This window comes from Panthera pardus, unplaced genomic scaffold (genome assembly GCF_024362965.1).
Source record: "Panthera pardus isolate Hobbes unplaced genomic scaffold, ASM2436296v1 HiC_scaffold_26, whole genome shotgun sequence".
Taxonomy (NCBI): Eukaryota; Metazoa; Chordata; class Mammalia; order Carnivora; family Felidae; genus Panthera; species Panthera pardus.
Genome location: NW_026526832.1, coordinates 13,888,429 through 14,010,324, shown reverse-complemented (window position 1 = coordinate 14,010,324; position 121,896 = coordinate 13,888,429). Strand labels below are relative to the sequence as shown.

Here is a 121,896-nt window from a genome sequence, read left to right as displayed (position 1 = left end):
TCCAAACCCAAGCTTTCCTTATGGGAAATGTCAATTTAGTGAAGTGTAGATGATAGGAAATTAAACTTTGACTCTGGTACCATTACGAACGCTGAATTTTCCTCAGCTTGTTTATTGGTATTCACTTGAAAGAAACACACACACACACACACACACACACACACACACACACACACACCTCAGACTTTTTGAAATCAAATGCATTTCCTGCCTTCTTCTTTCCTCAGTGCTCTTACGACCAGCCTATTTATAGCCCAGAAAAGGAAAAAGCTCCACTGGAGGCAGGAAAACTAAGTTCAGAAAGAATAGGAGGAAGTGTGCCTGCCATTTAGCCAAACAACCTTTAATTCATTGAGCTCAAAGCCCAGCAGCTTCACTGTCGTTGTTAGGCGTAAACAGCTTGCAAATTTGAATTTTTTTTCTCTCCCCACTTTTGACCAGCACTGGGGCATTGAAGGTGATGGCAGTGTTTCAGAAGCCAAACAGAAATCTCTAGGTGTTTGCACACAGGGAAGAGAAACTTGTTAGGGGTTGGTGAAGTGGAAAGAGAAAATTCAAGAGAGGAATGAGCTTGATATGATTCCACGTCTGTGAGTTAAGGTAAGTGTCATTTTTAAAACTGTCCATTGTTATGTCTATAAGGGATATCATAAGCAATGGAAGTAGCCAGAGACAGTATATATGCTTTGAAGGCAGGTCCTCATGAAAAGCTCATAAGCTTATTTATATTTCTGAAGAAATATAGAAATCAGTCTCAGTTATGACATATTCAGTCTTTAACAATGATATATATTTTTTTGAAATAGTATTTGTTTCCTTAAGATAGCTTTATCTCCATTAAGCTTTCTTCAGTTTCGTGATCACCAGGGGATTAAATAGCATAAATACTTTTGCTGAAGATCATTTTTGAAAAATGATTTCTAGGATTTGTCTGTTTATTCTCTTCAAAATGCTGATTAATGATCATGTACCATTTCTTTGATCAATACTGGTTTAGAATATATTTAAATCAGCTCTCAAACTTGAGAAAAGTTACTTAACTAAAAGTTAAATTTTGTAGAAAAGTAAGTGAAGATAAAGTTGTTGTTGTTGTTGTTGTTGTTGTTGTTGTTGTTGTTGTTTTCAACACAAAGCTTCTTCTCTGGGACATTCATTTTCAGACAAAGGAGGACTTTCTAGAAGCACCAAAACAACACTGAACAGCTATGGTGATAGAAACTGTTCACCATAATTTATTTACATTTAAGTTAGGATTTCAAAACATTCAATTAGCAGGCATTTTCTGAGTGACCTGAAAAATGCCACTAGCTTTGGAAGTGGAAAGGTGGAAAGGTTAAATCCAAGAACAGTTGATGCTGCCCACAAAAACTTGGAAAGCTCCTAGGGACATTCCGAATTCTTTTAACATTCCTTGCCATCAGACAAGCACATTTGTTGAAATGATGCACCATATTTGCATCCACCACTGATAACTACCCCCCATTTGTGTCCTGCAGTAACTTGATTGATGTCACAATGACAACAAAGGGATACGTCTCTAGTGGTCTGTTGAAAAGAAAGAGCAGAAGGAAACGTTGGCTGTTATTTTGGCTTATCCCAGTTCGAGACTGGTATGTTTAGAATCTGTTGCAAGAAGATAGCAAAGCTGGAAGCCAGAAAAAGCTGAGCCAGCCAGATTGTAACTGGTGCAAGGAGCCAAGACGTGGCTGTGGCTCCATGTGGACTTGACTGGCTGTTCTCCTTCCTAGGAGAGTTTAAGCGTTATTAGTATTTTTTTTTTCTGTTTAGAAAAATTACAATCCATTCCTTGGAAACTGTAGCAAAGTGTAGTATTCTTGAATAGAGAGAACCAGTTTTCTTAGTTGCTCTGAAACCATAAAAATAAAGACAGAAATAACATAAATCTGGGTAAATATGATCGATCTGAAGAAACAAGTAAAACAAACTCTTAGCACTTGTTTCCAAGACACTCCAGTGCCACATAGTCAGTTCTGCATCCATTGTATTTTTTGCACCAAGTGAAATCCAGGGTAATCTGATTAATTTCCACTCCACGTGAGACTAGTGATAGAGATGCTGCTTACAGTGGTCCTGGTTTCTGTGAGTGTTGAACTCCCTGCCCTTACAGTTTCAAAACAACTTTTTCATTTGAAAAATGTATATTTTTCTTTTTTTAAAACATATTTTTAATGTTTATTTATTCTTAGAGAGAGAGAGAGAGAGACAGCACAAGCAGGGGAGGGGCAGCGAGAGAGACACACAGAATCTGAAGTAGGGTCCAGGCTCTGAGCTGTCAGCACAGAGCCCGATGCGGGGCTCGAGCTCATGAACCAGGAGATGATGAAACTGAGTCGAAGTCGGTCGCTCAACCGACTGAGCCACCTAGGCACTCCCAAAATGTGTATTTTTCACTTGTATATTTACATTTTGAGAATAGAAATGTTTTAAATACGATCGAAGATTTAACTAATAGAGACAATTAGGAGTTATGTGTTTTATTCTAAGAACATATTTTTTTTTCACTTTGAGAAGTCTTATGCTTGGTCATTGGTTTCTGGATGCCCGCAGATGGTCATAAATGTGTTCCTGCAATGCCAGTTATTTAAAATAGATTTGGGGGGGACTGTTTAATAGTTTCACCAGTTTCTTGATTTTTTTTCGAGCTCCTGAGTGTATTTTATGTTAGAGTTAGCTAATTTTGAAAACAAAATTAGGAGCTTTTTTTTTTTTTTTTTTTTTTTTAGCTTTTCTATTAATCAAATAGAAATCCGTTGCTTGGTTTCCAGCATGACTCTTATTTACTGTGTGTTAATAGGTGACGTTATCAAGCCACCTCTGGCCCTCACATTTAAATATAAGTGAAATCAGATTATTGAAGAGATAGTGTGAAGTGGTGACAAATTGACATGTCACCATGTGTAACCCATGACTTGTAGGATGCGTTGAAATGGAGTGTGGGGCGAAGCATGCCAAGGTCAGGCAGCTGGACCCACCTGGCCTGATGCTGTGGGGACCAGGGGGTTGCATATTGGTTTTAGTGTGTCTGGGAGCACCTCAAATCCAGGTAAGTGGCCTCTGGAGGTTTTCTTTCTCCTCTGCCCTCATCCCTTCATGCCCTATGTTACAGGTTTACAGCAGCCCCACACCACACAAGCATATTTATGAAGTTTTCCTACTTGCACTGCAAACTTTACCTTTGATAACTCAACATTTACTCAGAGAAATGGAATTCTATAGGACACAAAGCATCTTATACCAAATTAATGATTAATATTAACCAAATTAGGGGCGCCTGGGTGGCTCAGTCAGTAGAGCGTCCGACTTCGGCTCAGGTCATGATCTCGCGGTCCATGGGTTCGAGCACCGCGTCGGGCTCTGTGCTGACCGCTCAGAGCCTGGAGCCTGTTTCAGATTCTGTGTCTCCCTCTTTCTCTGACCCTCCCTTGTTCATGCTCTCTCTCTCTGTCTCAAAAATAAATAAATGTTAAAAAAAAATTAACCAAATTAGTGGTGTACATAGTGGGTACCAGTAAGGAGGTTCTCCTGACTCAGGCAGGTTTCACGGAGGTATGAGGTTGAGCTGACCTCGCAGGTAGAATATCTGATGGTACTGTGAGAAATAAGTGTCCGAGACGAGATTGGAACTGTGTACGTGGGCAGGGATGGGAATATTCTTGGTGTGCCCAAGGAATAGGGTTGTCAGATGAAAAACAGGATTCCCAGTTACATGTGAATTTCAGACAAACAACAAACTTTTTTTGAGTGTAAGTATCTCCGATTGCACTGGTGTGTATGAAGCCTACTGCATGGGACTTACTTATTCAAAAATATTGTTTGTTGTTTATCTAACATTCACATGTAACTGGGTGTCCTCTGTTTTCATTTCCTAAATCTGGCAACCATACCAGGGAGCTGTGTGTCAACAGCTTGACATAAGCAGGGGCAATAAGCATAAGGGGCAAGAGAGAAGCGTCTGGAGGAGGTTGGGGTCAGACTGTGGTGGGACTGTAATGCCAGACAGAGGGGTGCAGAATCTAATTTGAATCCCCTGGGAAGCCAGTGAGGGGCTTTGAAGAAGGAAATGACATCAGTGAGATCTGCCCATTCAAGGCAGGACCTGGTGGGTCAAACAGAGCAGGTTTCTGATGCCTGGTGACAACAGAGAGAAGGAAACCAGATGGAGACACATTAGAGAACAAATCAACATGTTTTGTAAACTAATTGGCTATGGTTATAGGAAGAGAGGAAGTGTTACAGAGGATGTTATGTTTTACTGTCTATTCTAAGAAATAGCCAATCAGAGAGGTAGCAGCAGGTCAGGGAGTTAGCGGGGAAGATGAGGATTTTGGTTTCAGGCCTATTAAATTTGATGCTGTGATGGCATAGTCAGGTGGAAAGAGTAAGTGAACAGCTGGAAATGGGAAACAGCTTAAGAGGGAGGTGAGAAGCAGAAGAGATAACGGCCAGCATTTCCTTTTCTGCTAAGCCTTTCATGTCCAGTGTCTTGTTGAATGCTTACAACCACCCATGGGCAGGTTGTATCACTGGCCTCATTTTATGAATGAGGAAACTGCAGCTCAGAAAGGTTAAGTAACACGTTCACCACCAGCTAGCTAGTGAGAGACAGGTAGAGAATGGAACGCAAGTGTGTAAGAGGCCAAAGCCCACATGCCTGCTAATTCCCATGGAGAACAAGGAGGATCTGCTCTGGATTCATTTTTTGCATCTGCAGAGATCTAAAGGAACCAACTTTCCATGCTGTTATCTGATTATTATTATTATTATTATTTTTTTTTTTTTTGAGAGGGAGAGAGAATGCATGAAGAGGGGAGAGGGGTAGAGGGAGAGAGAGAATCTTAATCAGCTTCCACACTCAGTGTGGAGCCCTCCGCAGAGCTCTGTCACACAGCCCAGGGTCATGACCTGAGCTGAAATCAAGAGTTGAATGTTCAACCAACTGAGCCACCCAGACGCCCCACTGTCACCTGAGTTTTAACTGGATTCCTGGTCTTCAATTTTTTCTAAGTGTGGTAGCTCTCAGAGTTATGCACCTTTTAGTTAATCTCCCCGAGGAAAAGGGAGGAGGTTATACTCAGATTTTTGTGTTTATTTATTTGCACATTTATTTCCAAAATTGGTTTTCCCTTCAGTGCCTCATTTTTTACTTTTCGTCACCTACCTGGTGAATTAAAGATTATGCTGCAAACAGGCCAGAGAATGTTGAACTCCTTACTCTATCCTGGGTTGCCCTCTAGTGGCTGCCTTAGGTAACGACGCTCAGGCCAGGCAGGGACCACGCAGGCAGCCCCTGCTCCTTAGGAAACCAATAGTTCAGAGAATCACTGCAGAATCATCTGTGGGTTCCTCAGTGGTTTGGAGGCTAGTTGTGCTAGGAGGTTCTGGAAAAGGACTTCGTGGAATTACGTACCCCCTTCCAGCTGCCTGGCCTGAAGGGCATTTTGAATAGACCAGTGTTACATTTATCTTAAACTTTGTAATCGTTAAAAAAAAAAATCACTTTTTTATCTTGTTAGGAAGGCACATATTATCAAGTTTGGTTATTAAATAGCTTTGAATGCACCTATGTGATTTTGTTGTTAATAAATTTTCCTTTTATTCCACATATTTACTTCAAGATACACAATATAGTTTTTAGTCAAAAGTGAATAATCTGTCTTTGAGGAATACAGCCTAAGGAAATATTCATAGATCCAGACAAAACTGTATATAAAAGAATGCTTACCTATTTGTAATGGACAAATTTTGGACAAATATACAATAAAACCTTGGCTTGCAAGCATAATTTGTTCCGGAAACATGCTTGTAGTGCAAAGCCCTTGTTTATCAAAGCGAATTTCAAGAACCGTTGGCACAGTTGTGATCATGTGATGTTTGGTGTCCCATACTACTCGTATTGCGAGACATCATTTGTTTATCAAGTTAAAACTTATTAGAAATGTTGGCTCGTCTTACGGAACACTCGCAGAAAAAGTTACTCGCATTCCAAGGTTTTATTGTACAAAAAAAAAATAAGGAAATTGTTGAGTAGTATTCCACAATGTGGAATTTCATATAGGCATCAAATTACATTAAAATATTTAATGTTTATACTAAATGCTAAGTGAAAAGAGAAGGCAAAAAAAGTATATACATGGTATGATCTCACTTTCTTAAGAAATATATATGTTTACATGAAAAAGCTGAGAGCTGAGCATTTATATACCAAAATATTAACAATAGAAGTCTCTAGTTGGTGGGATAATGGGGATTTTTATTTTCTGCTTGTTTCCAGGATAAGCATGTTCCCCAAGATAAGCATGTACTACTCTTAAAATCGGGAACAAAAAAACAGTTGTGTTTTGAAAAAGCGGAGAGCTGAGTGCCAGTGTTCTGATTTCTTGCTGTCATGGCTGACAATCATGTAGGTGCTAATTCAGCTCCATTTACGGCCTCTCTGCCCAGTCAAGAGCTGTATCCTGTTTGGGACAGCATAATTCATTGTAATGGAAAAGATGATGATGCACTAGCCTGGTCTATGACTTCACTATATTCATCAGCAACAGGAAACAAAGACACACACTTTTTTTTCATAATTGTTTTAGTAATAATTGACAATTGGAGGAAATGAATGGCAGAAAACAATTATGGGCAGACAAGATGGTCAGCAGATCAGACTGGGAAATGCAAAGGGGCCAGTCTCAGTTTTGTTCCTACAACGATTTCAGAACATTACAAAGATATTATTGTTTTGTTTTCAATCCACTCCTGAAATCACTGTTGTTTTTACCAGCAGTTACACAATTCTTTGCTGGCAGCAGTGACCCCCCCAGTATGTTTTTGATTCAGTAATCCGGTAATCACACATCAAGGATTTGGAACTGAATTTTTTATGTATATCGATACTCAGGGCCAGTGTGAACTTCTCCCTGTGTGTGTCCACTAATAACGCTCCTTTTTAATAAACTGGCCATTTGTGGCCCATACATGAAATTTTAAACACTTCATTTTCTATTAAACTTTAAAATATCAAATCCATATTTCTCTTTTCTGTGAAATGATCCCTAGTCTTCATTTGAACAGCAGGGGGTCGGGGGTGGGGGTGGGGAACAAACAACCAAAACTCAAAATAAGTGAATTCATGATTCACTCTCTGGTGGAATGAGCACAATTAGTAACCGCTGAGCTGAAAATGAAGGCTGCATTCTCAACTAGGAAAGAGCTAAGTAAGGCAGGTGTTACATACACTGTGGTAACATTTCTCCACCCTAGTGGCTTCTGTCTGTGAGCATAACTTAACTGTCCTGCTGGGCACTGTTAAAATTCTTAGCATGGGGGAACTACACATGCAGGGCGTGCTTTAACCTGTACTCCAAGTCATATTCTTCTCAGATTAGCCTGATTTGGAGTAAAATTCTGCAGCAGCTCTCGCTTCCAATCTTAAAAACCTCTCACTGGTCATGCTCTTTGTTGTGGAGACCTCTAGACCGGTGCTGCCCCATAGGAATATAATGTGAGCCACAACTGTCATGCTATGTTTTCCAGTTGCCACATTACAAAGATAAAAAGAAACGGAATTAATTTTTTAAATATAGTTTATTTTACCCAATATACCAAAACATTATCATTTTGACACGCAATCAATATAAAAGGCTATTACTGAGGTAGTCTACATTTTCTTTTTTCGGTACTAAGTCCTTGACATCCAGTGTGTACTTTGCATGTGTCTCAGTTCAGACAAGGCTCATCTTACATGCTGAATGGAGTCAGGTGCCTGGTGGCCACTGTAGTAGACAGTGGGAATCTAAACAGAAGACCTATAGTGCAGCCACAGTAATGTAAATGGCATCTGAAATTTGGGCTGTGAGATCCCACTGTCTGTCCAGGACTCAGCCTTCTCCTCTGTGATGTACTAGCAAGCCACTCGAACAGGGATCATCTGCAACTGAATAGTTGAATAACTGCAGAGCAAGAAAAGATGGCCAGATTTTGACTTTTTGCCTATTAGATCCAACTATTTTCCCTGTTAGAACAATCCAGCTGTTCGTTTAGACTGTGTCTGTAATGGATTCCTCAGTTGAGGGTAGATAGGGGTAATAGAGGTTTTTAAAAACTCCCAATTTTTGAAATCTGGACTATGTAATTGTTAAGAAACTTTATTTTATAACAATGTTTTCAAGTGAAGTTAGGCATAGGAATAGATTCCATCACACAGCCTAAAACTAACTTCCAGAAAGCATTATCAACATCGTGTTTCTAATAATGCATGCAACTTAGCACAAAGAAAGAAATCTTTAGTAATACACACACATACACACACACACACACACGCACACACGCACTCACACACACACACTCCTAACATTGTGATTGCTTGCTGATGTCTATTGTGCATTCTGCCTTGTCTTATTTGAAGAGAAGGAAGTATGCTTCAACAATCTTGTATAACTACTATGCCCTGGGGACTCTCATGCCAGTCAGCTGGAGCGATAAAGATAGCTCTGTGTGCTAAATGTAGGGATCCAAAAATAGAACTAGTGGAAGTGGATAAAACTACAAGACATTGTAGGTTCTTTTGGCCCCACCAATGGCAGGAACCTGGACACAAGAGCCCCAGAAGTCCTGGCGGCAAGTCCCAGCTCCCTAGAACGATCGTCGTTTGGGTTCATTGCTTATTCCGGGAGGGTTTGTTTAGGAAAGCCAGATTTAAAGCAGTCAGAAAACTCTAAAATCAAATGTACATGATGACCATCCATCGATTTACAAATTGGTAGTGCTCCAAAAGCTTGTTTGTAAGAATTTTCTTGGCCTTCGGAAGTAACTTTCCATTTTCCCCATAGAAACAAAGTCATAAATAGTGACTGGGTATGTGCACCTAAAATAACATATATTCTCAATGAAATTGTTGCAATGTATTTACTATATATTTGCAATGTATTACATTAAGTAATTCTTCTTTATTAATCATTATTATTTTATGAATACATGTTAGTTAAATTATTACAAGGCATTAAAATTTTTTTTGAATGCTTATTTATTTTTGAGAGAGACAGAGCACAAGCAGGGAAGGGTCAGAGAGAGAGGGAGACACAGAATCCGAAACTGGCTCCAGACTCTGAGCTGTCAGCACAGAGCCCAAGGCAGGGCTCGAACTCGTGAACCGTGGGATCATGACCTGAGCCGAAGTCGGACACTTAACCGAGTGAGACACCCAGGCTCCCCTATTCCTATGCATTTTAGTGAAATAAAATTATTGTATCACTTCTACATTACTATATCATACATTAATAATATGTTAATAATTACACTACATTAATCCATAAATAGTATATGAATAATTAAAACAAAAAATATGCTGAATTAACTCAGAGTCACCTTACATCCAAAACATTGAGCACTGGAAGAGGAGCTAGCAAATGTCTGGTGTTGCACCAGGCTCGGGAACAAGCATCAAAGATATATCCTACTTATTTTGTCCCTTAATGTTGGTAGGAAAGCAAATTCACCAAGGAAGAATGAGGAAATAGATGGAATTCTTTACTAAGGAGGGTGCCTTACCTATGAGACTCTTAGGGGGAGAAAGCCTTTACATTTGTATGTCTAAACTTAGGATTTGTCTTCTCCTTAAGGAAGAAGTACCCCTAGCAATGCTTTTAGTGCGGAGCCATAATTAGGATCCTTTCTCACTCCCAAATAGGGTGAGATTTTCCTGAGTAACGTTTGGCCAAGAGGGAAGGTGGAGAGGAAGGCCACAGTGAAAGAGAATATGTGGGCACATGATACAGAGATTCGTGCACAAATGCCCCGTTCTCCTGCAGGGAAAGAAAGGCAGAGAATGATGGACTCAACTTTGGATGGTTCTCTGTGCTTTTCCATGAAGCCTTCAGGGTGGGAAACAGGAGGGGAGGGAGGGGTGTGCAGGTGGTCTTTGCGTGTTGGGTATGATTTCCAACTCAGTTTTTTGTATCTTCGTGAGTGCCATGAACTCTTGGATTCTGTGGATACCACCATGGCTCTTTCTAATCACCAGTAAATGAAGAGCAGGTGGTGAAGTCAGGCATTAACTGGCCTTTAGGCAAGGTCAAGAAGTCTGGGCTGAATGGGGCCACTGGTTGGCTTGACAAATCAGCAAGAGAATTCAAGGGCATGTGGGTCAGTTGACATTATGTATGTAGCTCAAGAACAGGAGTCTGGGCCAGGAGAACAATGGATTCCTGTGACTTCTCTCTTTCGGAACACCTTCCAATAATTCCTTCTGGCTGCGAACTGGGGCTGTCTCTCTGGTAACGGAAGGCAACTAACAGAGATCAAGGCATGTTGTGCCACAGGCTGCTCAAAGAGGCATGCTACATCTGGGGCACGCACATCTGTGTTCTCTGTATCCCAAACTATCCCTACCCCTCCCGACGGATGAGCCCATCCTTCTTCGAAATCCTTTCTCTCAATTTATTTTGCTTCTAGGACATTTTCTTTAAAACATCCATGATTTGGGGGCACCTGGGTGGCTCAGTTGGTTAAATGTCTGACTCTTGATTTCCAGCCTTAGGTCATGATCTCACGATTTTGTGAGTTCTAGCCCCACGCTGGGCTTTGTACTGACAATGCAGAGCCTGCTTGGGATTCTCTGTCTGCCTCTCTCTCTGTCCCTCCCCTGCTCATGCTTTCTCTCTTTCTCTCTCAATAAATAAATAAACAAACAAATAAATAAATAAAGCAAGCAAGCAAGCATCTATGATTTTTCTTTGCTCTGAGAACTACGACTCAGACTACCTAAATCCACTGCCCACACTAGGTACTCATTTGAACTCTCAAATTCCACTGCTGAAATTCTCAGCATGTATTCTGGCACATACCACCTTCGTTTTCTCATTTCTCTTTCAAAGTTTTAAACACATAAAATCAGATACTCTGTCCTCAATCCCATTATACTGAAAATATAATGTCAGAAACTTTCTGACTGATGTGGGAAATGATCTCTTCCCATTTTTATTCCTCTTGATCCCTGTACCATTTAATATCCTACAATTTTCCTCTGTTGAAATCTGAGATGCCACATTGTTCCCGATTTCTTCCAATCTTGATAAGGGTTTTTTTTTTTCTCTGCCCTCCATTGTAGCTGTTTACCAGGGGTCCTTGTCATCTGTGTTTGTCTAAATCCTTTCTCCCTCAGAGATCTTATTCATGGCTTCCATCTGTAAATAACTCTGAACTTGCTTATCTAACTCTGAGGGAATTTTAGCCTCCATTCTAGGTGCAGGTCTCTGTCTGTCTGTTTCTACTTGATGTTCCATCATCGTTTCAAACTTAGCACGTCCAAAACAAAAACCCTACCCTGTTTCCCTTATCTACCCGGCCTCCCTGTGTTCTTTCCTTTGATGGTGACATCATCCCATCTGGGTTGGAACCATTTTTCCTCTAACTTGTTCTTCACCTCCAGGTAACCCCATAAGTAGATCATCCTTCCTGTTAAATGTGTCTCATATTCCATTCCTCCCTTCCTGTCACTACTGCTTCCATTCTTGTTTGTTTGTTTGTTTGTTTTTACCTCAATCAAGGACTCTGAGCAGCCATCCAGCTGATTTCCTTCCCTCAGGCTCTCCCCTTCCCTCACACCCACCTCTCCATACTCCTGGGAGAATACTCTGTCTTGGAGAGTGTTAGGACTTTGTTAACAATTGTTAAGTAGACCCCTGTTGCTGGATGGTGAACAAAACGCAAGTCCATACCAGAAACTGAAATAGATTTACTACTCACAGGTCCTGGAGGAAGCACTCTGAATACCTTGAGGGTCTACACGGGGAGGTCAAGGTAGGGTACAGGTACAGGACGAGGGCACATGCCTTTATTAGAGTCTGTGAGTGGAATACTTTGGGGTTCCTGGGCTATGGCCAGATTGGTCGATTCAAACTAAAAAGAGTTTGGTAAGCTCCACCGGGGTCTTACCTAAGGGTAGCATGAGGGAAGGCCCTGGGAGGCTGGGGGGACTGTTTATCACAAGGGTCATTAGGGAAGTCCTGTTAGGAACTTACATGTACCTGTGACTCTGCAGGATATTATCCCCTCACATGAGGGGCTAGTGCCTGTGTAAGGTCCGCAGGCCACTTGGCCAAACAAAATGGATGCTGAGGCAGCAACACCGTGGAGTAACTTAGCTAAATTCCTGACAGAAGCCTGCAAACTGCCTGTGGTCTTAGACAAGCTTCAGTGAATGGAAATTCACTCAACGTAGCTATACTGGTTTTAAGAAAAATATGTCCTGGAAGCACCAGAAGTGAAGTTGAGAACGGCAAGGACCTTCCTCCAGAAACCAGGTGATCAGGGCCTGAGGCCGTGACTGCTGGAACTTGATGGGTTTTGCCATTCCTCAGAGGCTCTGCTCTCCTGGCCCCCTTGCTTTTCCTGTCTCACTGAGCACAGGAGGAAGGAGGATGTCCATCACCTCCTCAGTTTGAAGGTCCTTTTTGTTCAAGCACCGATAGAAATGGATAGATCTCCTGCTTTGAATTCCCAATTCTCTTGAGAAATAATCTAATAATCAGAGTGACCTAAACCTGCTTCAGGTGTATCAGTTCCTTGTCTGGTCATTTATGACCTTGAGAGAGGAGGCACGGTAGTAGTCCTGAGGACAGGGACAGTTTTCAGAAGAGAGGCTTGTGCTATGTAAACCATCTCTTACACATCTGGCCTTCGGATGTAATAGAGCATTTTATTTTATTATTTTACTTCTCTCTGCCAGGTCCTAACCAATAATGTGTCTCCTAACTTTGCCTAAACATGTCGTGTGTTTTCCCTCTCTGCAGATTTCCCTGTGCTGATCTAGGCAGCTCAGGTTCCACCACATCCCCTTTTTTCTCTCAATCCAAATCCTGCAGGCTTCCAGATGTGGTACCCATCTGCCATTTTTGACAAAGCCATCAGCAGTCTTCAGGGACCTTGACCTCTTCAGAAATGCTATAACACACTGTCTATCTAATATATTGAATCACAGGATGTTTGGTATATTTGGGATATTTCATTTTTTCAGTCATTTTATGCCTCCCTAGTTAATTTTCCAGGAGTTTCTCCTCTCATCAATTTAATTATAAATTCCATGAGGTATAAGTCATAGGAGGGTCACTGGATACCATCTTTCTGCAGGTTATCATACATGTACATGAAAAGGAAGTTTAAGAATGGTGTGATGACAGTCGATCTTATTTTTCTTCTTTGTGCTTTTCTGTACTTTGCAAATTGTTTGTGGTGAACATACATGAGTTTTGAAATCACACACGTACAAAGAACATAAGTCACTTTTTGAAAACTGCAACTATTCCAAATAGGATCAAGTCAACCCCCTGTGATACCTTGACATAAACTTGGGTTATCGTACTTTTCTAAGTTGGGTTGTATAAATAATCCTGTGAATTAAGGAAGTTGCCTGGGAAGAAGAATAGTTTTGAAATCTGGAGCATAAGACTGGGAAGGGTGGCCAAGGTAGAGAGCCTGGGGTGGGCCTGGCCCCCAGGGACCACCAAAGAGGGTTGCATATTATAGAGTGATGAGTGTATTATAAAGACCCTGAGTTTTTGGCTAAAGAAGGGTGTAACACAAAACTTTAAGTCTGAGATCCCATTCAAATGAGATCAGTGGGTTTTTTTTTTAAGTCACAAATGCACAGTGACAATATTTTGAAAGGTGGAAAATAGACAGCTGACTAGTAACTCAACAATAGAAATCAGAAAATCAATCCAGTTTGCCCTGGAGAACCCAGGAATTCCCCTGAAACTATAGGTGAAGATGAGGCTAACATCAGGAAGACTGGTTGAAAGTCTTCCTAATAAGCAGATTCCCAGATCCCTTCCCTTACTTTACATAGTTGGGAGTTGCCCCCTCCCTTGGTGTAGCAGGACTGGAGGTTTTTTTCTCTCAAGAAGTTAAAACATGGGGTGTGTAGACTGGGGACCCTGGTCTTTGGATGGGGTCCAGCTGAAAGCATGGATTTTATATTTAAAACTAGAGGGGTACCTGGGTGGCTCAGTCAGTTAAGTGTCCGACTTTGGCTCTGGTCAGACTTCGGCTCCAGTCATGATCTCACAGTTTGTGGGTTCGAGCCCCGCATGGGGTTCTCTGCTGTCAGCACTGAGCCTGCTTTGGATCCTCTGTCCTCCTCTCTCTCTGCCCTTTCTGTGCTTGCCCTCTCTCTCTCAAAAATAAATGCTTAAAATTTTTTTAGTAACTAGAGGTTAATTGAAGTTTGACACCAGATTTCTACTCCCACTTAGATCCTAGAATGTTATGGGCAGAACAGAAAATGTGATTGCTAATAAGTTCTAGGTTTTGTATCCTAAGACTTAGCGACAGAAAAAAGATGTTCTGGCTCCATGTCTGAAAAGCATGGGGAAGTGACTCATAGGTTAGGGAATCATCTGCCTGAATCAGATGTTCACCCCTGAAACACTCGAATGTGGCCAAAGCAAGAGAGGTACTAAGACTACAGCAGTTTGGATCACATGCCTATCCCTGGACAATGAACTTTGCCCCAAATACCAAAGAGTTTCTCAAGGTGGGAGGGGCAGATGAGCTTGCCCTTGAGAGTGGGCATGTAGGCAGACATCACTGGAGATGTCAGCTGAAACTCCTCAGCCTCCCCTGTAGGCAATGCTATGATGGAAGCAAAGGTCCTATGAAGGCTTAAAGCTGTCTTACCAGTGTAAGAAATGAGTACACTTTGCATTTCTACAATATATTATGGAGTTTCAAAGTACTTCATTTCATTAGCTTTCCAGAAAAACCTGTGAGATGGATATTGTCATTCCTACTTTATTGATGGTTATGGTGGACTCCTTATGGTAATGTGGCCGACTCACTCACTATCCCTCAACTAGATTGAGCAGAGCTGGTAGCAGAAATCCTGTCTTTTGCTTCTTAGTCTGATTGGGTTTGTAATGTTAGCACCCCAGTGATCAGGCCCAAATCACAGATTCCTGGATAACTGGGCAGGGGAGGACATGTGGAGGTGCCATTCACAGCCAGGGGACTGTATGACTGATTGTCCCCTAGTCACCTAGGGTCTCCCCCACGACTGCCTGCACAGCAACCCCAACCCGTGTCAAACCAGTAGAGGCTTGGAGGGCGCTTCTAAGCGCACACAGCCAGAGGAGCCACGTGGCCTCCTTTTGGAATAAGACTAAAGAATTAACTTCTGGGAAGAATTTTCCATTTGTTTTCCAGATAAGATTGATTAGAACCATCTACTCATTTTTGCAGATTCCATGAAAGAATGGATGAATTGTCCCGTCTGGCCTGGCTATGTTTAGTCCGCATTTCTCAGAAGAGTGCTAACTCCTCCAGGCAGGGACGGCCTCTTTACCTTCAGACCTCTCGAGAAGAGGAGTTAGATGTCCCGGATGTGTGCTCCACGCTGGCCAGAGGGGAGCATGTAGGCTGGAAGGGTGGCCCCATCTGGTGTCAGCTAGACAGCTCCCTGTGCGTTTTATTCACCCTCTGGTGAGGTTATGGTGGGGAAACACTCTGTATTTGCCAGTCCTCTCTGAGTCCCTTACACCTCCCCCACCCACTCCCCTCCCAACCAAGTCAGTTCTCTTTGTTATTTTTGGTGTAAAGAACTTTCCTCCCATTAATTTCAAGGCTTCAGAAAAGCAGTTAAAAGAGATTGAGTTGAAGGAAGCTATCTGATCCTGCTTTCTCTACACACACACACACACACACACACACCCTCCCTCCCTACACCTGTGAAGCTGAACTAATTAAAAACGGATCCATCCTTTTGCTTGTTATTTAATAATAGTCTTTGCATTTTAACAGTGAGTCCAGACAGTCTATACTGGTTGTGGTTATTGAGGAATTAATAATGCTGTTTTTTATTCCCTGTTTACCGCTCTTTTTCTCTCCTCTCCTGCTTCTTTTGGATCTTTCAAGTTTCCCATATTCCAGTTTCTCTCCTCTAGGGCTTTGGAAGTTAGGTCCTCTGTGTCTGTTCTTGTAACTGGGTGCACGTAAAAGACATTATTTGATATAACAGAGTCTAAAGTTAAGATCTCCATATTGACATCTTCTGCATAGCGCATAGATCTTGCAAACCTTTCGTTTTGATCGCATTCTCCCATCTGCCGTCTTATCACTGAGGAAAATTTTAGCTCCGCAGTTTTTCTCTTTTAAGCAGTTTTGTCAAGGGATAATTGACATAGAATAAAAGGCGCGTGTCACAAGTATACAGTTTGATGTCTTGACACGTGCATACACCCGTGAAGCCATCACCACCACCAAGATCATGCGTAGCCTCTTAAAATATAGATTCAGTTCACACTTGAGCTTAACAGGCTGCATGTTACCAACGTCTGCTAGTTTTCAGGGGCTTTGTTTTGCTTAAAAGTTCTGTGGCTTCTGGACAGAAGTAACTGTGATAATTACCGTTCCTCAAAGCCCACTGGGCGTTGTGCCAAGTGCTTTACAGTAATTACTTCTCATTGCTTTCTTTATTGCCTTTAATTTTTAATTATAAAAACAGTACAGGTTTATTGTAAATAAATGTGCTTGTCAAAAATGGATAGTGTAACAAAGGAAAGACTGGCAATTCTTGAAACCCTTTGTTTTCTTCAGAGTGGATATATGTTTATTACTTGTCACTGCAGATGTTTTCTATTGAAAGCATATATGATTGTGGTAAAAATGGAGCTAAATACATAGTGGAGGGGTTTGGGGGCTTAAAATAATAATCATTTATGCACAGTGCTTTCTGCAGCTTGCTTTTTTCACTTCTTACTACCACACCATCTGCCCATCTCATCTTTTTCACGGCCGTATGACATATGTAGCATTGAATTAATGGCATTGTGATTGTTTTTATTAACCTCTCTTTACTTTTAGGCTATTTTTTTTTCTTTTTTTTTTTGTTGTGATTACATGTGTCTCATGGAGTTTGTCTTAACATATGTCTTTGTGCACTTGTTGAATATTTTTATAGGATAAAATCCTGAAATACAGTGCATTATTCCCAGCTCATATAGCCATTTTTCGACTTGGGTATTATCATTTCCTTTTCACAATTGAGGAATTTTATGCTTAAAGGGTTAAGCTTACTCAGCTGGTGAGTGGCTGATAAGGGCATGAGAGCCCTGATTTCCCAGGGCTCCAATGTGTCAACATCCTCAACCCTCAACTCACTGCTTCTCCTACTAGTTTGGAAAAATGGTCAAAAAAGAAAAACGTTATTAATGTTGGAATTGTCAGAAGGATTAGCAGGGATTTTCAGCTAATGGTAGTTCTATGGAATTAGAATGCAGGACGTATTTCAAGCAATTTATATTTTCACCTGGCCCTTCAGCTGAGGACACTAATGTGAGAGCTGAGGGGCTATTTTTAGCAGGTTGCTTTAAGCCCTTTTTTGGGGGGGGGGGGGAGTTGTGAAATAGCCTGTCCATCACAGGCAGCTAGGAATTGCTTGCCCACTTTTTTGTTCCGAAGGAAAGGACACACACCATCTGGGCCAGTAAGTGAGGTCCAAAATTGGACTCATGTTTATTTTACTTAATAAATGTGCTCTTGAATAATATGAGTTGAGTTTAGGTTGGTTGAATGCCATTTTTAATGCAGCAAGAGTGCACACATTTCTTGTAATCCTGCAGTGAGTGGCTTTCTAAAATAAAGAATGCTTTGGTAATGTGAATAAATTCCCTGAATTTATGTTGATTATAACTTATTTTTTCTTTTCTTAAGGCAGGGAACTCTATGCTTGGTTGCTTGTGTCTTAGAGTGTGTTGGATGGTATGGCGATACTCGTTAACTATAATGTGGAGTACATGTGCTGTTATTAGGAACGTAGAAAAATATAGTTCAACTTCTCACTCTCAAGTCCCAAATCAAATGACATGACAAAACCACATAATTTTGAAGGGTGGTTTTAGAAAACCAACTTCCGCCGGGAGGAGTGTGGCTGTAGACCGTGGGCACTCCTATCCTTGTGTGTGGACTGTGGGCCCTATTCCTGTCTCACGGTGGAGCCGTAGGGAAGAGCTGGCTCTTCGCTTACTCAGGCCACAGTCCAGAGAATAAAACAGAAATGAGTGAGGTTTTGACTGATCCTCTTTCACACTAGCACCATCGCATTCTTTGAAAGTACACTGAAATATTTTTGGTCCAATGTGAACATTTTTGTTCTTCATAACTTATTCACATTTGCTCATGTATTTTTTAATGTTTATTTATTTTTGAGAGAGAGAGAGAGAGAGAGAGAGAGAGAGAAAGAAAGGAAGAGGGGCAGAGAGAGAGGGAGACACAGAATCCAAAGCAGGCTCCAGGCTGCGAGCTGTCAGCCCAGAGCCCGACGCGGGGCTTGAACTCATGAACCATGAGATCATGACCTGAGCCGAAGTCGGACGTTTAACGGACTGAGCCACCTAGGAGCCCTGCTCATATATTTTTTAATTAATCAGTAGTTGATTCTACAACTGGAATGGCCTTTAGAGTTTATGGAATTTTTGGTGTGTGAAGACAATAAGGACTAGGCTCTAACTTTTAACTTTGACCCATTTTAGTTGATTTAAGACAATTTTGGTTTAAAATTTTTTTAAGTTTTATTTATTTTTGAGAGAGAGAGAAAGAGAGAGAGAGAGAGAGAGAGAGAGAGAGGCAGAACTTGAGCAAGGGAGGGGCTTAGAGAGAGGGAGACACAGAACCTGAAGCAGGCTCTAGGCTCCGAGCTGTCAGCACAGAGCCCGATGCAGGGCTCGAACCCACGGATCACGAGATCATGACCTAAGCTGAAGTCTGATGCTTAACTGACTGAGCCACCCAGGCTCCCCAAGACATTTTTGGTTTTAAAAAATAGTATTATTCGTGAAAAGGAAGCATCTTCAAAATAAATAATTTAGTTAATATACCTGGTGGAATATAATTCTGAGAGAAATTTTTAGTGCTTTTAATATAAAAATCTTGATCCTCTAAGTTGACATTTATCAGGTCTATTTTAAGGCCTTCTTAAGGCCATAGACCTTTGTATTGATTTTAGGTCAGTTTTGGGAAAATGACTGCAAATGTATAGTAAAATGAGTAATTTTCCAAACCCAATAATCCCAGTTTTGGATATCTATACTTTGGAATTAAAAGCACTAGAAGCTAAAGGTAAACATGCAAGGATGTTTAGTGCAACATTGCTTAGAGAAGCACAGAACTGGGAGCATCTAGAATGTTCATTAATAGGGTGAATAAAGTATGATATACACTGTGGAGAAGTATGCAGCTATTGAAGAGTACAAATTAAATTATATTATTGACCTTGGAGCCAATATATGTGTTCATGATACATTAAGGGGAAAAATCAAATACAGATTCTTTTTTTAATGGAAAGAATAGAACCCCATACATCTATGTATGTAGCAATACATTTTTTGTAGGTGTGTATTATCTTGGCAAGATGGGAGTGGATAGGAGAGAGAGGTTACTAAAATTTTCTTTATGTCTATCTCTATATCATTTGATTTGGTACAATGAGCAAATTTCTTTCTAAACTTAAATATTTTGGAAAGTAAAAAAGAAACATAGGAGTCTTGCTCTTCCAATTTTGCAAAAGGAAACAAGACTATTCTTCTATGTGATAATGCAGTTATTCTGACCATTAGAATAGAAATTGAAGAAGAATTTATAGGCATTCAAATACCTATCAAAGCATCATCATGTAGGCTGGTATTTTTCAGCTGTTTTAGCTTGAGCTCCCCTGCATTTGACTGCGCCCTCCCATGTGTTTATCTCCAGGAGCCAAGAAGTTTTCCAGAGTTCTTACTTCCTATAGTTATAAAGAAGCAACACCCACCTCTCAGTTCTGACCTCTCCCCTTCACCTGCCTCTCAATTAGAGTTTTAGTACAGCGTTTTTGGTCTATTGCTTTTCACTAATAAGAGTGGCAATCACAAAGATGAGCCCTGAGAACAAAAACTTCCTGTTTAATTAAAACATGAAGGAAAACTGGAAATTTTCATACACTTTTTTTTATGTGCTTCTTAGAGTGCTTTCTTAGTTTACCCCCTCTGATCTACAAATGAGAAAATCTGGTTGCAGTAATATTAGATTCTCATTACTCAGTGGGTTCCTGCTCTGTCTGTGGTCACCTTGTGTGCTCCCAGACAGTCATGATGAAGAACATCTTATCCAAAGGCTTTCTATACACAAAGGGTGTGAGTAACCCCAAGACTGCAGCCAAGAGTTTGAGCAAACACAGTGTAAGAAAATCATGGCGATGTTTAGTGGAGGGTGTGATAAAAGGAATGAAACTTTAGGAAAGGATATGGAAATGAGGTTAGAAGCTCAGTCCTCACAGATTTATAACCTAGAAGTGGTGATGGTTGGATTAAAACGTGAGCAAGTAGTTTGGCACAAAGGACTGGAAAACAGGACTTGCAGTTAGCTAGCTGGGTTTGGATAATGTGATAAAGCGAAGAGCGGAAGCGATTACATAGAACACTGACATTGTTTAGAATTATAGGTTTCCCCAGCTATTCAAAAGGAGAGCATTCCTATGAAACCTTTTGTAAGCCAAAAATGGCGTAAAGCAATGAAGCGCTTACCACTAACGTATATGGAAAACTTTTCCAACGTTCCCACACTCCAAAAATAACCTTTCTTAGGCTTTTCTGATACCACATCTTACTAATGGATGCACAAAATAAATCGAGAAAAAACAGAGGCTCACGGAGGCAGTTCAAAACTGCGGCAGGCAGCGGCTTGATACTGAGATGCTGGAGGCAGCTCCCGGGGAAGGAGCTGGGCAGTGCAATCTTACGCGCTGCACTGCCTCTGTAAAGGCAATGTGCCAAATGCTGAACACCATTTTCGCTTCTCACTTTTTTTGGATTTCTGTTGGTAAGCAAAAGGAGGTGCTAATGTAGCTCTTTTGTAAAAGTGAAGTGGCATAACCTGAACTTTCAAAACGTTGGAGGCCCGCACGCACAATGTTAGCGGATGGATTTAGTATCAAAATAATATGGCTGTTTTATAATTACAACCATGGTGTAGCAATTCCTTCCTTCATACACTGAGCATCATCTTCCAGCCAAGGCTCGTGGGCTTTGGTATGAACCCAGTACAGTTCAGCAGACTCAGTGGAGGATGGGGAGAGGGAGGCAAGGGGGTGCCTCGAGTTCACAAATGAGAAAAAGAGGATTTGGAGCTCCTAACTGTGCTTTTCCTCTGATGCCTGCAAAGATCAAATTGTGCCCGCCCCGTGTATTTCGTTATCACATATTTCGAGAAGAAAAATTTTAATTTTTTTTTTTGGTCTCATTTTCCCTGAATCAGCTTTGTATTTTCTGCTTTGAAATAGCAACGATGCTGAAACTTGGATAGAAAGGAAATTATAAATCTGAAACTGCCTTTCTATTATTTTCTATACACTAAATGATTCTCAGAAAAAATGCACAGAGGCAGGCTTAGGAAATTGTTTTTCTCCTCTAAGCAACTTCTTCAAGAAGTAAAGCAGTCCTGGAAGCAGCAGTGGCATTGTGGAAGATTTAGATTCAGATTGACCACTAGTCTGTGGTTGATGGGGGTGCAATCCTCAAATCTGAATGCCAGTTGGTGTCAAATCAGGGTTTAGAAATAAAACTACTGGAAAAGTTTGTTATGGAAGCAATTATGCTAAGTAAGGTGATTTGTGTTGAGGGTGCTAACCTTCTTGTGTTTACTGAATCCAGCTTCAGCTGGAAAGCTAGCCCAGTTTAAGAAGGTGATTCGATGGAGGGAAAAAAAAAATCTGCCGTAAAGGTAAATTTAAATTAATTAGATTAAGTGAACACAACTTTACCAATATGTAATAGGGTTTTAAAAACACAAATGAAATTTTACAAAAAGGGAGAGAGAAGAGAGATAAAATATAGGAAAAAGAAAGAGACCAAAAGTAGAAGTCCATTTTTAACCTGGGCTGGTTTGTCCAGAAATTTGGGGATTTCTCCAGAGATGCTGAAGAGGGGAGGCAGGGTGCTGAGACTGAGCTGTGGGAGCAGTTTCTGGTGGAGGCTGTCCCCTTTTTTCAATCTCCTTTTTATTTCTATGCAGCTGGTCTCCAGTTTCTGAATGGCTTGTGTTCAAAAGGTTCCCTTGTAAATCTATAAATTACAACTACTGTTGTAATGCCAATAATTAGACCCCAAAGTGCATTACAGTTGACTTGGCTATTGCACATGAGTGTAAGCAGGTTTAATTAGAGAAGGATGGGCCAGTCTATGAAAATTTCTGTGGCCCCTAAATCATTTGGTGGGTGGGAGGTGGTGTTAAATGTGGAGGGTTTGGAGTCAGATGGACCTGGGTTCTTTTACATCCACATTTCTCTCTCTTTCTTTCTCTGCTGCTCACGGGTTGTGGGCAGGCTAGTTAATCTCATTAAAGGTCATCATCAGGGGTGATAATAGCATCTCCTTAGAGCTTTGTTGTCAGAATTCAATGAGTATTGTGCACAGATGTTAGCTTGTTATATATTAATACTACATTAGTATAAAATGTTACAGTATTAATAGATACTAATTGTTATGATATATGATCGTTATTATTCCTTTTATATGGCTTTCTGCATACTCCCCTTTTCTCCCAGAGAGATTATAACCTTTGAGAGTAGAGAGTTTCGTTGTGTATTTTGGTGAGTCTTAAATGCAATGCACTTTGAACATAGACCCTAGATGTGTTCATTTGTTGACAATGATTTGCTTTGTTCAAGGGCTTTAGAGACTAAAACTCTCCACTTTGATTTTTCCACATTTTCTTTCTCTTTGTTACAGGCATGTAGTGAACACAATTCTTATGATAACTCATTGTGCCTGGGTATTTATTTTGGCTCAAGGGAAAGAAAAGGGGAAGAACAAGAGTAAGAGAGAAAATTCCCCATGATACCTAGACAGATGTTAGAAGAAAAAAGAAGAGAGAAGGAATCCAAAAAATGTATGTATTTAAGAAAGAGAAGACTGGGTAGAATTTGCCAAACTTGAGAAGTAAGAAAGTAATGTTGTGTACGCGGTCCCCTGAAAGGAAATGGAGGTGGGGGTGGGGATACAATATAGCCTTAGTACCTCAATTGACCAGCAGGTGGTGTGTCCCCAACTCGGAGCAGCTTGTTTGGAATTTGGCACAAGGCGGACAGATAGATGGGCCGCTTCGGCAGGGGGCAGCTGGCAGAAGAGGTTCCTGCTCTCTGAGCATGTGTACATGGGATGGGTACCATTTAGGAATTTCTACCTAAGGGAATGCCTCGTGTAGGCATAGAGGCCCATCAGGGCATCTCTGAGAGACGGAATCCAGCTGCTCAAGCAACACCATACTTCTTTCCTCTTCCCGCATCCTTTGAACCTGGTGGTTCCACTACTTTCAGTGATTTGCTATTGAATATTGGGTCCAGGACCAGAAGGGTAGAGAATTGAGACTCGGTTGGGCAGATATGTGTAGTTTTATTAATGGATGGTGAGACTTTGCTGCTCTTGGTCCTTTTTTCTTGATCACATTTCTTGACAATGGCTTTCTCCTCTTTGTGGAGATAATTAAAACATTTAAGGATGATTGCATGTCTCTTTATATAAAAAAGATGTCACTTAGGGGTGCCTGGGTGGCTCAGTCGGTTGGGCGGCCGACTTCGGCTCAGGTCATGATCTTGCAGTCCATGAGTTCTAGCCCCGCGTCGGGCTCTGTGCTGACAGCTCAGAGCCTGGAGACTGCTTCACATTCTGTGTCTCCCTCTCTCTGACCCTCCCCTGTTCATGCTCTGTCTCTCCCTGTCTCAAAAATAAATAAACGTTAAAAAAAAAAAAAAAGATGTCGTTTAAAAATGAACAACTGGGAGTGCCTCGGTGACTTAGTCAGTTGAGTGTCCGAGTTCGGCTCAGGTTCCGTGGGTTCCAGCCCCACGTCAGGCTCTGTGCTGATGGCTCAGAGCCTGGAACCAGCTTCGGATTCTGTGTCTCCCTCTCTCTCTGAGCCTCCCCCCTCGTGCTGTCTCTCTCTCTCTCTCTCTCTAAATAATGAATAAATGTTAAAAAAAATTAAAAATGAATAACTGATACACATTTATAACAGAAACAGTAGAAAAAAGGTGATAAGTGCAAAGGGCTTGGAAAACACTGACCCCAGTTCCCAAAGATAATCACTATTAAAAACTTGATATATAGTTGACCCTTGAACAACACAGGTTTGAACCTACTTGCATGTGGATTTTTATCAATAAATACAGCACTCTAAATGTATTTTCTTTATTATTTTCTTAATAGCATTTTCTTTTCTCTAGCTTACTTTATGGTAAGAATACAGTATATAATGCATCTACAATGCAAAATATGTGTTAATTGGCTGTTTATGTTATGAGAAAGGCTTCCAGTCAACAGAAGTCTATTAGTCATAAGGTTTGGGGCAGTCAAAAGTTAAATAAGGATTTTCAACTGCATGGGGGGTCGGCACCCCTCACCCCTGTGTGGTTCAAATGTCCACTGTATAACATTTCAGACTTTTACATATGTTCACATGGTTTTTTTTAGAAAAATGAGGTCATACTGAATAAACTGTTTTATACCTTGTGTTTTCCGCTTAATCTATGCTGAATATTTTTCTGTGTTAATATACTGCAACAACATTACTTTATAATGATTGTGTAGTGCTAAACCTTACAAATGTATAGTAATTTATTCAACTATTTTTGGTACACAGATTGTTTCTAATTTTTCACTAGTATAAACAATGCTGTGAGAAACATTCCTGCACATATGAAAATCAATATTATTTTCTAGGGATATATTTCTAGGACAGGAACTGATGAATTAAAGGGTATACATATTTTAAAAAGCTTTTGCTACATATCACAAAGTTATCTTTCTTACAGCTGGTACCAATTTATACTCTTGCCCCCAGAGTATAAAGGTGCCATTTTCCAAAACCTCCTGCCAGCATTGGGAATTATCAATTTTTTTATCTTTGTTATGATTAGAAATACTAAATAGTATCCTATCACTTATTTAATTTGTACTCCATTTTAGGAAGCTGATTTTTATTTATACTGGTCATTTATATTTCTTTACTTGAAAAGAGATCCTTTTTTAAAAATTTATTTATTTTGAGAGAGAAAGAAACTGAAAGTGGGGGAGGGCAGAAAGGAGAGAAAGAGAGAGAGAATCTCGAATAGGCTCTGAGCTGTCAGCACAGAGCCCAGTGCAGGGCTCAAACCCATGAACAGAGAAATCATGACCTGAGCTGAAGTTGGATGCTTAACCGACTGAGCCACCCAGGTGCCCCAATATATTTCTTTACTTGTAAAGTCTTTTTTTTTAATGTTTATTTATTTTTGCGAGAGAGAGAGACAGAGCATGAGCAAGAGAGGGACAGAGAGAGAGGGGGAGACACAGAATCCGAAGCAGGCTCCAGGCCCCGAGCTGTCAGCACAGTGCCTGACGGGGCTCAAACTCACAAACCGTGAGATCATGACCTGAGCCGAAGTCGAACACTCAACGGACTGACCCACCCCGGCGCCCCACTTGTAAAGTCTTTATCATATTCTTTGCCAAGTTGTTAATTATAAACACTACTTATATGTTAAGGCCATTAACCCTTTACCATACAGGTTTCATGTTTTAATCTCATTCTGTCATTTGTGATTTAATTTTGTTTATAGTAGGGTTATTTTTGACATACATAAATTTTACATTTTAGTTATTTAAATATTTAAAACTTTTTTAATTGGCTTCAGCTTTTGTGATCATAATTAAAATAAAACAATTTTCATGATAAACGTATTTAACCATGATTAAAATAATTTTCAGATTATAAAAACAATCACATGATTTTGTTCAAATCTGTGTGTGGTCTTATTTTCACATTTAGCTCTTTTGCCCACTAGGCATTTACTTTGTATATGGTGTGAGGTAATAATTGCATCTTTAATTTTTCCTAATACTTAATTATTCAACCAGCTATTAAATAATCCATTCTTTTCCCACTGGGTTTAAATATCGTATTTAACAAATAAACATTTTATTTTTTTAATTTTTTTTTTTTTTTCATTTTTGAGAGAGAGAGAGAACGTGAGCAGGGGAGGGGCAGAGAGAGGGGGAGACATAGAATCTGAAGCAGGCTCCAGGCTCCAAGCTGTCAGCACAGAGCCCAATGCAGAGTTGAACTCATGAACTGAGATCATGACCTGAGCCAAAGTCAGACACCTAACCGATTGAGTCATCCAGGCACCCCAACAAACATTTTAATATAGTACTTGTATTTATATTTTCTGGCTTTCTGTTCTGTTTCATTGCTCTGCCTCTTTTAGCAACAGAATCAAATCTTTAATCCTTTTTTTTTTAAGTTTATTTATTTTGAGAGAGAGAGTGCACACAAGTGGGGGAGGGGCAGAGAGAGAGAGAGAGAGAGAGAGAGAGAGAGAGAATTCCAAGCAGGCTCCTCACTGTCAGTGCAGAGTCCCACATGGGGCTCAAACCCACTAATCATGAGATCATGACCTGAGCGGAGATCATGACCTGAGCTGAAATCAAGAGTGGGACACTTAACTGACTGAGCCGCGCAGGTGTTCCCAAACTTCTAATTCTTGATGTTTTCAGCCTACTTAATACCCAGTACCCCCCACTCACTGTTGTTTTATAAACTTCTCTTTTAAAAAAAATTTTCAGGTTTTTTTCTTTCAAATAAACTTCAGGATTTCTTTTTGATCTGTTTTTTTTTTTTTTCAAATTTCTGGCATTTTAATCTAACTGTAATTACATTTTTAAATTAAATAGAGGAGAATCGACATCCGTACAATGTTGAGTCTTCCAGTCTTGGAAAATCGTATAATGATCCATTTATTGAAATGTTTTTTTATTTTTTCAGTAGAGTTTCATACATTTCTTTATATATTCTTCATTTTTCTTGTTTTTCCTAGAAATTCTGTTATTATTGTTGCTATTGTGAATAAGATTTTTTTTTTCCTGATGTTTTCTAACAGTTTTAGGCTATTATGTGGGGCACTCAATTAATTTTATTTTGTGACTGTTCACCTCACTGACATTTCTAATTATTGAAAACAGTTTTAGAAGTTGAATCTATTAAGGGATTATAACATATGCAAGTTAGATAATTTTGTCTCTTGCTTTCTCATAGTTCTTTAGTTTTGTTGTTGTTGTTGTTGTCTAGTTGCCTTGGCTTGAATGTCCAGAATAGTGCTAAATGATACTAGTGACAATGAGCATCGTTTTTTGTTCCTGATTTTAACGTTAATACCTCTAGGACTACACCATGAGGTATGATGCCTGTGTTTGGTTTGGGGTAATCTTGATCATGCCAGGAAAAATTGTCCTAACTCCATTTCATTAATTAAAAAAAAAAAACTGATATTGAATTTTATCAAAAGTCTTTTCAAGAGTACCTACTGTGCTAATTCCAAGACTGTTTCCTATCATGGTATCTTAACTATTGAGATTATTCACATCTCTATGGTAAACTATGTTTATATGTGAGGTTCGTCTGTGGTTTCCATTATTAATCAGTTTGTTTGTTTTTACATCAGGGGTATTATGTTAGATTTCTGTTACTTTTGCACATTTGAACATTTTATACAGCCAGGAAATTATCTGTGGCTTGAAACTCAGGGAGAACTTGATTGTGTAAGTAATTTGGACTAAAAACTTTCCTCGGGAACAATTTCTCAATACCTTTTACATTGTTCCATGATTATTGATCTGTTGTTTTTCAGCTTTTTGAGTTAGTTTTCTTCTAATTAACTCTTTTGGCTCTACTTACAATATTTGGTGTGTGGTGTTCTCATTACTGAAAACTTCTAAGCATTTGATAATTGCCTTTTTGATTTTTTCTCAATCGATGATTTTTCCATTTTTTTAATGTTTATTTATCTTTGGGAGAGAGAGAGAGAGAGTAAGCAGGAGAAGGGCAGAGAGAGAGACACACACAGCATCTGGAGTAGGCTTCAGGCTCTGGGCTGTCAGCACAGAGCCCTACTAGGGGCTCGAACCCACCAACCACGAGATTGTGACCTGAGCCAAAGTTGGATGCTTAACCAACTGAGCCACCCAGGCACCCCCCAATGCATTATTTTTTAAAAGAAGAGTTATATAATTTTTCCAAGAGCTTTGCTCTTTTTTGACTTATACTTTTGCAATTATATTATAGTTTTATTCCAGTCTGGTCATAGATTGTGGTGAAAATAATTTCTTTTGGGCGCAAATCACTTACAATTTTTGGGTGGCCTAATATAAAATTGGTTTTTGTAAACTTTTCTCATATCTTTTCTGAGCGGAATAAACAGAAGACCTTTCTCTTTAATCATTCATTTATTCAGTCAGCATTGTTTCAGCTATGTGTCTCCTGCAAGAGTCAGGCATGGTATTAGGCACTGCAGGATATAAAATGAACAAGTCACAAGCTTTCTTTAAGGTTGTCAAAGTTTGGATGGGACATAGATACATTAAGACCTACTTTGACACAAAGAAATGCAATGGTAGCAGAATTTACAAAAGAAGGGCTTGAACCCTATCACAGCTTCTGGGAATGCAAAGATGCCTACGATTTTACCATGGTTTTGGGGAAGCTTTCAGCATGAAAGTGTAAAAAAATAAATGAATTAGTTAAGGTCAGAGGCAGACTTTTGGAGGCCAGACAATTAACTAGGAAACCACTGTAATCATTCAGTAATAAATTAAGACATGTAAAAACTGTTAGGAAACAGGAAGAAAAGGGGGGATTTTCACATGTGAGGGCGGCAGGTATTAGAAGAGTCCACACAGGAGGCTGAAGGAGGTCGAAGTGAAATGTTGCAGAAGCCACAAGAGGACACATTTGGGAATTCTTGGCCACTTAGGTTAAGTGCAGCTGAGAGGTCAAGTAAGATAAAAGCAACAATGTGTCCAGTAGCATCAGTCTTTGGTGACTTGGGGAAAGCAGTTTTGGTAAAGTTGGGAGAAAGAAGCCAGACTATAAGCAGATCTCAATGTAAATGGCTTGTGAAGATGACGGAGGCATGAGGTGTTTCTCCAGAAGCTTAGCTGTGAAGGGAATGAGCGGGTTAGGGCAACAATGAAAGGAGCAAAGGATCAAAACAAATGGCTTTTAAGACGTAAAAATAATGTGAGCATATTTGGATAATGAGGAAGGTGAGTGGACAGGGAGAGAAGGCATGATTGTTGGCCAAAGGATCCTGAACAGGTAGGGGTCCCAGGGTGAGACACAAAGTCCAAGGGCTGATGGCCTTTGATGGAAGGAGGGCTCTTTTTTTTGAGTTGAAGGAGATGATTGGTACCCATAGGCATTTGGGACAGAGAGGTGGGGTCTCCCCATTTCTTTGCAAGGCTGAGTGTGTTTGTGGAACCTCAGTTACACTGCTGGATATTGTCAGAAGGGTCCAGGGTCTTGTTCTGCACTGACAGTTCACTTTATATGTACGATTTGGGGTCCGTCCCTTCTTCTCATAGAAATGAGAGAACTTTTATGCTTGCCTTTCTTGAGGCTGTTTCTCTCTCTCTCTCTCTCTTTCTAATGTTTTATTTATTTTTGAGAGAGAGAGCAGGAGTAAGGGAGAGACAGAGAGAGGGGGGATAGAGGATCTGAAGCTGGCTCTGTGCTGACAGCAGCCGGCTCGCTGAGGGGCTTGAACTCATGAAGCGTGAGATCATGACCTGAGCTGAGTGGTATGCTCAACTGACTGAGCCATCTCGGCACCCTGAGACTGTTTTTTGAAGGATTTTCCAGAAGTCTCTGTCTCATTAACTATGTGGTATGCAATAGACCATCAGAATAACACTGTTAGTTGTAAATAAAGTGATTGATGGATGCCATAAGATCACAAAAGTTTCCAATAAATAAATCAAAATAACATTTCACATCTTCAATATGCCTCCTTTTCTGTGTCTGATTAATGATTGTCACACGAGGAGAAAGTTTTATGAAGGTGACATATTTTAGCACACTGTATTTTGATATCTGTAGTTTATTACTAACTTTGAACTACAGGGGATTGTTTTGAAGCTTGCAAAAAATTTCTGGATTTACACTTTGGGCATTCACATGTTGGTAGCAAATTAGTCCCCTGAAAAATTGGCAAGCCTGAGGAGTTTTGGTCTTTGTTATTCTGGAAAAACACTCTATCCTCTGTATGGAGGGAACTGCTGGTTTAATTCCGTAAATAATTATGAGACAAAACCCACATATGAAAGATTTCCCACATAAACTCCTCTATTGAGTAAGAGCTCACTTATTAAAAATCAAGGTTGACAGTTTAACAGGCTCATTATGGTTCAGAAATCCCCTGGGGCATTTTAACCTTTTAAAATCTTTTTTGGATGTTCATTTTGCCAAATGAGCTGACTCCCTGCCATATCTCCATTCTGCCCTGCTTGGGCTCTGATCTTAGAAAGTGTCACTCTTACTATAGCAGTAAGTCAGGCGCTACCCAAAGTCAGATAGTCCGCAGGCTTTCCTTGGAGAGGAAGATGAAGAGGACGGGGTGGGGAAATCTGCTAAGGTGAGAGGTCTGAATTCAACTAGGTGCCCAGATGGTCTGGCACCTTCGTGAGCAGCACAGGAAACAGCACGTTGGTTCAACTTCCTTGCGCCAAAGGGGGCAGCAGCACATCTATAAAATGGCTTGTACATTTTGTGATCGTTTCTGTTTCCACTCTGATTCCCTGGCTGATCATCTCAATGGCTCTGCTGTGCCCCGAACGTTGATACAATCCAACAGGTAACTAGAGTGTGTGGAGGTTTGGTCTTAAGCTACCTGCAGTCGTTTCCAATGGCTGTCTAGACAAAGCTGTTTCTGATATTCTCCATTAACCCTCACACGTCTGCCCCTCAGCATCACTTGGCACAGCAGCCCTGGCCTTTGCAGTTAAACTTAAGCATTCTTAGACAGTCTGCTTTCCTCAGAACAGGCTGCCTTGTTAACAGCTCTACCACCAAAGTGAGCCCAGGATGTGGAGAAAACGAAACCAAGATGGAGCACTGCTTTGCTGTACTCCCGGGGGCACCTGGGATGCAGCACTGTTTCCACCTGCTGGGCCGTTCTGTGCTTCCTTCCTTGCTGTTCTAGAGCCCCAGTGAAGACCTGAGTGAGAGGGCAGAGCACAGGGACTGCCAGCCTCCCCACCCCACGCCCTACCCCACCCCCATCAACTTTCCACTTGCAGTGACCTGCCCTCCAGGGTGACTTATCAGATGTTTGGGGTTTGCCACTAAAAGAAAACAAACGGTGGAATGTCCTGCCCTGCGTGCTAATGAAACGGCTGAGCCAGCTCAGGGGTTACGAGGTTTGAGAATTAGGAGAATAATGATCTTCAGTTTCTGACCTCCTGGCGCAGGCGGCAGTATTTATCAGGAGGCGCATGTGACTGGTTAAGAGACAGAGCCCCAGCTTGGAGGAAACAGCTGCTTGCGGCATGCTCCTGCATTTGGCAGCTGGACAGGCAGGGTGCTGATGTGAGGACTAGGCGACAGAACCGCCCCAGTAAGTAACTGGAGAACTTGTGTGTGTGTGTGTGTGTGTGTGTGTGTGTGTGTGTGTGCGCATTTTGTAAGGCACTGACAATTTTTAATTTTGATTTTGGTTTCCCTCTGGCACTAAAGGAGGTATATTATTTGTGTTACTTGTGTTGTCTGTTGGCAATAGCCATTTGTATTTTTACTGATTTTTTTTTTTTTTAGAACCTGTCATTTGCAGCAATGTTTTCTGACTTAAAGTGTGAATGAGGCATACTGCTTGATTCCTATCTAGGAAAACAACAAGTTGATTTCCTGGTGCCTGGGATGTTCATGATCCGTGGTGTTTAGGTTCAAAGTCAAGTTTGAGATTATGAAGTGGAGAGTGTATTAAAGTGAATTGATGACTAGGTTTGATTTTAATCAATTTTTACCATTGAAGCTTGCAAAATAGTGTTTTGAGAAATTTGTATGTCTGACTTGACCATTTCTACTCAACTTTGAAAACTCATTTAACAATGCATAACAATCTGCAATATAGAAAACTAACAAAATAATATTGAGATTTAGATTAGAAAGCATGTTTGGGTTTCAGGCAAGCTTCATAACTCATCAAAGACATATTTTCTAGCTCTTCTCTTGAACGAGCTTTTTCAACTTCGTTGCTTTGACGCTGAAGTTTTTAGTCACCCCTGGTCTTCCTTACTTTAGATAAAGAAAAGTTAGTGTTTTGATGATGCTCAGTGTCCTTCCTCTTGCCTGGATTATTAAAAAATGTTACCTGAAGTTGATTATCAACTCTGGGGGCGGAGGGGAGGGCTTCCAAATAGCTGAGATCTCTTCTTTCTCGGGTTCATTCAGTGGTGCTGGGGCTTGCTCTTAGGAGAGCACAGAGCAGGCATTATGCTGGAATTGATGTGTTGTTTGGAGACTTTTGTCCTTCTGGGGTAGTTACCAGCCAGAATGTTTCAGAAAGGAAAAGGGGAAAGGGAGAGGACAGCACCCGTAATGGATGAGGTAAACCTCTGGAAGTGACAGGTCTCTGAATCAGAGCATTGAGCGAGATAACCAAATCAGTTCCTTTTTCTGGATTGCCTGGACATTAAGGAAGGTGGGGGGAGGGGGAGTAGGTTGTTTTGATTTGAATTCTTACCAAACAGTTATTTTGCTTGTGACGAGCACAGGGCACCCTGAAGTGTGTTTGCTTCTCCAGGTGACGGATGGATTGTCAGCTATGTTCAGGCTGTCCGGTTTTCTTGCAATTTCCACCCCCTGCTTGGATGGAACACAGCTCTCCCCGCCCCACCTCCCTGCCCTGGTATGTGGAGGGCAGACTGGAAATGACCTGGGGCACGCTGGTCCCGCTGCAGTTTTCCTCAACACACTTGGTCTGGAGTAGCACACTGGCCAAAGATCTGGGGTGGAAGCACTTTCGGATGACCCTCCGAGAAAGTGGCTAGTCTGGCGCTGGGAAGTTTCTCCCCTTCTTTCCCATAAAATGGAAAAGATTCGACAAGACTCAGAGTGTTCAATGAGACAAAAAGTTATTTCTAATTCCGCCATTTCTTTTTATGACGTTTGTGTGAAGTCCTTGATTTAGCCTGTGGCCACATGGCCCAGTGACTTCCCTATTTGACTACAGGGCCCTAGCTACCCACTGGGCCACTTTTTTAGGGAGTTTGCTGCTGCTGTAGTTTCACTTTTACTGCGAGTCTATTGGAAAAGAACTATGAGGTGAAGTTGATTTCTCCAGAATAATAGAGACACCTTCAGTAAAATGGAGGGTCTCACTGGCTATCTCTAGAACAGCCTTCGGAATTATTCAAGTGCCGATATTTTGAAGGCCCACAGACTATTTTGAAAAATCCAATGATATCTTGACTTTCAAAATATCAACAGAATAATAAATAATTATTTTACATGTAGGTAGTATGTCCATAGGGTCAAAGACTTTCAGATCTGGATAGGAATTTTAGAGTGTGCAATTGAGCACATTTCAGAGTTGAGAAAATTCTAACCAATGTGTCTGGGTCAAAGTGTTAGTCGCAGAGCCAGGAAAGAGGGCTAGAGGCTTCTGCCAGGATTATTATATTATTATTATAACATTAACACTGATAATTATAACTTGAATTTATTGAGCACTTTGCCAAATGATGTGCTAAGCAAATGTATTTATTTTCTTATAATCTTCAGAGTAAGTCTATGTGCTATATATTATTATTCCAGTTTTATAGGCAAAGAAACTGAAGCTCGGGGACCCCCTTAGCTGGGCAATATGTAGCACAGACCCAATTGGCTCCTGGAATGGACACCGGAAACTGCACACATTAAAAGACTTAACGTGGAACACATACACTAATTCCACACATTTAAACTTAAAAGCTTAATGCTTAATGACATGCTTAACGGGATGCAAATGAGAATATTTCAGTGCAATACAATTAGACACACAACGTGTGTTAAGGCTCTTTCGAACGGTCCCTGGCAGGAAGGGCGAGGTTTCCCCTTGTGACAGTCCAAGCCCAGGCTGTGCAGGGTCACTGACCTGCAGCCTGTTTTTCTCGCTGAGAGTAGTTCAGTGATGGCTCCCGCATTGGTCAGAACAGCAAGTTTGAGCTTTATGATTACCCTGGAATACACCACTCTTGTTGCCCTTTCTGGCCTTTTCTCTCAGCTTTTCCTGTCACTCCTTTCCTTTGGAGGATAGCCACTCCACCTGTACCCCACACCAAATAGCTGGCTTGGTGGTGATAAAACTATGAGGCAGACCTGTACATTGTTGTTCAACCTGGAACGTTGGTTGTCCAAGTAGGGGGTGGTTGTTCATGAACAGAAGCAATGTACTCCTTTTGTTTGCTCCATTTGTTCTGAGCTGTGAGGGGAGACGGTAGGCTGGGGCACTGAGGTGAGGGAGGAAGTGTGCTTTTCTCTGCACACTTCCCCGACCTGCATATGGTCGCCATGCTTGCAGGCCATGAACCTGCAGCTTCTCTGGCTCATCAGCCAGAGACCAAGCTTTAAAGAAATCTTAAAAAAATCTCAAAATTTCATTTGGCTCTCCATATTCCTCCATGTGGTTCAATGTCAAAATTAGGACTGGCGATAAGAAAGAGCACTGAGTAATGCACATGTAGCAGAAGGGTCCTTTGCTTAATCAGGAGGAGAATTAAGTATGTAGACCAGTCATGGATGTCTTTGAGAAAGTGGTCAATGTTTTTTCAAGGCTGTTATATGACAAAATTACACATTCTGAAGATCAAGCTCCATATAGCAAGAAGGGGGAATTTTTAGTCGACTTCTCACCTACTGATGCTTCTAAAACTAAGCCCAACTCCAGAGAAATCAGCAATATAGTCTGCTAAAACAGAACCACTGGAAATTACCTCCAGTCCTTGGTGGGAATGGCTTATTTTCATGGCAGTTGGCATAGTCCAGTGGGTTATTTATACAAGAGACACATGAGACAGACTCAGAATCACTGCAGAGTCTGTAAGGTATACTCCAGAGCTGGTTTAAAGCAAGATAAAGTGTTTGGTTATCTTCTTGGGACCTTTTAGGATGAGGAAACAAAATTTGTGATGCCATGTCGGCTGCCTTTGTTTCTTTGTCTTTTCCAGACTGTGTATTCCAAAGAACCCGTTCCGGAAGAGTTAACTCCCTTGGGTCTCATTTTCCCTTTGCAGTGATCGCTCATTTACAAGCCGTAGAGTTGTTCAGCTGTTTGCATGTCACATTCCCTTTGTTTTAGGGATTTGAAAATCTGGGTTTTGTGGGGTGTTGTTGCATTTTCAGATGATCACAGCAGTCTCTCTGGAGTCCGTGGCGTAGGTTCACTGTGTTGGATCTTGAGCCCTTTTGTAGTATCGAGAAGACAGATTCCTGCATTTATGTAGGAATTTTCTGGTGTAAGGCGCTTCCTTGCACTTTGCCACAATTCTATGGAATGAGGGAGGACATCATCACCATCACCACTGTTTACAGTGAGGAAACTTAGAATGAGGGAAGGTGAATGAACTTGTCTGTGGTCATGGGACCAGTAACTGGGAGCGCTCACCTAAGTCCTCTGTCTTCTGACTCTGAATAATACCTGTAGAATTGTCCTCTGTGATCAAAAGTGCTGTAATTTGTATTATCTTCTGATGGGCAAAAGTTAAATGAGAGACTGATTTGTGATGTACCATCCCATGCATGTCAGTGATGGTATTTCCAAAGCCTACAGATATTTGGCCTCAGAAACAAGGTCAGCCTTAGTTATAGACATGGTAGTATTTGCTTGGGGTGGTATTTCTAAACAAACTTGGTAATTTTCCTCCCTGCAGATCCAACGTAAGTTGGAGTCATACTAACTACGGTATGATGTAATATTCAACTTTTATAAGGTATCTGGGTTTTTTGTTTGTTTTAGATATAAAAAACGCAGTCTGTTGTCCAGCATGCACTCCATTATCCCACAAAAATCATTATTGGAACAAAATCATGGAACAAAAGCATTATTAGAAGTTCTGCCTGGTTACATTACCCTTATTCACATGGGAAATAGTATACTCTGACTACTAGCAACAGTGTCCCCTGTGACCATTTCCCTCTGCAAAGTTATCTGCCCACTACTGAGAGAGTCCTAGCTCTCTAGAATAATTGAGACTCTTCACTACTAGTCAGTTTTCTGGTATGGTAACCCAGTTCATTGTATAACAGTGCTATCTGTATGTTGGTAAGGTCATAAAAATGACAGCACAAGTGCCTGATGATTTTATGATGCAGCTGCACATTTTAATGGCTATGGCTTTGAGGTGGGGGTGTGGGGGGACAAGGGACAGCTCTTTGACCGTAACAGCTATTACAGTGTTGTTGTTTCTTTAAAGTAGCTTTTTTTTTTTTAGTATGAATGTGAAAGGTAGCCTTCTTTTAATTTAAAAAATCCTGAACAACATTTAATTCATGAGTTGACACAAAGAGCATTTTTCCTTAGCAACTACTGTAGTAATCAGAACTTTCTGCACCTTTCAAGAAGACAAAGGGGGAAAAAAATTAGAAAGAAAGAAAGAAAGAAAGAAAGAAAGAAAGAAAGAAAGAAAGAAAAAATAAGATGGTACGTTAAAGGCTTAGCTTCCTGGATTCCAGCCTGTAGAATAGGAAGTAGCCCCTATTGTAAGTCGAGAGTTCAACTCAATATATGAATGATTTGCGTGCCTGCACATACCCTAACATCTTGGAAGTTTCTATGTGATCAAACCAGTCATTTTATTTCTTGAAGACTCGTCTATTCAAACTGCTGCTCTATCTTTACTCGTAACTTTGTGCTGCTTTAGGAGGATCTGTCCCCACCCCACAGAATATTCCAAGAGCCTTGCCTAGATCATTATGCCATTGATTTGCTTTTGCATTGTAAGTGTTGTAAGTGAATGTGTTCCAGGTACAGTCTGTGACAGAAAACTAATGATGGGGAAAATAATGTGGAAAAAAGTTTGTCATTAGTTCCAGAACTTCACTTTAGTCACTTTGCTGCTGCTTCATTGTTTCAAAAATCACAGACAAGGGGGGTACCTGGGGAGGGGGGGGCTCATTTGGCTATGCATCCGGGGTTAAGCATCCGGCTCTTGGTTTCAGCTCAGGTCATGATCTCATGGTTGATTTGTGAGTTCAAGCCCCATGTTGGGCTCTGTGCTGACAGTGTGGAGCCTGCTTGGGATTCTCTGTCTCCCTCTCTCTCTCTGTCCTTCTCCCACTCATGCTCTCTCTCCCTCTCTCTTAAAAATAAATAAATAAACATTTTTTAAAAAGTGTCTTAAAAAAATCACAGACAAGTAACTACATTTGAATGTGTTTACATGATTTTAATTGCTTTTCTTTTTCCCTTCTGAAATATTTGTACTGTGATTGAGACCTTAGCAACTGATGAACTAGGAAGGCAAGGGGCTGGAGAAGAACTTAGGCAAAGAGGCCATCAATTTGCCATGGAATCAGACTCCAAATTAAGAAAGAGAGAGAGAGAGAGAGAGAGAGAGAGAGAGAGAGAGAGAGAGAGAGAGAGAATGGGGTATAGGAGAAAGAAAGAAAGAAAGAAAGAAAGAAAGAAAGAAAGAAAGAAAGAAAGGTGAAAAAAAAGTCTGTTCAGTCATGCCTCTGTTTTGTTTTGAGAAAATAATTATTTTTCATTGCATTTAACAATTCAAAATGAGCAGAATCAATTTTCCTTGGAGACTTTTATATAAGTTCACTTTAGGAAGGTACCAGCTAGAGGTTCCTATTCAGGAACTGACACACTGGTTTGATAGAACTCTTTGGACCCAGAATCGAGGAGCTTGGAAGGACAAACAGCCTCATCTAGCCACACCCTGTCAACTTGCCTATGACTATCAAGGAGGCATGTTCTCAAATATCAAGTTAACATAGAATTCTGGAGCTCAAAAGGTACTCAAGAATTTAAAACTTTTTTAAAATGGAAGAACTGAGTATAATTTCTGGAAAAATCTGGAAAAATCATACCCTGGTTTCAATTTGACTGCACTTTGGATTCTGTCTTACTTTCAGTTCTGCTTTCTAAACGTAGAAAGTATTTCGTGTATACATGGAATGCTTGCCATTCAAAATCATATGAGTTGACAGGATGTTTTGCAGATCACTGTTTATGGCAAGGACAGTGCTCAACTGAATGGTGGTGCTCTAGGTTTCTCTGTTATCTCTTTCTCTCCCTACTCATTCAGATTCTAAGATGAATCTGTCTCTCTTTTCCTTCTGTTGTTGGCATTTATTTTTTTTTTAAGTTTATTTTGAGAGAGAGAGAGAGAGCGAGAATGAGTGGGGGAGGGGCAGAGAGAGAGAGAGAGGGAGAGAGAGAATCTAAAGCAAGCTCCATACTGTCAGCAGAGCCCAACATGGGGCTCGAACCCACAAACTGTGAGATCATGACCTGAGCCGAAATCAGGAGTCGGACACTCTACTGACTGAACCACCCAGGTGCCCCTGTAGTTGGCATTTAAACAGAATCTGCTGCTGGGAGAGGAAAGAAACTGATGTTTATTTTCACAACGTCCAGAGGTAGACATTATCATTGACATTCTTACAGAAGAGAAAACTAAATTTCAGAGAGGTTGAGTATCTTGCACATGGTCACAAGCCAGGGAGTAGTGAAGCCAGGGTTCTGGTCCTAGTCTGCCTGTAAACAAAGTGTGTGCCTTTTCTACTCAACCACACTTGTCTCTCACTATGTTTATGTTAAAATCTGGTGCTCACTATGGAAAGGGCAGCCATTCTGTGGAGTCTGGATTCTGCTGGCCTTGTCATGTAACCAACATTACATCATGCCCAATACCTAGCCATTTCCATTAGAGGAGTGCCATAGCACAAAGAGACTTCCTAGGAATCTTTGGATTTATGATTGCATCCCGCAGTCTCCTTGTAGCCTGCACCCAGAAAACACTCATCCTGTTTGCATTGTTGAGGTGTTCTCTCAGCTGTGGCATTCTGCACCGTGGGCAGGGTTCTCTTGCAGAGCCTAGCCTCTGGCTACACTCAAAAATCATTACACGATCTCAGATGATGACAAGTATAAAGAAGATCATGACTGGAGGACCTGGCTGATTAACAAGCAGTGACCGTTTGCTTTAAGTTATATTTGGTTTTTATGAGAAGTGACATAATGTTGGCATCAAAAGAAGCAATCATACTCGCTTAATAAATTGTTTCTTGGGGCCATGATTACAAATAGATAAAAGGGCAAGCAGACCTTGAAGCAGGACCAGTGGAACATATCTCATGCTATTTTAATTCTCTATGTTTTAGAAGAAATACTTCCTTCACACTCTCTTGGAAGCTGCAGGAACTGTGGTCGACTTAAGCCAGTGATGGTGGTTTTACTGTGTAAGAATTGAGGCTTTATCTTTTCAGCTATCACGATGAGTGAGAAATATATCACACATAGAATTCTGCAACTCTTTGGAATTTTCTCTCACATCAAGCTTGTGTAAGAGAGGCTAATACGTTCAAAAATTGTTTTGAGTTTTAATTCTCAGATACGGAGATTTTACTCAACCAAAAGTTATTAAAACTTCAGTAAGTACAGTCTAGTTTATGGGACTTCTTATGTGGAAGCTGGAGTTTACATTTAGGTAACAAAAGTTAAAGAAAAAAAAAGCCCCAAATATATTTTCCTACAATTAATTTGGCAAGTATTTTTAAACATATGCTTTCTGTTGCCTATTGCACTAACCTGAATAATGGCACAAACTTTACCCTGTAGGATATTACCACCTATATTAAGCATACCAATATATTTTTTAAAATCACAATAATCATAACACACAAATATCTGGTCTATAACAAAGGCTTGTGTAGAGTTTTGTGGAAGCTGGGGAAGAGAAGATGACTATTTGTGTGAGTTAAGGAATGTTCCTTAGATTTGGTGACATTTGAACTAGGTTCAAAAGGACAAGTAGCCATTGTTCAAGAAGAAAAAACTGTATTTTAAAAGTCTTCTTTCCACAAATAACATGTAGCTTGGTAGAGCTGAATCAGAGGGTACATGTTGGAAGAGGAACTGGAGAAAAGGCTCAAAGATAAGGGTATTCTGATGGCTGAGGTAGTGTTTGCCCTTCTGCAGCATTTAGATATTTTTGAGGATGATTTAAAATTAAAAAAAATCTTTTTATTATAAAACATTTCCAACATATACACAAGTAGACAGAGTAATATAATGAACCCCCATGTATTCATTACCTGACTTCAACAGTTTTTGATGACGAATCTTGTTTCATTTCTATCCCCATGCATGTTCTCTTGTTCCCATATTAGTTTTGACACAAATCTCAAACATTTAATCATTCCACTCATAAATATTTTAGTATGTATTCAGTATGTATTTCTAAAATATAAGTTTTCTTTTGAAAAATCCATAATGTAATTAATACATCTAAAATAATTAACAATTTGGGTGCCTGGGTAGCTCAGTTAGTTAAACTTCCAACTCTTGATTATGGCTCAGGTCATGATCTCACAGTTCATGATATTAAGCCCTGCATCTGGCTCTGCACTGACAGTGTGGAGCCTGCTGGGGATTCTCTCTCTCCCTCTCTCTCTGCTCTTCCTATGCTTTTGCCCTGTCTCAAAACAAACAGACAAACTTAAAAAATAATAATTCATAACTATTATTTTGGCTTGTCAAGTAAGGAAGTGATAGGAATATATTTGTAATCTAGAAAGAAAACTCTAGAGGCAATGAGGGGAATAGGTTGAATAGAAAAAAGACCAAACCAATAGAAGACTCCAGAGATGGATATGAACCAAGCCAATAGTGATGGAGAAGGTGGAAGAATTTTCAGAATACTTAAAAAGTAAATTGATAGTTTGTGAGATCAATTAGATACAGGGGTGAAGGTGAGAATGGAGTTAAGGAAAATTTGGACATTTTAACTTGCATAACCAGCATATGAATATGCCAATAACTGATACAGTGTAGGGATTCCTTGAAAAGCAATTTAGCCTGGTTTTTCATTAGCCAGAGATGTTTGGAAACAAATCCAAAAATATCTTCCTATTACCCTCAAACAAAGCTTTCAGACCTGGAACATTTGGAGTAATTTTGATTGTTCCAACTTAAAAAGTCATTAACAAAAATTAAAACATCCAGAGTAGCATCTAAAATGCTCAAGGGTCTACAGGAGCCCCTTGGACAGAGTGATGACTGAGACCTCTTTAGTTAGCACACAATAATAGTTGTAAAATCACAAAGGCTAATAAACATGATTTATTCATCAAATCCCCGAACACTAAAGGTTTGAAAGATGTAAATTTAAAATAATTGAAAGTAGTTTTTCATACCGTATGATGAAAATGTTCAAACAAACAAAAAATCTTGGAAGAATTGTACAGTGTATGTCCATATACCACCAATTCAATTTTAACATTAACAATTTATCATGTTTTCTTTTTCACATCTATTCATTTATCTTCTATCCATCCGTTGTTTCATCTTTTTTTTTTTTTCCAAAATAAGTTGCAGACAGCAGTGCACTTCATTTATAAGTACTTCATCATACATATTATTAACTGGAGTTCAATATTTGTTTATTGAAAATTCATATTTTATACAAGAGTGATTGATCTTATACATTTATTTTGCCAAAAGGCTGAGACTCAAGAAGGATTAACACAATTCATGGCCGACTCTTACTGGGTTATTGATGAAAACAAGGAGCTGTTTGAGAACTTCTTGATCCTCAAAAGTTGTGGCCATATGGAGCAGCCATACTCGACCACCAAACGGTCTTTGAGGCAATGGCAAGAATTGACTTGGCAAAACTACATGCTTCCCAGTAAATGTTAACTGAATTTGAATGTGAAGAAACTGACCCCTAGAAGCATACACACTCTGCCAGTAAATGATTGGGCAGGTATGAGAACAGATCACCTCCAACAGTTTCACACTGAGCATCCCTGCCTGCCTGTAACAACTCTGCAGAACAGTGTAACAGAGTAGATGGTTTATTAGTCAAAACTGTAGTACAGGCGATGCATTCTATCTAGACCCATCCTGAGATTACTCAAGAGGAGCCAGTTCTTGGGCAGTAGGAAAGAAGGTAACCTATTCTCACAAAAGAGAACTCTTGATTCACATATTGAGAAAAAAAAAAAAAGTACTTGTGTTCATAAGTCCTCTGACATTCTCCAGAAAGACTTCATGTGGCTTATGGTAAACAGCAAAAATAAAATAAAGCTGAAAATGATTAACGTAAGAATAAAACAAGGGCCAAAATATGTCAGTTAGTAGAATGATGGACAAACTTAGACTTAGAAAGCTTTGAAATGTTCTAAATTAAGTCAAGTTCTGACATTTTAAAACCTTCCAATTGGCTCCAGAATTAAAAATCAAGTGGAGATGATGTCTAGAAGATGCATTTGTTCAAATGCTTATTGTTGATGAAGATGTCTAGGATTCATTTGAAGACCGAAAAATTCAGTTACATAACCAGGCATTTGCTTACACAAAAGGCAGACATTCTGATACTAGGAAGAAATTTAGATGTTTGATTAACTTTTTCAGTTTCCAATTTGATGTTCAGACAACAGCCTGTTTCAGTGGTTTTCAACTGGGGACAATTTTGCCCTCTGGGGACATTTGGCAATGTCTGGAGACATTTTGGGCTGTCCCTACTGGGGATGGGGGTGGGGTACTACTGGCACCTAGTGAATAGAAGCCAAGGATGCTGCTAACCAGCCTGCAGTGCATGGGATGGACCCTACAACAAAGAATTATCCAGCTGAAGTATCTGTAGTATTGAGGTTGAAACACCCCGATCCATATATGTCAGTTATAGATCTAACTCTAGTATGCCTTGAAAACACTGTAGATGATTTACATGTGCCATTTCATCTTGTGACTTGTTGAAGAGTATGTGGTGGTGACCTATATCCTTAAGAAATGCTACTGCATTGGCACCATGGCAAAAACGGGGATGTAAAATGAACAGTCCTTCAGAATAAGATCCACAGAAAGCTGAATTGAGTGGTTGACCATACAAGTCAAAAGCACTCTTTGGTATCTAAGAGCATCAAACGTTGGCAGGCAAGAATGTAGATATTTAATTACTAAAAAAATATTCAAAGGAATTGGGGCCCTGCTGTTTAAGAGAGCGGGGGAAGGGATCATTAGATCCTAAGTCATAGGACAGTTCATCCTGGGACTTCTCCCTCTGGGACTTGGAGAGCTCATTTCTCTGCTTCCTTCTTTCCTCTTCAAAATCTCAAGAAGGAGAACTGACTGTGTCAGAAGCAGGTGGATTAGATAAACTCCTGTTGGCAACCTGATGATTATGTCTCTGATTTATGTTCTTCTTCATCTTGCCCTTGGTAATTATATACTCTATGTTTACAACCACGTTCTCTTCCTTTCTTCATTCATGTTCCAACAGGTGCTCAGACCCTTGGTTAGTCCTTCCTCCTCCTGATTCCTTAACGTCTTCTTCTCTACAAGATCATCCCCATCAGGATACAGGTATGTTTCGGCAGCTCTCATCTTGTAAAAATGTCCCTTGATCCCCCCATCCACTGCCAATCTCTCTTCGATTCTAGACAGAGTTATTAAATTAATATTCTCCACAAGCTGTCTTTGTTTCTTGATCTGCCATTTACTCTTCAGCTCACAGCAACCTGGCTTCTGCCCACAGCTCCACTAAAGCTGCTCTTGTCAAGGTGACCACTAACCTCCTTGTAGCAAAAATTTAAAAAGCAGAGTTTCCCATCTCTCTTGTTTGACCTCTCTCAGTAGCATTCAACACAGTTAATGGTTTCAGCTTCCATAAGCATGTCCTTCTCTTGGCCTCATGGAGCAACTTGCTTGACATTTTCCTTCTGTCTCTCTGACAACTCCTCATGACGCTCTGCTGCTTTACCTCCTTTTTCTGACCTCTAGATGTTGGAATGCTCAAGGTGGAATGCTCTTGTCCTTTCTCTTTATACTTTCCTCCTAAGTGATCTGAATCATTTATGTAGCTTTAGATTCTGTTCATATGGGGACAATTCCCCAAATTAAATTCCATCTCAGATCTTTCCATGTTTGTTTAAATAACTACACCTTGAGACCTGCACCCAGGAGTTCCACAGGCATCTCAACCTTAACACATTCTTTTTTGGTTTTAATTTATTTATTTTTTTATTTTAGAGAGAGTGTGAGTGGGGGAGAGGGGCAGAGAGAGAGAGGGAGAGAGAGAGAGAGAGAGAGAGAGAGAGGGAATCCCAAGCAGGCTCCATGCTCAGATCCATCCCACAACCCTGGGATCATGATCTGAGCCCAAATCAAGAGTCAGATGCTCAACCAACTGAGCCACCCAGGTGCCCCTCAACCATCGCACATCTTAAGCACTCCTGCCATCCTGCCAATCTTCTCTATCTCAGTTAATGGAGTTATAATTCTGATGATTTTTCAGGCCTTTCAGTCTTTCACATCTCTTACTAACTTAATCTCCAAGTTCCAACTCTTCAAAGAGATCTGTCCTTGCTACTTACCTAAAATAATTGCTCTTGTCATTCTCTATCTTAGCATACTGGGTGAGTTTTCATTCCTAGCTCTTATAACAGCTTGTAATTATATATCGGTTTGTCTACACCATTGGGCAGGGATCGGGTCTCTTTTGTTCACCAGATACCCAGGCCCTGGCATAATATCTGGAAGGTAGAGGTATTGTGTTCAGTCATTATTTTTTTAATCAGTAAAGAACTATTTGGATACTAAGCCTAAACAGACACTTACTTTTATCCTGATGAGATAAGAATCAGATCCTTTTGGGGCACCTGGGTAGCTCAGTCGGTTAAGGATCCTACTCTTGATTTCTGCTCAGGTCGTGATCTCACAATTCATGAGTTCAAGCCCTATGCTGGGCTCTGTGCTGACAGCACAGAGCCTGCTTAGGCTTCTCTCTTTCCCCTCTTTCTCTGCCCCTCCCCTGCTCATTCTCTCTCTTGCCCTCTCTCTCAAAATAAATAAACTTAAAAAAAAAAGAGTCAGATCTTTTTTTTTCTGTTTGAATCACACTTTTAAGTGGATTAACAGATAATAGTTACACATCATTCAGAAATAAAAGAGAAAAAAGTTAATCTTTAATAAATGCTTGTTGATTGGTGAATTGATTGAGTAGCTAATCGAAAATTTACTTAATTTCTTTGTAATCCTATTTATTTACAACAAAGAAATAATACTACTAACTCTTTTTCAGAATTATTTTGTAGAGTGAAGTTAGATTATTGCCCTCTAATTCCTTTTGAAGAAAGACATTAAATAGGCACACAACCCCATTCGAGATGGTGCAGAGATTACATGTATTATCAATTTCCTTTGTCTGAGAACTGCAGTGCACTGATGTCTGAACTCTTGTGGTTTGTGGGTCAACAAAATGTCATCCTGCTTCTTTGTCATAAGCCCCAGAACTGCTTCAGATGCCCAGTACCCACCAACAAGGGATTTTAGCTTCTTACTAAAACCTCATTATCATCTTAGGCCCCTGAATACAAAAAATATTTTGACAAAGGGAGATGATTGGTTAGGAGTCATATTTGTACAAAGAACCAAAGTCTCTTAAAATTAGATTGCTGAGTAGAAATTCCATGACAGACGGCAGATAGCTGCCTCATTTCTCCAAGTCTAAGTGGCCAAAGGCTGCTTCATGTTGGAAAAGTTATACTTTTTAAGACAGATGCATTAGTTCAAAATCAGCTTTCTGACACATGTACTTTTTATGTCCCAGGGACCCCAGTATGAGGCTGGATTCTCTGGAAGCTCACTGTGATGATGTGTTTCCCTTCCTTCCATGAACTCACTGTTTAAACTTGGGCAAATTATGTTATCTATTTGGCCTTGGGGCTCTCCTTTAGAAAGTGAGGTAGTTTACCTGGTGAATAAAAGGTCCCCTTGAAAAGTAGAAATGTTCTCTGTCTCTCCTGCACCACAATCTCTTTCTCTTTTTAGAACTACAGGGTTTCTTTGTAGTAGACAAAAAAGGCACTATCAGAAGACTTGAATGAGCACAATGATGAAATCAGGTGTTTAGAGACCAGGCCTTGCAGCTGCACTGACCCAGTAAATAACCCTTCCTTGGTTTCTGGTTTCTCCTTTTAGAGCAATAAACAACAACAAAGGAAGAATACCAGCTCAACTTGTATAGTCTCTAGTTACCCAAGTGACTCATTATCTAAGTGCCGGAAATTATCCACAGGAAGCTATCCTGAAAGCCCACAGTGATGAGTACCTGTGTATTACTCAAATCTGACATGGAGGAGTAAGCTGTTACTAGCTGTAGTCAATAGATCCAAAGCAACATAGGGAGGAAGTGGGGGAGAGTGAAACTAGATATTCACTATAATGTGAGGAATCTAAAAATGTATTCTCCACTAAGCATGGGTAGGTACATTTTTAAAAATATATAGATGTTCCAGTATACGTTCTATTTTCCCTTAATCTTTCCAGAATCTGCAAAGTAAAGCGTTGAGAGGGTATTGGCACCAAGTCCCATGCTGTTTGGGAATCATTAATGAACATCTATTTTACAAGAACTTTTCTACAAAAGGAAAACACAGAAATCTGAGGGAATTGCAAAACTTGGAAGTAATCTAGACATTATAAGCATATTATAAATGGAAATAAGTAATAATCTGCTAGCCAAATCAAGCCTGACAAATGCTGTAGAAATTCTCAAACTTATTGCCTTGCTTGGGTGGGAGGTGAAGTTTGTCTTGCGATCTGAACCTACTTTTTGAATGAAAATATGCCAGAAGGCATAGTAGCTGTGGTTCTTCTTTGTTTAATCCATGAGTAGTAACATTCTGAAGACCTGTACAATGAAGAATCCCCCTTAACCTTTGCTTAGCATCTGTAATGTCAAGAGGGAGCCTGATGTGTCTGAATTCGGGGCTCACAAATGCAAATATCTGCAGGCCAAGAAGACACTATAATGAGTGAAGTAGATTGGGATAAGAATCTTCTTTATAAATCTACTTCCTTATAAATCTGCTAAAAAGAAAAGGCACATAAATGGCAATGACCCTTGGCCTCAGCTGGGGAAACAATAGAGGGTAGTTGGAACTTTGGGGAACTGGAAGGCAGTCGCTACTCAGCTCCAGCCAGATGTTGCCTCATGGGGCAGATAAGATTTCTCCACAAGAATCTAGAAAACTGGATTTTTAAAAGGTAAAGTCTGGATTTGTACATTTTGCAAATAATGCAAAGATTTTGAAACTTTGTGAGGGCCTAACAAAAAAAATAACATTGATGGGCCAGACCTCTGTCCAAAGGGTCACCATTCTATAATCTGTGAATGCTAAGTAAGGAAGAACTTAATTTGCACCATCTTCAATTTGGAGAAAAAATAAAACTAGGACTTGTGGTTCAGTATTTGCCTTTAAATAGGTGTGCTTACATAAAGAGAAAAATTTTAAAAGGGCATTTGAGAACAATACAATGTTTAAGCAGCAGTGTACTTTTATACTTAACTGCTATAGCATCAGATCTAGGGTTCCTTAGATTTTGTGGGAAGTACGATTTTGTATCAGGACCCACAAGAACATCTTTGTATCGAGATGTTATTGATGTCCAATATATGGCATCTGTTCAGTCATCTTGCTATAAACAGGGTTATCATAAAAAACTCATTGGGATGATTCAGATTGCTTCATATAACCACAAAGATGTGGAGATTTGGATACTTCTAAATGGCAAAAACAATTTTCCAGTTTTTATAAATAGATGTTTGGTACCTTGTAGACAGCACATTATCAAAGGCAAGACTCCCTTATCCAAAAGCAAAACTGAATGTTGGAAAAAGCATTATAATGCCTGAGAACCAAAAACACTTGTACAAAACTTGGGCTCTGTTCACACTGCTTTAGATGCCTGAAGGTAGCACATTGTGGGTCTTGAGTGTTCCTTCATTTTTCAGTCTAGACACTGTTTGAGGTATTCCAGTATTTTTCTTGCCAGTAATTGATGGCTTTATGGTGGCTTTTCCCCCTTTATCTCCCAAACCAGGTATTACTATGTAGTAATAAATTAATGAGAGTTTTAAACATTTTCTCTTTTTTTATTTATTTTTGAGAGAGTGAGAGAGTGTGGGAGGGGCAATGAGAGAGGGAAAGAGAGACTCCCAAGCAGACTTGCGCTGTCAACGAGGAGCCTAATGTGGGGCTCGATCCCACCAAACATGAGATCATGACCTGAGCTGAAATCAAGAGTTGGATGCTCAACTGACTGAGCCACCCAGGCACCTCTAAACATCTTCATTTATATTTTTCTGTTTTAAGAATGCAACAAATAATTAGCATTGCATTGAGTAGTGAGAAAATATCTCTTTACCCAAATGCTTGGTAAAAACTTTCAGGTTTTCTGTGATTAACGGTTGAAGAGTGCTAAGATAGTTAAATAAATAAATACGTGGCCTGGTTCCTGGACTAGAAATTAGAAGTGTTGAAAATATGAGATCTTGTGGCGAGATAAAGATTGGCGAGGGGTTAAAACTGTGTGAACATGGGGACTTGTGAAATCCCCACAAATTACCACAGAAGCCAACAAGGCTCTCATTCTATTTTTAGTGCCTGGCTCGGTTTCACTAACTATTTCAACTCTTCAACATCCTTATTGTGACCAGTATCTCCATCAGCAGAACTTTAGGTGGAAATGTTTTTGTGTTCTATCTAATCTCAAGAACATTTTTTTATGGGTTTTGATAACCTGACATGCATTTATTCCCATTCTGGAGAAGAATGAGTTCAATGTCAAGACTGGGGTCCTATTCATGACCCTTTGGTATATATGAAATACTACTGAGATTTCTAAATGTATCTACTAAAATTTCCTGCTCTTTAACTTCTCTGGGGACATGTATGTGTCTGTGTATCCCTGTAAGGACCTATCTTTCATGCTTGATAGATATTTCTTTGAAAAATAGATTGTAACTGATGGGTAAAAATATAAATAGGTGAATATGAATAGTTGGGTTGTATGTCTAGAGACAGCTACTTTATCCTCCCCAAATAATGAATACTACATAGTAATAACCTGATTATGGAATCTTTTTAAAGTTTATTTATTTTGATAGAGACAGAGAAAGCACGAATAGGGGAGGGGTGGAGAGAGAGAAGGAAAGAGGGGAGAATACCAAACAGGCTCCGCACATTCAGCGCACAGAGCCCCACAGGGCTCGAACTCACGAAACCATGAGATCACAGTCTGAGCTGAAATCAAGAGTCCAGTGGATGCTTAACTGATGGAGCCACGCTGGTGCTCCACTGATTATGGAATCTTTAAGAAAATATGGGACTACAGTACAATTAGTAGAAATGGGATTTAAACTAGCTCTCATTTCATAATTCAGATTTCTAGCCTATGCTGCCTTTTCTCCTCTTTCGCCAAATGAGTATGTGTCTATAAAATACATGTGGCTTATAACTTTGAGAGACATGATGTAAATAGGAATCATTTTATTCCATAGTTAGAGGGCACTTTTTGGTCATTTACCAGGGAAAAAACAATAGTAGCTAACACTTACTGAGAATGTACTATATTACAGTTAATTTGCATTTAACCTGTATTAACTCATTGAATTCTCATAATAACCCTACAACATAGATACTATTACTCTCCAACTATATAGATAAAGGTACAGAGGCACCATAAAGCTTACATAATTTGCCCAAGGCCACATACTAGAAAGTACAGGAGTCAAATTTGGTGTCAGTGGTTTGTCTGTAGAGTCGGCTCTTAACCATCAATCAAGCCTACTCAGAACTCATTAAATGACTAAAATGTGTAAAGCCTGCACGGACCCAGAAGAGGGCTGCATTGGATTATATCACATGGACCTTCACAGTGGCGTTTAGTTGTGATGCTTGGAACACGACAGTCTCTCTCTCCCTGTCTCAATGTTGATTGAGTGAAAGGAATGAACACATGTGAACTTTAAATCCAGTTTTAAGAGCCCCATTCTGTTAGTATTCCTGCTTCTCCACACCTCTCTGCCTTTTTCAGTGTTGTTTTCTTTGCATGCGGTTTCTCCTTCTTTCTCCACTCAGTGCAGCCCCCCTCATGCTTTAAGGCACTGCTCGATTCTGTGAGTCAGAAGTTATTACTTCTCTCGTGACTCTTTCATAATGCCCTGTATCATAATTTCTGTTCATTTCGTGGCTCCCTGTTTAGATTTTAAGTCCTCTGAGATTACAATATATGCCTGATACAATCTTGTATCTCTGCCATGGTGTTAATCACAGTGTCTGGCACAGAAATAAGTGTTTATTAAATAAATGATAAAATGATTGGAAGAAGTTTTCCGTGTATTTTTATTCTCTATAACCTAAATCTGTAATAAAAAATCTAGAAGCATGTCTTGAAATTCCATCATGGGCATGTTAATGTAAGAGGAGTAAATTCACTGAATAAAAGAAGAAATTCAAGATGAAAATAAGATTAGAGAAAAACAGTGGAAAAGAAATCTGACGTTTGCAGATCATCTTGGAAGAAGAAGGTCGTAGAGAAAGATAACCATAGACAGATATCAGATACATTTCTGGGTTGAGGGCTAGAAAGACAAAAGACACAGTCTGGTTCTTAAGAAATTACTGGGGAGACAGAACCACTTGGTAACATAAATCATACAAAGCCTAAAGGAAGTCAGTAAGCTGAGTACCAAAGTCTGCCTGGAGGAGCTGGGAGGGAGGAGAAGAATTCAAATAGGCATTTCAGAAGTGAGTGTGTGATTGCCAAACAGACTTATTGAGGGGAAGGGAAACATTCTAAAAAAGAAACAGTATGGGCAAAGCATGATGTCCTGGTCAGTGCAGGCTGCTGTAACAAAAATACCATAGACTGGGTGGCTTAACAAACCATTTTCATGATCTAATTATCTCCCAAAGGCCCCGTCCCCAAATACCATCACACTGGGAATTAGGGGTTCAACATATAAATTTGGGCAGGGGCACAAACATTCAGTCCATAATACATAGAAAAGAAGTTCATTTTATGGTAATATAACATCCTAGAATAACTGAGGGTCAATCTAGAAAACTTTCAACAGTGCACACTGCCATGGAGCAGGGGAAAGGTAATGGCAACCTGAACCCGAGAGTGGAAGTGGAGAGGAACTGCGATGGGAGCAGATGAGAAGCATTTGGGAGGTACATGATCAGACCTGCCTGTGGAGGGCGGGGGAAAGGAGGAGCTGGGAAATCTGGGATGAGTCCTCAGTGTCCAGCATGGAATGCCGGGGCAGATGAAGCCGTACATCAAGGAAGGAAATAAAACAGTTTAGTAGGAGGGTGAAGAGGACATAATTTTTAATTAATTAATAAATTATAATTGAAATATAATTCATATACTACTAGAATCTATCCTTTTTAGTTGTATAGTTTCATGATTTTTCATATATTCACAAGGTTATATAAAGCAACCACTGTTATCAAACTTCAGAACATTTTCATCACCCCAGAAAGAAACCCTGAACTCATTAGAGTCACTCTTTATGCTTCCATTCCCTTAGCCCCTGGAAGCCCTAATTTACTTTCTGTCTCTATGAATTTGCCTATTTTGGCCATTTCATCTCAATGGAATTATACAATATATGGCTTGTTTTGTGGTCTGGCATTTTATTTTATATTTATTTTATTTTTATTTTATTTCATTTCATTTCATTTTATTTGCATGTTTTTCTTCACGTGGCATCATGTTTTCAAGGTATATCCACGTAGCAGCATGTATCAGTATTTTATTCCTTTTTGTGGCTGAATAAAATTCCATCACGTAGATACACTTCCTTTTGTTGGTCTATTTAGCTGTTCATAGTCATTTGGGTTGTTTGAACATTTGGGTTATTATGATTACTACTGCTGAGCATTTGTGAATAAACTTTTGTGTGGACATAGTTGTTTTTTCTTTTAAATGTTCATTTATTTATTTTGTGAGAGAAAATGAGAGAGAGAGAGAGAGAGAGAGAGAGAGAGATCATGCACACATGCTAGCAGGGGAGGAGTGGAGAGAGACAGAGAATCCCAAGCAGGCTTTGTGTTGTCAGTGCAGAGGCGGATGTGGGGTTCAATCTCACGAACCATGGGATCATGACCTGAGCTGAAATCCAGAGTCGGATACTTAACTGAGCCACCCAGGCGCCTCTGAACATAAGTTTTCAATTCTTTCAGGTATATACCTAGGAATGAATTTGCTGAATCATATGGTAACTCTCTGTTTAAGTTTTTCAGAAACTGCCAAATTGTTTTCCAAAGCTGTATCATTTCATATCTTCACTAGCAATGTGCGATGGTAAGGTATGAAAACGTACCCACGAGCTAAGTAAAACTTTCTCAAAGGCACCCCCAGTTAAGTGCCAGAGCTGGGATGTGATCCCAGGTCTGCCCATCTGCAGCCTCCACTCGCTGACCTCTACAGTATACCATGCATCTGGCCTCAGTTTCTTTTGGAGTTACCAACATGGAGTGGTAGTTGAAGCCATGGTTGTGGATGAGTTTGTCATGGAGAGTCTGAGGTGAGAAGAAAAGTCCAGGCATGGACACCTGTGGACCCCCAGCAGTAAGAAAGGAGTCTGTGTGTGTCTGAGGTGTGACCAGAGGCACAGGAGTAAAACCAGGGAAGAGAAGTTGCCAGGAAAACCATCCAAGGGGAGAATTTCAGGGGGAGTGTGGTCAAGAGGCAACGCAAGGCTGCTGAGCCTTGGGGTGAATGTGGTGTCTTCTGCCAGAGTAGTTTTGGTGAAGTGTGGGAGTAGGGAGTGAAGGGAGAAGTGGACAGAATTTGATTTGGGTGTTCTGAAGAGGGCATGGAATCAATCCAGCAAATTCTACCTGACTGTGAAGGATGAGAGCGATAGGAGAGGAGGCCAATAGGGAGCTGATGTTCTTTGTTTGTTTCTGGTTTTGGTCAGGAAAGATACCTCATATTTACTTAAACTGCTAGTACTTTAGCTCCAATTCATTAATGCTCCCTTTTTATAAGAATATCAACAAAATCCTTGTTTCCAGTCTTTTGCCTCCTCCAACTCTTTAATAGTGACTTTGTGAAAAGCTGTCTTCCTCTCCCTCTGTCTTTTTCCCCTCTTCCTGTGTCTCTCTAGATCCACTAATAAGAGAAAAATACCCATCTGAATCTGATTCATGTTTCTAGGAGTTACAAAATTTCCAAAGGGTAATTTGGTATATTCACAAAGTAGTACTATCAACCTCTATAGTCCATGAGAATTCTAAAAGTTCTTTTCGGCATTGATAGATACCCCAACCTCCTTATCTTCTGTATGTATTATGCTATTAATCCATTTATAATGTTGTTCTAATAGGGAAATGCACTCTAAATTCCAAAATCACTTTTCAAATATAGTTGGGAACATTTCATAATTTCCTTTTTTATTTTCCATTGTGTTTTATGCTCTTAAAGCCTTTTTTTAAGTGGGCTTTTTTTGTTCTGATGAGGAAGGCACAGTAATATTGTTTCTCTCATGTTAGGGATGATGAAAGCAAGCCTTAGAGAAGTTAAAGGGGACCTCAGACACCACTGACATTTATTAGTCACTAATATTTTCTCTTTTGTTGGTATACACAGTGAATTCCTTGTAGGGGTAAGGTGAAATTAGTTAATGCCTCAAATGAGAAGAAGAGAGATGTCACCACCTCTTGAGATATGTCTTCCTTTTAGAGAAAGGAAGAAACGTTTGCTGGAGGAGAAACACCTGAAATCATAGAAAATGACAAAGTCATTAAGTGGAGCCTTCTAATTATGGCCTTCAAGCTATATACGTTTAATGGAGGATGCAGAACTAATTTTAAAAATGTTTTTTGTTCCTATACTTTACCTTTAATTGGTTTCAATAAAAGGTCTCGCTCCAAATCAGAAGTAATCGCAAACTGAGACTTTACCATTTCTCAAAAGAGTACTATGAGCATACCGGTTTCTGAACAGGAGCAAAATGTTTTCATTTAGATGATAACATAGCACAGTTTCACTTACAAAGGAGAAATTAATATTACCTCTTCAAATGGGTCTGCATGTGTATACAGGAGTTAGCATTAGAATAGTGTAAGAAATTTAGTTTTTAAAGCTTATCACTGTCCATAGTAAAATTGGATAACAAAATTAATAACACTACTAATAAAGCAGCATTGTACAACCTCCGTTCTTCTTTTAGTATATCCATTTACTTATGCTTTTTGAAAAATCCAATGACAGTTCAGAACTCAGTGCATCCCTGAGTAAAATCATTTTACCGTCATCAGCTCTTGTTCTAAGTATTGTCGTGTGTCTGTGTGTGGGGGTGTTTCCTGTGAGAGAAAGTTTCTTTTTTTTTTAATTTTTTAAATTTATTCGGAGAGAAAGAGCAAGCACATGAGTGGGGTACGGGCAGAGAGAGAGGGGAAGAGAGAATCTCAAGCAGGCTCTGCACTATCAGCACAGAGCCTGACATGGAGCTTGAACTAAGGAACCACAAGATCATGCCCAAAGCTGAAGCCAAGAGTCAGAAGCTCTGACTGAGCCACCCAGTTGCTCTGAGGGTAACTTTCTTGGTAACAGGTTGATGATATCAATGTCCTGCCCAATTCTGGAATTAAGCTCAGATATTTCCGGCTACTTTGCTGATACCACTGAATTTAGCCGGTATTTTCTGTTCTAGTTTTGTGACCCATAAAATTTAATAATCCCAGAAGTGTCCTTGTTCAGGAAGCCTTCTCAGATCTCTTTGGTTAAATTTGATCCCGTATTTGTGCTCCCAGAATGCCCTGGGCATGTTTCCCTGACACTGGGTGTAATGGGATCCTTATTATATAATAACCAGTTTATGGAGTGCCTGGGTAGCTCAGTGGGTTGAGTGTCAGACTCTTGATTTTGGCTCAGGTCATGATCCCAGGCTCATGGGATCAAGCCCTATGTCAGGCTCCACACTCAGTTTTAAGCCTGCTTAAAATTCTCTCTCTGTCTCTGTCTCTGTCTCTGTCTCTCTCTCTCTCTCTCCCCCTCTGCCTTTCCAAACTCTCCCCCTCTGCCCCTTTCCCCTGCTCATGCTCTCTCTAAAAACAAACAAACAGGGGCACCTGGGTAGCTCAGTCAGTTGAGTGTCCAGCTCTTGGTTTCAGCTCAGGTCATGATCTCATGGTTTGTAGGTTTGAGTCCCATGTCTGGCTCTGTGATTCTGCTTGGGATTCTCTCTCTGTCCCTCTCTCTCTGCCGCCGCCCCCCACCCCCCCCCCCAGTCTATCAAAAATAAATAAATAAAAACTTTAAAAAAATTAAAAAACAAAAAACAATAGCAACAAAGAACAGTTTGTAATCTGTATCCTGCAGGGGAAGTAGGCCCTTCAAATGGACTCTTTAGGGGAGCCTGGGTGGTTCATTTGGTTAAGCATCTGACTTCGGCTCAGGTCATTATCTCGTGGTCCATGGGCTCGAGCCCCACAGTGGACTCTGTGCTGACAGCTCAGAGCCTGGAGCCTGCTTCAGATTCTGTGTCGCCCTCTCTCTTTCTCTCTCTTAATCTCTCTCCCCTCCCCACCCCCCCCAAAAACGAATAAACTTTAAAAAATGGGCTCTTTACACCTCCAGTGCTTAATGTTTAACAGATACTTAATCATTGGCCTTATTTTTGCTCAGCCAAACAAATGCCTTTCTGTAAGCATGGACATACTTTTTAAGTCAGCCTTCCAGTATGTTGGTGGTTCTTACTGCATTCCTGTGAAACAGATTATACTGCTGGCTGCATTCCTGTGAAACAGATTATACTGCTGGCTGTGCCTTCCGTTCACATTCTTTTGCTTCTTAGAGGCTTTCTGTGTAGTACCTTCATTCTCTTTTGTGTAGATGCTAACCCCTGAGATTGTCATCTGGGCCCAGTGGCTGTTTCCCTAAGAGTTGTATTTAGCCATGCCAGTTACTGAAAATCTCTTCCTGCTCCTGGTGGGCACAGAGGCATGAGCCTGTTTGTGCTGGTACCAAGTACTGAACCAGCTCAGAGCTCATCTCACACGGCCTTTTTTTGGTAACAATTTTGGTAACAATTAAGGAACAATGTTTAGCTGTGTTTTATTTATTGCTAGGTTACTGGGGAGAATACTGGCCTCCCACAGTTCAATGGGTAAAGCACTCAGCGCAATGAGGACCCAGGTAGCATTCAAAACAGTGACTTCCTCCTCCTCCACCAACATCATCATCATCATCATCAAGCTCAATCTGGAGTAAATGAACAGTCAAAGGGTAAGGGATAGTGACTTTACTTGAGGGGATTTGGAATCAGGTCCTTCCAGAGCATTAGTGGCACAGATGAGATTCTTATGAATATAATGCTGGCATCTTGAGGAGAAAACATTGATCTTCATAAAAGCTGTTTTCCCAAAGTTTAAAATTTTAACTTCTAGGCTAAACATTTTCTCGTTCTGAATCTTCTTTTGGGATCCTATTTACAATTTGAACACTAGAGTTGCCATGGTAGGTCATAACCTTTCCAAGGAGTTGAATGTGTTCATCTGGAAACCATCTGATTGCAAATGTCTAATATGTGTATATATCAGTTCTCTTCTGTGTTTAGCTTCAGCCAAATGCTAGGAAAATACCTGCTTGGTTGGACTTTGGAATTTCGTATTTATTGCTAAAGCTTCTTCAAGATTCTCATTTCTCATTTAACTCCTGTTAAATGTAAATATATTCGTTTGATTGCCAATAGTAAATACCAGTAACCAAGAAAAAATAAACAAAATGCCGCTTAGCCTTGTTACTTAATTGTTGACTGGAGCTACAAGGGGGGCCTTGTGGAATGAGCTCTGAGCTGGTTATTGACTTCCGTTCAGTATTTGGTACCAGTGAGTCCCTGAATTGCCAAACTGCTGTAATAATGATGGTTATTCATCTTGAGACAATAGAGCCAGTGATTGAATGCTTAGAAGCTAAACACAGGGCATAGTACACATTTGTTCTAGGCAATGCCTAGAAATTGATCTAATAGGCAAGTCTTAACAACAGCTAAAATTTGTGTGGGTAGTAGAAAAAATACAAATTTTCAGAGTCGGACAGACCTGACTTTGCCATTTAACTAGTAATATGACATGGACAAGTAATTTAACCTTTCTGGAGCTCAATTTCTTCATCTATGAAATGGGGAGAATGATATTTTGCTTTAACAAAATGATATTCTAAGATTTAACTATAAGTAATTTTCCCAACATTATGTGTATCATATTATATGCCACCAACAAGTAGTATTTGAAGAAACTATTATTACTTTGTTTTCTAAAACCCACAACATTGATTATTTATTTATTTTTAAAAAAATTTTTAACGTTTTTATTTATTTTGAGAGACAAAGCAGGAGTGGGGTGAGGAACAGAGAGAGAGACGCACACAGAATCTGAAGCAGGCTCCAGACTCTGAGCTGTCAGCACAGATCCCAACGCAGGGCTTGAACCCACAAACTGTGAGATCATGACCTGAGCCAAAGTCAGATGCTCAACCGACTGAGCCACCCAGGCACCCCACAACAACACTGATTATCAATGCCCTATCGATTTAGAAAAAGCTCTTTTCAAGAGAAAAACAAAAAAACAATAACAACAACAATTTAAAACTCAGGAAAACCTTATTATCACATTAGGTAAACCCATCCAAGACAAGAATGAAAAAAATTACTTTTAGAGTTGAGAAAAACACCGTTTTCCAGGGCTGCTTATCCTGTATGTCATTTGTTCAACTACCTTTGGGGTTATTACTCCACTGTCTGTAAACGTGGGATACTTTATTCTCTGGGTCACCATGGCCCATTTAAAATGTTGTAACTTTGGTCTAAGCACTGGGCTCATTTCCTTAGTACGCACTATCTGGGTTGGTTTGTGATAGAATCAACTTTGACAGTGATGACAGGAGGTTGTGACAGAGTATGATGAGAAAGAGTAATCAATTGGAGGAAATAAGGTAGAAAGAGAAATTCAAAGAGTTGAGAGGTAATGTTGAAAACAATGAGAAGGAAAATTAAAGTTAAAAGAAGACCAATGCAGAAAAAAGCAAAGGATGCCAAATATGAAGAGTGAACTGAGAAGAAACAGTAATGTATCTTGTTATTTGTGATCTTTTTAAAGATAATAGATAATGAGGAGATTGGTGTGTGTACGTGGTAGGGCAGAGATACAGAAATCCCGACTGGGAAGATAGAGGACATGGGAATGGTGGCTGAGCTATAGTTGCCCAGAATGCAGTGTTCTGGATCAAGTCAAAGGGTGAGAGACAATTTCTTTATTATATCACATCCAATAGTATCTGTCTTCTTCCTCACCATTTGAAGCGAAGCTGGGTAAAATGGGAGAAGGAAGGAATGCCCTCGTGTGGAAACTACCTAGCAAATGCCAGCCGTGCTTTAGCTCTGAGTTATGGAAACCACATGTGACTGGACTATAACGGCATTAACTCAGAATTGCCTGCTCCATAAAGAAGAAACTTGCCATATAAGTTGTTCCAGAAAAGTTAAATACTTTCAGAAACGTGGCACGAATGATGTCACCCACAGAACAAGGAACACTAAACTCTCAAAACAAACTCCAGAAAAGAAACATCAGCCTTCTCAATGGAAATAATGGGAAATAGCCCAATAATTCTGTTTCTTTCTTCTGTGCTTTTTACCACATCTGTTGCATATTTTTTCCTCTTGATAAACGTCAGACCTTCTAGCAGATGACCTTGTCTCCTTCTTTTTAGAGTAAATAAAAGTGATTAGACAGAACCTTCCTTGACTTCCTGCTATCAAAAAGACAAATCTACATATATCTCTACCTATTTTGCCCTCTTTCCTGCTGTTACAATGAGAAAGCTGACCTGCTACATTATCCAAAGTAAATCCCTCCACCTATACATGGCTCCATCACTTCTGTCCTCTCGGGATCCTTGTTATGTAGGTTAAATTCTTCTCCTGTTCCTTAAATTTTCCTTTCCAACTGATTAGCACTTAAATATGCTCAGGTGTCAAATCAGAAGTCTGTAATGGGTATCCAGAAGCTAACTCAGCATTTCCCTTTGGACGTCTCAGACAGTTCTAACTCAACACATCTAAAAGTGAACTCATCTTTTGTCCACCATGAATTTCCTACTCCTTCCCCTTCCCCTCAATTTCTCAATCTCAAGGGAATGGCTCCATAACCCAACCGAATGTTTAGCTAGAAACCTGGGAATTATCCCTGATTCCTTCTTTCTGCTCATTCCCCAAAGCCATCGGATCAGCAAATCTTGTGTCTATCTTCAAATTATATTCTGTAACAAACCACCCCCCTCCATCTCTGTTGCCACACACTGGTTTAGATAGCAATCATCTCTTGCTTGGATGGTTATAATTGACTACTGTTTTCCACATCATCAGTGTAGGTGTCTACTAATCTCTTTTCCACACTGCAGCTGGAGGGATCTTTAAAAAATCTAGGGGTGCCAGGGTGGCTCTATCAGCTCATATCAGGTGAATGTACAACTTCAGCTCAGATCATGATCTCACAGTTCGTGGGTTCCAGTCCCGTGTTGGGCTCTGTGCTGACAGTTCAGACCCTAGAACCTGCTTTGGATTCTCTCTGCCCATCTCCCGCTCATGCTCTCTCTCTCCCTCTCATCTCTCTCTCAAAAATAAATAAATGTTAAATTTTTTTTAAAATCTAGGTAGGATCACACCGCTCTCTTATTCATCTCTGAAACAATGGTTTCCCATTGCCTTTCAGATAAAGCCCATACACCTTCATATAACTTACAATACTGTTCATGAGCTACCCCTATGGACTCTTTAGTCTCATGTCTTGCCATATTCAATACTTCAGTCATTCTAAATGTCTTTCAGCTTTTCATAATTGCAATATTCCCATCCACTCTTTGCCTAGCTAAAACTCGTTTCGCTCCTATACTAAAGTAGTGCCCCTCCCCTTCAGGGGATACTTTATTGTAATTATTTGTTTAATTCTTTGCTAGAGTATAAGATAAGAATTATGTCTTTCTCATTTACCCATTTATCCTCTTCTCTGCTTGCCCCCAATCTTGTCTACCAGCCATTCCAGTACCTTACTTAGTATCTGGTGTCTAATAAATCCCCAGTAAATATTTGTCAAATAAATTCATTATTTTTCAGGGCTTTATTAACCTTTCTCTTACTGAACTTAATATTCTTGATTCTCCTTAGTCTTAGGGAATATAATCATAACACCTTTTGAATCTCGTGTCTGTGGAGAGAAAGGGAGATTCAGCTTGAATGTGGCCAGAACAACAAATGCTAGGATGAATTAGTTGTTAATCCTTAAGGTTTAAAGGCTTGTAATAATTACCACTCATTTTCACTAAGGTTTTAGGCATTTAGAGAAACCCCCTTATTTCCATATGAAGGTCTTATAAAAGCCAAGACATATTTGTGGTCATTTATATATAAAGACAATATCTGCCATTAGGAGGGAAGAGTCTTTAAGGGTTTTTGTTAGTTTTTTATTGCAATAGAGATAATGCTATAGACAAGACTATCTTTCGAAGTTCTAACATGGCCAACATCATTTCAAAACTGTTTGTTGAATTTTTACTAGATATAATATTTCAACTTACAAATTCTGTAATCCTGGAGCCAGGAGCAACCTTTGCTGTCATTTTGGCATGCTTCCTAGACACCTCCTGGGAATTAAGCCCACAACATCTCTGACAGTCATTACTTTACTTTGGCTCAAGAACTTTCAGGAATGGGATTCCATTGCTGATGAGGCCATCTGCCCCACTCTTAGAAGCTCTAGTGTCACAATGTTTTTTCTCCTATTTCTTTTTTTCTTCTCTAACTTAACATCTCTCTTCCTGTCACTTCAATCATATTGGTCCTGTACTTCACCTAAGTCCTCAACTTAAAGACCTTTAAATATTGGAAGGGAAGAGATACTGTGGGTGAAGGGAAGCACATTCTCGAGCACCCAGTATTTTACAGGACATATGGTGGGTGTACTTTATGTTACTTCTGTAACTCCTTCAACAATCCAGTAAAGTAGGCAGCAATATTGGCATTTTACTCAGACGTAAGTAAAACTCCCCCACATTTGCTTATCTAGGACTGAAATCCAATTTTCAAAGACTCTAAAGGTTCTGAGTCAAGAGGCTGGGGTGCTAATTTATGTCCGTTAATGCTAGCTGCATGGAGCTGACTCCTTTTTACTATTTCTAAAATTGGGAGCATAGTTCTTTTTGTCCTAGGCAACCTCACAAGGATTTTTTGAAGACAGAGGCTTTCATGTTAATGAAAGACTTTTTGCTGCAGGCAGACATCATGGCCTTTGGAATCACACCCAACAGAACTCTATTGCCCTTTTGAAGTGAGAACTTTTCTCATAGAAGTAATTCAAGCCCTGGGGAAATTTTGGCTTTATTGTGTCCTTTTCAGACTTGTGAGAAAATGTGTATGCTGGGGAGCAATAATTCTCATTTCAGCCAGAGAGTACCTATCAACACTAAAGCAAGTCCCAAACCATTGGGAGACTAAACAACCTGGACTAAAATAACATTGACACTCACATTGAGACAGTCAGGAATGATTTAGAGTCAGAGTTTGATGATCACCACAACAAACTGTTTTAGAGATTTACTAACATTCCAAGGTCAGTGTTTGGAAATTCGTAATGAGTACTCCAATGGTACAAGTGTATTTGGACTAAAATAGTATTTTACACTATGTGTATAAATTTTGGTTTTTGCCACATTTACAGCACTTTAATAGGCTGATCTTTAAAATAGCTATTTGATTTAAAAAATACCATGTCACCAAATAACTATTTCGAATATTTTTCTTTATTTAATTGACTTTGAGATGGACAAAATTTCGAAAACCACCTATAACTCAAGGGTTTTGGAAATGTTTTAACACAACATGGATTCTTTGGGGTTTCTATTATTTAACTCTGTCTGGGGATTTCTTTATGTTCTTTTATCAGGTTCTGCAAAGTACTTATTATTCAAGTTGGATAAACCAGTTCTGCAGACTGCATCCCCAGTGCATTTTCCAAGAATGACAACTGCCCTTAACATTCTTGCAGACCTGGATACCTATCTGTGTGAAACCAGTAGGTAAGTATTTATTTAAACCATTGTAGATTACATACGAAACTTGCCAAAATAAATATGCCTAGGAAAACTGAAAGAAACGTGCTATGATATTAACAAGAGTTATCTTTGGATGGTGAGATTGCAGGCAACTTTTTTTCCTTCCTGTCCTATTTTAAATGATGAATATATGTTGCTTTTATAATAAAGAAGCTTTACTTTTGAAAAAGCAGTTGCAGACACAATAATAGCCACACAAATAAAATGAGATCTCAGGTGCATGTGCAGGTGACAGAATGCTAAGTGGGGACACAGACACATCTACTGATTGCAGAAACAGATTGTAACTGGAGAGCCTGGCCTGCCTGGCTCTCATGTGCTGCCTTCCTTGCAGATCACAAATATAATCCCAAACATAGTGACAGGTCTTTGGTACCACATTATTTCTTTCTAACCCCTTATGGAAGGGTAATACCTTCCTCAAGAAGATCAGCTGAATAGAGGTGCCTGGGTGGATCAATCCGTTAAGCATCTGACTTCAGCTCAGGTCATGACCTCGCAGTTTGTGAGTTCAAGCCTCACGTTGGGCTCTGTGCTGACAGCTCAGAGGCCTGGAGCCTGTTTCTTATTCTGTGTCTCCCTCTCTCTCTCTCTCTCTCTCTGTTCCTCCACTGCTCACTCTCTGTCTCTCTCTCAAAAATAAATAAACACTTAAACAATTTAAAAAAAAGTAGACCAACTGGATAATTATAGATTTGACCTGAGAAACTAGTTTAGTTAATGTAGGCCATTTGGTTCTAAGCAATATATTTACCATTCAGTAACAAGAGTTCACAAGATAAAAAGTGTCTATATATACATGAAGGGTAATCAAACTTGTCAATTGTCCAGTCTTGACTTTTAATGGGATTGACAGAATTTACATTAAGGAAATAAGAGAAGTGTTTCCCCCAAAATGTCCTGGAAGAGGTACCAAGTTCTTATTATGAATATAGACAGATCCTATTAAATCTAGAAAGCTGGAAGGAACCTCTATCCCAGGCTGTTTACTAAAAGCTGATTTAAAGTACAAAACAAACTAAAAATATTATAGTACATATTCATATAAATATGTACATATTCAAAGATAAACTTTTTACAATTTTTATTTTATCATTTCTTCATCCATTCATCCACTCATTCATTAATTCATCAAATGCTTTTTTTTAGCATCTTCTCTATGAGAGACAACATCTTAGGAGTTGGGGAGTATGCCAGAGAACAAACACAAAAATCCTGCGTTCATAGAGCTTATGTTTATAGTGCCAGAAAGATTTAAAAACAAATAAACAAGTAAAATATATAGTACTTCAAATGGGGACGAGTGTTATGAAGAAAAATAAAGCCGGGAGGTGAGGTAGGGCATGCCAAGTGGGAGGTGGGTGTGAGGAGAGAGGTCTTGTTGTTTTAAATAGGGTGGTCAGGAAAGGCCTCACCAATAAGGTAAGTTGGTTAAGAGACGTAAAAGAATTGCTTCCAGACATCTTTAATATTTCCCTTTCACAAATCGTTTGAGCAGCAGAAGTGGGATAGCATTGATCCCGTGTTTCTGTTATTTTTACTGCACATATGAAATAATCCTACTTTTTAGTCTCTAAATGTGGCACCGTCAGCACAAGAATATGGTTTTACACAGAAATAATACACGGTAAAAAATTTCCTTTGGAGTTATATGCCTACTGCACAGACCCACTCATATGTCACTCTTTGGTGGTCCCGTTGAACTAACACAACCATACACATGGAAGTTAGCTTTTTTCCCCTATTCATTCATGTGTCTGCTTTCTGAAGTTGACTTTGAGCCTACTAAAGGCAGGGATGGGACAATGATTTGTTCATCTCGGCAGCCTCAATGCTTAGCCCAGTGCCTGGCATCTGTCAGGTTCTTGATGATTGCCTGTTAAATAAATAAATTTTGAAAGTAGAAAAGACACTGACTTCAAACAGTTTAAGAGATTAATTCCCAGTGGGCACATTAACCTATTAAACTGCCCAAAGTGGATAACTGTCTTACATCATGATGAGCTCTCACCTTCTCTAAGCACTATATGGAGCTCGCGTCAAGGACTCTGAAATAAAATGATGGTGCCTCCAACAGCAATGCTTTCAGTATAAGGAACTCTCAGAGGTGGTTTCCAATCCCATTTCCCCTATGACAGTGATGTAAAATGAGAAAGCTGTCATCCCCACATTTTTTCTACCTATGTGACAGATCATTTGGCTATGTCAACTTTCTGATATGGTGTGGAGGAGTGATATTCCTCATACTGGATTAGGGGGCAAAATCATGACAATGTATGATATCCATACTTGGGAGAGCAATGAAAGGGGAAAAAGGAAACTAAAAGCTTCATTTTACAATGGAGTCCTGATTCTAGGCCTTAATAATTGTGTAGTTTTAGACCAGTTGCTGAATCTCTGCAAATCCCATGACCTCATCTGTAAATTGGGAATAATAATTACTATTTTTATGAAGCATTGTTATGAAATATTATTTTGTTGGTCATAACAGTATTATTATGAAGGTCAAGTTGGATAATATCTAGAAAGTGGTATGGCGATTGATCTATAATGTGGATGTTCAACAGATTATTGTTAATACTTTTATTACTATTCCCACTAGTACTAAGGTCACTATTAGAGAAATCATGCAAATAAGACTTTTTAAATCAATTGTTGAATGTTTATATGATCATTGAGGATAATTCTCACAAATATATTTGCACTTTACAATTTACCTCCTTTGGGGTACCTGGGTAGCTCAGTCACTTAAGCCTCTGTCTCTTGATTTTTGGCTCAGGTCCTGATCTCACAGTTCATGAGAGCGAGCCCCACATCAGGCTTTGCTGACAGCTCAGATCTTGCTTGTGATTCTGTCACTCCCTCTTTCTGTGCCCCTCCCCTACTCATGTGCATGCTCTCTCTCTCTCTTTCTCTCTCTCTCTCTCAAAATAAAATAAACATTTAAAAAAATTTACCTCCTTCTATATACTTATAATAATATTAAACCAAGTAACATTTATAATATTCTTGAATGTCTCTCTTATCTCTTAAGAATATGAAGAAAGTTGGGGCACCTGTGTGGCTCAGTCAGTTAAGTGTCTGACTCTTGGTTTTGGCTCAGGTCATCATTTCACAGTTTATGAGTTCAAGCCCTGCATCAGGCTGTATGCTGATGGCGCAGAACCTCCTTGGGATTCTCTCTTCCCCCCTCTCTCTCTGCCCCTCCCCTGATCATGCACATGGTCTCTCTCTCTCAAAATAAATAAAAACTTAAAAAAAAGAATATGAAGAAAGTTAAGATATTGTATCAAGACAATGTCGGCTGCAAAATGGGCTGGTATTTAACAGAACATTTCTGTGGTCCTGGGGCACCTGCAGGTGAAGGAACAGGTCAGCAGGCATTTTGCCATCATGGTGGTTGACATATTATCTCTGTCACTTTGATACTTTTCTGGTCGAAAGATGCAGTCAATGGAAGTCATTATCTTTTTTGGTAGGAAAGTAATGCTATAATGAGGTCTGAACTCTAGTCTAATAACTTTCTTTTCTTGTTTCTTTAGAGTCTTGGAGTATAACTAAGGACAGACACCAGTACTAGCACAAACGTTACCAAGTTGCATGATTATGGAGATGGTCTACCTATTGCTGAAAATGTATCTAGTTTTTTGACAACGGCTTAATAACCATGGGGTCAAGTGGACTTGGAAAAGCAGCAACACTAGATGAACTGCTGAGCACTTGCATTGAGATGTTTGGTATGAGGGTTTTCTCCCTTTTACGTATCTTGATGCTCTGACATCCCCCTTTTCATGTGCAAGTGTTGCTGTGAAACAGAATTCAATCTCCACCTCTAGATTTGAGTCCTTTGTGATTGACCCCAGTCTGTCTCCCCCAGGATCACTGCCCTCTCTGCGTCTTCTTCACTTTACTTCCCACAGCTAATATGCCAGCCACATGGTCCACTTAATGTTTCTGGGACATCCTTGCATCTTTCTATGCCTACACCTTTATTACACTCCTTCACTAAAATTTGCTTCAGGGACCATCTCAGTTGCCATTTCAGGTGTTCATATTACCATTCCTAATCCCCGCTGTCAGCAGTGTGGATTGCTTCCTCCCACAGCCCTTTGGGACTTTCTTATGGTACTTGGTATATGGGGCTATGGTTATTCCTCAGTCTTTTGTCTCAGACAAGCATGGGTAGCACAATCTGCTGCATTCTATATTTGTTTATATGACTTGTACCTTCTACTAAGCTACATGCTTTTTATGTTGTTTATGTATCCACTTCAGCATTTCAGGATATTCTTTGCACAAATGGAATCACAAAGGGGTTGTTTTTTAATTGTTTTTTTAAATTTATTATTATAGGAAGTGTTAGACCAGAGTCGGGTGGCCAGATAAAATATGGGATGATTAGTTAAATTTGAATTTCATATAAGGTACATTTTTAGTGTAAGTACATCCTAAATAATGCATTGGATATACTTATGCTAAAAAATCTAGTTTTGGTTTACCTTAATTGAGATTAACTAAGTGTTCTGTATTTCTATTTGCTAAATCTGGCAATCTAACACCAGAGGGAGGGTGAGACCTACCTATTCACTCAACTTGCAAGGAAGACCCAAACAATAATTGGGTCTATGAGACGTTTTGACACTAATGTTTCTCTACTGATATTAGAAAAAGAGTAATACTGTTGTCTCCTCACTCCCACTTTATTTTATTTTTTTAACAGATGACAATGGAGAGCTGAACAATAGTTATTTGCCAAGAATAGTTCTACTGATGCACCGATGGTATTTATCTTCCACTGAATTGGCAGAAAAACTTCTCTGCATATATCCTTTCAACTACTGCATAATTTTTACAATCATAAATCAAGTTCTGTATTTAGTAGAGTGTCTAACAAAAGCTGGTAAATTAAGATGAATAAACAATCTTCAGTCAGTTATCCAGCTCTTTTGTGGATATATATATATAGATGTCTACACAAGGCATCTGTGTGATGGACCAAAGAGTTGACTATCCATCTGGGTGTTTTGGCTGTACTTGAAAATAATCACTAGATATACAATGAAACGGAAACTTAGGCTGAATGTTTCTAATTTGTCTTAAACATTTCTGCTGTTAGTATAATGAAAGATTAGTCAACACTTATTTAAGACCTAATTTATTCCTTTTAGGATGGCAAAATGATGGACACAGAGGATATGGTTTAGACATATGGAAATGCCAACCAAAATAAGGCACAAATCAGGCACACATGACACCTAAGTTTTCACATTTTCCCTTGTTGACTAGACACAAAGAACATTCTAACAGGTTTATTGCAGTCGGTTGGTTGATATTAATTTCAGATTTCCTTCTGATACAAAAGCAAACAAAGAAACAAACAAAAAGACCCAGAAACCCCATTCTAGTAAGAGCTTTTAGCAATCTACCACTTTTATACACCGTGCAGTCCCAAAAGGTGATTGAAAGCCAAATGACACAAAATGACAAAATAGCCTCACATGTATAAGGAGGTTTTATTCCTGGAGATCTAATGTTTATTATCAGCCTGCTTCCAGCCCCAGGGGCCTCCACATGACTGGGAAACCTTACGGGGTAGGAGCCTGATAGGCAGAGGGTCTGTCAAGTATTAGGGCCATGTGGGCTTCCATTGGCTCATTGCAAGCTTCCTCCACTTTCTACTTTTCCTCTCCATCCTTTCTACAGCCTCAGGATAGAAGGGAATATTGGAGAGGGTAAGGGGACATTTACCCTGAGCAGAGGTTCTTGAAAGCGAGCAATATCCCGGTCCTCAGTGTAGTCTGAGAGTCTCTAGGACTCAATATGGGGGTGTAATAGTGCATAGGTTACAATTATTCAGTGCTGATATCATCAGAGCTTGTTGTCTCCCCATTTGAACATCCATATAACTCACATGTCCCTGGTATGGACTTCTTATTAGGAATTCATCTAAATTGGTCAAACAGCTGCAGGTGTGGGCAAAGGAAACAAGGTACAAGGATTTTTTCTTTAACTAGTGTACGTATCGAGATGCCAGTGGAGAAAACTGTGATGAATTTCGGTTAAAGATCTGCTACTTCATGAGGTAAATATACTTATACATGTAATTTGTCTTCTCCTTTATGGTTCTGGAATTGTTGATAATTTCTTTTTTCCCAAGCGGCAGACCTAGTTTGGCAATAGAATGGACTCTGATCCCTCTTTTACTGATTTTGATTAAATTGGCTCTCCTCTGTTCCTGGGAGTTGAATTTATCTTTCTTTTAGAGGTCAAGCCATAGCAAATGTGATTAGAGAATGGAACTAGCTGTTGGAAAGAGTAAATTCATTTCTTTTCTATTTCCCCACCATATACTTTCCCATGTAGTTGCCATGAACTGGGAGAAGAGTTTCCTGCACTTAGATGAGAGTAGAGACACTCAGGACTTAGGGTCAGAAAGAGAGACTCAGAGAGGGAGTGGTAGACTTGGGTCCTTGATTGAAGGAGGGAAAAGTGAGAGCTGGTATCATGCGGAGGGGAATAGGAGATTGCTCATTTGGGGTATGGTCCTGGGTTTATGGTGAAATGTAATCTGTAAAATGATACAATAATTTCCATAAAGGTCTAGCTTGAAATCTTCTCATCGTCAAAAATATTTGATGCCTTTCAGGTACTGGATTCTCAAGTTTCCTGCAGAGTTTAATTTGGACCTTGGTTTGATCCGTATGACTGAAGAGTTCCGAGAAGTAGCTAGCCAACTAGGGTATGAAAAACACATCAGCCTCATCGACATATCCAGCATGTAAGAGTGGCACAAGCTTCTTTCAAACATGATGAGTCATGATGAGGGGATGGAATAGTGATGGTCCCGCTTGACCTCAGTCCATACTATTTCAGAATCAAGGTGTGCTCTCGTGAAGAAAGTCTTGGTGCAAAATGAGCACAGCCCCACTGGACATAGTTCATCTTTCCAAGCCTCAATTTCTTTATGTATAAAATGGGGATAGTACCTTGGTCATGGGGCTACTATGAGCATCCATTAAATGCATAGTAAGATAGCATTTGGCATGTAATAGATGCTGAGTACTTAGTTACTAAGTCTAGTTCCTGTCTCCTAAGTCCTTGCCACTCATAGTGTGGCCTGTAGATCAGTAGCACTGGCATCACATGAGAGCTCAGTAGAAATTCAGAATCTCAGGCCCCACCCTAAACCTGCTGAATTGGAAACTGCATTTTAATAAGAGAGCACTAGCTGATTCATGTGCACATTCAAGTTTGAGAAGCCCTGTGCTATGTGCTTCTGAGATCAGCCTGAGGCTTTACAAATGTTGACCATTGTTTTGCCATGAACTGGTTAGCTCACTTACTAGGAACTCAGTGCTAATTAGATTCGCATTTTATATCTACTAGTTAACTTTGTACAGAGAAAACTATGCAATGGCCCTAAGTAAGGTTATCCATCTTGCAAATATATGTTTTTGTGTCCTGGGCTTTCATACTCTGGTCCATTTTCCTAGAATACTTCTTTAAGAGTCTTGATCAACAGTGCATGATCCAGGAATCATTAGGGATGTTGTTAAAAATACAGATTATTCAGGTTCATTCCTAGTAAATCAGAATCTCTGGCAGTGAGGTCAGTCCTCTGTCTTTATAACGAATTTTTCAGATAATCCATATGTTGCTGAAGTGTAAGAACCCAACTTCAGGTGGTTTTCATGTGCCTTCAATCACCATCGTATATATTGATAATCTGCCAAATTTATACACCTAACCCTGACCTCTCCCCTGTGATCCAAACCTTACTGGTCACAAGAAAGAGCAAGTAAGAAATTCTGGATGGATCGGTGCAAACCCACCCTGTCTGGAAAAACAACTCAAAGTTTATGTTCTGTTGGCAGTGGGTCAGTGGTTTTCTCTTCAAATATGAAGGACAGGGCGTGTATTTTGCACAAGCTCCTGGAAGCAGGCCAAGAGTTACAGAGTCAGTAGGTTAATAACTTCCATTGAGTGAAATGGCCTTTCAGCACATTGACCAGACTCACTGTTTCTTTTATAGTCCTTCCTATGACTGGATGAGAAGAGTCACACAGAGGAAAAAAGTATCCAAGAAGGGAAAAGCCTGTCTGCTGTTTGACCATCTGGAGCCCATTGAATTGGCTGAGCACCTCACTTTTCTGGAGCATAAATCTTTTAGAAGGATCTCAGTAAGAAACTGACATTTATTCTTCCAAGGATAACAACCACCATGCCAACTTTCCCAAAAGCTGCGTTTTCATATTGGCAGCCTCTGTCATTGTGCTCCACTGGAAAAGTGCCCTTAATTCACAGGAACAATCCCTTTTAACCAAAGATAAATATTATCCTGCCTTTATTTTATGGCTTAGGAGCTATATATCTGTCGCTATTTTCAATGTCTCCTTTCATACGATTAAAGCATGATTTTCTAAATACTCAGTGGAGATTTAACCATTCAAGGTTTATTTAGCTCCATTGACTTCTCCCAAGTGAACATGTTTTGCTAGGCCCTCCATTTGAGAGAAGACATATTTATTTAGGTTGGGATTTGTATAAATGCCTAATTACGGGCATAGGTTGAGAATAAGAATTGTAGGCTTTGATGAGACTCTCACATCAGGTTATTTATTTCCAGATATAGAGAGCCGGAATTAAACTTTTCTTTCCTACTCCATCTTAATAGTGTTCCTTCTCCACCTCCTTTCTCTTCCTCTTGACTGTGGTCTCTTCCTAGCCACCTACTCTCTATTTACTTATTATGAGACTATTTCCACAATGGCTCACGATCAGGCTTTGTCTCACCAAGCTCTGGGGCAATCACTCCTCTTTCTTTTCCAAGGTTCCAGGAAATTAATTACATTATTACTTGCAAAGAAGAACATGAGGTTAGAAGTATGGATTTCTGAAAGACTGATTCTTTTCACAAAATAATCCTATTTGGAGAGGACCTTAATGATCCCTTCCTGGCAGGCCATGAGAGGGAACCCCCTGCATTGTTTACATGATAGAAGGCTCACATGTATTTGGTGGCATCCATGCTGACTCCCCCAAAAGGTGTCTGTTTTGCTAAGGAGCTGCCTTACTTCAATTATTGTTTTCTTCTTCTTTTTTCTTAAAAAACTGTACAAAATTATTCTGACCTGAAATCATTATATTTGTATTCATTTCCTTTTCTTTAATGTATGCCATTGTATCTCAGACTTGCCTGGCTGTTGGAATCACAAGTAGTGGGTGAAAAATGAAGATTCTTGGGTTCTTTCTTTGGAGATATTGATCCTTTAGGTCTGAAGTGTCCCCAGAAACCAGTATGTTATAATGCAAATGCCTCATGTGGATCTTATGATCCAGCAAATTTGAGATTCACTGGAATGTGACTTAGACTCTTGTCCCTCCCCGCCCTGTCCAACACTGTGATGTGTAAGCATGTATCTGTGTATGGCGGAGTGAAACACAGCAAAATAATATGTTAAGGGTACGTGTATATTCAAATGTGTAAGATACCATCATAAATGTTAAATGAAAGAAATCATTATGTTGTTATGAAACAGCGTCTCACATCTTCCACACAACGTTCTAATTTCTGATTTTACAAAGACTCCATTATAATTCAGAGTCTCTGAATCTTCCTTTACTAGTTCACTGATTACCAAAGCTATGTCATCCATGGCTGCCTGGAGAATAACCCAACCTTGGAGAGATCTATTGCTTTATTTAATGGAATCTCTAAGTGGGTCCAGTTGATGGTTCTTAGCAAACCAACCCCCCAGCAAAGGGCAGAAGTCATTACAAAGTTTATCAATGTCGCCAAGGTATGTATGTCTGGGCATTAGCCTGGGGTTCTTAAAGGATTCTAGATGTTTGTTCCCTCTAGAGAAAAGTCATCAAAGAAATTTGGGGTTCACACCATAAAGGACAATTAAAGTATTCATAATATCTGGTGGTGAACATCATACTTCTCTCATGCACGAAGACTGCCTTTAATTGGCAGTACTTGGAAGCATTCGTTGTAACGTTTTCTGTAAAATGATGGATATATTTTCCTGGTGGATTGCATTTGTGCTTCATGTTAAATTGATATTATTTGTCCTAGATCCTTGTTATTAAAATAGTGCATTCACCTGTACTTCAGAGAGGCTAGAATAGTTGAAAAATTCTTACAAAGTATTGATGGTAATTTTTTTTTATTGCAGAAGCTCCTTCAGCTCAAAAATTTTAACACTCTGATGGCAGTGGTGGGAGGCCTTAGTCATAGTTCTATCTCACGCCTCAAGGAGACCCATTCTCATCTTTCTTCAGAAGTTACGAAGGTATGGTGGATTAAATTCCAATCCTGAGTACAAAAGTCATTTGTAAATTGTTTAGGGATAGGATGCTCCTATCAGAAGGGGAAAGTTCTCTTCCTAGACAATGGTTGATTACACATGGGGAATTAAAAGGAAGGTAATAGGCACACCACTGGCAAAAACAGGTTGGAAGTGGTGGCAAGTGTCCCAATAAGAAGGCCTTTAAGAATACCAAGTGTACCAACAAGAATACCATTAACATATGGCAGTTGTGAGTACTCCACAAATATGCACTTGGTGCTAACTATGTGATATGCACTGTGACACACACAGGGCGTACAAGGCAAATAAGACAAATCATTCCTACCCTACCCTCCTCAAATCAAGTCAATGAACACCTGCTCTATTCATAGCACTGTGTTAAACACAGTGGACAGATACAAAGGAAGAGAAAGATGTTGACCTTGTCTAAAAATCCCTCAGATTTATAGCTGAGTTCTCAGGAAAAAAAAAAAAAAAAAAAAAAAAAAATATATATATATATATATATATATATATATATTTAAAAAAAACAATGATCTTTGTCTTTTTAAACTGAGCTTTTTCTGCCATATTTGTTTCCAGACCACAGTAATATTTTTCCTTTGTCAGTGAAAAAGAACATTTCATCTTTAGGAAAAGATTTCTTTGTAAGCATGTAGTGTGCTGTACCAGTAAGGACACCTTCAGCTATAAGTTTTAAAAAATCTTGAAATTGCTTAGACAGTAAGGCAATAGGTCATCTCACATACCTGGAAGTACAAAAAGCAAGGCCAACTCCAGGCATAATCTGATTAGAGCTCTGGCTCAGTAGTTCTGCCTACCTTTCAGTATCAGTTGTTTGTTTCCTTAGACCGGCCTTTCTCCTGATTGGGCTGTCTGCCAGTTGGAGACAGGGAAAGCTTCCGCCTTCAGCCCTGCCCCCATGGAATGAAAGATGTTGTTTTTAGGCAGATTGGACCATCTCAGGTCACATTTTCACCCCTGGACCAATAACAATTGCTAGAAGAATATAATGTACCGATTGGCTTATAGGTAATATAATGTACCTCTGTGTTCTTGAACCAATCACAAACAAGAAGGATGGAATTATAATGACGGTAAATCAGACCCAAACTTGGGTCTAGGAATGGAAACAGCTCCATCTGAGTCACAGGGCTGCTTTCAGAAAGTTGTAGACTGATCAAAATTGAGGAAGGTCTGGTTGCTCTTAGGCAACTAGCGGTAAACAGGAGGTTGTAAGCCAAGAAGCATTGCTCTCTGACCTAAAACATATCACTCGTTCTAAGCATACTGGGGTTCATTATGTAAGTGTCTTACTTTCCTTGAGCTTCGTACTGAATTTCAAGTAAAGAGCAAAACACATTTTACACATTGTGATGAGTAAGAATTCAGTGGAGGCTCTTAGAGGCTTGGAACCACCAGTGGATCTTCAAAAATTATTTGAATTCTTCTTTCTTACAAAAAAGGAAACTGAGGCCCCTCAAAATGAAGTTACTTGCCAAAGGTCACCTGTCTAGTTAGTGGCAGAGTCCCAAACCACAGCTATCTCATACCTCGGTGTGGCTTTTCCTACCCCATCCCATTCCAGGTTAACCTTTAAGTAATATCTTGAATGCAACTTTCTTAGAACAACAACTGTACTATACTACATACTGTATTTTAATACAATACATGCTTATGTTTGTGGACTGTAGTATTTCCATGAATTGCCAAATACTTCTAGATGATTGATGCTTTTTAACACCCTATCAGCCCTAGTAGGTGGGCAGAGGTGCGGGCAGTTTCTGTTTTGCAGTAGAATAGAACACACTGTCTAGCTCATATAGCCAGGCCCAGGACATTTTTCTAAGTTTCTTTTTCTAGGTTAATAATTTCCCTGCATCAGTGTTCGTGCAATTGATACTTCTCTCAGTGGCTGAGGAATTTCCTAGCCACACACGGCAGGGCCTGGGGGTGGGTAGGAGGGAAGACTGTTTGAAAATCCTACTTTTCCATCTGTTCCAGAACTGGAACGAAATGACAGAGCTGGTCTCCTCCAACGGCAATTACTGCAATTACCGCAAGGCCTTTGCCGACTGCGAGGGCTTCAAGATTCCCATCCTTGGCGTCCACTTGAAAGACTTGATAGCGGTCCATGTCATTTTCCCAGACTGGATGGAGGACAACAAAGTTAACATTGTAAAAATGCACCAGCTCTCCGTTACCCTCAGCGAACTGGTGTCTCTGCAGAATGCCTCCCACCACTTAGAACCCAACATGGATTTGATCAACTTGCTCACGGTGAGTTGAGGGGACAGGAGTTTGTGCTGAGAGCTCTTCTCACTTCCCAGGGGATGTGGGAAAGTCCTTGAAGGTCATTCACCAGGTTGCATGCAGGGCTGATAGATGGGGCAGGATCTGAAAGGGTGGGTGAGGGGAGGGGAGCCCAGCCCCATATCCGGCATGAGCTGAGACTATAATCACGGGGCAGAGAAAATTTCCTTTGTCCTGAGGAGCCTAGGTACCACCCCTATAGCTCTGCTCCTAGAGCTCTTGGAGAGGCCCTCCGCCCTCAGCCCCTCACTCTCCTTCGTCACACCAGTCTAGCTCATCACCACCTTCTACGTGGCCTCACCTCATCCATTTCCCTTTGCCCTCCCGCACAGCATAGCTGAAGCCTGGGATAATACCTGGTCCTCCTCCATGATCTCCCTGTCCCCACTGCCACCCTCCCCTTGCCAGCCTGGCCTTTGAGACCCTTCTAGACTTGTTGTCTATGTATCCTGAGTTGTCATCACTTGATGCCACATCACACTTGCCATTGAGGAACACTGGGCTTTCCACCACGAACTGCTGCCTTCTGCTTCCTGGCCTTTGCACTTTCTTGGAAAATCCCTTCCCTATCCACCCCTGTGACTAGCTCAAATTCAAAACCTTCTGTCTTTCTGGAGCATTCTCTGTTCCTCTCCAGAGCAGTAAGTGTCTGCTTCATGTGTGGCTCTTGACCTTTATACTTTCTTAACCATAGGGAGGTATCATTTTGTATTAGATTTTTTTTTTCCTGTTTACCTGCCGTATATATCCCATATCCCCACTGCCTCTCATGATACCTGGCATATGTAGGAGCTCAACAGATGAACGAATGCTGTATTTAGGAATGTTGTGGGTCAGACAGATGAAATTCGACTAGCATTCATATTTTTTGTCATTCGTGGCTGATCTCTAGGTCCCGGCGCTTTTAGACACAACAGGTGTATGGGAGAGAACCTACCCCATTGATGGCTGCCTTGTCAGGGGGAAGAGGCATAACCAAATTCTTTCACCCTTGTTTAACAAATGGAGAAGCAACTTCCCTGTTTGGGTTTATAATACGGAAGCTTCAGACACTTGACTGCAATACTGAATTGACTCTTTTCCATTCGTGGCCATGGAAAATGAAAACAATTTCCTTCTGAAGCTCTGAGGGCCTAAATCCTTTGGGACCACTGCACTGGCATAGGAGTGGTTCCTAGACCTTCTCACACACTGTTCCTAGAACACATGATTGTTTACCAAGGCATAGAACCCCTGAAGTGCATGGAGTAATACCAGCTGTACCTTAGCATAAAGCAGAAGTGGCTGACACACACAAAAACAAATCTCTTGGGACTGAGTTTGTATGACAAACAGTAAACACACAGACGTTCTCTACTGGGGGGGAAAAACCCTCTCAATAATCCAGGCACCTGCGCTTATGAATCATTTGCCATGTAAATCTGTTTCCACGAATAAGTGACCAGAGTTGCAGCCCCAATCAGACAGCAAAGCCACAGGCACAGGTGATGTCTGCAGACCAGCTGAAGTTCCACCTGTCTGTGTCCAGGCTACCTTCACTACGTGGAGGAGAGTGTCATAGAGCAGGTGCCTATGCTTGGGCATTTTCTTATCCCAACAAAAGATGATGATGGAGTAGGGGAATTAATTTTGAGTTATGAATGAAGCAACATAATGACAGATATTTAGAGAAGTATCAAAAGACTTTGAATGAAATTTTTGGGTGCAAATGGAAAATTTGAACCCTAGAAATAAAGGCTAAGAAATATATATTTTTTTCTGCCTGGGAAGGAAAGAAAAAAGAAAAAGGATGACAACACAATCAATCCCCGCCCCACCCCCCCTCGGGTATTAAAATATAGAAGCCACCAAGCACTGTATTTAGGACAACAATGTTATCTAGTGTAGTACAGTGGCAAGAATCCTGGGCAGGAGATCAAGCTTTTAGCTCTGTGTGTGCAGTGACTTAGTTTTGTCTCCTTGTTAGCTAGACCTGCCCTTGGTCTTTTCATAAGGGATTTTGTGCTCATTTGTGAGATCTCTTCCAGCTCTAAACTTCTGTGATTCTAGATATAAGGACTGGTGGCCCCTTGAGAATAAGGAGCCTGGTGTCAATCTGATACTGTGGTTCCAGCCCAGTGGCTCCTCAGATAGCACAGTCCCACATATGGACATCGATCAAGGCAGTTTCTATTTAAAGCCAAGACCCCTCCTCCTTCCCTACAACCAAGAAGGTTCATTGCCCAGGAATATACATTCATTCTTCCTGGCCACAAGCAGATTAATCTCTTCAATGCAGATAAAGGAGATTCCCATCAGGTGTTCACTAGAGCCCAGTGGCCATCTCATGAAGCAGGTATGTGTTAGGATTAGAACCATTTGACTGACAGAAGCTGTGAGGGCATCCATACGTGCAGCATTTCTCCATTCATTTTTCCCCAAGATTCTAGGTCAGGTTTTTACCTGAAGTGATTATTTGCCTCTAAACATGGCTCCAGGTGAGAAAGCCAATACATGATTGAGCGCCCTGAAAGATGGAAAATGAGAGCTCTTAAATAAATCAAAAATTACGGAATGTCCGCTCCATGTGGTAGGCTGCATAGCAACCTTGGGACTTTACAGAAATAACTGATTGCATTTTTCATAGCATTTTCACATATATTTCATATACACAGACACCCTGTCAGGGACCTTGGGAAGGGCAGAGAGTGTAACATCACCCCTGTCCCTTTGTATTTTACAAAGGAAGAAACAGATTTCTAAAGGACAAAAGGCTTGCAAAGGGAGAACTTCTGAATCCCAGCTTGGGGTGGGGGTATCTCTCTCTCTCTCTCTCTCTCTCTCTCTCTCTCTCTCTCTCTCTCTCTCTCTGTCTCTCAGTGATGGGCATTTACTCTGATTTATTTTACATCTATTTTATATATATTTTATTTTGCATCTGTAAAAATTAAGTAATCTCTCCTTCCCTCTTCATGGGTGGCTAAAGAAGGAATTAATTACAGAACAAAATCTATGAGTCAGAGACTCTGTGTGCCATTTTTATCATTGTAAATTTAGCCCCTGAACAGCCCTGGGCACATGAAGGAAGGGAGACCCCAGCACTAAACACATGGATTTTGGATTGTTCCTCTTTTCAGGGACAATCTAGAGAAGGCATTTTCCACTGTGATCCTAATCCTGGAACCAGAAGCTTTAAAAGCTGATGCTTCTTACTTTATGGTATACGAAATCATCTGATTCTTTTCATAGTATTTTTAGATCTATCAGTTACTTTTACCATTCTGAGTATATGCAAATAACTGGAAAGCCCCCTGTATTTTTACAGTTTCAAAAAAAAGAAGAAGAAGAAGAAGATGAAGAATTGCAAAAATGGTCAATAAGATAGTTTGATGACCAAGTGTGTTTTATTTTACAGTTCTCTAGTCAGGGTGACATAGGTCTTAATGTGCAGACTAAATCCACAACCATCTTTGCTGATAGGCTTGGGTGTAAATGCAGCAACATGAAACAGTGATTCAGACCATTCTCCAAGCTCAAAATATGTTAGACACAAGCAAGCATTCTTAAGATTCCATTGACAAGTTGCCTCTAATTATTTAAAAAAAAATTGTGGAAGAAGTAAAACATGTTGCTCTGCACAGGGCTGTAAAATCCAGAGGAGATGAGAGAATGCATGTAGGTAGGATCATGGCTGGGAAAGCAGAAGATGGCAGGAGTAATACATTCACTGATGAGCACAGTGGCATTTGACTGGAAGCCAACCATGCAATGCCCATCTCTATGGCCCGCTACACAAACCCCACTGAATGCATGTTAGCTCATTTAATCTTCACAGAAGTCCTGGGAAGGAGCTATTATTTATGCCTCCCATTTTAAAGACCAAAAGACTGAGTCCCACAAAGGCTAATAACTTGCTCAGGATCAAATCACCACTAATAAATTAAGGGCAAACATTTGGAGAAGACATTTCCATCATAGGATCTGGTATCTGTCCATCTGATATATGAAAATACCACAGATGTTCTGTGTCTTTCGAGAGAGCATCTCCCCTACTCAGTGTGTGGTTTATTTGGATTTCTGGTCAGATGTTCTGGCACTGTTGTCATCCCTTTCCCAGCAGGTGCCACTGCCATTCATTATTAAAGGCCGAATCAGTAGGACAGGGTCATGCTCATCGAAGTCCAGATCAACTCCTGATAACAAGGAATCCAGAAGGAAACAGTGACTTGATTTTCTCCCTATGGAACATTCACAATGCAAGGCAGCAAACTGTGGCTGGGATTATAGAGGCAGAAAAGATGGCAATGGATGCACTGCCTGCTTCTGTGAGGCTTAGAAGCCGGTAGAGTTTTCCATCGTGGAATTTATAAAATAGCAGGCAACTGCCATTGGCAAGATGTGTTTTATTTGGCCTACACAGAATCATAAAAATTTTATGTTGGTTGCCAGGATTTAAAAATTGAGATATTTCATGTAAAACTCCAGATTTCTGGCTTCTCTCGACAAATGAGAAGATATGTCAATTGTCAAGCTGACAAAAATTGGCTGTACCTGAGCAGTGGCTGTCTCCCATTCATCAGGGACCCCACCTCTCCCTGTCACCTCCCTAACCCAGAGATCCAGTGTCACATTCTACTTATCACACATTTTTATTATTGTTGAGCTCAGAGGAAAGGTCCCAAGGTAATTACATCTGTGAAGACGGTTTTGGCAAATAAGACATTATTATACCGGTGTTTCTACCAAAAGATCTTTTTCATGCATTTCACTTCATTCTTTTATATAATGAGCTGCCTTGTAAAGGCATTTGTTTGTAAAGGCACTAGGGGATGGTTCCTCTCCTCCCTGGAGGTAGGAATGACTGTTTAATGGTAGATGGATATAGTGTCTGTTCTTTGTGGGTAGGATTTTCAAGATCTGAAATGATGATGGGGCAGTTTTATAGTCAAGTCAATTTCATTATGTTTAGAAAAAATCTTTAGGTGACAAAGTCTAGATAAAGCAGTATATGACCTGATGTGTGCAATCCTTAATTTAAATGTTGTAGGGGCGTCTGGGTAGCTCAGTTGGTGAAGTGTCCAACTCTTGAGTTCAGCTCAGGTCATGATCTCATGGTTATGAAATGGAGCTCCACGTCAGGCTTGGTGCTGGGCTTGGAGTCTGCTTAAGATCCTTTCTCTCCCTCACCTGCCTCTCTCTCTCTCTCTCTCTCTCTCTCTCTCTCTCTCTCTCAAAAAAAAAATAATGAAAGCAAGATAAATCCTTGAAAGACATCTTTTGCCTCTGAGTTTTCTCCCACTTCATCCTTCTTGTGCTTCTCCCTCACTCTACACCCATACACATTAAGTTTTTATTTTTAGGCCAAATATGTTAAATAGAATTTTTCATCCCCAATGGTCGAAGAAAGGACAGGGCACCTGGTTATGTTCACTGCTGATGAAATGGCATGATTCATCTGGCATCTTAACATTAAAGGGTGTGGGTGAGACTCATCCAGGCTGATTTTAAGTCTCATGCCTTCTATTTTAGATGAATGGGACCATGCATTTTAGTTTTTACTGATTTCATTCATGCACTCCAATCTTGGTCTAAGTTGTTGTCCCTGCCTGTCCTGATCTTTCTCTCCTTCTTTCTCTGTCCGAATAGTCCCAGTTAGGTCCTAGTTCACAAGGTCCTCTGTGACTCTGTCCTGATCATTTCTGTTTTCAGTGATCTCCCTTCGCCGCCCCCCCCCACATGATAATAATATTAGTAGTAACAGCTGTCATAATAATAGTAACATCAACAACACCAAATAACATTTCTTGGCATTTTACTGTCTACCAGGTTTGTGTGTGGTACTTCACATGAAGTATTCCATTTTATCTTGATCAAAATTCAATTCAGTAGGGATTTTTGTGATAATTTCCATTTTACAGATGTGGCAAATGAGTGTCAGAGAAGATATAACTGGCTCAAGGTGCCAGGCTAACCAGTGGCAGGCTTAGGACTTGAACTCAGGCCCAACTGACTCCAGAACCTTCCTTCATGCTTTATATGCTGCCTCTCTGAGCAATTCCTGTAGCATTGAGAGTGGGGGCATCTTACTTCATAGCTCAACTATGTTGCCTTTTGTTGATATAAACACATCTGATATAGCACATAGGATGCTGATGACCATGCTAAAGTGTTTGGTTTTAAAATTTCATGTTCTGCCTCTGCATGCTATCTTTTTAATGTTCTGCATTCTCTCAAATTATTAGACACTGAGCTTCAACATTTGGTTTGAAAATATTTCAGCAATGTAAATAAATAAGTAAATGTGATCCAACATCATCATTTATCCTTTCTAATTTGTTGTAGCTCTCTCTGGACCTCTATCACACAGAAGATGATATTTACAAATTGTCACTGGTGCTGGAGCCTAGAAATTCTAAATCGGTAGGTGGATTTTTTCTAAGGATCAGTGCCAAACACCATTGATTGTCATTTACAGTAATTGGCTATTACAGTGATGCTTTGTGATCTGAAGACTGAAGAATTTAAAAAACCTGTATTCCATTTTGCCAGTGGAACAGCTTAGCTCTGACAGTTTGAGTATGATTTCTTCATCAGAGGCTAACAAAGAAGACCATTATTTCCAATCACTCTGTTTTCTTGTTATCATCTATGTGTTGTGTCTCCTCTGAGAGACTGCCTACCTATAGGTCCTCCCCCTCAACAAAAGAGAATGCATCTTAATGTGAAACAGCATTTTAGATTCTTCAACATAAAATCCCATTCAGCATAAAATGAAGTTTAATCAATTTTAAATACCCTGATCATAATTCACAAATTTCTCTGCTAATGATCGACTCAACTCATAATTTCAGTATCACATTGGATAGTGTCTCAATTAATGGCTGACTCTTAGCAAAGAAACATTATATGATAAGATTGAGGAAATTGCATTACTGAATGTACACTGATTATTAGTTTTAGTGAGCGGACTGTATCTTAGATCTGTTTTGCACTCATAAAAGAATACCTGGGTAAATTTGAAATTTGCGGCGAGGATGAGGTTTGCATGTTCAAGGAAAACATGTCTGTACTTGCCTCTTGGACTCGTATCCTCAGATCAGGTTTCTGATAAAGATCTCATGACTTACCTCCTTACCAGTTGAACTCTGTGGGATGTTGCCAGTGACTTGGACCTTCAATCTGTCCCTGTATTCTGACTCTGCAGCATCAGCCCCAAAGAGGCAGGGCTGTTCTCTGGTACAGGGAGGGTGTGCACTTGAGTCTGAGTTAGTTGACCTGGTAACGTCTGTTCTTAAAATTGTGAGTGTGGTGGCTCCATCAGCATTTTCAGCTCCCCTACTAGAGGCCCATCTCCTGGGGACACTGAAGAACAGACCCATGTGGGAAAATACAGCAGAGGTAAATGGAGGCATGAAGGCTAGCCTCTGAAAAGTTAGCATGAGTAAGAGCTAGAGAGAAAGGTAAAGTTACTGGAAAAAAGCAACTTGTGAGCTCCTCATTCCTTTGCTTTGTTGTGAAGAGGCTGAGCATGGTGTGGCAAGCTATGTGTGTGCCCGTGGCATTTCCACCTGCCCACACCTTCCTTTACCTGGAGCAGGGCACTTTAATTGCTACCAGTTGGTTGTTGGGCACCTGGTGGGGCATCATATCCATGTTATCTCATTAACTCTGTTAAGGAAACTGAGTCTGGTGAGCATAGGTGTCTCACACGGAACACTAATAGCCAGTAGGTGGGAGAACTGGGATGTGGCTTCAGGCCTGTCTGTCTTCAACACCTGTGCTTTTTTTCTTTTAAATGTGTATCTATTTATTTTGAAAGAGAGAAAGAGAGAGAGAGAGTGTGTGCGCGTGTGCACAAGTGGGGGAGGGGCAGAGAGAGAGAGTGAGACAGAGAATCCCAAGCAGGGTCCACACTGTCAGTGCAGAGCCCAACGTGGAGTTCAATCTCATGAACCGTAAGATCATGACCTGAGCCAAAATCAAGAGTTGGACGCCTAACTGACTGAGACACCCAAGTGCCCCAATGCCTAGGCTTTTCTACTGCGTGAGGTTGCCTGTCCTTTTCCTGCCACATCTTATATGAGAACATGGTAAGAACAAGGCACACTTGCCTGAGTTGTGCCTTTTACATTTGTTTTCAGGATAGATTTTGGCCAATTTCAGAAGATGTTTCCATCAAATACAGAAAAATCTTTTTATCTTTTGTAAAGCAGAATCTTTGAAAGTCCCTTCCAAGTGCTAAAATCCTATGAATCAATGAAAACACATTTCCCAATCCCTTACTGTCTCTTATCTTAAGTGGCTTGTTACCCTGTTTTGCACTTAGGCTTGACACATGCTGCCACTGGAGAACAAGCTCCTGTCAGGATGATGGTACCAAGATCCTGTAACTTCAGTGTGCTTACCATTGGTGCTGGTGGACCTCACCAAAGTCCCACCATGAACCTTTTTCTCTTCACAGGGCACGCTCGTGTCTCACTGGTTCATTGTGTTTTATTTGGTGTCTCAGTTTTTTCACTCTACCTCTAGGTCAAAAGAAATACCTCACGATTCCACGTATAGAATAGTTAGGTCCAAACAGCTTAATATATATTAATGTTCTAATGACTTAGAACCCACTTTAAAAAACAATACATATATGTTGAAATCAAAATAATATTTTAGGGGCACCTGGGTGGCTCAGTCAGTTAAGTGGCTGACTTTGGCTCAGGCCATAATCTCATAGTTTGTGAGTTGGAGCCCCGCATTGGGCTCTGTGCTGACAGCTCAGAGCCTGGTGCCCGCTTCAGATTCTGTGTGTATGTGTCTCTCTCTGCCCCTCCCCTTTTTGCACTCTGTCTCTTCCTCACTGTCTCAAGAATAAATAAACATTAAAAAAAATTAAAAAATATTTTAATTCTTTAAAAACCACAATTACTTACTAATGGATGTGTGTGCCTGTTGGGCATGAAACAATATCTTAAATTTTGTCATCAGATTGAATATGGCTACCTTTTTTCTTGTTCCACATTGATTTTTTTTGCTTTGGAAATATTTGATACCATTGAAAGAAATACAGCATGATCTAATGGGTGAACTGTAAACTATTTCAAGCTGGTAGTTTACATGGTGTCTAACAAATACTGAGTACTGCTGTATTTCCCTTGGGAGTTTGAAATATCTTTTGGTATCCCTGAGAGTCCACTGCAGTGTTCTGGATGGACACCTCGTTATACAGTTTGGGAACCGTGGCTTTATCCTTCATCAGATGAACAAAATGAAAAGCTTGATAGAAAGAGTCATGATGTGTGAGTGAGCCTATGTGTTGGTGATCATATCCAGATGGCAAGTACTTTCTGGTCCTGTTGGTAGCCCAAAGGATACCAGCAACACCCACCTCAAAACATTGCAAAGGGTTTAAATCTAGTACAGTCACTCTTGCAAACATGTTTGTCCCCAATTTAGTATCAAATAAACACCTGTTAAAACAGATTTGCATGTATGCACCAGCAAAAATATTTACATTTAATGAAGGTCCTGGGGAGAGGAATAAAGTACATTGCACTCTTGGCTTGTCTCCCGATAGGATTGTGTTTTGCCTCTGTGTTGTGTAAACACATTATGCATTATTGCTACCATCTTGGCCACATTATTTAGTGAAAATGTCTTGCAGGAAAGTGGGAAAACATATGGAGGAAGCAAGTTCACAAAAGAGGCTAGAAAGATCTAATTAGCCAAATAGTGAGAAGCGATTAAGCATATTGAAAGAGATGACAGCATGAGAACATAAACTTGGCCATTCACATGGGCCCATTTACTGCAAACATCTACTAGTTTATTATCAACACCAGGTATTAAAGAACTAGATAACAGGTGTTTTATATATTTTGCATTATACAAAAAGCTGTATGGATTATTATATAGGTTTTAAGGATGTTTTAGTAATATTTGGGGAACTTGGATAGAATTTTGGAGTGGGATGAGAGAACAGTATCTTTTTCCCACTTAAAAAAAATGGAATCTAGACTACTGCTAAACAAAATACACTCTCCAAATATGTATTTAGTTATAGATTAGATTCTATTGACAAAACATGTTTGTTTTCAGAACATTTAAGTGATACATATGTAAGTTTTTACTGTATTATTAACATAAAAATGTGTATGTCTTTCTCAGTGTCCCCTAATTACTTAAGGTCTAAGATAAAGTTGAAAAGTGTGTTTTTCCCCCCTGTCAGCAGCCTACCTCCCCGACAACACCCACCAAGCCTGTGGTGCCCCTGGAGTGGGCATCAGGAGTGATGCCAAAGCCAGACCCCACAGTCATCAACAAGCACATAAGGAAATTAGTTGAGGTAAGTGATTGAGAGAGAGTAGAGAGCACTAGAAGGCCCTTTTCTCTTCCCAGAATATTCTACAGTTGCCCAAGAATCAACTGAAGTCAATGAAAACAGCCCTCTTGCAGGTAGGATCAATTTAGCAGACACTGAGCTCTACGTGGCATTGGCTTATGGGGGAGATTCCCCCAGAATGGCCTTTTTCCCCTTCCTGTCATTCTGTTCTCATTTACCCAAATACCCTCAGCTACTTCCAACTTTCTTTCACCAGCATTTGATGCCTCCATCATTGCCCCTGCAATTTGAGGGACTGTTTGGGGATTAGAATCTACTCATTAAAAACCTATATGGGTCCCAATAAAATGCCCAATAAATTGATTACCTGAAGGTAAGAAAAGATCCTGTAGGATGCATAGTTTCTCTTGCTGTTTATATTGAGGTCTGTGACACACCTGCACAGAGCCATTTACATCAGAAACATTACTTAATTATGGGAAAGTGTCTATCAGAGTTTTCATGTAGAAAGAAGAGTAGAAGCACCATTGTGGGGAAAATGGAAACAGATTTGGCAATAAAAACTATGACATCTGATTAAACACTCTGCTTTAATGGATTGGTATGATACAATAGAATCATATCTTTGGGATAAAATAAACTTTTTTTCTGGGGGGTGGAAGTTTAAAGAAAAAGAGGGGGTGCTTGGGTGGCTTAGTCGATTAAACATCCAACTCTTGATCTCAGCTTGGATCTTGATCTCAGGGTCATGAGATTAGGGCCTGCATTGAGCTTCATGCTGGGTGTGAAGCCTACTTTAAACACACACACACACACACACACACACACACACACACACACACACACAAACCTAAAGAAAAAGAAAGAATTTTCTACATCTTGGATCATCAAGGAAACCATGATGCATTGGAAGAAAACTACTACGCAGCATGTGAGGCAGCAAGGAAAGTTCAGAAAGGGTGAGGAAAAGGTCTGAGAAGGCCATAAGATTCAGTGGAGGCCTTGTGTTGATGTTGTGTAACAGACCCAGCTTGGAGCCAGGGAAGGTGGGAAAGGAATCCAGCTCCAAGGGTTGCAGCTCAGGAAGGTCTAGAACCGGGAAATGAAAAGACACAACTATTTTCTTTTCCACTCTCTTCTCTGCTTTTCTCTGAATGCTCATTCCATTATCTGCAGACAGACTTTCTTTGCTACACAAGGGGAGTCTGTATCTCCCTCTTCCCCTTCCTCTCTCTCTCTCTCTCTCTCTCTTCCCTTTTACCTTCTCTCTTATTTTCTCTCCAGTTCCAATTTTATGGTGGAAGATTGGTCCAATTTGGATAAATTGCCTACTGTTGGTTCAATCAAATGAAAGATTGGATTTTATTATGCATTTCCACATTAAATTTTATTCTACAAAAAGAATTGCATCCTTAATATGGATATAAATATGGATATTAGATTATAAAAGTAGGTACAAGTAGTTAATTTTAAGCAACTTTGATTGTAGGTAAGTATTGGTATTGGGACTTGCAAAAAGACTGTATATTTTGTGATTTTGCACAATTCAGTTTTCTATAAATAAACTTACAATGGGTTCTAAGCAGTCATGTTTTTAAGTAATCTGTTCATTTATACCTTGTTCATCTCCCAAAGTACCCCTGAAGCAGCTTGCAACATAGGGCAATATGGATCAAATAGAATAGAGAGAAAGCATTGGGAAAAGGGAGAAAGATTCATTATAATCTGTTTGCATACATCTGCTTCTAGGGAGAACTTAACAAACCTTTTGGAAAACCCAATTTAGCAGAGGGCAATGGAAAAATCCTTTTATTTTTCAATTATAAAGAAAGTCAGAATCATTGTAAATATGCAAGCTTTTCATAAAATACGGAGAATACAAGTTTTACTTTTAGGCCTTGGGAATTCTGCTCTCGAAGGGGAACCACTGATAATTTGTAAACTATCTTGTATGACTTTATTCCCCCATAAACACATACACCCACGTATGTCTTTGAGCAGCATTGTTCAATTATTTTCCTAGAACAGATTCCCATCAGTGGAATTGCTGGGTCAGAGAGTAAGCACTGACTATCTTCCAGAAAGATTGTGGCTATTTACTTCATCAACTAATATGAGAGTGCCTATTTTCTCATTCCCTAGGAAATTACCCATTATTTTAATGTTTTCCAATCTGAGAGGTTTAAAAACGTTTTGTTTGTGTTTCTGTAATTACTAGCAGAATCGAGCATTTCCCATGAATGTATTGGCCACGTGTAATTTTACTTTGGTGGTCTCCTTTTCTCCTGAGCTCTCCTGAGCTGCAACAGGTCTCCTCCTGTTTTCCTTTTCTGTCTTTGCTCTCAGGTATATTGCAAATAATCTTCTCTGACATTTATCTTTACATTTGTCAGCTGAGTTTTTTGATTCAATTATTTTGCATTTTACGTAATAAAATATTTTTGTAGGGGCTCCTGTGTGACTCAGTTAGTTAAGCATCTGACTCAGTTTTGGCTCAGGTCATGATCCCAGGATTATTTGATCAAGTCTGCATTGGGCTCTGTGCTGAGTATGGAGCTTGCTTGAGATTCTCTCTCTCTCTCTCTCTCTCTCTCATTCTCTCTCTCTCCCTTTGCCCCTCTCCCCTGCTCAGGCTCGCTCTCTCTCTCTCTCTCTCTCTCTCTCCTTTTGCCCCTCTCCCATGCTCAGACTCGCTCTCTCTCTCTCTCTCTCTCTCTGTAAAATAAAAATTTTTTAAATTGTTTACAGCTTCTGACTTTGATGTAATGTTAAGGAAGGCCTTTCCCACTCAGAGATTACAAAACATAAAAATTATTTTTATCTATTTATCTTTCATACTTTTACAGCTTTCTTATTATTAAAATTGTTTTAATGTTTATTTTTGAGAGGGAGACAGAGCATGAGTGGGGGAGGGGCAGAGAGAGAGGGAGACACAGAATCAGAAGCAGGCTCCAGGCTCTGAGCTGTCAGCACAGAGCCCAAAGCAGGGCTCAAACTCATGAACTATGAGACCATGACCTGGGTTGAAGTCGGATGCTTAACCACCCAGGCATCCCTATAGCTTTATTTTTGACATTAAAATATTTAATGCATCTAGAATTTAGTTTTGGGCAATTGATTTTGTAAGATTATTAGCCACTTAACTCAACAGCACTTATTGGATAATCTTTAATTTCTCTGTGGATTTGAGAAGGTACTTTTTGATACTCTAAATGCCTATATATACATAGATCTATTTCTGGACTCTGCTCTCTATAGTAAGTTGTAGTACCATGTTGTTTTGATTCATGTAGCTTTGTGGAATATTTGATTTCTGATGGGGCACGTTCTCTCTCATTTCTTCTTATCTTAAACAATATTAGGCTATTCTCAACATGTTTACTTTAATTTGAACTTTAGAATCAATTTGTTCACTTAAAACAAATTGCCACTGGAATTCTGATTGTAATTGTGTTAAAAGTATATTTGAATTTTTTAGGAGCACCTGGGTGGCTCAGTCAGTTAAGTGTCTGGCTCTTGATTTTGGCTCAAGTCATGATCTCATGATGGTGAGATAGAACCCCTCTTCCTGGAGCCTGCTTAATGTTCTCTCCATCTCCCTCTCCCCCTCCCCTGCTCATTCTCTCTCTCTCTCTCTCTCTCTCTCTCTCTCTCTCTCTCTTTCTCTCTCTCCCTCCCTCCCTCCCTTTCTCTCTCAAAAAAAAAAAGTATACTTGAATTTTTTTTAGATAATTTAACATTTTAAAGCTTCATTGTCTATTGTTATGGTTTTGGCATTTGTGAGTTCACCAAACTTAACTTTTACCAAAACTGAGGTCTCAGTTTAGACCTCACTTTCTCCAGGAAATGTTTTTTTTTTTTTTTAATATTTATTTATTTTTGGGAGAGTGCAGCTAGGGGAGGGGCAGAGAGAGGGGGACAGAGGATCCAAAGTGGACTCTTCACTGAAAGGCTGACAGCAGTGAACCCAATGTGGGGCTCAAACTCAGGAACCGTGAGATTTTGACCCAAGCCAAAGTTGGACGCTTAAGCGACTGAGCCACCCAGGTGCCCCTCCAGGAAACCTTTTAAAATCTCCCTTAAAATTCCCCCACAGCAGCCTATTTTTATCCTCAGCATTGCACTTATCTTGTTATACCATAAAGGCTTCTTGATTTCATTATTTCCCACTGGATTCCAAGCTCCTTGATAGAACAATATACTAGTTATCACTGCTTTCCCAATAACAAGTTCAGAGCCTGACTCATACCCAGTTATTCAGTAAATATTTGTATTTCCTTTGCAGTCTGTGTTTAGAAACTATGACCATGACCATGATGGGTACATCTCCCAAGAGGACTTTGAAAGTATAGCTGCCAATTTTCCCTTTTTGGATTCCTTCTGTGTCCTGGACAAAGACCAGTAAGTTTTAATTTTGTTATGTTTTAATGCAGCTATCCTGAAACAGAAAATTAGTGTCAGAGGAGAACAGGGATACCTTTATTTTTATTTTTATTTTTAAGTTTATTTATTTATTTTGAAAGAGAGAGAGAGAGAGCATGAGCAGGGGAAGGGGAGAGAGAGAGAGAATCCCAAGCAAGCTCTGCACTGTCAGCACAGAGCCTGATGTGGGGCTTGAACTCACAAACCATGAGATCATGACCTGAACTGACATGAACAGCCAGAAGCTAACTGATTGAGCCACACAGGTACCCCAGAGATACCTTTAATTTGCATCTTGACAGCTTCAATCCTAGTGTGTTGATGAGACAAGTGTAATGTTTCACTGATTTTTTTCTTGGTGTTCACAAACCTGACTGGCTGGATGAGATTATAGGGCAGGCTACATCATCAGTACTGAGTGTAAGTGCCCATTTGCAAATGAGCCCAACTCTCCATATTACTTCTACTTAGCTCTATTTCATCAACCCCAAAACCTCCATGAAGAAAAAATGGAGGAGAAATATAGTTACATCTAGGCTGGTAGAGTCCTCAGCATCAGTGGACCTGAGGGCAATATTAAAACTAAGGAAGGAAAATTATTTTAAATTACTTACAGCTTTCAGAAGAGCAGGTGATGTCTGCAGATAGCCAAGAAGGGTCCTTGCTTTGTTTTTCTCTCCACTAGCTCAAAAGTTATTTTGGTTAATGAAGTAAAAATATATTTCTATTGAGCTTCAAATGATTCCTGGAAAAGTAGATGACTTTGGAAGCTAATATCCAGCTCACTGGAAAATAATGATATGAAATATATATTGCAGAGAAACACTGACATTAGTAATTTGATTGCTTCAAAAAAAAATTTTTTTAATGTTTATTTATTTTTGACAGAGAGAGAGAGAGCAAGCAGGGGAGGAGCAGAGAGAAAGGGAGACAGAATCTGAAGCAGGCACCAGGTTCTGAGTTGTCAGCACAGAGCCAGATGCGGGGCTCGAACTCATGAGCTGTGAGATCATGACCTGAGCCGAAGTCAGCTGCCCAACTGACTGAGCCACCCAGGCTCCCCAATTGCTTCATTTTTAATTATGTGAGATTAGTTCTTAGTTTAAAAATCATCTATAATGAGATGCTAGATTTTATACTGGTGGAATGTCCAAATTATATCACTTTAAAATTCTATAATAATTTTGTTGGTGTGTGAAGTTTGTTTTTTTTTTTTTTAATTAAATCTGTAGGTAATTCAGTACACTAAGGCTTTCCTTGGTACTGTATCATAAACATCTTAAAACTTTAATTCATCTTCATTGTATTTCTGGAAAAAGGAATCCTTTAAAATAAGTTAAATTATTAGAAATAAACTTCTTCTACAAAATGAAATTTAAGTTACCTGCTAACTGCCCACGTCCCTTAGTATGTTTCTGTCAGTGATGTGTAACCTAAATTCAGTAGGGCATGAATTTAAAATCACTTCCTACTCTTCATTTCTTTTTGTTTTTTCAGCTGATTCTTTAGATGGACCTTACACTGTGCCAGCAAAGATATAAATACAATACAAAGATATAATATATCTTTGTATATAAATACAAAGATATAAAAAAAATTTTTCCCTAAAAATGCAGGTTTGAAATATTCATACTGTATATGATTTCTTCTTTAGATATGTTGATTTTGCAAGGCCAGTAGACCATCCAGGAAGAGATTCTAGCAAGCTCTAGATGTGGTACCAAGATTCAGGAGAACAGTTTTGGAGACATAGATTGCTAGGTCTTCAGCCCAGCCTCGTGGGCTGGAGTCCTGGGTGTGGGAGCAAATTCAAAGTTTAAAGGAAGAAGAGCTTGGGCCCTGAGGAATGTAGCTTCAGGGGCTCTTCTCCCTACATGCAGCTGAAAGAAAGAAGTAGATCCCGCAGGAGAAGCATGGGAGGAAGGAGAGAAACTGGCTACTTAGAATCACAGGGTCACATGGAAGAGAGAGTGTCAAAAAAGGAAAAATCCTGTCCCCAAGTCATGTGCAGCCAGGAGGTCAGCAACATCAAGGAGTGAGAAAAGGCCACTGAGGATGTCCTTGTGACAGTTTCAGCAGAGAGGTAGGGTCAGAAGCCTGGTTATATGGAGTGAGGAGTAATCAAAGGAAATGAGAAAAAAAAAAAGAAAAACCTCTAATGAACATTCTTTTTGAAAAGCTTGGGAGGAAGAAAGGGAAAGGGAAAGATAGGTGCTGGAGTTGGAAGCGAGGTTGAGGAAAGTCGTTTTCCAAGAGAGGAAGTCACGAGTGTGTTTGTACACAGAGGAAGGAGTGGGTGAAGAGACTGAGCAGAACCCAGAAGGAGCTGTGTCTTGGGAGGCTGGAGAGTGGGGGATGGGAGCATGACTTCCTCAGACCAGGAGGACCCAAGAGAGGACAGATGAGATACAAAGGAATTCTGAATTGGCACAGAAGGGTGTGGTCTCCAGCGTGTGCTGGTGTGGTGAGAAGGCAGCATGAAGATCACCTCTTATCAGGTGGATTTGATCTTGGTAAACAAGAAGTCTGATTATGTGTGGGTGGGTGCCACTGGCTGTGAAGATCTGGAAGAATCCCTCTGGTAAATGGTCTGTAAGCCAATAAGACCTGAATGAAAGATTACCACCACTGGCAGTGGCCTGGATGACAGCAGGCTGAATGAATTTGAGACTGGTGGGCCCAGTCATTACAGTTTTCTGCCTTTCTCCAGCAGCCTGATTCTTGCACACCCTATTGTTAGGTTAGGGCTAGAAAAGAGATGTCCTTCTGAAGCTACTATTTGGTAACGAAGGAGACTTTCTGTGCTATGACACACAGGACACACACACACACACACACACACACACACACACACCTTCTTACTCTGAAAGCCTCTGGCACTGAATGCTGTCTTTCGAGGTCCCCTCCTTTCAAATAGAACAGAAAAGTAAACACTGCCCACCTGCTTTTGGCCACAAAGGTTTGGGAGGTTGGGTGATTAAAGTGTGTCAGCCACTTAGCAACGTGGTCTTCAAAGATCGTTCCCTTTTTTGATTCTCTTTACAGGGATGGCCTAATTAGTAAAGATGAAATGATGGCTTACTTCCTGCGAGCTAAGTCCCAATTACACTGTAAAATGGGACCAGGATTTGTCCATAATTTTCAGGAAATGACCTATCTCAAGCCAACCTTCTGTGAACACTGTGCAGGATTTGTAAGTCTGTTTTCCATTATTTCTCTTGTGTGTAGTTATTTGTACAGCATCCTGAGAGTGTCGGAAAATAATACACCAACAGAATCCATTGTGTGCTTTAGATCAGAAGTAAAGTATGATGGCTCCCTGAAATTAAAAAATTAAGTTTAAAACAAAAGCAATATCTGCAGGTTTCACTATGTTCTTTCTAGGATTGTAGGGCTGGCAACAGGGGAGGATGGAGAGGCTTGTTAACTCAAGAGAGCAGTTTGTCTGTTAATCCCTGCCAGGGAAAGGTTCTGCCCAATGAGCCTTGGCATTCGTCACTAATACTCGTAGCAGGTGCAATTAAGGGGAGTATTTATCTTCACCAGTTCCTCCCAGTTCTTGTTTCATGTGGTAGCAGTCACCAGACATCCATCGTGGCATGGCTCAATAATTCATAACTCAGGGGGGTTCCGGAAGATGGCGGCGTAGGAGGACGCGGGGCTCACAGCGCGTCCTGCCGATCTCTTAGATTCCACCTACACCTGCCTAAAGAACCCAGAAAACCGCCAGAGGATTAGCAGAAGGGAGTCTCCGGAGTCAAGAGCAGACTAGAGGCCCACGGAAGAGGGTAGGAAGGGCGGCGAGGCGGTGCGCGCTCCACGGACTGGCGGGAGGGAGCCGGGGCGGAGGGGCGGCTCGCCGGCCAAGCAGAGCCCCCGAGTCTGGCTGGCAAAAGCGGAGGGGCCGGACAGACTGTGTTCCGACAGCAAGCGCGACTTAGCGTCTGGGAGGTCAGAAGTTAATAGCTCTGCTCGGAAAGCGGGAAGGCTGGAGGACAAAGGGAGGGAGAGCTGCTGAGCCCTCGGACGGCAGAGCTCAGCTTGGCGGGGAACAAAGGCGCTCACCAGCGCCATCTCCCCCGCCCATCCCCCAGCCAAAATCCCAAAGGGAACCAGTTCCTGCCAGAGAACTTGCTCGCTCCGCGCAAACACCCAACTCTGTGCTTCTGCGGAGCCAAACCTCCGGCAGCGGATCTGACTCCCTCCCGCTGCCACAGGGCTCCTCCTGAAGTGGATCACCTAAGGAGAAGCGAGCTAAGCCTGCCCCTCCAGCCCCCGTGCACCTTGCCTACCCACCCCAGCTAATACGCCAGATCCCCAGCAACACAAGCCTGGCAGTGTGCAAGTAGCCCAGACGGGACACGCCACCCCACAGTGAATCCCGCCCCTAGGAGAGGGGAAGAGAAGGCACACACCAGTCTGACTGTGGCCCCAGCAGTGGGCTGGGGGCAGACATCGGGTCGGACTGCGGCCCCGCCCACTAACTCCAGTTATACACCACAGCACAGGGGAAGTGCACTGCAGGTCCTCACCACGCCAGGGACTCTCCAAAATGACCAAACGGAAGAATTCCCCTCAGAAGAATCTCCAGGAAATAACAACAGCTAATGAACTGATCAAAAAGGATTTAAATAATATAACAGAAAGTGAATTTAGAATAATAGTCATAAAATTAATCGCTGGGCTTGAAAACAGTATACAGGACAGCAGAGAATCTCTTGCCACAAAGATCGAGGGACTAAGGAACAGTCACGAGGAGTTGAAAAACGCTTTAAACGAATTGCAAAACAAAATGGAAACCACGATGGCTCGGCTTGAAGAGGCAGAGGAGAGAATAGGTGAACTAGAAGATAAAGTTATGGAGAAAGAGGAAGCTGAAAGAAAGAGAGATAAAAAAATCCAGGAGTATGAGGGGAAAATTAGAGAACTAAGTGATACACTAAAAAAAAATAATATACGCATAATTGGTATCCCAGAGGAGGAAGAGAGAGGGAAGGGTGCTGAAGGGGTACTTGAACAAATTATAGCTGAGAACTTCCCTGAACTGGGGAAGGAAAAAGGCATTGAAATCCAAGAGGCACAGAGAACTCCCTTCAGACGTCACTTGAATCGATCTTCTGCACGACATATCATAGTGAAACTGGCAAAATACAAGGATAAAGAGAAAATTCTGAAAGCAGCAAGGGATAAACGTGCCCTCACATATAAAGGGAGACCTATAAGACTCGTGACTGATCTCTCCTTTGAAACTTGGCAGGCCAGAAAGGCTTGGCACGATATCTACAGTGTGCTAAACAGAAAAAATATGCAGCCGAGAATCCTTTATCCAGCAAGTCTGTCATTTAGAATAGAAGGAGAGATAAAGGTCTTCCCAAACAAACAAAAACTGAAGGAATTTGTCACCACGAAACCAACCCTACAAGAGATCCTAAGGGGGATCCTGTGAGACAAAGTACCAGAGACATCACTACAAGCATAAAACATACAGACATCACAATGACTCTAAACCCATATCTTTCTATAATAACACTGAATGTAAATGGATTAAATGCGCCAACCAAAAGACATAGGGTATCAGAATGGATAAAAAAACAAGACCCATCTATTTGCTGTCTACAAGAGACTCATTTTAGATCTGAGGACACCTTTAGATTGAGAGTGAGGGGATGGAGAACTATTTATCATGCTCCTGGAAGCCAAAAGAAAGCTGGAGTAGCCATACTTATATCAGACAAACTAGACTTTAAATTAAAGGCTGTAACAAGAGATGAAGAAGGGCATTATATAATAATCACAGGGTCTATCCACCAGGAAGAGCTAACTATTATAAATGTCTATGCGCCAAATACCCGAGCCCCCAGATATATAAAACAATTACTCATAAACATAAGCAACCTTATTGATAAGAATGTGGTCATTGCAGGGGACTTTAACACCCCACTTACAGAAATGGATAGATCATCTAGACACACAGTCAATAAAGAAACAAGGGCCCTGAATGATACATTGGATCAGATGGACTTGACAGATATATTTAGAACTCTGCATCCCAAAGCAACAGAATATACTTTCTTCTCGAGTGCACATGGAACATTCTCCAAGATAGATCATATACTGGGTCACAAAACAGCCCTTCATAAGTTTACAAGAATTGAAATTATACCATGCATACTTTCAGACCACAATGCTATGAAGCTTGAAATCAACCACAGGAAAAAGTCTGGAAAACCTCCAAAAGCATGGAGGTTAAAGAACACCCTACTAACGAATGAGTGGGTCAACCAGGCAATTAGAGAAGAAATTAAAACATATATGGAAACAAACGAAAATGAAAATACAACAATCCAAACGCTTTGGGATGCAGCGAAGGCAGTCCTGAGAGGAAAATACATTGCAATCCAGGCCTATCTCAAGAAACAAGAAAAATCCCAAATACAAAATCTAACAGCACACCTAAAGGAAATAGAAGCAGAACAGCAAAGGCAGCCTAAACCCAGCAGAAGAAGAGAAATCATAAAGATCAGAGCAGAAATAAACAATATAGAATCTAAAAAAACTGTAGAGCAGATCAACGAAACCAAGAGTTGGTTTTTTGAAAAAATAAACAAAATTGACAAACCTCTAGCCAGGCTTCTCAAAAAGAAAAGGGAGATGACCCAAATAGATAAAATCATGAATGAAAATGGAATGATTACAACCAATCCCTCAGAGATACAAACAATTATCAGGGAATACTATGAAAAATTATATGCCAGCAAATTGGACAACCTGGAAGAAATGGACAAATTCCTAAACACCCACACTCTTCCAAAACTCAATCAGGAGGAAATAGAAAGCTTGAACAGACCCATAACCAGCGAAGAAATTGAATCGGTTATCAAAAATCTCCCAACAAATAAGAGTCCAGGACCAGATGGCTTCCCAGGGGAGTTCTACCAGACATTTAAAGCAGAGATAATACCTATCCTTCTCAAGCTATTCCAAGAAATAGAAAGGGAAGGAAAACTTCCAGACTCATTCTATGAAGCCAGTATTACTTTGATTCCTAAACCAGACAGAGACCCAGTAAAAAAAGAGAACTACAGGCCAATATCCCTGATGAATATGGATGCAAAAATTCTTAATAAGATACTAGCAAATCGAATTCAACAGCATATAAAAAGAATTATTCACCATGATCAAGTGGGATTCATTCCTGGGATGCAGGGCTGGTTCAACATTCGCAAATCGATCAACGTGATACATCACATTAACAAAAAAAAAGAGAAGAACCATATGATCCTGTCAATCGATGCAGAAAAGGCCTTTGACAAAATCCAGCACCCTTTCTTAATAAAAACCCTTGAGAAAGTCGGGATAGAAGGAACATACTTAAAGATCATAAAGGCCATTTATGAAAAGCCCACAGCTAACATCATCCTCAACGGGGAAAAACTGAGAGCTTTTTCCCTGAGATCAGGAACACGACAGGGATGCCCACTGTCACCGCTGCTGTTTAATATAGTGCTGGAAGTTCTAGCATCAGCAATCAGACAACAAAAGGAAATCAAAGGCATCCAAATTGGCAAAGATGAAGTCAAGCTTTCGCTTTTTGCAGATGACATGATATTATACATGGAAAATCCGATAGACTCCACCAAAAGTCTGCTAGAACTGATACATGAATTCAGCAAAGTTGCAGGATACAAAATCAATGTGCAGAAATCAGTTGCATTCTTATACACTAACAATGAAGCAACAGAAAGACAAATGAAGAAACTGATCCCATTCACAATTGCACCAAGAAGCATAAAATACCTAGGAATAAATCTAACCAAAGATGTAAAAGATCTGTATGCTGAAAACTATAGAAAGCTTATGCAGGTAATTGAAGAAGATATAAAGAAATGGAAAGACATTCCCTGCTCATGGATTGGAAGAATAAATATTGTCAAAATGTCAATACTACCCAAAGCTATCTACACATTCAATGCAATCCCAATCAAAATTGCACCAGCATTCTTCTCGAAACTAGAACAAGCAATCCTAAAATTCCTATGGAACCACAAAAGGCCCCGAATAGCCAAAGTAATTTTGAAGAAGAAGACCAAAGCAGGAGGCATCACAATCCCAGACTTTAGCCTCTACTACAAAGCTGTCATCATCAAGACAGCATGGTATTGGCATAAAAACAGACACATAGACCAATGGAATAGAATAGAAACCCCAGAACTAGACCCACAAACGTATGGCCAACTCATCTTTGACAAAGCAGGAAAGAACATCCAATGGAAAAAAGACAGTCTCTTTAACAAATGGTGCTGGGAGAACTGGACAGCAACATGCAGAAGGTTGAAACTAGACCACTTTCTCACACCATTCACAAAAATAAACTCAAAATGGATAAAGGACCTGAATGTGAGACAGGAAACCATCAAAACCTTAGAGGAGAAAGCAGGAAAAGACCTCTCTGACCTCAGCCGTAGCAATCTCTTACTCGGCACATCCCCAAAGGCAAGGGAATTAAAAGCAAAAGTGAATTACTGGGACCTTATGAAGATAAAAAGCTTCTGCACAGCAAAGGAAACAACCAACAAAACTAAAAGGCAACCAACGGAATGGGAAAAGATATTTGCAAATGACACATCGGACAAAGGGCTAGTATCCAAAATCTATAAAGAGCTCATCAAACTCCACACCCGAAAAACAAATAACCCAGTGAAGAAATGGGCAGAAAACATGAATAGACACTTCTCTAAAGAAGACATCCGGATGGCCAACAGGCACATGAAAAGATGTTCAACGTCGCTCCTTATCAGGGAAATACAAATCAAAACCACACTCAGATACCACCTCACACCAGTCAGAGTGGCCAAAATGAAGAAATCAGGAGACTATAGATGCTGGAGAGGATGTGGAGAAACAGGAACCCTCTTGCACTGTTGGTGGGAATGCAAATTGGTGCAGCCGCTCTGGAAAGCAGTGTGGAGGTTCCTCAGAAAATTAAAAATAGACCTACCCTATGACCCAGCAATAGCACTGCTAGGAATTTATCCAAGGGATACAGGAGTACTGATGCATAGGGGCACCTGTACCCCAATGTTTATAGCGGCACTCTCAACAATAGCCAAATTATGGAAAGAGCCTAAATGTCCATCAACTGATGAATGGATAAAGAAATTGTGGTTTATATACACAATGGAATACTACGTGGCAATGAGAAAAAATGAAATATGGCCTTTTGTAGCAACATGGATGGAACTGGAGAGTGTGATGCTAAGTGAAATAAGCCATACAGAGAAAGACAGATACCATATGGTTTCACTCTTATGTGGATCCTGAGAAACATAACAGAAACCCATGGGGGAGGGGAAGGAAAAAAAAAAAAAAGAGGTTAGAGTGGGAGAGAGCCAAAGCATTAGAGACTGTTAAAAACTGAGAACAAACTGAGGGTTGATGGGGGGTGGGAGGGAGGGCAGGGTGGGAGGGAGGGCAGGGTGGGTGATGGGTATTGAGGAGGGCACCTTTTGGGATGAGCACTGGGTGTTGTATGGAAACCAATTTGACAGTAAATTTCATATATTAAAAAAAAAAAAAGAAAAAAGAAAAAAAAATTAAAAAAAAAATTAAAGAAAAAAAAAAAAAAAAAAAAAAAAAAAAAAAAAAAAAAAAAAAAAAAATTCATAACTCAAAAAGTAAAAAAAAAAATCTTTTTGGAAGGAAGATGGTTGTAATAATAAGTAACGTTTATTTGGCACTTGACAGTAATGAAGTACTTCCATAGACGTTAGTATAATTGATCCTCGTAACTAGTTCATGACAAGGACATTTTATTCTCCCCATTTGCCTATCAAGACAGAGAGGTCCAGAGAGGATAAGTCCACTTTCCCAGGATCACACAGCCAGTAGTTACCAGAGCCAGGATTCAAACACGGGTGTTTTGACTCTGAATCTGGAACCAGGAAGCTGGTTCACTTCTTTTCCCCACATTTGATAATTCTTTGTCATCTAAAGGCAGCTTTGGCCTTGGTATTGAACAAAGACTCATGGGCTCTAGTTGATACCCAAGTTGTAGAAGATGAAAATGTGATCCTCTAGGACAAGATGGCCCTGCAACCAGCATGCCTATTACTCTTTGGTCCAGATGCCAGAGCTCAGTTTTGTTAGCTTCATTCAGCCATCATGTTCCACTGGTTCCATAGTCTCTCCAAATCTTTCGGCAACCTAAGGTCCGAAATCAAAGGACTGTGGGAAATATTGCTCTATGCCCATCTACATGAGGTCACTGTCTCCTGTCCTTGTCTGGCACCTGACCCAGAGCCTCTTCCTGCCTTGTGCTGTCTGCTAGTTATTAAAGAAGCATTAGCAAGTGATGCCCTGATTTGCCCTCCTGATAGGACTCATGCTTCACTTTATTTTTTCCAGCAGTTCCTGCAGCTATGCTAATAATGTGCCATATCTGGATATTAGAATGCTTCTTCTTAAATCTTATCCTTTCTTGTCCTAGATCAGTGGCTTTTGTTCACACACAAAACTCAGGAGCAGTGGCTTCCTGTCTTTCCCTCATGTGACACAGTCTTCTTTCTCTACTTATTAGTGACAAGACCTTGCCAAGTGACTTCCCCTCTCGCTAGCCCAGTCTATATATGTATAATGTTAATACATATAAAAAGCTTAAAACTGTGTCTTTTGCACAGCAAAAGTTCCATAAATGGTAGCTGTTAGGGTTATTATTATTACCATCACCAAGGTCTTGGGGAGGAAAAATTTCTTATCACTGCAAAGTCTCCATGTCTGGGACCTTGCAAATTATTTAAATTTTCTGGATCATCCCAGTCACCTTTTATAGAAGAGACGCAAACTAGATTATCTTTAAGATCCCTGTAGCTCTGACATGATGTCATAGTCCTGACACCACTTCCGTTTTCTGTTTTTCTGTATGGACTGCTCTGTAGGGATTCCTCTTCCAATCATCCCAGGCACCTGAGGCCTTGCTTCCAGTTAGTTGTCTTAATAATCCTTCCTATCCCAGGGCACATTTGAATCTTAATAATATATTCTGAAGGACCCAATAACTTTTAAGACTCAAAGGAATCTCTCTCCACTGGTGGAATTTCCTTCTCAGAAAGGGGGTGAGAATCAGTCTTCCTGATGCCCTGAGTCACTGCACATTGGCAGCTATCTATTCTTCTCATAGGTGAACACTCAGGGCATTGTTCCCCTATAATACCTGTAAGTGATGCCCTCATCAGCCCCAGTAAGCCACTGGCCCTGTTTCTTTCAAAATCATTTTATTAAATAGGTATCAGTCACCTAACCTAACCACTACAAGGTTAAAAGTGGAGTTTTTCCAGCTTGAGCGAAACCTGCTGAATTGAGCAAAACAATACTGACGCTCCTGTGTCCCTCGGCCGCACGTCTGATGCCGTGGGAGGCACGGGAAAGAATGTGGTGTATCAGGAGGGTGGACACACCACCACCAGAATGATCCCCTGAACGACCTGGGTGACCACCCCCTCCTTACACTGGAGGCCCTCACATCTCTCCTGAGACACTTGTCACTTCCTACATCCTCCTTCCTACTTGATTGGCAGAATCTGAACATTATTCTGCATCTCCCACAGCCTTGGCACAGACCAAACACTGAGCAGGCCGAGAATGAATACACGAACAAATAGATCTTTTCCTTTTCTGTATTCTTTTAAGTTACCAATGCTACTTGGAAAAGAACCTTGCACAGTGCAAATGCTTTAGTGGGATACACACTGTGTAGGTTGCTTATTTCCCAGGGGGCGTGCCAAGAGGAGCTACTGTGATGAAAAAGAAGGCAGGGGGAGCTGGGGGCTTCCAGACACAGTGACAGCCTCCCCGTGGAATTTTGCTGAGAGCGCATTATACCAAAGTCCAGTAATTGTACCAACATCAGTTTCCCATCCCAGCTCCCATTTGGCTTTCAGAAAGAAAAGGGAAGCAAAACTGTTATCGCCCCAGCCCCCAGCTGGAGTGAGCTAGGAGCTGGTTCTTCTATCTGACAGGAAGGGTGTCAGGATCTGCTACATCCTGTTTGTGCGCCACCGCCACCGAACATCATGCCTCCCAGGACTTCCTTCTTCTGGTCTTCTTTCCCACCCCCCCCCACCCCCCACCCCCCGCCGATTTTAATTCAGATTCTCTGACATTCTTTTGTTTTTTGTTACAGCTCTGGGGCATAATCAAGCAAGGATACAAATGCAAAGGTAAATAAATGTAATGTTCCTAACATTTTTTAATGTAATATTTGGGGCAGGAATCAAATTTGACTGATGAAACCACAGAAACTCTTGGTGTCATGGAGAACTTGGGTCTTTGGCCACTGGCAGTTGAAGAGTTAATGTTTTTGGTGGGGCGGGGGGGGGGGGGATCCATGGAGTTTTGGAGATCCCAGACTGGAATTTTATAGTTTGTTGCAAGAGCCAGCAAACCACCCCTATCAACCCACACACCTGTCGCCCCATCTCCAAGATGTCTTGTGAATCACATAGTCTTGTGAAGCACACAGTTAAGGTGGGACTTCTGAAGTGTGCTGAGTGTAACTAAAATACCGTATAAAGGAACTGCATCCTTCATGGGAATAGAGCCCACACTCATTCCCGTAATACAGATGCCTTTCTTTCTACTCTCACATCTAAGCTGTTCCTTTCTCACTAAATCACAGATCCTGATGAGAAAAGAGAAGCCTTAAACAAATTATTTTTGTCCCTTTTCAATGAATTTGTTCATAAAGTGCCCCATTCAATAGGAATTTATAAACAAATAAATATATACTTGATGAATGCAATACGCATGCATATTAATAGGCACTTAGGAATATGTTGCTCTTTGTACATATGATCATTACACATTCTTGGTGTTTAATTTCAGAAATTGCTGGATAATTTATGCAGACTATTTGTACTGATGGTTTTAAGAATCTGATAATGCTCTTGAAAGATATAACTACAAAAGGAAACATCTTAGTCACAGAATGGCTTTAGATTAACACTATTCCCTTAGAATGCCTTTTTTCCCCTGTAGCCATCTTTCAGGATTTGGCCCTTATTTTGCGTGAACAGAGAACTTCCCTGAACCTCAATGGGAGCCAGTCTCAAAAACCTTCCCTTTAGTTCTTGGTATCAGTTGTCTTAGTGTAACTTGGATTTCTACTTACAAGCAGTAAGCAACTGCAATATCTTACTGCCCAGCCATAGTTTTATTCTGGTTTCTGACCCTATCCCCTAAAGACACACCCCCACACACACACACACATATACACACAATTTTATGAAGATTAAAATCAATTAAGCCCTTGGATCATCTTTGTGCACATGGTATTTTCTCTTCTTTTTTTAAAAAAAATTTCTTATGTTTTTATTTTACTTTTGAGAGAGAGAGACACACAGAGTGCCAGCGGGGAAGGGGCAGAGAGGGAGGGAGACACAGAATCCAAAGCAGCCTTCAGGCTCTGAGCTGTCGGCACAGAGCCTGATGCGGTGCTCCAACTCCCAGAGTGAGATCATGACCTGAGCCGAAGTTGGACGCTTACCCAACTGAGCCACCCAGGCACCCCTGGTATTGTCTCTTAAAGGCAGATAGAGTGAAAAGATTAATTGAAATAGACTGAACCTGTCATTATAATTTGGTCTTTCCATGATGTCATTAAAGGATCATTTGAAATAAGACCATTTGGGGGAGAAGTGAGTATTGGAAAGAATTAGAAAGTTCCTCTTTGATAGTGAGAGAGAAATATACTCTTTATTTATTAAAAAAAATTTTAATGTTTATTTATTTTTGAGACAGAGACAGAGTATGAACGGGGGAGGGGCAGAGAGAGAGGGAGACACAGCATCTGAAATAGGCTCCAGGCTCTGAGCTGTCAGCACAGAGCCCAATGCGGGACTGGAACCCATGAACTGTGAGATCATGACCTGAGCTGAAGTCGCTTACCCGGCTAAGCCACCCAGGTTCCCCAAGAGAACTATACTCTTTAAAATAATCATATTTGTTCAGTGATTCTAAGGGAAATGTAGGACCCTCTATAGGAAATAATTATGTTGCTCTCTTCCAAAGCAGCCCAAATTTTCTGCCCCAAGTAGCAATTAATATTCTACTCTTTTAAAAAATATTTTTAAAATGTTTATTTGTTTAGTTTTGAGAGAGACAGAGAGAGAAGAATCCCAAGCAGGCTCCACGCTGTCAGCACAGGGCCTGATGCGGGGCTTGATCTTAGGTAACATGAGATCATGACCTGAGCTGAAATCAAGAGTCAGGCGCTTAACTGACTGAGCCATCCAGGTGCCCTAATTCTACCTTCTTAATTAAAGCATTCTAATGGGAGATTTCACAGAGTCTGCTGCCATTTCAAAGCCACAGTCAAGTCTGGAAAATGTTATTAGGCATAAGCCCACCTTGTTTTCTGTTTCTATGCAAAGAAAAGAAGGAGGAGATAAGATCATTTGTTCTCAAGAGGCACCTGGGTGACTCAGTCAAGTGTCTGACTCTTGATTTTGGCTCAGGTCATGATCTCACTGTGATGGTTGAGCCCAACATTTGGCTCTGTGCTGACAGTGTATAGTCTGCTTGGGGTTCTCTCTCTCTGTCTCTCTCTGTCTCTCTCTCTCTCTCTCAAAATAAATAAGTAGACTTAAGAAACTCAGTTGTTCTGGAAAAGATCTGGAGGAATGAAGAAGAATAAAAAGGTGTAGGCTAATACTGAATGAAGGGCCATCTCGCTGTAAATGATCAGAGGCAGCTGTTGGTCCTGGGAGACACTAGACGCTGGGGTTTCTTTCCCTCATTCTGGCTCAGGGAGCCTCTTGGTGGAAAATCCATCTTGGCCTGGGAGAGCCCCAGTCCCGTGGAACTGGCATTTAGTTTCAATCAAAGGCAACTCTGCCTCGCCCCTACTTGTTTGCTTCCCAGCGCCTCAATGAATCGTGTAGTGGAAGAAGTTGAGCAAATGTGAGAGGAACCCCAGGAAGGCTAGTGAGTCCCACTGGCCCTTTTCTAGCCCCTGGACAGATCCTGTGGGCCTGAGCTGGACTCTGAGTCAACACGGGAAGGAGCATGGGGAGGACACGGCCCTGGCTCAGATGCCACCCTGGAAGCCCAGTCAGCACCAGGTACACATGATTCACACTAATCGTCTGTGATATTTTGGGATTTTTCAGACTGTGGAGCCAATTGTCACAAACAGTGCAAAGACCTCCTGGTTCTGGCCTGCAGGAGATTTGCCCGGGCACCCTCCTTGGGCAGCAGTCATGGGTCGCTGCCTGGAAGTCCCTCATTGCCCCCAGGTAATGTCCTCTACTTTCTTACTTTTCTTTTCTACTTTCTTTCTTTTGGCTTGCCTTCCCATACCTAGACCTCCACTGGGTCCTGGATCTGAACCTGGTCGGAATCATTATAAACACCAAGGCCAACTTCAGGTGAGAGGCATGGCGACAGCCTTGACTCCCGCTTGCTTCTCTCTGCTTTCAGGTCTCACTTCTCTGCAACTCACCTGCAGCCAGCTTGGGTCTGCCTCTGGTCCGTCCCTCTAGGGCCTTGCCCGCCAGACTCCTGTTGTTTGCTGTGAAGCGATCAGATGTCACATAATCATGACAGTCTTCCCCCTTCCAGTGCAGGATGAAGTGTTCGAGTTCCCTGGCGTCACTGCAGGACACCGAGACCTGGACAGCAGAGCCATCACATTGGTCACAGGCTCTTCTCGCAAGATCTCTGTGAGGCTGCAGCGTGCCACCACCAGCCAGGCCACCCAGACCGAACCCGTATGGTCAGAAGCTGGCTGGGGGGACTCGGGGTCCCACACCTTCCCCAAAATGAAATCCAAGTTCCATGACAAAGCAACAAAGGACAAAGGTTTTGCCAAGTGGGAAAATGAGAAGCCCAGGGTGCAGGCGGGTGTTGATGTTGTTGATCGGGCCACTGAGTTTGAGCCTGACCAGGATGAAGCAGATGCTGGTGAGACCAGACAGGATGGTGAGGTCAGTGCTGGGTCAAACCACAAATGAAATCACTAGAGGGAGGCTGAAAGGGGCCGACATGAGCATCATAGCGAGCCTGGGAGGCAGCCTATAGTTTTGGGGGCTGAATGGTTGGGCATTAACACATATCACTTTTTGTCTTGCTGTTGGCTAGGTACATGATCATGGGCATATTATTTCTTCTCTTTGCACCTGTTTCATCATGTATAAAATTAAACCAGATGGGGAGCACCTGGGTGGTGCAGTTGGTTAAGCATTTGACTCTTGATCTCGGTTCAGGTTATGATCTCATGGTTTGTGGGTTTGAGCCCCACATCGGACTCTGTGTTGATGGTGCAGGGCCTGCTTGGGATTCTGTCCCTCCTTCTCTCTTTCCCTCACGCACTTGTGCTCTCTCTGTCTCTCTCTCCAGATAAATAAATAAACTTAAAACAAAATGGAACCAGATGGGTTCTAAAGCTAAGTGAAGTCTGCCATTTCTGTGTCCTAAAATGATGTCCTAGGGACCCATAACTTACTGTGTGTATCCAATAGACCAGTACTCTTTACCAATCAGCTTAGTTTTCCAAGCTAGAATCAGGGCCCAAACTTGGGGGAGGGGGACAGTGGAAACAAAAAACCTGCAGAAAGAGAAGAAGAGTTGGAAACTCTTGCACACACACACACACACACACACACACACACACACACAGCATTTGACAGCACTATGGAGAAGGGGGTGGTGAGAATCAGAGACATGGCAGACTCAAGGTTCTATAAGCCAGGCTCTGGCTCCGTGCAGAAATTATACTCACATCATCTGAAGCAGATTGGGAAGCATATGGAATTTGTTAGAATAAGCTGAAAATATAAATTGATTCAAGATAGACTTAGATAAATTTATTAGTCAACAGTCTATAGAGTATTCAGAAAAAAGATTTGGGGAAATTGGTGTCATATTCTTAACCTTTCAAGCTGTGCCATGGAGGGTAGCCATTGCGTCTCTACGGAATCATTCTCATAAACAGAATTATTGGGTTAGGCAGAGATCCTATTGGATCGAGCCAGTGTTCTTTATTCTTATGGGTGGTCCTCTACATTCCACTCTTTAGGAGACCTAAACACACTGTCTCCATAGTTCCCCCTGATGAGAAAATCTCCAGTGACCTTTAACCAAAATTCCTCTAGTTCCTTCCTCATTGAAGACAATTAATAAGGAGGCCACATATTATTTTCAGTCTTATGCAGTTTCTTGTAATTCCTGCTGAGCCATTTCTTTTCCTTTCTTTATAACACCAACTTTTAAAAACAGCTGTGTTGAGACCTAATTTATGTACTATAAAACATACTCATTTGAAGTGTATAATTCAGTGGTTTTTAGTAGTCACAGAGATGCACAACCATCACTGCAGTCTAATTACAGAACATTTATGTCATTCCCAAGTGTATCCATTAGCAGTCACTGCTCGTCTCCCCTATCTCATTCTGGCCCTAGGCAACCAACTAATTTACTTTCTGTCTCAATAGGTTTGCAATACCAACTGTATTTTTAACATTTCTTCATTGATCATCTTGGCAAATCTTTCAGTCCTATCCTTCCATTTCTTCAACTGGCCTAGCATAGTTCAAGGTGGGAATATAAAGGTGAATAAGAAAAAATTCCTGATACCAGGACAGAGGAAGATATCCTGGGGGAAGGGTCTTCACTTGGGGTCTAAAGAAGGGCCTCAAGGAGTTTACAAAAATGTATTACATTTTATGTGAAATTATATATGGACATATGCTCATTTCTGGGGAAAGGTCCACAGCATTGAGCAGATTCTCAAGGGGATCTAAAAAAAAAGCCAGAAATCGTTATGCAAGATTTTTTGGATGAAGCCTGAAAATTGTGCTAGTCACCCCATTACCACCCCAGCCTGTGGAGGCTACTTCCATGAGTGCTGTGGCTATGATTGAAATCTCAGGAAAAACAAGAGCTTCAATGGGTAGGGTCATGGGATGCCTACCTAGAACTTTCTAGATGGTGCTCACCTCATGGACCATCTCTGAATTCAGAGGAGTACCTGCTTTTGCTTAATAATGGTGAAAGTAGCCATGAGCTCACTTCTGTTCACCTAGCACTGTTCAAGTTACCTCAACCTTGCTCCTGGCTTACGAGAAATTCACAACCTGTTAGATGTAGGACAATTACTTACATGAGTAAGAGTTCTGGATCTTCAGCCTCTATAAGCAAATAGAGACAAAGATCTGCATTTTTTTAAATTTAATTTTATTCTTTGAAAATTGAACGTTTACATTCAGGGTTTGTCTTACCCCTTCAATTTTCTCATGTATAAGTCATAGAGACAGGTCACTGACTACTAGTATTGAATTTCATGTGTGCTAGTTGAAGAAGACAGTACGTTCATATATAAATAAAATGCATATAGCATACAGGCTCCTTCTCATCCAAATCAGTAACTAATGAAGACATTTACCCTTGTTTAGGGAAAAAAGGAAAAAGGAAAAAAAAAGGTGACAAAATTACACCACAGTTGAGTATGTAGACAAAGGCGTTTCATACTTAGGATTTTTTTCTGCCCGGCAAGGTAATGAATGGGATTCAGAGAAATGATCTACACGCTTATTATTTAGAATCAGATGATGTTTATGAGCCCCAAGAGTAAAAAGGCCCACTGACAGAAAAGACAGTTGTGTTTGTGATGTGCATATTTCCTTTGGCTGAGTTGCAGGATTCACCCTCATTTTAAAATACAAGGGTGTGAATATTTTTTTGTGACCGTGGATATCATTTCACCAATGATCATTGAGCCCCTGGATCGCAGGGACAAGATGGCAGATCATAATTATTCTCTTGGCAGTAAGAACATGTATATTTTCTTTGTAATGCTTCTTTGTTTTCCATTATCTTCTGCTAGATTAGATCTAATCAACAAATTTATAAGGGCTAAGGATTGCTGGACTAAACAAAGTTTAATATGTTTATATCTTTTGCCTCTCTCTCTCTATCTCTCTGTATATATACTTATATAGATATATATCTTTTTCCCTTACAAGTGTTCTCAGTGCCCTTATGCATATTTACATTGTGGATTTCTAAGAGGGAAGCCTCGAGAAGAAGCATTTAACAGACCAGTGTTTTGTGGAGCACCCTTTAGGGAACATTAACATAAGCATCCTTGTTGGACTCTGTAAGATTTAAGATTTCATGTGCTATGGGACTATATGACCTTTTAATTCCCTCTAAATCTTGAGAGTCAAAGTACTGATCATCTGAGATGTTCCCTCAAATGTAACTGATAAACTGCTTTCTAGGAATATTCTTATTTTGTTAAATGCAACCCAGACATACAACAGGTTCTGATTTGTATTGCAGGATGGGTGACTTCAGGCCGAGGACACTGGAGGCAATCATATTGGCATTTGGAAGGAGCGAGATGAGAAACTCTGAAGAACGCTCCAACTCAGGAAGTTATCTGAAAAGATACCTTGGACTTTTATTGACTGGTGACACCATGGGATCTCCCTGATTGGACTATGGGACAGAGGATTTCCCCCGTGAACTATTTATTTCCTCCTTCCTGGGCTCTAGTTAGGTGTCACAAAGATTGGGTGATGTAGTTGGTAGTTTTCTCATCTATCTTTTTCTAGAGCCATTTATCTATGAGTGAAGTGAAAGCTTTTCTGCATGTACTTGATACTCCTTCTCTAAACTCAAACTTTAATTTTGTTGTGAGAATATTATTTCAGTATTTTTATAAACTTTTGGTGGGGGAGGAGTCAATTTAGAGGTCTTTTTTTTTTCTTTTGTGCTTTTTGGAGGGGACCAGGACTTATTTTCTAGAAGGACACAGAAGCTCTTCAGATCCTGGAAGGTGATGGTTCTACCAACCCAAGGAGAAGATGTTTACATTGTTCTTACCATACAGTTGCTATTAGGATATGTAACGAGTCATACATTTATATTCAATAAGTCTTACCCATTCTGCATCATAAGGAAGCTATGAGACAGCCATGAAAACTCTCCTGATATTTATAATTGCCATGGGGATTGTTCTTACCATACAGTTGCTATTAGGATATGTAACGAGTCATACATTTATATTCAATAAGTCTTACCCATTCTGCATCATAAGGAAGCTATGAGACAGCCATGAAAACTCTCCTGATATTTATAATTGCCATGGGGGAAAATTAAGTATACTTGTCTCATCTGACTAGGTTTAGCTATCTTTCCTAAAACTCCTGTTAAGACTGCCAATAAGAAATGTGGATGGTGATTACAAAATCAATTAAAATTTTGGGGGATAAAATTTAGGAGAAAAACAAACCACCAGAAAAGCAAACCACTTAGTGAAATGAAAAACACCCAGCAGTCTTTAAAAAGTCAATATAGTTTTGAGAATTTTATTTGTTACAAAAGAAAAGTTTGGGTTGTGACAGGGAACTTTTGTCCTCTTCTGAAGAAACCACCATCCATAATTAAATAGTCATAGAATCTGATCATCAGAAACCACCTTTGATTAATATTTTATTTCAGCTTTTCATGTATCAATATTTTAAATATCTTCCTTTGACCTAAATAATTAGATGTGGGTCTGTTTTTTACATGATTAGAAGAGAGAGAACTTAGCTCAACATGTTCAAATATAGAGATTGGATTGAGCCAGTGGGCAAGGGGAATGACCTGGTGCCTCGTGACCAGAGAGAAGCTGGACCCACAGAGGTGCCCTGCTCTGCATTGGGAGTTGAAGTGTGTATACCACATAAGACTGAATCTGTTTCTGTGAGGGGCAGTCCCTTCAGCAAAGAAATGCCTTTCTTCTCTTTCTGTTAGGTAAAATTGAGGACAGTTCTATTCCGAAAACAGTTGACCACCTGCTCTGGGCAGGTCCTGTGCTAGATACACAAAGACAAGTAACACCTGATCTCTGCCCTCAGGAGCTGAGAGACTGTGGGCGTTAAGGCAAGATGGTTCCATAAAGTACAGTTCCAGAATTGCTAGAACTAATTGTGCCAAACAGACTGAGAAATCAATGTGCAAATTAAATGAAGTTATTAGTTGAGGGAGCTTTGATTAAATGTGTAATAAGAGAACTCACCATGTACAAAGCCCCTCAGAAAGCCAGCAGCCATCCCTATGTGTTGGCTCTATGTATATATACTATCTATTCCTACTCATAAATGCAATGAAATACATGTTCACAAAATTAAAAACAGAAAATGGCAATTTCAGTACATGAAACATTTCTTGTATATGTTTTTTTAATTTTAAGAAAATTCAGGAAGAAACTTGGACTCTTCTTTTTCTCCTCAAAGCAATTATTTCACTCATCACTGAGTTTGGGTTAGTTTTGAGTTTTCATATATAAGAAGAGTTTTATATTGTCAGCCTTCCTGTGACAAAGATACCAAATGTACCTTGAATAAAAAAACAAATACAAACAAGAAAGAAAATAAAACAAACATATTTGTGTGTGTGTATGTGTATTCATACACATACACATACATACACTCACACACACACTACTATTCTTACTTTGCTGAAGAGGAATCTGTGTCCACAATGAAGCTACCTTATAATTTTGATTATATTATTTACTCACAACCACTGGTGACTCTGATGTTTCAATCTGTCAATTTCCCACAATCAGTAAAATGAGTAAATTAGGCAAACTCATGGAGAAGCAAAATAAACTATTATATCTGGTTTCTCCAGGCCTTCCTTTTGTAGATTTGATGGTCACTATCACCTTTTAGGTGAAAGGCAAAAGCAAAACCAAACTCTTAACAGTGACTGGTATCAGGTACCAGGACAGAATATGTTATATGCTGCAATTCAGTCTTCCTAGAGGGATGTACAAATCGGACTGATGCTGTTTTAGGTCGGCCTCACCAGAGGGTGGCCCTAGTTGGTATTGAACAGTTTTTGTTGAGTGGCTGCCTCCTTAAGCAATAATGTCTCCCCCTGTCCATGGTAACAGTCTCTCCAAAGGTCCAAAGGGCTTGCTGTTTAACTTGCAAGGCAGGACTCCTGCAGAAGGGAGCGTCAAACTGTTACTGATGGTAGGAACCTTAGCATTTCTAAACTAAACACATTGATTTTTGACTGAGGAGGTAAATTCAGTCAAATGAAGAGAGTGCAGCCTGTCTCTGGCATGCGATCTGCAGTCAGATTTAAATCTTGTTTCTGCCAGTTGTAGTCATGAGACCCTGGGCAAGTCAGGTACCTCTATGTGAGCCTCAGTTTCTTTCCTCCTGTGAAAGGAGAGATTTCCCCACCTTCCTCAACAGACCTCATAGAGCTATTGTAAACATCAGGTTGAATAGTACATGCAAATATCAGGTTGAACAGTATATGTAAAGACCTTACAAGTAAGTTAATCTTACTCTGCAGTTAAGCAGGTTTCTTTTCTAAAATTGTCCGCAGGATCCCAGACTATATGTTTTCATGACTGTGTACTTTGGAGGCTCTAAACCCAATGTTTAACTAAATTCTGCATGATTTAAACAACATGAAACGCATATTCTTATTCCTGACATTATGTGTGTGGAGGGTTAATTCTGGTCTGTTTCCTAACACTGGCTGTTGTCTCTCTGTTTGAAAATAGGTAGACAACATAAAGAAACCAAATGCGTAAAATGTGAGTTTAGAGGAACATAGGTCAACGCATAACTACCCTTAAGAATTTAGTGTTAATAGAGGCAGACAAGAGAAAAACAATTAACTTTTAAAATAAAAAGTACACCATTTATTTGACAGCCAGAATGTATTTTACAACTACTGAAGGTGGTAATGAGTGGAAACTAGTTGGAATTTAAGACTCCTCAGGAAATAGCTTCATCCAAGTTGCATCCAAAACTTGCTTGCTGGAGTCTAGATGGTACTCAGACCTCAAACAAAAATATCTATTTTCTTTTAAAAATGTTAATAACAAGCACTTTGGAATTCACATCTATTCAGAAACTAAGTGGCTTGCAGTTTATACAAAATAGCAAAAGGAAGGCATTGCTGGGGGGCATTCTGTAAGGCAGCTGGCCTGAACACTTCAAAAAGAAACCTAAAAGGGACCAAGCAGTTCTGGATCAAAGGAAACACATTAACCAAATGCAACGCAACAAGCAAATGCAATGTTGTAAACCTTGATGGGACTTTTAAAGCAGACACTTTGCAGGCAGCAGTTAGGGAAATCTAAATACGAAGGATAGCAGTCCCCTTTATCTGCAGCTCAGTTTCCAGAGTTTCAGTTACCTGCAGGTGATACCATTGAAGCAGGTGAGTCTCCTTCTGACCAATTGTCAGGAGGTCATAGGTCGATAGTAGCCTAATGTGACCCCTGCCTCACAACATTCAACCTCACTAGCTTGCTTCACTCACCTCACTTCTCCTCATGCGGGCATTGTGTTACCTCACATCATCAGAAGATGAAAGGTGAGTACAGCCCTGTAAGAGGTTTTGAGAGACAGGGGCGCCCGGGTGGCTCAGTCGGTTAAGTTTCCGACTCCCGATTTTGGCTCAGGTCATGAGCTCAGGTATGTGGTTTTGAGCCCCGCGTCGGGTTCCATGCTGATAGTAGAGTCTGCTTGGGATTCTCTCACTCTCTGCCCCTCCCCCACTCATGCTCCCTCTCTCTCCCTCTCTAAATAAATAAGTAAATAAATAAATAAAAACTTAAAAAAGATGTTTTGGAAGAGAGATGATATTCACGTAACTTTCACTGCAGTATTTACATTCTGTTTTATTATTAGTTGTTAATCTCTTACTGTGCCTAATATATAAATTAAACTTTATCATAGGTATATTGTAGGAAAAAACAGCCTATATTGGGGTTCAGTGTTAACCACGGTTTCAGGCATTCGCTGGGGGTCTTGGAACATATACTTTGCTGATGGAAGGGGACTACCATATGTTAAATAACTTAAAGTTTATTCACTTCAGTATGAAAATGATTTCATGGTTCTATAAGAGAATGTCTTTATTTTTAGGAGGTGCCTGCTAACATAGGGATGAAGTATCAATATTGCTATTTACTTTAAAATGGTTCAGTGAGGGGCACCTGGGTGGCTCAGTCGGTTTAGTGTCTGACTTCTGATTTTGGCTCATGAACTCGGGGTTCGTGAGTTCGAGCCCCACATTGGGCTCTGCTGTGGTGGGATACTCTCTCTCTGCTCCTCTCCGACTCTATCTCAAAAAAAAAAAATTAAAAAAAAAAAAATAAATAAATCTTAAAATGGTTCAGTGAAAAACAAGTTTTTGTGTAGAGAGAGAAAGTGAATGTGGCAAGATGTTAACAATTGTTAAATCTGTGTAAAGGGTATATGGATATTCATTGTACTATTCCTTAAGCGTTTCAGTTTTGTAGTTTAAAAAAGCTGGGGGTGGGAAAAGAAATGATTAATTCTAATCTTGCTGGAAATCGTTTAGAAGCAACAATGAGAAGAACAACAAAAAGCAAGTTCCATTTGCAGAGTGCCTAGGAGGGCCCAACAGGAAAGATGGCCAAAAGCATCAGAGATTGATCAGAGGCTTTCAGGGGAGATGTCCCCGTAGCAGAGGGATTATAAACAAACAAACACAGGCAGCTACAAGCACCCTCTCAACACAGAGGCAAGTTCTGAAGTGTATCTCCTCAATCCTTTGTTCACAAGGGAAGGAATGCATGTACCAGCCCGGGTCAGGAGCCTCCTGAACCTGGTTTGGTTCTGAGAAACAGAGCAGAGCACACAGGGAACATTTGCAAGAACATGATCTGCTCTACCATAGCAGGCTGCTACAGTCTTGTGACAAAACAAAACCAAAAAAGATCCGCGGTTGCCAGTCCTTGCCAATTAGCCTTTACTAATTGAACTTAGTGCAAACCCCAGGATGGTGACAGATTTCACCTGGTCTGGACATTATCCTGGCTCCTTCCCTGCATGAACTTCCCATAGATTTTGGATAAAAGTTCAAAATTACAAACAGTTAAAACAAAAACCCAAGGCATACCAGAGGGGAAAAAAAAGGATATAGCTAAATAGGTATCAGAAGACCTCTCACCTGAAAGCAAGCCAACCAACCACACTGTTACAGAGCAGATGAAAATTGTTTCTGCACCTATTAAAGCCACTTCATGAATTCCTAGTCCACAGAAATCACGATAATAGTAAATGCTTAGCGTTGTTTTAAGCTACTAAGTTTTAGGGTATTTTGTCACACAGTAATAGAGAACTAACACAATATCCTGCTGGACAGTTCAACGCTAAGGTTTAGATTATCTTCTCTACTGTGCAAAAAGTTGTTTCCCTACCAGATAAAAATTGTTTGCATTCTTATTAAGTTTTCTTCAAGTGAGAATCTGGATCCTAATCCATAAAAAATAGTATAACAAACAAAGTTCTGTTCCCCTAGAAGAGAGTTTCTCAACCTCTGCTTGACTGACACTTGGTTCCAGATAATTTTTTGTTGGGACAGGGTGGGGGCTCTGCTGTGCATGGCAGGTCACACTGCTAGATGCCAGTGGCACATCCTCCTCTCCCTTAAGTTGTGACAACCAAAAATGTACCCAGACATTTGCACATGTTCTCTACGGGGCAAAAGTGCCCGTCTCTGAGAACTACTTCCCAGAATTATTTGGAGGTCTTGTTCAAACACATGGCTGGGGGCCATCCACACAGTTTGATTCTTTTGGTCTGGGGTAGGGCCTGAGAACTAGCATTTCTAACAAGTACCTAAGTGATACTGGTGCTGATCCTGCTAGCTGGGTACTACACTTGAGAATCATTGCTCTAGAAAGTCAGATAACCTTTATGTACACTTGCTAGATACTACTTTAGAATGAAACCCAAAGGCCACGAAGCCCTCTTTGGCCTTAATTCCAGGTTTCCAATGACTTTTCTTAGTATTTCTAAAGATATAGAAGGTGAAGGCAATTCTGCATAGTTATAAAGGTAAACACTGGAACAGAACTCTAAATCCTTCTAAATACCAGAATACAAAAACCAAAGCAAAGAGACCTTGTAGCTTTTAAAAGTCTAAAAGTGGAAAACACATCCTAAAATAAGAAGAGTTCAAATAAGTTCAAATATATCTGTCATATAAATGTAAACGGGCTAACTTCAACTATTAAAAAGATTCTCAGACTGGTAAAGAAAAACCCAGTCCTAGGCTGTGTATGAGAGGCTTGTCATAAGTGATTCAGACACTCAAAAGTTAAAAAAAATGGACAAAGATATATCAGGCAAATGAAAACAGAGGAAATATTGGTCATAGATATAGTATCACATAAAATTAAATTCAAGGCAAAAGGCACAAAAAGAGACAAAGGCGGGCCTATTTTAACGCTAAAGAGAACAATCCACAATGAAAATATAATTACAGACAGATGTTTTTCACCAAACTATAGAACATCAACATTTATAGGACAAAAGTGTAGGAGATTCAATGAGAAAAACACAAATAAATAAGTGGAATAAGACATTTATTTTCACCTTCTCAGCTCATGATATACCAAATACTGAGTACACAAAAAATAACTTGCCAGATGTGGACCATCCAAAATGGTAGGCACCAGCCAGTGTGCTGTTGAGTACTCAAAATGTGGCTAACCCAAATTAAAATGTGCCGTAGGTTGAAAACATGTCAGATTTCAAAGACAGTTCACAAAAAAGGTAAACTACATCCTTAAGAAATTTTGAGTATTGGTTACATGGTTGCAATGATAACATTTTTGATATAATGGGTTAAATAAAATATATAATTAAAAATAATTTTACCTTTTTTTACTTTCTTAACATGGCTGCCATAAGATTTACAATTGCATACATGGGGGTGCCTGGCTGGCTCAGTAGCAAGAGCATGTGGGTCTTGATCTCAGGGTCGTGAGTTCAAGAGCCATGTTGGGTGTAGAGATTACTTAAATAAACTTAAAGAAAAAAAAAGTTAAAAAATAAAATAAAGTGCTGCTGAGAGACACGAAAGAAGATTGAGATGAATGGAAAGCCACCAAATTTTTGGGTAAGAAGGAAACATCATAAAGATTTCAGTTGTCTTCGAATGAACCTTTGAATTTCTTACTTCAATTCCTAAAAAGTGCTAAGAGGCAATTTGTTCTTCACTAGCAAATCGATTTTAAAGTTCATGGTCGGGGAGGAACAAACATGAACAGCAAAGTAATATCTGAAAAATACTAATGAGTGAGTACTAATTAGCTCCATCAGATATTGAAGCACAATATTATAAAGGTATGAATTCATAGACATAGAATACCAAGTCCAGAAACTGAGGAAGCAGCAGGATAATTAAGTATATGATAAAGTGGTCATCTCATATCATTTCAGAAAATAAATATAATTCAGCAAAATAACGACCACTGGGAAGCAAGGTTAAAATAAATTTGGATTTACAGCTCAAAACTTACACCATGATAATTTACAAATGAACGAAAGATTTACATGGAAAAACATCAAACCGTACTATAAACTATGGGATAAATATTTTAAATTATTAGATAGGTCAAGCCTTTTTAAGTAGAATGCAGTACACAGAGCTACAAATTCATTAAGACAAATTCAACTTCTGGGTTTCAAATAAAATGGGCAAAGGAATTGAAAAGATAATTCACACCAAAAGAAATCCAGAGGACGCAATATGTTACCCTTCTCCCTAAAAAGAAATATAACTTAAAACTGTACTAGAGTAATAGTTTTCACTCCTCGGATTCAAAAAATTTGAACACTTTCTTGGCATGAGTGTGGGGAAGTAGACATTCCATTCACATATCACTGTTGGGAATATAAATTTGTGGAACCTTGATGAAGACCATTTTGGCAACATCTGTCAAAATTCAACATGTATTTTCTTTTTGACCTAGTAGTTCTGTGTCTGGGAATTTATCCTAAAGATGATGATGATGATGATAACAACGTTAGCAGTAGTAGCAGCAGCTGAAACAGGATTTACTGTATGTCAGGCATTGCTCTAGGTAGTTTACACAGGGCCATTCATCGAATATCTGTAGTAACTCGAGTTCTTACCAACAATGAGAAACTTGAGGCACAGAGAACTTAAGTAACAGGCCCAAGGACACACAGCTAATAAGTGGTGAAGCTAGGCTTCAAACCCCAGCAGTATGGATCCAGAATCCCGGCTCTTACTTATGACCTCTCAAGATCTCCTGGGACACAAGAGAAATACAAAGTGAACACGGCTTATCACAACATTATTGTTCAGGATAGGAAACCACTGTAAATAATCTAGTATCAATTAATAAAGCCCTGGTTAAACAAATAAACGCTTATATCTCTCCATACAATGTAATGCCATTTAGACATTAAAAAAAAAAAAGGAAACTCTTCATGAATTGTTATAGAAAGGTCTGCAAAATAAATTTTAAAGAAAAATCAAGGTGAAAACAGTATGTATGGATGTATTGCATGCCATCATTCGTGTATAAGTGGAGGGAAAACATGAGCTTATTTATTCTCTTTATATGTGTAAAATATCTCTGAAAGAGGACACATCCACACACCAGTAACAAATTAAATATCTATGAGTGGGTAGGGGGAGGACTGTGTGGCAGAGGGACACAGAGACTTCAGTGAAAAACTTTCTATGTTTTGAATTTTGAGCCATGTAATAGCTATTCAAAATGCTATTCAAAAGTGAAATAACTGGTTTTTGAATTCCCAATATAGCATTCTTTCCAGTGCCACATACCATCTCTTTTTCTATAGCTAAAACACCTTCAGAGGGGTTGTTCTACACACCCCAGTGCTAGTAAAGATCATACTCTCAAAAAGAGGCTTCTCTAGTATACGATATAGGCAGCTACTTCTGGTCTAGGACAGTGCATTATTAATGAAGTAAGTCCTCAGACATACATGAAGACATTTACCAGCTTATGGTCTTTAAGCCTTTCTGCTCACCTGCACATTTTTAAGTTTATGTACAAAATGTTTTATCATAAGTTTAAGTAAGTTTATTGCTTGCTGTAAGATGAAATGAGCATTGACTGTGATCGGAATAAATATTTCAGGACATGATTTGATAAAATAGTTCTAGGTACCTTACTGAATAATGACCTTCAAGTCTGAAAGAAAGCATTTAACATTTTGTCTATGAGTTTTATCCAATGAATCGTAATAAGATTTGGTTTTTATAAAATAGTCTGGTGATATTTAAAATAATCCACATAACTAACCAATACTCGTTTGGTTTCTCTGAATTCAGAATTTCCCTAGACAGGGCAATTTGATCCTTAAGGGAAATAAATATAAAGAGATTTAAGGGGTGGGAGTGCTTTGAATAGATGTTAACCAATATATTTTAAGGTCTCTGTGTTTGGTACCCAGAGGATTTTACACCTGGTGCAATTCACAAGAGGAATATATCAGAGATATATTGTGGACTTTTTGTTTGCTTGTCTGTCTTTTGGTGAAGTGGGAAAAGTTATTTTCTCAGCTAGGTTTGGGAAAGAGTATTTGTGGAAGATGAGGATTGGGAATTTATTCCTTTACTTAGAGCAATCCATTCGAGCAGCGTATCCTTTGCAATGACTGCATGTTCTTGCTAATTCCATTTTGGAAAACTATGCTAAATCAGATGCATCATCCTACCTTCTTAGTTTACCTTGTTTTTTTTTTTTTTATCATTAGGAAAAAAAAGTGCCCAACTAGAGGGAATATTTGATAGAAATGTAAAAACAAGGAGTCTACTGATCTTCACCTCCATCCCTTTGTTGTCCTTGATGCTGTTGCAAAGCTGCTCTGTTCTTTTAAATTTTTTTTTTTAACGTTTATTTATTTTTGAGACAGAGAGAGACAGAGCATGAACAGGGGAGGGTCAGAGAGAGGGAGACACAGAATCCGAAACAGGCTCCAGGCTCTGAGCTGTCAGCACAGAGCCCGACGCGGGGCTCGAACTCACGGACCGCGAGATCATGACCTGAGCCGAAGTCGGACGCTTAACCGACTGAGCCACCCAGGCGCCCCAAAGCTGCTCTGTTCTACACACACACTGAATACACTGGAAAAGATTTCTCTTATTAGACAAAAACTAGAATTAAGAAGCATCATAGGTATGTATGTAGGATATCAAGATAATTTAGGCTGTTTTGAAGTTGTAATAAGGAGAATTGAAACATTTATTCCAAACTTGAACCAGGAAGGGACGAGAGATATTCTCCCTTCGGTTCTGTTTAAGGTGTTCCTGAGTAGTAATTACTTATGTATTGATAGTAGCTAAACACTGAGTTTATACCATGTACTGTACATCATGGTGGACATTTTATACAGATTATCATACTTAATAATTGTTAGTGCACTCAAGTTCTGAATCCAGAACACCCATCTCCTGGTGCTCTAAATGAATTGTTAGGCAAATATTTGTTGTATCCACACATTGCTTTTCAATTTTAATACAGGTATACATTTCATTGCCCTAGTCTGTTACAGATGTGCCTCTAGGGGAGACATGCTTTCTATTACTCTTGTTTTTCCATGGGAAAGCACTTAAATAACAGGGAAAGAAGGTAACTGTTAGCAGTGCAATATTTAAAACTATTATCTCAGCATCATTGTAAATAAGATTACAAAAAAGCCCTCCCTCATCCCTTTCAGTTGGGATTTCTGAAAATTGAAGGTTAGAATAAAACAAATTTCTTTATAGTTTTGCACTAATGTAGTTGACTTTAAAAATAAATTTTTTTAAAATGTTTATTTTTGAGAGAGAGAGACCGAGCATGAGCAGGGGAGGGGCAGAAAGAGAGAGAGGGAGACACAGAATCCAAAGAGGGCTCTGAGCTCCTAGCTGTCAGCACAGAGCCTGATGAGGGGCTTGAACTCATGAAACATGAGATCATGACCTGAGCTGAAGTTGGTTGCTTAACCCACTGGGCCACCCAAGCACCCCAATGTAGTTGACATCTGATTGGTCTTCTGTACCACTGGTACATTGAGTGAGAAAGGATTTTGTAGGAATCTAATGCAGGAGACATTAGAGCCAGTGCTGGCTAAGGCTGTGTTAAGTGCTGGAACCTATGCTGGGAGTAAACCTTTTTGTCCTGAGGAACTGATTGTACTTTTCAAAACTTTCCCCAAGAAAATTTCTCAACTATCTTGTAAATGCCGCATTTAAAAAAATGGCATTAAGATGCAGTCAGTAATAGATAGGTTTGCTTTGAATTCACAGAGAATTCTGCTATATCTTGAAGATACTCACTTGAAAATTTCCTTGAAAATTTCCTTGGCTTTTTGTAACCTCTCAGGGCACACTTCATTCCATTAAATTTTACATTGTTATTTTACTGTCTTTCTCCTCTAGTGAAGATTCTGGAAACAGTCTAAATTTACTTTCATGTCTTTCCTTCCTCAAACTCCAGTAAGCTGGCTTTAGTTCTGAAAGTTCTATTGAAAAGGTCACAAGATATAATGGGTATTTTAAGCTCTGGTTCACTGAATCCCTGTAGTATATGGAATTGTTGGTTACTGAGCTCTGGAGCCTAGGTTTGATTCTAGCTCTCCTGCTTACTAGCTACATGAATGTTGGTAGTCTACTCAACAACCATCCTGGGCTTCATTCTTTGTGTGAAACTGGGGTAACACAATGCTCTTGATGAAGGGTAACAGACTACTGCCCTTACTACTAAACCTAGATTCCCATGCTGCTGCTGTTTTCCTCTTGCTTCTGTGACCTGAGATTCTGTCTAATCTAGAAAGATCTAATGCCCTTTCCCCCTCTTTGGTGATTTAATACAGAGTCCTTATTCTGAATATCCCAATGCAAAGTCAGTGGATGTTGATCATTCCCAAGTCTGTCTCCTGACATTTCCCCAAGTTTCAGATTGAAATCATCCCCCTCCCTATTATTATGTGGGATATAATATATGCTTCTGATTCCAATCGTTGCCCTCTCCTTAAATCCATTCTCTTCTCCGGTCAGTGATTTATATAGAATCCAGATGTTGCATATGTTGGTATACTGAGGCATATAAACTAGGTCCAAATTACTTAGGAAGAGATGTAGAGCCGTCTATTAACTGGCTTCTACCATGTTTCTACTTCATAGGAGCAATACTAAACACTGTGTTATCCTAGTGCCCTGGTGTAACTTTCATTTTTATTATATTCTGTAATTACCTGTTTCTGGCTTTGCCACTGGACATTTTCCAAGGCAGGACTAACTTACCTCCATATGTTTTTCAAGGTCTTCCCTCAAATTCTTAGGGAACATGTTTAAAAAAAAGTTTTATTCTAGTTCCACCCTAGGTTTCTTCATTTACATTTAGTGGGAAGTAAATGATTTACTGGGGAAGTTCTCATGTCAACAGCTGTGTTTATGCAACATCTTTACCAACATACTTTTGTAGGTGACTAAAAGTACCCAAGGTGAGTGAGTTCAAACACTGACATGCGTACCTGCCTCCATCAGTGATTTGAACTGTAGGAACACATTAATGTATACAACTGTGGAAACGGAGCACTGAACAACAAAAAGAACATTTCTAGTGATTATAATTATGTTAGTGAGCAACGAGAAACAAGAATAGCAGGGAAAAAAGACATTTTATATAACATTAGGTA

The 121,896-nt window shown here is 40.2% G+C and overlaps 1 protein-coding gene across 1 annotated transcript; it reads left to right on the top strand.

Annotated features, from left to right (window-relative positions):
• The first annotated feature begins 307 nt into the window (after positions 1-307).
• Positions 308-112,099, top strand: RASGRP3 (RAS guanyl releasing protein 3). Its single transcript, XM_019447715.2, has 19 exons — positions 308-600; positions 43,332-43,414; positions 61,852-61,984; positions 65,563-65,757; positions 66,741-66,843; positions 68,040-68,102; positions 68,667-68,798; positions 70,053-70,200; positions 71,647-71,820; positions 72,202-72,318; positions 74,341-74,616; positions 80,971-81,048; positions 84,845-84,961; positions 89,244-89,359; positions 92,426-92,573; positions 101,559-101,595; positions 104,545-104,670; positions 104,996-105,360; positions 108,716-112,099. Exons 4-19 carry the CDS (start codon positions 65,688-65,690, stop codon positions 108,722-108,724), a joined length of 2,079 nt encoding a protein of 692 aa, XP_019303260.1. The 5' UTR covers positions 308-600; positions 43,332-43,414; positions 61,852-61,984; positions 65,563-65,687; the 3' UTR covers positions 108,725-112,099.
• Positions 112,100-121,896: the final 9,797 nt, after the last annotated feature.

What these genes read in the sequence shown, in the direction of transcription:
- RASGRP3 (XM_019447715.2), top strand. Translation starts at nt 65,688, where the DNA reads ATGGGGTCAAGTGGACTTGGAAAAGCAGCAACACTAGATGAACTGCTG. An exon ending in CACTTGCATTGAGATGTTTG is followed by an intron (nt 65,758 to 66,740) that starts GTATGAGGGTTT and finishes TTTTTTTAACAG; the next exon opens with ATGACAATGGAGAGCTGAAC. An exon ending in AGCCTAGAAATTCTAAATCG is followed by an intron (nt 81,049 to 84,844) that starts GTAGGTGGATTT and finishes CCCCCCTGTCAG; the next exon opens with CAGCCTACCTCCCCGACAAC.